Source organism: Larimichthys crocea, unplaced genomic scaffold (genome assembly GCF_000972845.2).
Source record: "Larimichthys crocea isolate SSNF unplaced genomic scaffold, L_crocea_2.0 scaffold270, whole genome shotgun sequence".
Classification (NCBI taxonomy): Eukaryota; Metazoa; Chordata; class Actinopteri; family Sciaenidae; genus Larimichthys; species Larimichthys crocea.
Window position 1 is genome coordinate 67733 of NW_020853564.1, and position 144179 is coordinate 211911.

Sequence of the window (144179 nt, forward strand, 5' to 3'; positions counted from 1 at the left end):
ATCCACTGTGGTAGATGTACACAGAACAGTTAGCTCACGTGAATGTCCGAGAGTTTAGCCGCAGCAGTGTCCAGTCAGGATTTAAAACGGCCCGTGATGCCGTTCGGGCTTTGCAATGCACCGGCCACATTCCAACGACTTATGGATCGTGTCCTGGCTGGGCTGAAGTGGGAGACGTGCTTGGTGTATCTTGATGATATTATAGTTCTGGTGCGGGATGCTACGGAAATGCTGGAGCCAAATGTTCACCAGGCTACGTGAAGCCAACCTTAAGCTGAAGCCTTCCAAGTGCTGCCTGTTTCGGGAGCAAGTGGCCTATCTAGGGCACATCGTCTCACTGACCCCCGAAAGATCCAAAAAGTGGATGAGTGGCCAACGCCCCGAAACATCTCAGAGGTGCGTCAGTTCATTGCCTTGGCTTCCTATTACAGACGTTTCGTACAGGATTTCGCCACATTTGCTAAGCTGCTCCATGAACTCACCAAAAAGTATGCGAGCTTCAACTGGACAGCTGCCAGAGGGCATTTGAGGCACTGAAAAGCCACCTGACATCTGCACCTGTGCTAGGCTACCCCCTCGACAGCGCCAAGTTTCTCGACACAGATGCCAGTGACTGGGGAATCAGCGCCTCCTCTCCCAAACACAAGGGGGTGAGGAGAGGGTTCTGGCCTATGGAAGTTTACCTCCCACTTTAGGCAATATCTGCTAGGAAGGCCGTTTACCCTCCGGACAAACCACAGCAGCCTGCGCTGGTTGACTAGACTGAGAGAGCCAGAGGGCCAGCTTGGCCGCTGGTTAAAGAAACTGGAAGAGTACGATTTCCAGGTGATCCATCGCCTTGGGAGACACCACCAAAATGCTGACGCACTTTCCAGGAGGCCGTGCTGTGAGTTATGTCCATGTACGGTGCCAGTGTTAGCATAAAGCGGTGCAGCGCAGCCCAGAAGATGGTCCAGCTGCAGAAGCTGCCATGGAAACATTTACAGAGCAACCTCCAGTGGGGGTAGTGGAGCTTGATGACTGCTGTGGGGGCCGTTTAACACCTAAGCCAGAGTTTCCTCCAGTGGGGGTAGAGGACACCTCCAGTGACGACAGCTGTGGCTATGCGCCCGCCCGTCTACCGGACACTAGCTGGGTCCTCCAAGATGCTGACACCTGGGCACCAGTAGAGGTGTTGCCACCTTCACCGGACTCCAGCTCCCTCACTCCAGACGTCGACAGCCGTAACCTGGTCAACGCTTCGTCAGACACAGAGGATGTAGCTCTGGAGGCCCTGCTGAGTCTCTACTCCTCATCTCCAGACCAACCTAACAGCAGTCAGCTTCCTGTTCTTCCTGCTCAGCCCCGACTGGATGGGGCTGGGACACAGTCTCCTGCCGGGAGGCAGGGTCACCATCCTCTGTTGAACTCCATGCCTTTTCAGAGACCTCCAAGGGGTCGCCGACCACCAGACTTGTTTGGTGACTAGGTTAGTCCCTGAAGTCCCCTAGGGTGTAGGCGGATCGCTGCCCTTCTCAGAGAAAAAAAAAAGAGTTCCAGAAGTGTTTAAAGCTGTGAATGTTCTGTAAGGTTTGTACAATTTTAGCACATTTTTATGGGCCTATTTAGTTAGTTAGCTGTTGAGTTGCTTAAGTTGAGTGGGTTGGCCCATAGACATATATACGCCGCATTGAGCGCTGAATCGTACGTCAACGGGTCCGCCATATTGGATCGGGCAGATCTGCCCGTAAACTAATACAAGGAAATGGACTGAACTTCATAAAGCGCCTTTCTACAAAGTTCTTTAAGTTAATGTCTCTTATACACCCATTCACACACACACTAATATATCTGGGAAACAAACAGGCACCAAAAACAACGTATGTAACTTTTAAAGTGATGATTATAAATGTTTACTCCTTACGTAAGCACCAAACAAACTGTATGTATTTTCTAATGCTGAGTGTTTTAAGCTACTAATGTGTGTAACACTGTTACGTGATGATAAAGATTGAAATATTTATTTTAACATTTAATCTTGTGTCTATAATAACGCCCAATCCTGAAATGTTGTGTGTGGTGTGCGTGGTGTGTATGTATATATATATATAGTTCAGATCCTGAAATGTGTGTGTGTGTGTGTGTGTGTTGGTGTGTGTGTGTGTGTGTGGTGTATATATATATATAATATATAGATTATATATATATATATTACACACACACACACAATATACATACACACATATACATACAACAACATACACACACATATATATATTAATGTGTGTGTGTGTGTGTGATATATAATATATGGTATATAAATATATATGCTAAATATATATATATATATATATATAAATATATATAATAATATATATATATAAATAGATCATATTATGCTGTCAAAATTAACGCGTAATTTTGTCGATGTAATTTTAAAGATTAAGCGTTAAAAAAAATGAACGCGTTAACGCGCGTTTGTTTACGTCCGGTGGGCGGCGCCAATTTTGGGATGTGCAAAGTGAGCTTTGTTTCCCAGTATATTAGTGTGTGGTTTGAATGGGTGTATAAGAGAGGCATTAACTTAAAGCCCTCAACGGAGACTGCGCCCCTGCACGGTGCCCACATTGCCCACAGCTAAAACCGGGCCCTGCTTGTATTAGTTTTACGGGCATATCTGCCACATCCAAATGGGCGACACTACGTATCGCGCAGCGGACCAACTGCTCAATGAGGCTATATGTCTATGATCTATCCCTAACTAAAGGAGAGTCTATGCGGGGAAAGATGGATAAGGACGGACTTTTAGGGGGAACATTTAAATTTTAAAAAGTTGCCCGACAGCCTCGTTGGACAAAAACAAGGCAATTGCACAGTTCAAAGCCGAATTTAAATGACTTTAACATATCACCTCAAAGCCAAAACACCCAGTCTACACTACAGGAGTGTGGCACTCCTCAGTATTCCCTCTTCTGCTTTTTCTGTTTGCACTGTGCTAGGTGCACATAAGCCAAAAAATGAATGAATTTAAATATACTTTCTCTGTGTTATTCTACATTAATTTGATCATTTTACATAAATAATATTCATTAAAGCTTCAGTCTAGAAAAATGCATTTAATTTATGATACAATTTATTGATAGATTAATCGCGATTAATTACAGAAATTTTTGCCAATTAATTAGTTAATTTGTTTTAACGATTGACAGCCCTATATATGAATATATATGTGTGTGTGTGTGTGTGTGTGTTGTGTGTGTACCTACCTACATATGTAATGTAATATGTCACTGTAATGTACACGTTAGTGCTCTTTATTCAGAAAACCCTCATGTCACATCCACTTTCAGGACGGGTTATTATAGACACAGATTAAAGTTAAATATAAATATTTCAATATTTACATCACAGTAACAGTGTTACACACATAGTGCTGTAAACACCTCAGCATTAGAAAAATCATACCTTGGTTTGGTGCTTACATAAGGGGTAAACATTTATAATCATCACTTTAAAAGTTACATACGTTTGTTTTTGGTGCCTGTTTGTTTCCCAGATATATTAGTGTGGTTGTGAATGGGTGTATAAGAGACATTAACTTAAAGAACTTTGTAGAAAGGCGCTTTATGAAGTTCAGTCCATTTCCTTGTATTAGTTTACGGGCAGATCTGCCTTATCCAATATGGCAGACCCAGCGCCGGTCCTGGCCACCCCCCCCACCAATCCCCGTGCGCCCCTGGATGCGCCGTGCGCCCCCATCAGTCTGTCCGCCGCCCCCCTCTGCCTGGGCAGACCCGTTGACGTATCGCGACCAACGACCAACCCGCTCAATGCGGCGTCTATGTATATATGTCTATGGGTTGGACACTGTTTAGCTGTGTATCTTGGTTTTACACCCTGCACCTTTAGATTAACCTGAGAATGCAGTAGAAATGTGCATAATTCTGATTTGTTTACCTATGCAATTAAGGTGTTACCCTAATTTACTTCTATTGTGCCTGAAGAGTTATGTCACAGAAGATTTGATTCAAATAATTGAATATACAGCATTACTTCCTTTGAGTGTGTGTGGCCTGTGAATGTTATTTTGCTGTTGGTTACATCGCTATGAGAATGATATGCGGCATGCTTCCATGGACGTTATAATAACATGGTCCTTCACCTGAAGTTGTTTTGCCACAAGGCTCATTCAAAGACTGTGGGAAACACGTGTTGCTATGGGAAATGTTTGAATTTATAATGTTCCATGTTTGCTTTTTTTGATGTAACATGCTGGAGTTATGTTAAAGTTTTAATCATCATCCAGAGTGGGGGTAGTGTTACCGGCCAGCCCTGTTCTTTTAAGACAGTGGCCCGGCGTGCGTGTCTGACGTACAGGTGCAAAAAGGTAAACATAGCAGTGAGGGGTACACATCCACTGTGGTAGATGTACACAGAAGAGTTAGCTCACGTGAATGCCCGAGAGTTTAGCCGCAGCAGTGTCCAGTCAGGATTTGAATTGGCGTCAGTGTTGTGTTCTGCTTTTGATAAAGAGAAGAATTAAATGTGCGGTTTTGCACGAAAGCCACTACTTCGTCCTCCTTTCTTCCTACACTTTTGCCTGGACTCTAAGATGCCAGTTACCAGCAACGAGCCAAAACATCAAACCAGCTCCCGGTTCGTAGTGAGAGAAGGTTTAAAAAGGTAACAAGCTGTTGGGGCCGTGGGGGACGCATCGCTTTACCAGAAGCCCTTCCTAGGTGCGCTTGCTTGCCCCTGTTGGTAAGTACGAAATTGTCTGCTGTCCAGCGGCTCTGTCACTCAGCCCCCAGCTGATTATTTCTTTGTGTTTTGGTGTAGCTGGGTGATTGACCCGCAGCATTGAGCCCTAGCTTTGTGAGGGGTATGTATGAGTATTTTTCTATGAATATTAGTGTTAATTATACTAATTGATGTATTAAATCATAGTTTGTGCCCTTCTTTTAGAGGCTGCGGTAATTTGCTGGCCTGCATTCTGTCACTTTTCCTGGGACCCATGCTGTTTTGGCTTAGTTAAACCTTTGGCTATTTTAACTCCACCTGACCCATCAGTGTATGACTACGCCCTCAATAGGCTGTTTGACTTAAGACAAGTCATTGTTTTTAAATCATTGTGTGAGCTATGTGTAATGCTGAATTGTGTTGTCATTAATTTGTGTTTCAGTGTTTTCAGTGTTCACACCAGTCCTGTGCAGCAGCTTTGGCATGTTTTAACTTGTTTTCTGTGTCTGGTTAGGTGCTGTGGCCCAGAGGCAGTAGTCCAGTTCCTGGTGGTGGTCCTCTTCACAATTTTCTTTTTGTTTGGAGTGTGAGTGCGGTGTCACAGGTGTTTTATTTAGCGGATTTCTACTTTTGGTTTGTCCCTGCCACCTGGTAAGCCCAGCCCTTTCCTTTAGCTCTCGCTTCTGCCTGGTGCTAATTTTTATGTGATTATTTTTGCAGGTACTTGGTGTGTGAACTTCTGATTTTGTTTGCTAATTACTTATTTCTTTGCTGTTTAATAAAGTACTTTTGTTAATTTGCAAACCGTCTTTTGCCCCGTGGTATTATCGAACCTGTGGCCTTGTACATTAAAAGTCAGGGACCAAACACTTCATGTAGGTAAAAATACCCCAGGTGGCATTGTTGCAACATTCTCCTTGCTCATGCCACATATGCTTTGTAATTTCAGAAAGAGGTGAGCTAGATTTGCTTCAATTAAGTTAGGCAATTCTTTCATTTCTTTATCATAAACCTGTCCTCTCTCAAAATCTTCCTCATCAGAAGGATCATCCCCTGCATTCACAGGATTAACATGCCTGTTTTTAAATGATGGCCAATATGCTCAAAGTACTCCCTTTCTGTGGAGATGGTGCTTGAAGTGCAACATGGACATTTGGAAGACAAGACATCATTTGCTTTCACTGTTTCAGATGAATGACTTCTCTGACGTGTGATTTAAGGCTGGCCCATGTTTTGAATGAGCAATAACATTCCCAATAAAGACATAGCAAAAATTGTCCACTAGCCTATAATGTTTCAATAGCTCAGTCTTTCTGGGGGTTTCAAATTTATAAATTATTTTGAAGTATTTCCAATATCTTGTGTTGAAATAAATTCCTATTTTCAGTTTTTCTACTGTATTTGTATATATAAGTATGTCATCTAGAAATCTAAAATCTTGTGGCCAGCCTAAGGCACACCTGTGCTATATTCATGCTGTCTAATTAGCATCTTGATATGCCACACCTGTGAGATAGGCTGGATTATCTCAGCAAAGGAGAAGTGCTCACTATCACAGATTTAGACAGAATTGTGAACAATATTTGAGAGAAATGGTTATTTTGTCTATATAGAAAATGTTTTAGATTTTTGAGTTCATCTCATAAAAAATGAGAGCAAAAACAAAAGTGTTGCATTTATATTTTTGTTCAGTGTAGTTTGTGTTGAACGATGCATGCAAATCAACAACCTATCACTAGAATATTTACCAATACGGCAACATATTATTTCTCAGTAACAAAACAGAAATTGTAGGTATAAATAGCCAAAATAAAGGCTTATGCATCTAAAATACAAATGTGTAATGTAGGGCTACAAAGTGAATATGCAAGACTGGTCAAGAATAGGATGCAGATAGATATTTTAGTTGAGCCAGCTCAATATTGTGACTTGTTGAGCTGTTGTGTCAGCCGCAATTGGCCCACGGGCCGCGAGTTTGAGACCCCTACACTAAAACATACAGGCTTTCACATTTGGCTTAAGTGGACTAAATCTGACTTCAGTTCTTTTATGATTATTACCTCACTCTGAATAAGCATATCATATTTATGCAAATTAGCTGTTTAATCCTGCAGAATCTTAAAAGTCAACACATACAGGCACAAAATGAGCAGGTCAACTGCACAGAAGCTATACTTTTTGTAGCTGCTTCATAATGAAATTCTTCCCCAACAGAAACACCAGTATACTGTACACCCGAATGACTGGAGAGGTATAATATAAAAGATGACTGTACAGATTGCTAATGGTTTTCTCATTGTAAATCATAAAGTGAATGCAAATTTATTTTCTAGATGTAGACAGAACATTAAATGATGCAGAGAAACAGCAAAACATTTGTAAAAAAGTAACCAACTTAGTACTGGTTTTATAATAATAATAATAATAATAATAATAATAATAATAATAATGATCAGAAGAAGAAACTTTATATAGCACCTATGAAAACAGTTACAAAGTGTTTTACAATAAAACAGAACACAGCACAACAAACCCAATAACAATAAAAATAAGTTAAATCATGAATTAATTCAGGAACACAAAATTCAGTTCAGTTATATCATTTGGATTTTTTTAGCCAAGACATAAAAACAAAAACAAAATTAACTTCCACATACAGAGCCAATTGGATAATCCAGAAGGGTTACATGCATATAGACAATTGTTTTGATCACAATAACTTGCTCGCTCAATTATTAATTTAAAGAAGACAAACCTGCATGCATAACCTTGTAAGATCTTTGCTTTTGATGCAGGCATATGAAGTCTCTATCTGCTCCACAATTCTGTTACTCTAAGAACCGTTTCAGTGTTAGCCGCATTTCAATTCTATAGCCTCTTCCAGAAATAAATTGAACAATAAATTGAAGAAATGACACAAAGAGGTAATCAGTTTGCTTTTAAATAACAATATAAATATGAAGACAAAAATTAATAAAAATAAGATTCACTGTGATCGTTTTTTTTATTTTTCTTTCTTCTATTACTTTTGAAAACTTTGTAGAGCACATAAATAGTTTTGTGGATTAAATCAACGATTAGTATTTCTCTTAATAGGTTTGTTGAATTCTTTAAATATTCTTTTTAAACTATTAATTGTTTTCTTTGAAATAATTTCTTGCTGGTTGCAGCTTTTTCTCTCAGGCAGAATCTTACATCAGTAGGCTCAAACACTACATACAAAAAGGGGTTGTTCAATTTCAAGAATTGTACTCAAATATCTACTTGATTAATAGACTTGATTTGAAAAGAGTGTAGAGCATATACAAATGGTCACATTGTGATTAATTTTTTGACTGCAATTCTGGATTTCCCTCTGATTCTTAATAACTTTTTCACAGATTCTTTGATTTCTTGTGTCTGCAGAACATAAATGATTGGGTTCAACATGGGAGGAAAGACAGAGGTCAGAGACAGGTTAATGATCCTGGCATTTGGATGTATGTTTGCCATTAAGGTAAATGTGATTAACAATGGAATGAAATAGATTGCCACCAATGAAAGATGACCTATGCACGTTTTAAAGGCTTTGAGTCCTTCTTGAACTGTGGCTACTTTAGCCAAAGTATAGCCAATATATAGGTAACTTACCAAGATAAAAGCAAGCGGAAGCCAAAAAATGAGAACTGGGTAAAAACAACTGAGGGCATAATTGGGAAAATGGTCATTACAGGACAGCCGGTATATCTGGCCATGGTCACAAAAATAGCTGTTAATAACCACAGACTTACAGATGGAAAGTCTTGTAATGAGGCCAACTGCAATAAGTACAGCAATTATAACAAAGATCCAGAAAGAGGCAATCAAAGACAGCATGAACCTGTGGGTCACTTTCACTTGATAATGCAGTGGGAAGATGATAGCTATCAGTCTGTCATAGGAGAGGGCAACCAGATTAAATGACTGCATTGAAAGGCAGGTGTAGCAGAAAAAAAGGAATGTCAAGCAGTCGTTGTACGGGATGTAGCGATGGTTAAACAGAAAGATGTCAAGAACCTTCGGTACCAGAGCAGAGTTACCAAACAGGTCCACAAACGCTAAATTAAATACTGCAATATATTTTGGAGCTCTCAGATTATGATCCAAGTATATCACTGCCATCACAATAGTGTTTCCCAGCACTGAAATTATATAAACAAAAAAGAGAAAGACATAGTAATATTTTATATTTGGGAGGCCAGATAAACCACTTATTATGAAATATGCAGGATGCACAAAAGTGATATTTTTCCCAAGAGCTGAGTTGAAAAGATCCATTGTAAAAGAAATCAACAGCGCACTGAATTATGAAGAGAAGTGTCCTCTTTTGTCCATCAGCATTAGGTCTGCGTTGTCTTCTGTAGATGGAGATGAGCTCTTCTCTCTTTCTGGTGACAGAGCTCTGCCCAGGTATAACTATCCTCACAGGAGTGGCTACTGACTGAAGCACCTCCTCTGCAATGTATAAGATGTCAATTTCCCTGTATCTATTCTATGTAAGCCCTCCTCTTCTGACCAATCCATTTCAATCCAACTTTCCAATTGCAATCACGTTATAGTAGAGTATATAGAGTATAACTTAGTTATATCATATTTTTATCCACTAAAAGCAGATTTCCAAATCTTTGGGATTTCAATTTTAAAATGTGTGTAAGGGGTTCTGCAATATAATTAGCTGCTAGGTTAAAAAAAAAAGATCAATCTGGTCTCTGTGCCATTCTTGTGTTCAGAGCACTCAGTGCTTTATGTACGTCCTGCACAGTAAAAGGAGAAAAACTAAATTGGTGCCCACTATTAATAAAAAACATCAGGCAAAACTGAACACTGAAACAATGTAAATAAAAAAGAAAGAGATAGTAATACTTGACATGAGGTATACCAATAAATCCACTTATTATGAAATATGTAGGACACACAAAAGTGATATTTTTCCCAAGAGCTGAGTTGAAAAGATCCATTGCAAGATCTTTTTTTTTTGCTTTCACTAGCCGAAGCCATTGTTTACTGTAGTGAACAGTACTGTATGTAAGCACTGTGTCTTCTAATGTAGACAGAGATAAGTACTTCTCTCTCACTAATGCATTCATCTGGGTTTATGTCATAATGCCCATTTCTGATCCCTTGAGTGTATTGCATCAGAGAAAAACAGTTTCAATCAAATTTATTTCTTGCATTTATACAGTGAGTGTACTCATAGGATTCTCCGATACACATATTGGATCTGTTTTATATAGTTTGAGCCTGGGCACCAAATGATCAGATGGCCCCATTGTAATGCAATGAATCATAAAATTAATCACAATTTTGAGGGACTAAATGTACTCAAAAACCTCACAAAACTCTGCACGTGTCAAAATGTACATATTTTATGTCTCATGGGTTTGGCATAATGGCTCTATAAAGTCCCCAGCAAAGCAGTCCCTACTGTATGTTTCACCTAGATACAAAGCTGTTTCCAAAAACGTTGGCACACTGAGTAACATGTTAATAGAAACAAAATGTGATGTGCAAAACATTGCAACCCCATATTTAAGTGAAAATAGTACAAAGATAACTTATTAAAAGTTTATTGTTTTTTGGAAAATGATATGTACATTTTGATTTTGATGTCAGCAATATTTTTATAAAAAGTGTTACGTTGTGTTCATCACATTTTTACAATTAGAATAGAATTTTGTTTTAGAAAGATTTAAAGGAAAAACCTTGCCTTAGGGTGGGTGTTGGGAGGTGGGTGTTAAGGGTGGAGGTTTAAGGGGTGTCAGGGTTTTATTGAGTGAAGCATGTTGTGTTACATATTTTGTATGAAAGAGCTATACAAATAAAGTTTGATTGATTGATTGAGATTCCGTCTGTGAATATCACATCAACAGAGTCTAACACCCACTGAGGACTTATTAGACTTTGTGCCAAGAATACAAACACAACTCTCTCTTGTTGTACAGGGACCGGAGCATAGCATGGGCACTGATATCCCATATGCCCTCAGTGCCCCCTACAGGAGCCCCCAGGGACACAGTTGTAGGCCTTTTCCAAATCCACAAAACACATGTAGACTAGATGGTCAAACTCCAATGACCCCCTGCACCCTAGCACATCTTCAAGGGTGAAATTATAAACTGTTCAAACTTGATTCAGTTCTCTGGTTTATGTTTGTTCACTAAGTCTCCTATCATTCTAACATATCAATAGCTGATGGGTTCCAAGATTGATCACCGTCTATCATGGGTGAACTGAAAACAATCAGATCATCAAATCACATAATGTAGTGAAACTATTACAGAAAATTAGTCAGAAGTAGTGTTGCACAGTATACTGCAATTTAGGTACTCTTTCTATACTTGTAAAAACAGTTCCCAACATTTGGTATTTGTCATAAATCAATAATGGTGTGTTCATACAAAAAGGAAGCAAACTGCTGCCTTGCTGTGTCTGTTTGCACCTTCTCAGCCCACTCCTGTAAGCAGATTTAAAAACAAGAGTTAAGATTAATTTTCATTCTAAAAGTTTAAAAAGTAAACGCTGAGCTTTCAAAATCAGAGCAGAATCCATCGGGACTTCAGGCTTTCATTCATCGAAAAGCTCTGCCTCTGTCAGTTATCTGTGGGCAAACAACGTCTCTGTAACCCTGCTCCCACTCACTCACCAAAGTCCTGTGATAGACATGAATTATCCACTCAAGCTGAACATTTTAAACTTGCTCATTCAAGTTGCACATACCACAGGGAGGATTTATTGAGCTACAATATAATTTAGCCGCTTTTAAATAGCTAAATGGCTTAGGGCTACTATGTCATCTCTAAAAAAGGCACGCTCTCTCACTGAATATTTGAAAACAGATTGCCTGTAGTGAACAGAATAATTTTGACTAAAACATTTTGACTGGGTTGCTGGACTAACACTTACTGTGCTGTGCTTGTGCTTCCTTGTGATTCACAAGTCATTCTCAGCCCAGCCAACACAACACACCAGGCTCACGAAACTCAGCTCAAACTGTCAAACTATCCAATGCTCATCAAACAAGAATCAAGATTCTGTTAATGCATTGCCTATTTACCACTTGGTATAGTTCAAAAACAGATTAATTCAGAAAAAAGAAGAGGACAAGAAAACAACACACATCTCACTTTTTAAATTAAACATAACTACACTGGAAGGTATCCATTACATTACATTACATTACATTACATTGCATTTAGCAGACGCTTTTATCCAAAGCGACTTACAGAGGAGGACATAAGCTGAGAAAGGTACATAAGCTGAGAAAGGTCCATGACCATAAAGATTAAAGTAAAAACACTACAGCATTTTTCTTGTCTGTAAATGGAAACACACAAGTCAGTCATTGTATGTTTTAAAGTTTTCACCAAAACATGAAAAAAGAGAGCAATATACATTTTTAGATATACGGTAGACACCGTTGAGGCAAACAAGATCACATGAACTTCTTTGCAATATATCCTTGCAGTTATCACACTTAAGCACAAATTAAAACCAATGGACTTCTTGAACAGCAAACATTTTGACTTATCAAAGCCAAAAAACACAAGTGGACAGAATAGTGACAACACCTTACTTTAAGTTTCCTAGTAACTGCAACAGTGAACAAGCACACAATAGCAGTATGATGCACCAGTGAATTTACTGCTGTGACATGTCCAAATGTCTGTTATGCAACCAGTCTGTCAGCAGAATAGAAGTCTGAATGTTGGTGGGTCCTGCATGTGTCACACTGTAATTTCTACCATGTTGAGCTATCTTAAAATAGTTATTTGATAGCAGAAATTTTCTTTCAAATTTTGCATTTAATTTCAAGGTTAATTATAATAAAATACCCCAAAACCTTTTTAGGGATACATTCATGTTGTAACATTTGTTCTATACATGTATAAAGTATTTACAGAAGCTGTTGCTTTACTGTAACATACATAATGTCCCAATATAGACACAAATGGTCAATTTATGATTACTTACTTCACTGTGATTTTGGATTGCTTTCTGATTCTTAATAACTTTTTCACAGATTCTTTGATTTCTTGTGTCTGCAGAACATAAATGATTGGGTTCAACATGGGAGGAAAAACAGAGGTCAGAGACAGGTTAATGATCCTGGCATTTGGATGTATGTTTGCACCAATTGTAAATGTGATTAATACTGGGAGGAAATATATTGCCACTAATGACAGGTGAGCTGTGCACGTTTTAAAGGCCTTCACTCGTTCCTGAACTGTGGCCACTTTAGACAATGCATAGCCAATTTTTAAATAACTTAACAAGATGAATATCAGTGGAAGCCAAACTATAAGGGCTGTTAACAGCTTACCAATGACAGAGTTGGGAGTTCTGTCATTGCAGGCCAGACGATATATCTGGCCATGGTCACAGAAATAGCTGTTAATAACCACAGACTTACAGAAGGAAAGTCTTGTAAGAAGGCCAATTGCAAGAAGTACAACAGTAATGATAAAGACCCAGAAAAAGGCAATCAAAGACAGCATGAATCTGTGGGTCACTTTCACTTGATAATGCAGTGGGAAGGTGATAGCTATCAGTCTGTCATAGGAGAGGGCAACCAGATTAAGAGCCTGCATTGAAAGGCAGGTGTAGCAGAAAAAAAGGAACGCCAAGCAGTCGTTGTACGGGATGTAGCGATGGTTAAACAGAAAGATGTCAAGAACCTTCGGCACCAGAGCAGAATTACCAAACAGGTCCACAAACGCTAAATTAAATACTGCAATATATTTCGGAGTTCTCAGATTATGATCCAAGTATATTACTGCCATTACAGCTGTGTTTCCCAGCATGGAAATTGTATAAACAAAAAAAAGAAAGACATAGTAAAACTTGATATTAGGTATGCCAACAAATCCACTTATTATGAAATATGCAGGACGCACAAAAGTGATATTTTTCCCAAGAGCTGAGTTGAAAAACTCCATTGATTATTCACACTGTGTGTTGTCATGTAAATGAAGGCGAGCTCCCGCTGTCTGATGATGAATCCTAACAAGCTTTAACTGTTTTTCACTCCCTGTCTGTCCATGTCTGATCCCTGGAGTCTACTAAATAAAAATGTACGTGAATGTATTGCATTTATACAATGTAAAGATCCAGCTCTCTATAGAAAGTCTTGTTCCTTTCTTTTCTTTTTAATCACAAAAATTATTAAGCACATGTGCAGAAACATTAAATTATTTGATCAGAATTACAAATTACTTCTCTGTGAACTGAAGCAATATATTTGGCATGTTCCTGTAAGTTTCAAGTTTCAAGTTTCAAGTTTTTTATTGTCAAAACTGCAAATGTACAAGACATACACAGAATTGAAATTCCGTTTCTCTCTGTCCAAACGTAAAGATGTAAACATATATATAAAATAAATAAAAATAAAATAGAATAAATAAAATATGAAATAAAAATATAAAAATATAAAATAAAGATAAAGATAAAGATAAAGATAAAGATAAAAATATATACAATATATACAAGCAGAGTATTTTTTGAGTCTGTAAAGTGGCTGGTGCCTTTTTTGAGGGGGGGGGGGGTCAGCAGTGTCCAGAGTTTGTGGGGGCAGCGGGCGGAGAAGGAAGGAGGGGCAGTACTGGGAGGGAGTTCAGCATCCTGATGGCCTGGTGCATGAAGCTGTCTCTCAGTCTGCTAGTTCTCGCCCGGAGGCTCCTCATTCTCCTCCCGGAAGGCAGGAGGCTGAAGAAGTGGTGATTGGGGTGGGTGGGGTCGCCCGCAATGCTGAGAGGGCCAGGCGTGTGCTGTAAATGTCCTGGAGGGAGGGGAGGGGGGCACCGATGATCCTCTCAGCTGCTCTCACTATGCGCTGCAGGGTCTTCTTGCAGGATGCAGTGCAGCTGCCATACCACACAGTGATGCAGCTGGTCAGGATGCTCTCGGTGGTTCCACGGTAGAAAGTCTGTAGGATGGGGACTGGAGCTCTGGCTCTTCTCAGTCTGCGGAGGAAGTAGAGGCGCTGCTGGGCTTTCCTGGTCAGTGATGCGGTGTTGCTGCTCCAGGAGAGGTCCTCAGTGATGAGCACACCCAGGAACCTGGTGCTGCTCACTCTCTCCACTGCAGCACCATTGATGGTTAGTGGGTGGTGCTGGGTGGGGGCTCTCCGGAAGTCGACAACAATCTCCTTCGTCTTCTCCACATTCAGAGAGAGATTGTTGTCTCTGCACCACTTGGCCAGTCGGCTCACCTCATCCCTGTAATTTGACTCATCGTTTTTGTTGATGAGCCCCACCACAGTCGTGTCGTCCGCAAACTTGACGAAGAGGTTGGTGTTGTGTGTTGGTGAGCAGTCGTGGGTCAGCAGGGTGAACAGTAAGGGGCTGAGCACGCATCATGGGGCGCCCCTGTGTTCAGCGTGATGGTGTTGGATGCGTTGCTGCCGACCCGTACTGCCTGTGGTCTTCCGGTCAGGAAGTCCAGCAACCAGTTGCAGAGTGAGATGTTTAGTCCTAAAGAGTCCAGTTTTTGTATCAGCTGCTGGGGGATGATGGTGTTGAAGGCTGAACTGAAATCTAAGAACAACATCCTCACATATGAGTCCTTAGAGTCCAGGTGGGTGAGAACTGAGTGGATAGCGGTGGAGATTGCATCATCAGTGGACCGGTTGGCCCGATATGCAAACTGATAGGGGTCCAGGGACGGAGGGAGGATGGATTTGATGTGCTGCATGACTAACCGCTCGAAGCACTTCATGATGATGGGGGTCAGTGCCACGGGGCGGTAGTCGTTGAAGCAGGATGTAGAGGCCTTCTTTGGAACCGGGATGATGGTGGTGTACTTGAAGCAGGTGGGGACAACAGCTTGGCTCAGGGAGGTGTTGAAGATGTCTGTGAGGACATCTGTGAGCTCCTCTGCACAGTCCTTCAGCACACGACCAGGAATGTTGTCAGGTCCTGCAGCTTTGCGAGTGTTGATTCTGGAGAGGGATCTCCTCACGCTTGCCGGAGACAGGGACAGCACCTGGTCATCTGGAGGGGGTGTTGTCTTCAGTGCAGGGGTGCTGTTGTCAGCTTCAAACCGTCCAAAGAAGTGGTTCAGATCGTTGAGCAGAGTGATGTCACTGTCACAGGTCTGTGGTCGAGGTTTATAGTCTGTGATGGTCTGTAACCCCTGCCACAGGCTCCTTGTGTCTCTGCTGTCGGTGAAGTTGCGGGTTATCCTGTTGCTGTACTGCCTCTTTGCAAGTCTGATGCCACGGGACAGGTTGGCTCTAGCTGATCTCAGACCAGCCTCATCACCTGCTCTGAAAGCAGCGTTCCGGGCTCTCAGTAACCGATGGACTTCCCCTGTCAGCCATGGTTTCTGGTTGGACCGTACCGTGATGGTCTTGGTGTCTGTGACATCATCAGTGCATTTGCTGATGTAGGCAGTAACAGTGTCTGAATATTCCTGGATGTTGATCTGGTGGTTGTAGGTGGCTGCCTGCTTAAACATGTCCCAGTCTGTAGTGTTAAAGCAGTCCTGGAGTGCTGAGGAGGCACCCTCTGGCCACACCTGTACCTGCCTCTGAACCGGTCTGGTGACTTTGACCTTAGGCCTGTATGCTGGCATTAGCATAACAGTGATGTGGTCCGAAGCGCCGAGATGGGGGAGGGGTGAGGCCTTGTATGCTCCTCTCACTGGTGTGTAGACCTGGTCCAATGTGTTGTTTCCCCGAGTAGCAAAATCAATGTGTTGGTACACATTAGGAAACACTGTTTTGAGATTTGCATGGTTGAAATCTCCAGCCACGATGAAAGTCCCTCTGGATGGGCAGTCTGCTGTTCACTGATGGAGCTGTACAGTTCACTCAGTGCCTTGTCTCTATCGTTGTTGTTACAGCTGGGAGGGATGTAGACTGCAACAAGCAGGATGGCAGAAAACTCCCTCGGTAGATAGAAAGGCCGGCACTTGATGATCATAAACTCCACAAAAGATGAACAGTGTCTGCAAACCACCACAGTGTCCTGACACCAAGCGTCCCTGATGTACACACAGTAAGCACTTCAAAAGCAGCCATACTTTTGTCGCTCATGAAAACAAATAACAGACCAATATATTTATAACTTTGTTGTATGGCTACTAACATCCCCATTATTGAAAATCTCAGATTCTTTTAATATTAAATAATTTTCAGCAATTTGTGTGTAGTAGGGGTTGTACAGACTGGTCGACTAGTCGACTTCACTACGCCACAATGACGTTTAGAGCTTGACGTCGACTAGTCGCTAATCGAGAGAGGGCTGGCTCAATTCGTGGCAGCGGCAGCTAGTAGTGGCATTTCCGGTGCCAGCTGCCACCGGAGCTGGTGGAACAGCTGATCCCGGTACTGCAGCCCTTAGGTAAACGTTACCTGGCTGTCCCAGCGACAAGCACGCCAAGCGAGAGGATTTTTTCACTCGCTCTCCACGACTAGTCGACGTTGACTCGACTTTCATCATATTAGTGTCGACTTAAAAAAATCTGAAGTCGTGCAACCCCTAGTGTGTAGTACAAATAAATCTACAACCATGGCTTCCTTGAATCTGTATGGCAAACAACACAATCACAAAAAGTCCCACTGAATTAACATTTCCTGTAGCTACTTCAACATAAAGTTCTTCATTAAAAGTGAGTATGTGTCTGAAGGAATAGAGGGGTTTAGTGTGAAGTAGTACCAATTCAAAAAATACAGTAGATTAATTTAACGAAAAGGTAGACGAAAATAAGATGGATCTCAAGACAAATGAAACTTTTCAACTGAAATTCTGAGGTATCCATGACCAGAAAAACAGCATGATTACAATGTTTATTGATTATTGTGTTTTTCTTACATCATCACTGATTTTGGAAATAAAAAAAAAAATCGAATTTTTCCTGTATTTTTAATTTTGCACCTGAACATAAAAAACGTAACTTTCAAAAATACATTGTTGTGTACAAGTTTGCAGTATATCCTTGTAGTTATCACAAAACCAAAAAATTAAACCAATTAGTAGAATCAAGGGCTTTACATATGTGAGCCCAACAGGTGTGACACTATAGACTGTAGTTTTTTTTCCATTGTATGTTTCAAATTTTTCACCAAAACATGAAAAAAGAGAGCAGTATACATTTTTAGACACCGTTGAGGCAAACAAGATCACATGAACTTGTTTGCAATATATCCTTGCAGTTATCACACTTAAGCACAAATTAAAATGGACTTGTTTAACAGCAAACATTTTGACTTATCAAAGCCAAAAAACACAAGTGGACAGAATAGTGACAACATCTTACTTCCAGTAAGTTTCCTAGTAACTGCAACAGTGAACAAGCACACAATAGCAGTATGATGCACCAGTGAATTTACTGCTGTGACATGTCCAAATGTCTGTTATGCAACCAGTCTGTCAGCAGAATGGAAGTCTGAATGTTGGTGGGTCCTGCATGTGTCACACTGTAATTTCTACCATGTTGAGCTATCTTAAAATAGTTATTTGATAGCAGAAATTTTCTTTCAAATTTTGCATTTAATTTCAAGGTTAATTATAATAAAGTACCCCAAAACCTTTTTAGGGATACATTCATGTTGTAACATTTGTTCTATACATGTATAAAGTATTTACAGAAGCTGTTGCTTTACTGTAACATACATAATGTCCCAATATAGACACAAATGGTCAATTTATGATTACTTACTTCACTGTGATTTTGGATTGCTTTCTGATTCTTAATAACTTTTTCACAGATTCTTTGATTTCTTGTGTCTGCAGAACATAAATGATTGGGTTCAACATGGGAGGAAAAACAGAGGTCAGAGACAGGTTAATGATCCTGGCATTTGGATGTATGTTTCCCGTCAAGCTAAATGTGATTAATACTGGGAGGAAATATATTGCCACTAATGACAGGTGAGCTGTGCACGTTTTAAAGGCCTTCACTCGTTCCTGAACTGTGGCCACTTTAGACAATGCATAGCCAATATATGAATAACTGAACAAGATGAATATGAGAGGTAGCCAGAGAATAACAAGTGGTAACAACTTAGCAATGACAGAGTTGGGAGTTCTGTCATTGCAGGCCAGACGATATATCTGGCCATGGTCACAGAAATAGCTGTTAATAACCACAGACTTACAGAAGGAAAGTCTTGTAAGAAGGCCAATTGCAAGAAGTACAACAGTAATGACAAAGACCCAGAAAAAGGCAATCAAAGACAGCATGAATCTGTGGGTCACTTTCACTTGATAATGCAGTGGGAAGGTGATAGCTATCAGTCTGTCATAGGAGAGGGCAACCAGATTAAGAGCCTGCATTGAAATGCAGGTGTAGCAGAAAAAAAGGAACGTCAAGCAGTCGTTGTACGGGATGTAGCGATGGTTAAACAGAAAGATGTCAAGAACCTTCGGCACCAGAGCAGAGTTACCAAACAGGTCCACAAATGCTAAATTAAATACTGCAATATATTTTGGAGCTCTCAGATTATGATCTAAGCATATCACTGCCATCACAATAGTGTTTCCCAGCACTGAAACAATGTAAACAAAAAAGAGAAAGACATAGTAATACTTTACATGAGGTATACCAATAAATCCACTTATTATGAAATATGCAGGACGCACAAAAGTGATATTTTTCCCAAGAGCTGAGTTGAAAAGGTCCATTGCAATATCTTTTTTTGCTTTTACTATCCGAAGCACAGTGTTTACTGAACAGAGAACTGTAAACACAGAGAACAGTACTGTATGTGAGCACTAATGTAGTCAGAGATAAGTACTTCTATCCCATTGATGCATTCCACATCTGGGTTTATGTCATAATGCCTATTTCTGATCCCTTGAGTGTATTGCATCAGAGAAAAACTGTTTTAATCCAATTAATGTCGACCTGTGTTGGGAAGCAGAAGCGCAAGGCTCTGTCCTTCTCTGTGGACATAGAATCTTGGGGGGAAGCCTGCCTGGCTAGTCAAGAGTTTTCTAACAGGCTTAGATATGAGTTCCTTCGACAGAGGTAGACAGGTTGAGATTGACCGGTTGACTGGTTGGTATTCCTGTGTTTTAGGAGATAGATCAATGTATTGGAAGAGAGAATGGAGATGTCCGACACTGATGCGTGTCTGATCATAGTGTAGGATTGAGGCGGTGAACTCCTAAGCCTAAGAATGCCAGGAACATGAATTCAAGGACTTTGTCCGTGCTTGGAGACAGGTATCCTTCGCGGATGTTTTTGATTCATCGGGCTATGAGATGGGAAGTGATGTGGAGATGCTTAGGCGTGGGACGCAGCGTCCCAGAAGCGGCTCTCCGCGCCATGGCGCGAGCATTCCGTAGCATTTCTATTTTTGCCGCGAGCCGCGGCTAAACCTCGTAAATTTCAACAGAGCACTGCGCACCAGACAGGAAATCCGACAGAGAATCAACATAATAAACTTCCGCCCCCTTTCAAAATAAAACACAATACGCAATTCATGTAGCTTTTTACAACTTCACATCAACGTTACGTGATGACCGGTGGCACCAGGTGATCAAAGATCGATCAAAGGGTCTCAACATGGACGATGAGAGACTAATTGTTGAAGTGGAACAACACACAATAATTTATGACACAACAGATCCTTTTTATAATCTCTTCCATGTCTGAGAAGCAAAGTCAGCTGTTTGATCTTGCGTGAATACGGCCGGCTCGCTCTGCTGCCGTTCCGCGGCTGACACACGTCCGGTGTGAGTTGACGCAGGGCAAAGGACGCAGCTAAACTGCGGCGCTGCCGTTCCGCTGCTGTAACGCCTCCTGTGTGAGTCCCATGTAATATATTACTAAAGATAATTTGATGAAAAAGTTGATTCCGCTGATGTAAGATTGGAGTTTGAGGATCGAATGGGCAAATGTCTTCTTCTTTTGCATGACCTTCAGCTCCATTTCAGCAAACCAGTCCAGTGTGTCACTGTCTAGGTCAATTAAGCCATGATCTCCAGTTGGTGGCCGGTATATGGGGCAGCTGGTTGTCATATGCTCCACAGTCTGTAGTGGGTCCCCACATTGGCAATGGGCACTGTCTGTAAGACCCCAGTTCTGCATTGCTGCACTGAAACTTCCCACACCTGTCCTCAGGCCATTGAGTGTTGTCCACTTCTTACGAGGGGAGGTCCTGGCCAGGAACATCTGTCGGGTCCTCGATGAATTGATGAAGCCTGGATGATACTGCTGCCTTCCACTGGTCCCTCCATCTTGCCTTCATCCAGGCAGCCTTGGAGGTGTCTACAGGTGTTGTGTGAAACAGTTCCTGGGTGAGTATGGCAAAGGGGTGCCGGGACTTGAGGCGTGCTTGCTGTGGTGTCTCTGTGACAACCTTGTGGAGGAGGTGGGAGAACCCGGAAACTGTCGTACGCACAAAAATATTCAGATGTATCAAAGTGTGCGTTCGCATGGATCCAAGCACGTTTCTTTTGTACATCCCAATCAACGTGGAATTGAGCGCACGTGCAACTCCTCCCTGTCCACGCCTCTATTTACATATGCAAATCTATTTAAATAGGCCCTGGACCTGAGATTCACCTCTTTGTCCGATCAGATAACGCGATGAACAAAGGAAAGAAAAGGAATTTTACAGAGTCTGAGCTGAATATTCTAGTGAATGAAGTGGAGATTCTGTTTGGTACCCTGTCAACAGGGATAAATAGGACCAAAAAAAGACGTGAGTGGGAGCGTGTGTGTGAGGCTGGAAATGCCGTGGGATCCGAGCAGCGCACACACAGGTGTGGACAGGTGTGGCGCTGTGGCTGACATTTTACGCCCGCTTTTACTGACAAGAATACTGAACTCAGGGAGACAATCAGGGGCTTGTTAGAAAGCTCTGCAGCTCTAATTTCACCAGCAGAAAATAAAGAAAACCAAAAACATGATTTTTGAATGCCACATGCCCAAATGTGCATTGGCACACTGGCACGGCTTCTGGGTAAGTAAAGAGTTTATTCGTTTAATTGTTTCGTATGTAATCCAGCGTTACATACGGGACAATTAAACGAATAGAAGCCACCCATCGCGCACCGTGCCAGCCTCCAGCCTGTTCCCAACCATGCTGTCAGTCATAATGAATGAGTCCTGTGTTGAACCAGGCCACCTTGCCACGATGTTAGTTAGCTGCATTCGCGCATCACATATGATTTGAACATTGATAGAATGAAAATGTTTCTTACTTAGATAAACAGCTCCCGCTGGAATGCCCCTGTTACCAGGAACCCCAGCGTAGTCAGCACAACCCCGAACTACTCGCCGGCCCCCGTTGCGCTCCCGGGCCGGCCGCAGCTCTGCGCACAGCTCCAGTAACACTGGCCTTGGTAACCGAAATCGGCTTATGACCCAATTATCATGGTTTGCAAGTAAATCCATGCGTTCCTTAAATCGCTCACGTTTGCAAGGTCCTCTAACAACGCTTACGCTGCCATTGTTAATATCATTTTCTTCATCACATTACGCATGCTTTTATATTCACCCATATAATTGCAAACACGTGGGTGTGTTAATTGTTCATAAGTGTGTCTCTGATGTGCACATCACTCTGATGACTACTTGTTTTCACATTATTAACAGTCTCCCAGCGTCACCTCTAAGTGTCGCCAAAGGAACAATAGCTGTAGAAACGTGCGTACGACAGCTATGAAGTTGGCGTGGGACACGCACATTTCTACGATTGTTTCACGTTTGATACATTTGAACGTGAGCGTGGGAAAGGACGTACGCCACTTTTTTGTGCGTACGCAAGCTTTGTACATGAGGCCCCTGGTCTGTTGTCGACCTGCCGCTTCGAAAGCCAGCTTGTTCTTTGGGCAGCTGGGGGTTGATAACTGGGGTGAGGTGTGCCAAGATAAGGCCTTCCAGGAACACACATAGCAAGGAGATGGGCCAGTATCGCGTAGGGTCATCACTCGGCTTGTTTGGCTTTGGCAGGGCAATCACCTTTGCGCGGCGCCAGATCTTTGGCAGTTTTGAGTGCTGGAGGCATGCAGAAAAGAAGGAACAGAGCCAGTCAGTTGCCTTCTTTCCTTGGTGTTTTAGGTGCTCAGGGTGGATACCGTCTGAGCCTAGTGCCTTACCAGTCTTTAGGTGTTGTATGACCAGGTCCATCTCTTGCGTTGTGAAGTTGATCAACATGTTGTAATTGCATCCTGAGGCCCTAAGCACTTCCTGGACTCTTGCTGATGTTTTTCTATTAAAGTCCTTATCGGCGTTGGGGAAGCGGCCATTACTCAGCAGAAGCGATGCGATGGAGTTTGCAGTGTTGGGGCATTGTGCCGCGGTAGTTGACCTTCCTGTCAGTTTGTTCAGAGTCTGCCATCCCCGTCAGCTTGAGTGTGTGAAGTTGTTTGACTCCACAGTTTCAGTCCAACGTTGCCTGCGCTTATCGTTTAACCCGCAGAATAGGTCGTCTGCTGCTTTGTGCTTCTGAATGGGCATGAAGAAGGTGTTCGCATTCGTTGTCCCAGCAGGGAATGTAGGCTTTGCATACACCACGGGGAATGTTGTTCTTAGCGGCAGCCAGCAGCATTTTGCAGTACGAGTCATAGGCATCATTCAGGTTGTTAGGGCACAGGTGTGGTAGGCCAGCAGCTGCCTTGCTCAATTGTTTAGTGAAACCTGCCCAGTTAGCTTTTCTGAAGTTTCACCTCTTGACATCCCTCTGTCTGTTCTTTCACATCTGAAGTCAAATAACAGCGCAAATTGTATGAAATACGTTAAACTTGCATGAAGTTGATACAAAGCTTTACCTCAGTAATATTTTGTGTCACATCTACAGGTACATAACACTAGCAGTCATGTCCTTAGAAGTTAACTTTAAGCACATTCAAATACTTTGTTATGTCGACCAAAAAAGCAAAATCCTGGAAGACCATAAATAATGTTATAAAAATTGTTGCAAGACATCCTCCCTCTACAGCAGTAGGCCAAGACATTTTCTTTTTACCCTGCTTTCTTCAAGTTTACATTATTAAAACCTAACTTGACATACTTCTATTTTTTAAAAACCTTTTATTACTGTTTTCTTAAACCATATCATAGATGTCTGTTTTACAACAATTACATATTCAATATTTTCCACACATTAAATCAAACTTTCACTAAAAACCATGGTGCTCACTACTTCAGTACTTAACAGTATTGTGTGCTCACATAAAACCAACTTTACTCAAACCATAGTGCTCAAATTAACTTTATCTAAAACATAGTGCTCTTTACTTGATTTCCAGCATTTTGTGTGATTACTTGATTTCTGTGATGTAATATAGGACCAAAAAATGCAGAGGAGCTGAGTCATCAAATAAACAGCCATTTATTACAAAGGGAAAATGATGGGGAGGCGCCACGGACGCCAGGAAGGCAGCGGAGGCAGACAAGCTCACGGGGGGAGATAGAGCCGGGAACGAGGGAGGTGGAAGGCATCGAGGGGTTTAGACTGGGGCAGACAGGTGCAGTAGCTGGAAGGCGAGGAGGGCAAAGAGCTGGAGTCTGCAGACAGAGAATATAGGTAAATACTCAGAAAAATCTCAAATGGCAATTTCTTCTAGGAGCCTGGGTGATCTACCGCGATGCGGTGACAATCTGGCAGTAGCATGCAGGAGGCCAGCCTCTAAATACTGCTCGAGAAGACGATGATGATCTGATTCAGGTGTGTGCAGTCAGTTCCACAGCAAGCCACACCCATCTCTGCAAAGAGAGCACATAGAACCCAACCCCCAGCCTAAACACACCACAGGCCACATAGGGCGCTGGAGGACACAGGCTTTAACAGAGACACATGGCAAGTTGGATGGATGTGCATAGAGTCAGGCAATTTCAGTCTCACAGCAGATGGATTAATTACCCTCTCAACCTCAAACGGGCCAACATAGCGAGGGGCGAGCTTCCGTGACTCCAACTGCAGGGGGAGATCCCGTGTGGACAACCACACCTTTTGACCAGGCTGGTACTGGAGGACTGGAGAGCGATGTTTGTCCGCTAGTAGCTGGTTGCGCGGGCAGCACGAGCGAGTGCTGTTTGGGTGGCTTTCCACACTTCTTGAACTCTAAAGGTGTGCATGGACTGAAGGCACTGCGGCCTCACACTCCTGGCTGGGTCTGTTGAGCTGCTCTGACCACAGACTTGATCTCCCACTGAGCTGCTCCCACAAAACAAGAAGAGGGCAGGACGGGCACTGTCCCTGATGAGGATGAATCTGGGGAGTACTGGCAAGAGAGAGAATCAGGCTTGACATTGCGAGTTCCAGGACGATATGAGTGTGAAATTAAAGCAGCTAAGGAACAGAGACCAGCGAGCTTGACGAGAGTTAAGGCGTTTAGCAGAGTGAAGATACGCAAGATTTTTGTGATAAGTCCAGATGAGAAATGGGTGTGTGGATCCTTCCAGCCAATGTCTCCACTCCTGTAATGCTAACACAATAGCCAGCAGTTCACGATTACCAACATCATAATTTTGCTCCGCTGCTGAGAGTCGCTTGGAGAAGAAAGCACAGGGGTAAAGCTTGTGAGTCTCTGGATGACGCTGAGATAGGACAGCACCCACTCCTGACTCAGACGCATCCACTTCCAGCACAAACTGTTCAGATGAGTCAGGGTGGAGGAGCACTGGGGGTCCAGGAGGGGGTCCGTGATGTCTTTGAGGTGTGACAGCATCAGACGCTCAAAGGACTTCATTACCAAAGATGTCAGGGCGACGGGTCTGTAGTCGTTCAGCCCTAATGGTCTGGGCTTCTTGGGCACTGGGATTATGGTGGAGGATTTGAGGCAGGCTGGCACGTGGCATGTCATCAGGGAGGTGTTGAAGATGTTGGTGAACACCGGAGACAGCTGGTCAGCGCAGTGCTTCAGCGTGGCAGGGGAGACGTCCGGCCCAGCTGCTTTGCGGGGGTTCTGTCTCTTGAACACTTTGTTGACCTCCCTCTTCTGAATAGAGAGAGTCAGCATTACATTGGTGTTGATGGTTGATGTGGTGGGGCGTGGGGAGGGGAACTGCGGTGGCATGAGGGGTGTTACAGAACTGTCCAATTGCTTTTCAAATCTGCAATAGAACTTGTTCAGGTCGTCAGCCAGACGGGGGTCGTTGGTGGTGGTGGTGGTGGTGGTGGTGTGGGGGGCTCTGGGCTTGTAGCTGGTGATCTGCCTGAGCCCCCTACAGACAGACGCAGAGTCGTTAGCGGAGAATTGGGGCCAATCCCATTTCTATTTTCTACCCCTACGCCTACCCCTCAGCCCTACCCCCCTTGCCCCGTCAATGGGAGGGGCGAGGGGTAGGGCTGAAAAGCAATCCCTACGAAATGGGACACCCCTCCAACACTCGCATACGTCAGCAGTTCGCGCCGCTACTTATGACGTAACCAAAAGGCGACAATTACCAGAAGCAAACATTGAAGCACAATAACAAACCAGAAGCAAATATGCCTGCTGTTGTGACTCTGGCGTTAATAATGACATACCAGCTGTTTCAAAATATGTCTGAGAATCGGGGGAATGCCATGAGACGAAGACGTCTTCTCCGGTTGGCAGCACGGCTGGGTAACACTACGGTATGTAAAATGACTACAATTAACAAGTGACTGAGCTATGTTATGCTAAGACCAGGCGCCGTTTTGGTAGCCTTCAGAGCTGTATGTTTTGAAAGTGCTTTCAATTGTATTGATGTGATACGGTGTTTGAGTCGTTTCAATTACTAAACTATTGATTGGAGTTGGCATAGCTTGGCAAACACAGTTGTAAACAATAGGCTAACGTGTAACGCTAGCCTCCTCCTGTAAACATGTAGCTTACATCCTTCCATTTGTTTCTTTCCAGGCGGCTAATCCGGTGAGGTATTGCCGTCTTGACCGCAATATGCCCATTTTAAGGGTCTGGTTCAATGTTGAGGCGGACCTAAGACAAGACTTTCGCCTGAGCAGAAGGGCTATGCATGCTGTGCAAAGGCTGCTTCAAACGGAGCAGGACCATGGCTGGGGACGGGAGCTAGAAGTTCTCATCTACGTGTATTGGTTGGCGCATGGGCTGTCTTACATCGTGGTGGCTCGTGTATTCAACGTCCCGAAATCCACGGTGCACCGGGTCGTTCACAAAGTGGCGAATTACATCTGCAGAAACCTGCGGCGTGCTGTTGCCCTCCCCCAGGCTGCAGAGCTGGCTGCAGTTGGGCAAGGGTTTGCTCAACTGTCCGGTAGCCCTGCTTTCACAAATGTTGTGGGTGCAATAGATGGAAGCCATATTAGGATAAAACCACCAGCACGTCACCGAATTGACTATCTAAATTACAAGGGTTTTTATTCCATCAACATGCAGGCAGTATGTGATTCTACAGGAAGATTCCTGGATATCTTTGTCGGGTACCCCGGGTCAGTGCATGACACAAGGGTCATGAAAAACAGCAGTTTGTATAAAGTGAGACGCTACCCTCCGCCAGGGTACATTCTCCTTGGAGATGGTGGCTACCCGTGTTTAGACACACCTATCTGCCTCATGACGCCATACAAGGAGCCAGTCACCGGTCCAGTACAGGGATGATACAATTACCGTCATGCAAAGGGTCGTAGTATTATTGAGAGAGCTTTTGGGGTAATGAAGACAAGGTGGAGGTGCACCCTTTTCAAAGCACTGGAGGTCAAGCCAACATTTGCTCCTCAGGTAATAGCATCCTGTGCCTTTCTCCACAACGTGTGCCTGGACAATGGGGACCTGCTGGAGCCAGACGAAGACGTTGCCCAGGACCTCCTGGATCCCCAACCTCCCCGGGAGCCCCTAGCAGTCAACGAGAGCTCTGGAAATGCAACACGGGACAGATTGGCAGCCCAGGTGTAATTGTAAAGACACTGTTTGAACCTTGAAACATTTTATACTGTATTTCTGTTCAATGGCAGTTGGAAATGTTGTCATCCAAGTGCATTAAATTTCAATTGATCAATCTGTTTCAAATGTTGTTCATATGAATCAAAGTTACACGTTCCTACTATGAATCAAAGTCACACTTTTTCCTTTTCTTTTTTTTTTTTATTAGTGCAAATGGGATCAAACAGTAAAGTGTCAAAGTACATAAACAAAGCTAAAAAAAACAACAATATTAATATAAAAACTGAATTTAAAACATTTGAACAATAATAATTTGAACAGTAATATATATAAAACAAAAACAGTGGTACAAAATTACATTTTTTCTAACAAGCGCTCAAACAAGGATAAAAACCGTTCTGTGTTGTGCTGTGTCTCCCTGTGGCGCTCCTCCTCTTTCATACTCTCCTTCTCCAGGAAGTCCATGAAGGGGTCGGACTTCCTCCTCTTCGGCGGTGGGGGTGAGGATGAGGATGACGGGGATGGGGTGGGCTCCACGGTGTCCTGAGAACAACATTACATACATCACAACACAATTTCATCCACTGCACAAAAGGTGTTACAGAATTAGGTACTAATGGCTGTGTACAGGACATGGTAGTAACAATACATTAAAATTAACATTTTGCACATCATGCTACACATTATCAATCTTAAAAGACCAATAATCTGTCCAAGATGAACAAATCACATATGGCTGTATGCTTACCATAGTAGTTGGGATGTCTTCCTCCTCTGCTCCAGCATCCACCAACAGAGGAGGGTCCATGCATGGCCTCGCACCCAACACCTCGTGCATGTCCTCATAGTACTGCCAATTTGTGGCAGTGACCTCGCCCGCGTCAGTCCCTGCCCCGGACTTGCCAGTTTTCAGCTCCTGTAGTAAGCAAAACATCAAAATTTCATTGTTGATACAATGCACACTGAATGATCTCAGACCACATGATTTTCATCTACTTATAGCAGGGTTTCACCAAGCTCTTCCTAGTTAAGGCAGCCTTTCACTTGAAAGACAGCCTTTTCAAGTCAGTAGGGCTGCATGTGTCTGACACTGGCCACCTTGACATTTTCTGTGGGAAACACTGTGTAGGACAGGGTATCAAACTCAAAATGACAGAGGGCCGAAATCAAACGCTGGAATGAAGTCGAGGGCAAAATTCATTATGTATTCAAAGAAGCATGTGTTGTGCATACACAAATGTATTGTCAAAACTAAGCCAATAACACAAATACTCATTCCCAACATATATTTATTATTGTATGTGCTGGTACACAACTCTGGGCCTATTGTACTTACAATTCTTGTGCACAAAATGTTGTTTCAAGTCATATTTTTATATCAATGCTATATCATATTTTCTATATGAGTACATATGTGAAATGTTCTCTGGTGTGGGACATTACTGCTTACCTTGTACCTTTTCTTTAAATTCTCCCATTTCTTGGAGACCTGCTGGGAGGACACCTTCCCCTCTAGCTCCAACTCGCTGATCAGTGCCCTGTGTTGTAAATGGAGAAATAACGTATGAGGAGGGCATAAACACTACAATGCAGCTCCACCTCATTGATCAGCGTCCTGTGTGTGAGGAGGGCAGTAAACACTTTAAAAAGATAAATAATGAAACAAACAAACCATTACGAGCAACCTAGAACTCAAAAATTACTCACTGCCACTGTTGTTTCGCTGATGCTTTGGATTTAAGGAACCGTGGCTCATTGTCGGCGCGGAACCTTATCAGCCTCCTTGTTTGGGCTTGAGACCCTGTGAAATACACGGTCATACTTGTGATAATAGTAAGCGAAATGTATTGTATTGCTGCATTAGCGTGTAGCAGCAAGCTACACGCTAATCTAGCGATTCCCCCACCTACGTTTTATGGAGAATCTCACCACTACACATTGTGACAATGTCAAACTTTATACAACACTTCAATGTAAAACTTATCAACAGTTATAAATAGTTATTTACGAAAAACAATACTCACATTTATGTCCGTCGGGAGATGTCGCCGCCATTAAATTCGGTTGTGTTGACAATGCCGCGTTGTGTTATGGGAAATGTTTCGTAGCCCTCCATTTGGAGTCAGCCTGCCTCAACCGCTCACTTTGGAGGGGTTCTAAGCCAATCCCCTACCCCTACGCCTTCGTGTTAAGGAGAATTGGGATAGCACTACCCCTTCACGGGAACGCGCAAAAGGGAGGGGTAGGGGTAAGGGGTAAGGCGAAGGGGTGAAATGGGATTGGCCCTTGGTCTTTCAGTTTCTCTGAGTACAGTTGTTTAGCATCCCTCACCGCCCTGCTAAACAACTTTTTCGACTTCTTGAATTTGAATTTGTCCCCACTCCTATACGCCTCCTCCTTCTTAGACCTCAGACTTCGGAGTTTAGTTGTAAACCAGGGTTTGTCGTTGTTATAGCTCACCCTGGTACGTGTTGGTATGCAGGAGTCCTCACAGAAGCTGATGTATGACGTCACAGCCTCTGTGAGCTCATCCAGGCTGTTTGTAGCAGTAGCAAACACTTCCCAGTCAGTGCAGTCCAAATTTGCCCTGAGATCCTCCACAGCCTCACTGGTCCACTGTTTGGATGTCCTCACTGCAGGTTTACAGAGGTTTAGCTTCTGCCTGTATGCAGGAATCAGGTGGATCATGGCATGGTCAGAGTGTCCCAGTGCTGCACGAGGGACAGCATGGTAGGCTTTGCTGGCTGTGGTGTAGCAGTGGTCCAGGGTATTACCCTCTCTGGTGGGGCAGTTAATGAATTGTCTGTATTTGGGGAGTTCCTGGCTGAGATTTCCTTTGTTGAAGTCCCCGAGGACGATAACTAGGGAATCGGGGTGGGTTCGCTCCACTTTCAGGATCTGGTCTGCGAGCGTGCGCTGGGCTTCTTTAACCAGGGGGCCGGGCGGCAGGTATGATCAGTATGTTCAGGAGTTCTTCTCTTGTTAGAGAAATCCTTAAATCTTGGCAGAACACAGAGTTTACGAACAAAACAAAACAAACGAGGGCACTCGATCCCACCGAGGCGGCCATGTACGGCGCCATCTTGATTAAATTCAATAACTCTATGGTCTTATTCAACTGCTCGAGAAGATGATGATGATCTGATTCAGGTGTGTGCAGTCAGCTCCACAGCAAACCACACCCATCTCTGCAAAAAGAGCACCTAGAGCCCAACCCCCAGCTTAAACACACCCCAATTTCCAGCATTTAGTGTTCACATAATGTTATATTAACCTGAACATACTTCTCCCTTTGATTACACTTGTTTCTTAAGAAAAACCTTTGAAGCACCCATCACTGAATTCTCTAGGTAAAGTTAAAGCACGCATTAAATTTTATTCTACATTACATTGCCATTTATATTGCCATTGCCATTTTTATAAGATAATTGTGACTATGAAAATAAAATTGTTAGAGAACAGTGCATTTGTATGTAACTTTTTTTTTTTCTTTTGTAAAATGTTAATATTGGCCCCAGGCATCTGGAAACCCCTGCCTTAGACCATTCATGGTCACAAAGAATGGTGGAGGAAGAAGGATATGGGGTGTTCTTTTGGACACTCCAGGTAGCTTGCATTTATGGAATATGGCAGCACTGAAGGTTAATGTATACATGGTAGCTTTACGTTAAATTCTTAAGTTCTTAGCAGTTAATTTGCATCTTTATTTCTCATGTTGCCAGATGAACAAGTGGTTCATTCCCCCAGGAGCATTTGGGGGGGGGGCAGAACCAGGCGCGCAGATAGGTTTGAGAAACTGGGGGGGACGAAGCTGCCCCCAATGCCCCCCCCCCCCCGAGGCGAACATTTTCTCGTGCGCCCTAACGGCCGCCCGTGCGCCCCCGTCGGTCTGTCCGACGCCCCCCTCTGCCTTGTCAACACCCCGCTCCCGGGGCGCCCGCGCGTTCGGGCGTTCGTGCGCCCCCCACGGAGAATGCGCCCTGGGCGGCCGCCCACATTGCCCATAGCTAGGACCGGCCCTGCCTATGCTCGTGCGTGGCGAGGAAAGTCAGATTAACATTAAAACGGCATTACGTTATTAATGTCCAACGAGGTATTTACATGTAGGCTACAGGCTACGCGGAGACAGAAGGCGAAAGTTTGTCTCTTGCCTCGTACGATTTTACTTTCACGAGAGGACATTGCTTCGAGACTCTCAGAAATGCAATGTGGTGTGATGAAGTATATATTTAAAAAGTACAATTTACTTACAGAAGTGACTTTTTGAAAAAATGACGCAATAGTCTTTTGCTTTTTTGTTGTCCTTCTCATCATGCCATGCCGTGCTGAACGTGCAGCTAGCTGTCCAAGTGATCAGTTGGTAACCGTGGCAACCAAAGTCGACGACGACTCCACACTCTTTGCTGCACAGTCCAAACGAGTCACTTGCTTGATGCGTACGCGTTGTTACACACAACGCATGCACATCAGCACACACCTCAGTAAACCAAATATTATGTTAATTCATATTTTGGTTTCCTCGTGATGCTTGAATCAGAAGATTTGAAGAAGACAAAGTTTAAAAAAAACAACAAAAAAAAACAAAAACGTTAAGCTACATAAAAGTGGGTGGGACGGATCTACGGTCATTCAAAAGTGGGGGTGTCATGACACACCTGACACACCCACTATCTGCGCCCCTGGGCAGAACATAGAATGGTGTAATGAACTGTTCCCTGCAGTGGATGCATCCCCTCATTTTATTCTCTTTATTATTTATTTTCAGAGGCGATCTCTCTCCGTGGGATAATAACACTGACACTAGGGAGATCATTTTATTAGTTTGGCAACAATACTGTAATGGTAAATCCCTACGGTCAATACTGATACATGTAATAGTTTCAGTTTAAAGATCTTGAGGCCCTGGAGCTTTATTAGTCCCATGAGTCAGTTCTAAAATTGTTTTTGACACAGCACACAGAGCCAGATGGAATTGATAAGAATTATATGAAATGTGTCCCCATGAATTTCAGAGTTGCTTTCTCTAAGACTGGGAGTTGGAGTTTGTCCATCTCCCTCTTGCAGTTTTTTAGTTTCCAGTTTTTTATTTTAAAGGTTCAGTGTGTCAGATTTAGATGGCTCTATTTACAGAATATGGCAGGAATTGAATATTATATTCAGAACTATTTTCATTAGTGTGTAACCACTTGAAAATGAGAATCATTGGTTTTCATTACATTAGAACTAACCTTTTTATACAGGCCTCTCTCCCATGTTGCTGGGCCACTGTAGCTCAGAACGATAAAATAAACCCTGGGTTTAGATGGGCCCATTTGTGTTTTTCACACCTTTCATGGCACTGTATTTCTCCTTTGTGACAGAACAAGAGGGTGAGGTGAGGAGTTGCAATCAACAACTGCACCTGGAGATTTTTATATGGTTTAAGGTGCTTAACTGGTTCAGTTAAACATGAATCTTAATATTTTTTTACCTCACAAATGTTTTTGTATCGTGTAAAGTAAGTGTAACCTTCTACTTCATTTGAAATGCGGCTCAGTAATTAGGCCTCTAATGAGACCTGCTGATGTTGTTCATCTGAAATGAAGTAATGATAATCCGAGTGGTATGACACAAAGCAATGTTACACAGTCTTCATGCAAGTTCATTCAATTTAACAGAGTATTCTAGTTTTTGATATTTTAGAAATATAAAAGATTAATAGCACTCAGGTCTGTACTTAGCTAGTACTGTAAACAGAAGGACCAAACTGCTATCGGCTGTTCAAGTCAAAGTCAAGTCAAAAAAAAGAAAAAAGAATTCCTATTAGCACCTTATAAATAAATGTATATCACACTTTAATTAGTTTAATTAATACAAAAGCCAAAATGTAAAAAACATCTATTTGTAGTTTTACAGGGTTATGGCTGCATATATTTCCCAAATCTTAAATCACTGTTTCTCAAACTGTGGTACAAGGACCACTGGTGTTATGCAGCTCCCCTGAGTGCTATGCAGAGGGATCTCTGAAATATATATCATTTAATAAATTAGTTTAGAAACTTTAATACCATCAAGACAACAAGAATTTGAATGAAAACACAAAGCTATGCGATCCTTTAATATTTGTTTCAGTATCATCTGCTCCATAGCATGTTGCATTCATGCAGGTAGCCAATGAACAGCAATAAAATAAAAAATAAACCTCCAGAATAAATCTTCTTCCTGTGTGAACCTTCCCTAGCTCAACAGGTTGGCCTACTGTTTTGATTTAATGTCAAATGTATTCTGGGTGAACACAGGGGCAGTGAAGGTTCCCTGGTCTTTAATCTTTAGCAAACTCCAAATAATTTTGATTCCAATATTGTGACAACTGGGTGCATTGACAGAATTTAGTTGCAGATTTAATTCAGAGCTGTCCCTTATAATTATTTTCACAAACAGTAATACAATAAGTCAGCTGACACAACACATGACTTATGTAACAATCAGGAAAAGTTTCTAACTGCATGAAGCAATGTAACTTCTTTCTAACTTCGTCTGTCTCCCAAACTGGCCTAACATGACCCATCCCTCTCTTGACTGTCCCCTGCATTTCGGACAAAAGTGTTTACCTTGTTTCTGGATGTCATCATCCTGTAAGAGCAATGTCGACAAACAACTCATTAACAGCCTCATTAGGTAGAGTTGTTCCAGCCATTAGGCAAGGGAATAACGGATAATTCAGTTGTGAATTTCTTACTGCAGAAGCAAACAATCAGAACTTAAGTAAAGAACAGCAAAGGTTTTTCTGACATATATTAATTTATTGATGAAAATCAGCATGATTAGATGCATGTTGTGGGTCAGGTGAGGAAGGGGGCCTGAAGAAGGGGCATTTTAATAATAGCAGATCTCCATCTTGCTGGCATCTGAATCCAAGTGAAGTTCTCACTGTGCTGGATCACCCTCGCTCTGTGGCCCATCCATCGGTTCCATCAAAAGTCACTCTCATTCCGTTCATAAAATCTTTGAAAAATCTGTCTTCAGATATCTCTGATTTGCCGCAGTCTTGCTGCTTAACTTAGGGACTTACTTGTTCAGTGGGTCGTGTTTCAGCCTTCCTTACCTGGGCCACTTCTCTAACCCACTTTACTAAACTAAACTTCTACTAAACAAGAGTAAAGTGTGAGTAAAGTTAAGCATGCATTTTATACTACATTACATTGCCATTGATCATTACCAAAGATAAGTGACTGAAATAAAATAAAATTGTTACAGAACAGTGCATTTGTATGTAACTTTTTTTTCCCATTATTCATTCATTAATTTTCTTCATAATGTTAGTATTGGTCCCCAGCATTTTCACATTGGCAACACCATTCGAGGTCTTAAGAATAGCTGCAACGATGACAGGGTACATTTCATGAATGGTGGAGGAAGAAGGATATGGGGTGTTCTTTTGGACACTCCAGGTAGCTTGCATTTATGGAATATGGCAGCACTGGAGGTTAATGTATACATGGTAGCTTTACGTTAAATTCTTAAGTTCTTAGCAGTTAATTTGCATCTTTATTTTTCATGTTGCCAGATTAACAAGTGGTTCATACCCCCAGGAGGCTAATTTGTGAGCATTTTGGGGGGCAGAACAGTAGAATGTGTAATGAACTGTTCCCCTGCAGTGGATGCATGCACCCCCTCATTGGTATTTCTCTTCGTGGTAGCTTCTTAGCTTTGGTAGTTCTTAGTGGTTAACGTTGGATCTAAGCTAAACTTGTATCTTTTTTTCTCCACACATTTCTTGCAACCTTGTTTACCTTTTTGACCTCATTTACAACAAAAGGTTTGATTGTTCTGTGATCACACCTTAATACCTTAGCTACTTCAAGAGTGCTGCATTGCTCTAAAAGGCATTTTACATTTTTTAACAATTAAGTTCATATAACTTGGAGATGAAAAATATGCATGAAAATAAGGTCAAGACCCCTATGAGACGGACTATGAGGAGCTGCCTCACTCGGACTAGAAAAAGGAGAGAAGAGAGGAGCTCTGACTGTAGTGTGTGTTATGGAATTTTCTATCCTTAGGTTACACAAGGTCACGTGTGGGCTTTGAGGTCCTCGGCAGTATTAATTGTTTGACTTTGACTAGATGCCAGTCTATCTCAACACTGTGGGGGCCAGGGTCGAAGAGACCTATTGCTGCCTTCCTAGACATAATGATACCTTGCTGTTGATGTTCCAATTATCATTAACAGACAACAGTGTCTCCAGACTAGAATGTGTTGACAATAATACCTCCATGGGTAAAAACATTCTCTTTGGCTAATTCTAGGGCATATAGTATTTGTGGTATTATCTTGGGGTTTAAAGTCTATCCACCAGCATGAGTGTTACATACAAAGCTCTTCATGGTCAGGCACCATCAACTCTAAAAGAGCTCATAATCCCTTATTTCCCCTCTAGAACACTGTGCTTTCAGAATGCTGGGTTCCTTATGGTTCCTATAGTTTCCAAAAGTAGATTGGGAGCCAGAGATTTCAGCTATCAAGCTCCTCTTCTGTGAAACAAACTACCGTTTTGAGTTTGGGTTTTTAGATTTTTTTTTTATTTTTTGGCCTTTTCAAGTTTTATTTGATAGAGACAGCTAGAGTGACAGGAATGCGGGGAGAGAGAGACGGGGAATGACATGCGGCAAAGAGCCATAGGTCGGATTTGAACCCAGGGCTTCCGCAGCAAGGACTGAGCCTTCGCAGATGGGGCAGCTGCTCTACCAACTGAACACCGCCCCATGGTCAACACTTAAGAGTAGACTGACACGGGACTCACACCGAACGCGGAACGGTACTTTGCCCGGCGTCAACTCACACCGGACGCGGATCAGCCACGGAACGGCAGCGGAGCGAGCCGGCCGTATTCACGCGAGATCACGAGATCACGCGAGAATCCTGGACATACCCGAGACCCCGCGATAAACAGTGTATAAAAAAACAACAACAACAAACAGCTGACTTTGCTTCTCCGACGTGGAGGAGATTATAAAAAGCATCTGTTGTGTCATAAATGATTGTGTGTTGTTCCACTTCAACAATTAGTCTCTCATTGAGACCCTTTGATCGTTCTTTGATCACCTGGTGCCACCGGTCGTGACGTAACGTTGATGTGAAGTTGTAAAAAGCTACATGAACTGAGTATTGTGTTTTATTTTGAAAGGGGGCGGAAGATTATTACGTTGATTCAAGGCCCGGTTTCCTGTCTGGTGCGCAGTGCTCTGTTGAAATTTACGAGGTTCAGCCGCGGCTCGCGGAAAAAATAGAAATCCTGCAGAAAGCTCGCGCCGTGGCGCGGAGAGCCGCTTCTGGGACGCTTCTGATCCGCACCCGGTGTGAGTGCTCTCATTGACTAGACTGGATTCTATTTGCTACGGTGACCGCGGCGGTGCCGTTCCGCTTCCGTTCCGCGTCCGGTGTGAGTTGGCCTTTAAGACTTTTTGATAGAGCTTATAGTTAGGGCTGGCTCAGGTCATCTCGTAGTTATGCTGCTATAGGACTACTCTCAGGGTTGTGCCTAGTCAAGCAAGATATTGGTTGAAGATTTAGTTACTCTCTCGTCCAGCAGGTTCTCATGGATTGTGGCTGCTTATGGGGTGCCGTTTGTAAAGCGGCTCACATTGAAAATAACAGCAACATTTTGTCACATTTAGCTTCATTTAACAATGTTTAAAAAACTGGTGTGAATTTTTGAGAGTCACTTTTTTTGCACATTTACAACAATATTTGTCAACTTAGAGATATTTTAAATATTTAAATCTAAATGTTAAATGTTCCACGTGAATGTTAAATCTAAATGCTAAATCTAAATGTTAAATCTAAATCTAAATGTTAGATTTATATCTAAATCTAATTGTTAAATCTAAATCTAAATGTTAAATCGAAACGTTTCAGTGAAACTAAATATGCAAATTCAAATGCCAGTAACCAGAAGTACCCAAATAAAAGGTCAGAGGAGGTCAGAGTGTTTTTATAGTGACAAATAACGAAAAAAAACAATCTTATCCGGGGAAATGGACTCTTGGACATGGATTATCGTGATAATAACTACCTAAAATAACAAACACGATTGGAAAAACTTTATTTGAAGAGTACGTTTTTAGTGTCACTTTTATGAAGAGTGCAGAACTTATAACCTGTAGCCACTATAGCCAGCCACAAAGGGACTCACTTTGACTGATCTGTCATGTTCGCGAGTGTACGATCTTCTACACCCGCCCGCCTCCACCCGGTACACTCTACTGTCGGCCATGGTCGCTCTGCAAACATGTCAATGAATGAATCGGCGTTAGCGGAGAATATCGGCAGAGCTGTTCTGGCGGCAATACAAAATCTTTCCACAGCGACGGCAACAGTGACAGCAACCGCCACACGGCTACCACAGGCCACCTCGGTGTGTATGTTTTCCAAATCACGTAGCATTGGATTCTTATCAAGGCAAACTAGCTAACAGTAGCCAGGAGAGATTTGCTACTAGCACCAATGCACTTTATGTGTAGCACATATGTTTCTATAAACACTAAAACTCACACTGGTAAGTGACGCAGTGGGACGAACTCATGAGCTGAAAAACAAGGTGTGTAAATGTGAGGTCAAGATTACATGAAGATGTTCTGAGCAGCAAAACCTAAATTCTATAATTTACCGTTACAGCTAACAGAGGGTCAAATGTAAATTCTGCCTCTGTCCTCAGTCAGACATCTCACCTAGGCTTACCTGCTGACCTTTACTCACAAGATAAAACCGTTCTCTGCTTGGCTAGAGAGAGAGATTAATGCTGATGGAGGACAGAGGCAGTCACATGATAAAGACATTTAATTTAATGTGAATAAGGCACCAGTGAATACTGTAGAAAAGCATAAAGTTTATCTTTCTTTGTTTCTACATTTTCCTGCTTTTTTGTCCTTTGCCAATCAAGTCTGTGGTTTTTGACGGCTGGGCGTAATTGAAACACATGAAAGATAATGTTGCTAATATTTTGCTAATGTCTCTTCAGGCTCTCACCAGCTACAATAACACACCTGGGGCAGCCACACCCACCACCTCCACTGGGACATCATACCGTTCGGTATACTTTCATACTCATGTAACCTAGCTGGCTGTTTGTTTGTGGTGTAATGTTGCTGCATTGGTTCCAATCATGGTGGCATATTTTACACAACACCAGTATTTTGATTTAATAAATTGTTTATATTTATAAAAAGGTTGAGGTAATAGGTAATCGATCAGTAGTATAGAGACCCCATGATGGGCTGATGATGCTATTAGTTAGTTGGTCTCGAGCAGTTTTCTGTGGGGTTGCCTCAAATAGTTCAGCCACTTGTCTCTATATAATGGCGTTTATACACAAACCTGTACAGGTAAACAGTTTATATGACAGTACAGAGTTTCAGTTATGGGCAACATTCAATGTATTAAAAGCAAAAATATGTATGTTGCTTTTTCTGCTTCTTTACATAAATAACAGCCTTTTTTCAGGTTAACTTAAGCCTTGTTCACACTGGGGAAGTAAGCGCTGCGGAACGGCTGCACCGTGGTCACCAGAGCTCATCGCTGTCAGTCTAATCAATTAAACCATTCCTACAAGGCGCACCGCGGAACATCTCAGCAGCATCCCAGCAGTGACTCTCCACGCTGCAGCTCTATCATTACGTAGCACTTCTATGTTTGACGCAAGCCGTTGCTAAACCGCGTGAATTTCAACAGAGCAGATTGCACCAGCCAGGAAATCCGACAGAATCAGCGTAACACAGTCCCGCCCCCTTTCAAAATAAAACACAATACGCAGTTCATGTGGCATATCACAGCTTCACATCAACGTTACGATCAAAGGGGCCTCAACATGAACGACGAGGGACTAATTGTTGTGGAACAACACACAATATTATATGACACAACAGATGCTTTTTATAATCTCTTCCACGTCGGAGAAGCAAAGTCAGCTGTTTGTTGTTGTTTGTCTTTATACACAGTTTATCGCGGGGTCTCGCGTATGTACAGGATTCTCGCGTGAGCTCGCGTGAATACGGCCGGCTCGCTACGCTGCCCGGTGTGAATTGATGCCGGGCAGAGGATGGAGCAAAACTGTGGCGCAGCTATTCCGCGGCGCTCACGTCCCCTGGGTGAATCCCCAGTAAGTGTTAAATACTTCTGCATTGCCAATGACTTGATACATTATATATCACACATAACATACTTTTTCCTCTGATAGTGACTTTGAAAGAGCTGTGTGCCAGAGAAGAAGTGGGTCTGAGAATTTGAAATGTTTTTTTTTAAATGTCCTTTGTTTCCAATTGCTGATATTTTTTTTCCCTTATTTTGTCCATAACATCATGTCGTTTAGTTCATACAGTGTCACCTTCCACAAGTGAAAGTGAGCTCATTAGTCAAGAGACTGAAAATGACAGAAAGTCCACCGTGTCACAGAAGAAGTAGGTTAAAACACTTATATCACGTTTATATGATGTTTTCTATGGGCTGTATGGTAACTCGGTTTCAAACCCTGGTCCAGCCCTGGTCCTTTCTGTGTGGAGTTTGCATGTTCTCCAGTGTTTGTGTGGGTTTCCTGCACCATCAGAAACGGGCACATTTAGGCTAATTATTCAGTCAGTGCCCTTGACCAAGGCACTGGCTTAGAATCTGGAGTTGGTTCCTGGGCACTGGTTGCCTGCTGCTCCTCAGGGATGGGTTAAATGCAGAGGACAAGTTTCACTGTACTGAATTGTATGTGTGATTAGTACCCTTGTCCTTGACAACTCAGTAATTACTGATTTATTTACTCCAAAAGTTAAGTTCACACTAGGATTGTAGCCCTGATTTTTCACTTGCCGACAGCAATCAAAGAAACTTTAACCAATGAAAGCAGACACTCCTCTGCTGTCATCCACAGTTGCTCACTGAACACAGCCTCATCATGCATCTATGTATATGGAGGGGGCACAGTAATATAGTTTCTACATCAGCCTACACACAAACTTTTCAGTATTTGTAAATTTGTCATCCTTGCAGGCAGCTATACATTTTCATGAATGTTTTCAGCCAATAAGAGCAATATTAATTGTTATTAAATGTTACTTCAAGACAAAATGGTGTTTGGAGACCAGACTCATTTTTGATCCTTTGTGGTGAAAATGATCATGTAAAACAATGATGGTTGATGAATTTAACTGCCAGAGTTTTTTAAACTCAGCAAATAGTAGTGAAGGAATGGAACTATGTCCATTTATTCAAGAAAGGTGTTAGAGCCATTTTTATGTTTTGTAGGTTTTGTGCATATTTGTACATTTAGATTTAATACTATATTAAGATATTAATATTTGTTGAAGAATTTTGAGTTGATTTTTAGATAATAAGAATATTCATGTGCACATGCTATAATGTGATGGAATATGATTGGCTGTTGAGGTTAATATAAAAGCGTGAGTACGCATGAAGGACAGCTAAAAGCCTCGAGCCATGGAAGCATCACAGTCTTTTGACCGTCACGGCACATTAGGATAATTTAGCTGTTAGGAATTCATCTTTTGTTTTGTATTGTTTTAAATTTCAGTAAAAGTACAAACCACAAAGAAGGATTCAAGACCTTTATTTTGTGTACGTGTCGCGTGTGAAACAACTTCGAGGTTCAAGGCTAGTGAGTCAGCACGCTGCACTCACAAAAGGTACTTAAGTAGAAATTTGGAGTACTTTTCAGATTCCCCCCCCCCCCCCCCCCCATCCCCTCCTCGCCATTGAAAGCCATGTATATTCAGATTTATTGATGTTGAATGTTTTGTTATAAATTAAAGAATGTGTTTGTTCATGTGTTGAACAAACCTTATGAACCTTATGAACTGCCATCTTCTCAGAGATACATGATAAAGACACAATAGTTATGTATGTAATGTATAAGATATAGTAAAACACTGACAGGTATGCTTTTACTTCACTGAGTACTTTTACTTTGCATATTTCTCCCTATCTCTATCACAGGTTCCACTACTGTAATCATTTTATCATTCCATTGTCATTCTATCATTCTTAATTGTACAATATGTCTCTGTTGCACGTCTGTCCGTCCTGGGAGAGGGATCCCTCCTCTCTTAAAACAGTTTTTTGTGGGCAAGTTTTTCCTCACTCGAACCAAGGGTCTAAGAACAGAGGGTGTCACTCTCTGTACAGATTGTAAAACCCTGCGAGGCAAATGTACTTTGCGACTTTTGTGGCTATACAAATAAAATTTGATTTGATTGCATTTTGATTACATGCCATATGAAATTTGGATGTGGGACAGAGTATGCTCGCCGAGCTTGCTGTTCTTCTCCTGGCTAGGACACCGATTGGGTCCATCTTTCGCAGTGAATCTCTTATTGGGACAATCCACCGGGCCAGTCTGCGGCGCCTTGGGTGTATTTGGTCCGTCCTTTTGTCTATTTTTACGACCGGCAGTATGCACGAAGTATTTTATTTTGAAAATCCACTGGATTCTCTTTGCTTTTTCTGTGTCTGGCTTCCGGCCGCTTGAGGTGGTCTGTGTAAATTGACGTGTGCTGCTAACCGTCAAAAATAGAACTGACGCAAAATTCACACATAACTGATTGTCGAGGCGCTTCTGGGACTGCTGAAACGGACCACGACAGAGCCAGTGGGGTTTGATACATTGACTAGAGCCAGTGGGGTTTGATACATTGACTAGAATGGCCGCGTATTACTCACGCCGCGGACAGGCCTGGTGGATTTTGGGGCTTACACGTTGTCTTTGAACCAAAATGTTTTTGGAGCGGCGATGCCCCATAGGCATCACTTCTCCAACATTTAGGTGTTCAGTTTTTATTTGTGAAACTTCAAGATCCAAATGTTGATCACTGATGCTAAATTTAAAAAAATTTAAGGTGGGGGTGGGGGCATTAATGTTGGTGTGCTGAGATACTTACATAAACCATGCTTGGTCAGATAATGGGGACAGGCGGCTCTAGCGTGGGCTCTGCCATAGAAGGAGGAGGTGTGGAGGAAATGGCAGCTGGTCATTGAAATTGTTGCATACCATCCTCCCCCCCGGTAGAGGATGGGTCTTCCTCTCTTATCTACTCTTTTGGGGAGAGGACTGAGGGTGGTTGGCTGTATGGCGACTGGTTTGGGGTGATAGCCAGTGGGGGGGCTGGAGGGAGTAGACTGCAGAAAACTTTCGGGTTACGCTTGTATGGGGCAGAGGTGTTGGGCAGAGGTGTGGTGAGGATGCATGTAGTGGCTGGGTGGGGTGGTGCGCTGCGCAGTTCATAGTTCAGGGATGAGCGTTCTGCAAAGATGTGACAGTACAGCTCTGGATCTAGAGCGCCCCACTATGTACCCTGGTACACTGCCACTGAACTGCAAGGCCAGGTCGATGATAAGGGACAGGTAATTGTCAGATGATATCGCGGTACAGGTAAAATGATAAGATGAGTACTGCAGCTGTGAGCTCTTTGGGGTGGGTGGTGAATGGTTGTTCGAGTTCGATTGGGCCCAAAAATGCTTGCAGTTTCCTAGGGATGTGGAGGTTGCATGTGGATGAATGAATGAGTTAAGTAAGGTCAATGTAGTTACCGCTTAGAATACACGACTGTGCGTATTGGAGGTAATGCGGTGGTGTTTGTGGCTGAAGGATGGTCGGAGTGTTAGTGGGGGAAAATTTGGGTTGCTGAAATTTCACCAATTGCTGCAGTGTCTGCACCTAAGCACACACTACAGTCAGAGCTCCTCTCTTCTCCTCTCCTTTCTCTATTCCGAGTGAGGTCCTGCAGCTCCTCATAGTCCGTCTCATAGTGGTCTTTGTAAATCACATAGAATATTTTGACCTTATAATAATTTTCATGCATATTTTTCATCTCCAAGTTATATGAACTTAGTTGTTAACAATTGTAAAATGCCTTTTAGAGCAATGCAGCACTCTTGAAGTAGCTAAGGTATTAAGGTGTGATCACAGAACAATCAAACCTTTTGTTGTAAATGAGGTCAAAAAGGTAAACAAGGTTGCAAGAAATGTGTGGAGAAAAAAAGATACAAATTAACCGCTAAGAACTACCAAGAAGCTACCAGGAATACATTAACCTCCAGTTCTGCCATATTCCATAAATGCAAGCTACCTGGAGTGTCCAAAAGAACACCCCATATCCTTCTTCCTCCACCATTCACGAAATGTACCCTGTCATCGTCGCAGCTATTCTTTAAGACCTCGAATGGTGTTGCCAATGTGAAGATGCTGGGGGCCACTACTAACATTTTATAAAAACAATTAATGAATAAATAATGGAGAAAAAAAAGTTACATACAAATGCACTGTTCTGTAACAATTTTATTTTCAGTCACAATTATCTTTTTAAATGGCAATGTAATGTAGTATAAATTGCATGCTTTAACTTTACTCACACTTTACTCTTGTTTAGTAGAAGTTTAGTTTAGTAAAGTGGGTTAGAGAAGTGGCCCAGGTAAGGAAGGCTGAAACACGACCACCACTGAACAAGTAAGTCCATAAGTTAAAGCAGCAAGACTGGGCCAAGAGATATCTGAAGACAGTTTTTTTTTTATGGACGGATACAATGAGAGTGACTTTTGATGGACCAGATGGACCTCACAGAGCGAGGTGATCCAGCACAGTGAGAACTTCACTTGGATTCAGATGCCAGCAAGATGGAGATCTGCTATTATTAACAATGCCCCCTTCCTTCAGGCCCCCTTCCTCACCTGACCCAAACATGCATCTAATCATGCTGATTTTCATCAAATAAATTAATATATGTCAGAAAAACCTTTGCTGTTCTTTACTTAAGTTCTGATTGTTTGCTTCTTGCAGTAAGAAATTCACAACTGAATTATCCGTTATTCCCTTGCTAAATGCTGGAACAACTCTACCTAATGAGGCTGTTAATGAGTTGTTTGTCGACATTGCTCTTACAGGATGATGACATCCAGAACACCAAGGTAAACATTTTGTCCGAAACTGCAGGGGACAGTCAAGAGAGAGGGATGGGTCATGTTAGGCCAGTTGGGAGACAGACGAAGTTAGAAGAAGTTACATTGCTTCATGCAGTTAGAAACTTTTCATGACTTGGATTACATAAGTCATGTGTTGTGTCAGTTGACTTATTGTATTACTAGTTTGTGAAAATAATTATAAGAGGACAGCTCTGAATTAAATCTGCAACTAAATTCTGTCAATGCACCCAGGTTGTACACAATTATTGGAATCAAAATTATTTGTGAGTCCGCTAAAGATTAAAGACCAGGAACCTTCACTGCCCACTGTGTTCCACCCCAGAATACATTTGACATTAAAATCAAAACAGTAGGCCAACCCTGTTGAGCTAGGGAAGGTTCACACAGGAAGAAGATTTATTCTGGAGGTTTATTTTTTATTTTATTGACTGTTCATTGGCTACCTGCATGAATGCAACATGACTATGGAGCAGATGATACTGAAACAAAATATTAAAGGATCGCATAGCTTTAGTGTTTTCATTCAAATTCTTGTTGTCTTGATGGTATTAAATGTTTCTAAACTAATTTATTAAATGATATATATTTCAGAGATCCCTCTGCATAGCACTCAGGGGAGCTGGCATAACACCAGTGGTCCTTGTACCACAGTTTGAGAAACAGTGATTTAAGATTTGGGGAAATATACTGCAGCACATAACCCTGTAAAACTACAAATAGATGTTTTTTACATTTTGGCTTTTGTATTAATTAAACTAATTAAAGTGTGATATAACATTTATTTATAAGGTGCTAATAGGAATTCTTTTTTTCTTTTTTTTTGACTTGACTTTGACTTGAACAGCCAGAATAGCAGTTTGGGTCCTTCTGTTTACAGTACTTAGCTAAGTACAGACATGAGTGCTATTAATCTTTTATATTTCTAAAATATCAAAAACTAGAACTACTCTGTTAAATTGAATGAACTTGCATGAAGACTGTGTAACATTGCTTTGTTGTCATACACTTCAGGATTACATCATTACTTCATTTCAAGATGAACAACATCAGCAGGTCTCATTAGAGGCCTAATTACTGAGCAGCATTTCAAATGAAGTAGAAGGTACACTTACTTTACACGATACAAAAACATTTGTGAGGTAAAAAATATTAAGATTCATGTTTTAACTGAACCAGTTAAGCACCTTAAACCATATAAAAATCTCCAGGTGCAGTTGTTGATTGCAATCCTTCACCTCACCCTCTTGTTCCGTCACAAAGGAGAAACTACAGTGGCCATGAAAGGTGTGAAAAACACAAATGGGCCCATCTAAACCCAGGGTTTAGTTTATCTGTTCTGAGCTACAGTGGCCCAGCAACATGGGAGAAGAGGCCTGTATAAAAAAGGTTAGTTCTAATGTAATTAAAACATAATGATTCTCATTTTCAAGTGGTTACACACTAATGAAAATAGTTCTGAATATAATATTCAATTCCTGCCATATTCTGTAAATAGAGCCATCTAAATCTGACACACTGAACCTTTAAAATAAAAAACTGGAAACTAAAAAACTGCAAGAGGGAGATGGACAAAGTCCAACTCCAGTCTTAGAGAAAGCACACTCTGAATTCATGGGAGACACATGTTAATAATTCTTATCAATTCCATCTGGCTCTGTGTGCTGTGTCAAAAACAATTTTAGAACTGACTCATGGGACTAATAAAGCTCCAGGGCCTCAAGATCTTTAAACTCAAACTATTACATGTATCAGTATTGACCGTAGGGATTTACCATTACGGTATTGTTGCCAAACTAATGAAATGATCTCCCTAGTGTCAGTGTTTGAATTATCCCACGGAGAGAGATCGCCTCTGAAAATAAATAATAAAGAGAATAAAATGAGGGGATGCATCCACTGCCTCGGGTCTGCAGGGAACAGTTCATTACACCATTCTACGTTCTGCCCCCCAAAAATGGTCACAAATTGGCCTCCTGGGGGAATGAACCACTTGTTAATCTGGCAACATTATGAGTTTTTTTATTATTTCCAAGAGAATCATAACATATTCTAACACACAGTAGGGTGATAACTGTTAACTGTAACTGTTTTTGTATTCATCATCAACTGATTGCTTCTTCTACAGGGATGTCAGAAAACCAGTGATAAAGTGGTATTAAATCTTGTTAGCACATGACATTTCCTTCATATGCAACCCACACATTTTTAAAGTTTCATGACTACTTCCACTGCATCTTGATCATCTTTACACTTTCTTTATCTGTTTTTCACAAGTAAGACGGCCACAAACAATCATCATGGATTTCACAGTTAACTTACTTACTTACTTTCCTCTATTGCAAACAACAAGTGTATCAAGCCTCCTCCAGGCTGACCCAGGGGAATCCCTCCACAAGCCCCATGTATGTTCACATATGCCCTCAGGAGACCTGATCTGTTTTTTACTCGTACCAGACTGCTTCCTGGAAGACAACACTCTTGTTTACACCTGTTATGACCAAACCGACTAATTGATCCTGAGAGGGTTCAGTCCCTCCTGCACATGAACACACAGATGCAAATATTTGTCACAGAAGTGGTGCAGGTTGTTGTTGTTCCAAAGCTTATAATAATAATATGTAAATTAAAATAATATGGCAACTTGTGTCCTTGATTGCAAGGAATTACTTATTGTAACTTTTAGAGGTTAATTAAATGGGTGACATTGTGACTTAGTGCCCACAAAGGCCTTGTTGGCAATGGGCCCTCAAGAATGTGTGTTAAAAGACATCAGTTCATTTCTAAAAGTAAAAATTTATGATAAAAAAGAAAAATTTTATTTATCAAATGTTGGCATGCTTGTGCCATTTTCATATCTTTTTCACACCCAGCCACTAATACTTCTTAATAAATAATTGAGTGTGCCTGAAACCACACACTATATGTTATCCACCACGCTTATTCTTCTTATTATTATTATTCTTACGCCAGTTTTCTGGTTCGCATCTCCTCCCAGAGTTTTTTTTGTCGCACACACACACAAAACGGGTATCAAAACGTGTGGCTCGGCTGGGATCGGTGTGCTATGACTTTTCTAAGAGTTTCGGCAAACGGTTTTGCCAAAAATCGCCAAAAAACATGCCAAAAAATGAATGGGTGTGTATTACAAGAACTTTTAAGAGCTAGAGTGAATGATGTCATCGCTACAGTGGAGAGGGAGAGAAAAAGTCGTCGAAAAATAAATTTGTAAACTGTGACTGTGCCCACAAATGTGAAGCTACAGAAATCATTTATAGCTAGAAACGTAGGAAAATTCGAGGCGGTCACAGTGGTAACACCGTTGAGGCTGTCAGCTTTATAGTTTTGGCTCGAGACACGAAGATTCAGCAGCAGCACCCATCGACAACCTCATAGACTCCCATGTTAAAAAGGCGGGAAATTTTCTGGAGGAAAGCAGAAGTAACGTTTCTCTGAATTGCTCCTAAGGGCACATTTCTTCATTTATCGACACAAAACGACTATGTAGACATTCAGGAAGGGCACACGATGCTCCCAGTTATGTCGGTTCAATGATTGGAAATACGGTTTGGTCAGAGATCCTTCCTCTTCGAGGGAAGGTCTCAGCATTTTCTCTCAGTCTGTGTCAGGATTTGTAACTGACATTCTAACAGGTGCAGGTTAGCTGCTACTGATTAGGTCCTGGTCGCTTGGCAACCTCAAGCCTGCTTGAAGGAGGAGAGGGGGGAGGGGCAGAGCGGCGGCCATCTTAGCAGTTTTGGCACTTAATTGGAACTTGTCTGTCTAAAATGACACACAGAGATAGCAGAGCTAACGCGCTAGCTGTAAAGACATGCTATTTGCTAACATTAGCGACTAATGCTAAAATTAATGCTAATTAACATTAGCCACTAGGAATTAAATACAAATGGTAATTGTTAAAATGCTGATGTTAACATGCTAATGTTAATTAGCATTAGCCACTAAGAATTAAAGACATGCTAATATTAACATGCTAATGGTAATTGCTAGCACGTCAGCGCATCAGCGCTAATATGCTAATGTTAACATGCTAATGTTAATTGCTAGCGCATCAGGGCTAACACATTAATGCTTAAATGCTAATATTAACATGCTAATGATAATTGCTAGTGCATCAGCGTTAACATGCTAATGTTAACATGATAATGTTAACATGCTAATGTTAACATGTTAATGTTAATGTTAACTGATAGTGCATCAGCGTTAACATGCTAATGTTAACATGCTAATGTTAATTGCTAGCGCATCAACGTTAACACGTTAATGCTGACATGTTAATGCTAACATGCTGATGGTAATTGCTAGCGCGTCAGCGCATCAGCGTTCACATGCTAATGCTAAAATGCTAGTGTTAACATGCTTACGTAAAAATGCTAATGTTTACATGCTAATGCTAACATGCTAAAGTTAACATGCTAACGTAAAAATGCTAATGTTTACATGCTTTAGATGTCTAAACTATCTCTGAACTTACAATTCAAACACAATCCCTCTCAATCACATGCTGCACTGGTTGTATTATTTATTTTAACGCTGCCTTCAGTATGTTTTCGGTGGATGTTAACTACACACACTAACGCCCATTTGGGCTAATGCTAACATGCTAATGTTAATTGCTAGCGCATCAGCGCTAACATTCTAATGATAACATGGTAATGTTAACCTGCTAATGTTAAAATGCTAATGTTAACATGCTAATGTTAATTGCTAGCGCATCAGTGTTAACATGCTAATGATAATTGTTAATCTTAACATGCTAAAGCTAATTGCTAGTGCATCAGCGCTAACATGCTAAATGCTAACATTAATGCTAACATGCTAATGTTAATTGCTAGTGCATCAGCGCATAAGTGTTAACATGCTAATGTTAACATGTTAAAGGTAATTGCTAGCGCATCAGCGCTAACATGCTAATGATAACATGCTAATGTTAACATGCTAATGTTAATTAGCATTAGCAACTAAGAATTAAATACATGTTAATGTTAACATGCTAATGTTACCATGCTAATCTTAACATGCTAATGTTAATTGCTAGCACATCAGTGCTGAAATGCTAATGCTAACATGCTAATGCTAACATGCTAATGTTTATTAGTAAATTGTTAATTGTAAAATGTTAATAAAAATGACTATTTGAGGTGTGCTTTTTGAATACAGACCCCTAGCAACAGCCCATTCGTCAGTCTCTGCGGGAATTTTCTAGTACTGAATTTGCTGAGCAGTGTCAGTAATAATGTATGGGGGCGACAGGGCCAGAGTCAGACACACTTGAAGCTTGGTTATAAACAGTCTTCAAAGTCACTATTCTAATTAAACATGGTGCAATGCAAAATATGTTGCTTTATTATGTCTTACTGATGAATTGTTATGGTAAGATAACTCGGACAACCTGCGTGTGCTCCTTTTTGTCTCTTGCGGGTTAAGGTTTAAACATGATTTTCACTTCCTGCCTGTCACAAAATCTTTATAAAACTCACAGCTGCTGCCCACGTTTCTCACATCGTCAAAGCTGTGTGGTGAGGTAAGCACTGTTAGACGTCTAAAACTAATTCTGAACTTACAATTCAAACACAATCCCTCTCAATCACATGCTGCACCGGTTGTATTATTTATTTTAACGCTGCCTTCAGTATGTTTTCGGTGGATGTTAACTACACACGTGTGTCAGAGTTTGTTATTGTGGGCTTCCCGAGTCTCCAGCCAGAGCATTTTGACCTGGTGGCGTGGTTCTTCTTCTTCCTCTATGTGACCACGTTGGTGGGCAACCTCTTGCTGGTGGTGCTGTTTGCTTTGGAGCAGAATCTCCAGAAGCCCATGTACATTGTCATGGTCAGCTTGGCCCTCTCAGATATTGGTCAGTATGTTAATGATTGTGTCGAACTGCCATACATCTTGTGAGTGTTGTTGTAAGTTGTTATGTTGTGTTATGTTATGTTATGTTGTAAGTGTTATGCAGCTTTCATGAAATAAATGTACTCCCAACAGTCATCACTGGCTCTTTGAAATAGCTGTAGAAACACTGATGGACTGTACTGGATTGAGAAATGTCAAGATTTGATCAAGAAATATGAGTGTAAGTAACTGACAGTGCAGGTTTCTGCTGAAAGAAATCAACAAAACAAATCAACTGACATTCCAATTTTTTTCAGCATCTGGTTATGAAGGATATAAGGATATAAAGCTGTGAACAGTTTACTCAACAGTGTGAATATGTCTGTCCTTTAGTTTAAATTCATCTTTTTAAATGTGACAACACATAAATGTGATCTTGACATTTTTGAAAAATCATCTCTAACCATGAAATAGTTTAAAGAAAATTAAGAAAAACACAACAATTGTCACATGATCTGCTTTGCTTTGCCTTCTCATCTCACAGGGCATGTGCTATATGTGATACTCTTTGTTTATGTATTTATTATTGTGACTTTGGTGTGTGATTTCATTGTCTGTTTGATTGCAGCTGTGTCTCCATTGGCCATTGATTTTCTTTCAATGAAGTTTCTTATCCCATAGGCTTTACCACAGTGGCTTTACCCAAATTAATTGCTCGCTACTGGTGGAATGATGGGAGTCTTGGCTTTCAAACTTGCCTCTTCCAAATGCACATGATCCACTATTTTGGCTCCTTGAATTCCCTGATTTTACTGACAATGGCCCTGGACCGATATCTGGCCATCTGTTTTCCTTTCAGGTGAAGAAAAGTTTGATTGTTCTTACCTCTAAGCCCTCAAGTAAGACTGAAAATACATCTCCTATCCTTCATTCTTTCTCTCTCTCTTTTTCTCCTCAGATACTCAATGGTGATGACAAACCAAACCATGTTAGGCCTCACACTCTTCTGCTGGGTGGTGGCACACATCTTCTCTGGAATTAGCACCTTCCACTTCACCATGATGCCATTTTGTGGGCCCAACCAAATCGTACACGCTTTCTGTGACACCATGTCTGTTATGGCTCTAGTGTGTGGGGACACCAGCAAACAATTCCGCGATGCCTTTGCTGGAGCAATGTTTATTCTGTACGTTCCTTTAGCCTTGATTGTCATCTCTTACATTTGCATCATTATCTCAGCATTGAACATGGCCACTGGACAGGTGAGGTTCAATCATTAGATTATACTAATATCCTAAAATACTTTCAGAATCAAGATTGCATGCTGAGGTTTTTTGATGTGGGGTTGTATGGAGTACTTACAGACAGTCACTGTGCTACCTGCAGTAGACAGTGGTCAGCTCCCAGTATGAAGAAGCATATACAAGACCCAGTGCAGGTACCAGATGTGCTCAACTTGCTAGATCTGCCCTAACAGATGCTGTAGCGCATTATAATTATGATTGGCTGTACGTTGGAATAAAGATGAGAAAGATTACTTCCATCATCAGCCCAGAAAAAAAAAGTTTAATTCAGAATGTTATTAAAGCCTTCTCAACACAGCCTGATGAGGTAAGATTAAATATGGTGAGTTATATACATCACATTTGTGTGAAACACATATGGATATATGTAAATGGATGTACTTATATACAGTGCCTTTCTAGTCTTCCAACCACTCAAAGCGCTTTACAGTACATATCTCACTGATGGCATTGGCTACCATGCAAGGTGCCAAGCACTCGTCTTTTTAGGAGCTAACGCATACGCATTCACACAGCCTTCGGGAGCAATTTGGGGTTCAGTATCTTGCAGACCAGACATGCAGACCGGAGGAGCCGGTCATCTGATTAGTGAATGACCCACTCTGCCTCTGAGCCACAGCCACACATATGTAGCAACAATAATATTTATCATACAGAAAAAAAAGTAAGTAAGGTATTGTATATCATTTTTTACAAAGGTGATAAAGTTGGTGAGCTGTCTTGTTATTTTAGACCTCATCAAATTGCACCTAGATGACTTTAAATCATGTCTTAATAATTAACATTCTGAATTAAACAGTTTTCCAGCAGAGCTGTCAAAGGCTAATAAGGTTAATGTGTTTAGGTATCTGTAATGTGGAACCCTGAGGATCAGACAAAAGCCACACACACACAAAAAAAAGTGTTTTGATAAGTGAGTGTATTCTCACTGCTTTACCTTTACATTAGATCTGCAGTGTAATACATGCAGATATGACAAGCAAGTTCTATGGTTGAGACAATGTAGCACGAAGGGAAAGGACTGTCTGTTACTGTAGATACACACTGACTATGCATAAGCACATGATACCACTATTGTAGTCAAGACCAACTAAACCTTTTCATTTTATTTTTCATGCCTTCTTTTAACCCTGAGCTGCTGTTCTCCTCAGGGCAGAATGAAGACCTTCTCTACCTGTGCCACCCAGGGCTGCATCATTTCCATCTACTACTTACCACGTTTCTTTGTCTACTCCACACCTTACTTTCCCAACTTGATAATGACCCCAGACAAGCGTATAGCCACTGCCCTCTTCTACAGTCTTTTCCCTCCACTGATCAACCCGTTTATCTACTGTCTCAGAACCAAGGAGCTCAAGCTAATTTTAAAACGCTGGGTCCAGAGACGAAAGAGCATTATGCCTATGAAGCATGGCCAAATTGTGGCTGTCACCAAGTCATACTGACAAGAGCCTTAAAGGTGCAGTTTGTAGGATTTAGTGGCATCTAGTGGTAAGGTTGCAGATTGCAACCAACTGAATGACGCTTGTCTCACCCTCCCATTCCAAGCATGTATACTACAGTGTAGCAGGTAAACTACAGTGGCCGTGAAACTCATGAAAAGCAGAAAAGGTCCTATCTAGAGTCTATTTGTCCACTCTAGGTTTGTAGAAACATGGCAGTTTAACATGGTAGACTCCTCTGTAGATATAAAAGGCTCATTCTATAGTAATAAAAACATAATGATTCTTATTTTCAGGTTGGCATACACAAATGAAAACATAGTTATGGTTATTATATTCTATTTCTGCCAGTAGGTCCCCTTAAAGGTGCAGTGTGTAGGATTTAGTGGCACCTAGCAGTGAAGTTGCAGATTGCAACCAAATCAATACTCTCCCATGCCTCACCCTCTCCTTTCAAGCATTTGAGAAAAACTCTGCAAATAAAAGCAAAAGTCAATATCTGTCTGTTATAATAATAATAATAATAATAATGTCTGTTCTAGGCTACTGTACAAATATGGTGGTTCAACATGGAAGAAGACCCACTCTCACTGTAGATATAAAGAGCTCATTGTGAGACAACTACTTATTTTCAGGTGATTATACGTACTAATAAATATTGTATTCTATTCCTGCTAATAAATACTCCTAAATCTTACACACTGGACCTTTAATAAATGCTTTCATGTCAATTTATGAATGTATATAGTAATATACATTGAAATAAGTTATATAGACTGACAAAAATATGTTGTAGTAGTGGAGAAATCAAGGCATATGTCTGTGCCCTCTTAAATAATATTTCCTTTCTTTTGTCCTGCTTTAACTGTCTGTATGTGTACTAATGGTTTTCATTTCATAGAAAGCCTTTCTGCATTTACTCATGTCAGTTTCTTGTGTTTAAAATGTAATCAAATGTCATTACAAAAACAACATAAGTCATATAGTTCATGCCAGTCCACCCTCCAGTTCATAAATCACAGACAATTAAAACTGGTGGGAAATGTAACTATGGCAGCAAGTAAAGTTACAGACATGAGGAGAGGGGAATTGTGAAATAAAACAAGAAACACTAAACATGAAACCAAAAAACGACAATGCTCCAGATCCACTCTGTGAAAAAAAACAACAGAAGGTAGATTTATAATGAGGAAGAATGTGGAAAAAAAGCATGAGAAAGAAAAACAAAACTTTTAGGGAAAAAGGTAGAACAGGTGGACCATATAGTATTGGTTTAATGGTTTATTGAGATTAAAATGAACAAAGATATCACAACTGTTGCCACTTTTGGCAGTGCCCGTCCGTCCGTCTTCCCTCTCCCCGGCCACTTCTTCTAGCTCTCCTAGGGACATCTCACCAGGGAGACGTCCAGGAGGCATCCTCACGAGATGCCCGAGCCACCTCAACTGGTTCCTCTCGATGCGGAGGAGCAGCGGTTCTACTCTGAGCTCCTCGCGGATGGCCGAGCTTCTCACCCTATCTCTAAGGGAGAGCCCAGCAACCCTGTGAAGGAAGCTCATTTTGGCTGCTTGTATTCGCGATCTCATTCTTTCGGTCACTACCCAAAGCTCGTGACCATAGGTGAGGGTAGGAACGTAGATCGACTGGTAAATCAAGAGCTTCGCCTTTCGGCTCAGCTCCTTCTTCACCACGACGGACCGGTGCAGAGTCCACATCACTGCAGAAGCCGCACTGATCCGCTGGTCGATCTCTCGTTCCATCCTTCCCTCACTCGTGAACAAGACCCCGAGATACTTAAACTCCTCCACTTGAGACAGGATCTCATCCCTGACCCGAAGGCTGCACTCCACCCTTTTCCGGCTGAGAACCATGGCCTCAGATTTGGAGGTGCTGATTCTCATCCCAGCCGCTTCGCACTCGGCTGCAAACCGCTCCAGAGAGAGCTGAAGGTCACGTTCCGATGAAGCCAACAGGACTAGATCGTCCACAAAAAGCAGCGACCCAATCCTGAGGCCACTGAATCGCAGCCCCTCAACGCCCTGGCTGCGCCTAGAGATTCTGTCCAAAAAGGTTATTACATTACATTACATTGCATTTAGCAGACACTTTTATCCAAAGCGACTTACAGAGGAGGACATAAGCTGAGAAAGGTGTAAAGGAGCACAGAGTAGTTGTTAGTTTTGTTAGGCAGGGAAGCATTCTCGAAACAGAAAGGTTTTTACAAGTTTTTTAAAGGTAGAAAGGGATGTTGCTGTTCTAGTAGCCGTTGGTAGGTCATTCCACCATTTGGGGACAACCACAGAGAAGAGTCTAGAGTGACCTCACTTTGCGAGAGGCGAGGGTACAACTAGACGTTTGTATGAGCGGAGCGGAGCGCCCTGGTCGGGACGTGAGCCTTTAGTAAGACGCTGAGATAGGCAGGGGCAGATCCTGAGATGGTTTTGTAGGCTAGCATCAGAGCTTTGTGTTTAATTCTGGCAGCTACAGGCAGCCAGTGCAGGTCGCTGAAGAGTGGATATGAACGGAACCGGTGACAAAGGGCAGCCCTAGCGGAGTCCAACTCCCACGGGAAACAGGTCCGACTTATTGCCGGCAATGCGGACCAAGCTCTGGCACCGAGAGTACAGGGACCGGATAGCCCGTATTAATGGGTCCGGAGAGGGAGCGCTCTCCAGCACCCCCACAGGAGTCCCCGAGGGAAACGTCCGAACGCCTTCTCCAGGTCCACAAAGCACATATAGACTGGTTGGGCGAACTCCCATGCACCCTCCAGGGCCACGCTAGGGGGGGAGAGAGCTCGTCCACAGTTCCACGACCAGGACGAAAACCACACTGCTCCTCCTGGATCCGAGGTTCGACAATCTTGTGGACCCTCCTTTCCAGGACCCCCGAAAAGACCTTCCCGGGGAGGCTGAGGAGTGTGATCCCCCTATAGTTGGAGCACATCCTCCAGTCCCCCTTTTTGAAGAGGAGAACCACCACCCCGGTCTGCCAGTCCAGAGGCACTGCCCCCGATGTCCACGTGATGTTGCAGAGACGTGTCAACCAAGACAGCCCCACAATATCCAGAGCCTTGAGGAACTCCGGGCAGACCTCATGCACCCCCGGGGCCCTGCCACCGAGGGCTTTTTTGACTACCTCAGCGACCTCAGCCCCAGAGATGGGCGAGACCACCACGGGGTCCCCAAACTCTGCCTCCTCAAAGAAAGATGTGCTGGTAGGATTGAGGAGGTCTTCGAAGTATTCCCTCCACCGACCCAAGACGTCCCCAGTCGAGGTCAGCAGCACCCCGTCCCCACTAAACACAGTGTTGACAGTGCACTGCTTCACCCGCCTGAGCCTCCGGATGGTGGTCCAGAACCTCCTCGAAGCCGTTCGAAAGTCGCTCTCCATGGCCTCACCGAACTCCTCCCACGCCCGAGTTTTTGCCTCCGCAACTGCAGAGGCCGCACTCTGCTTGGCACATCGATACCAGTCAGCTGCTTCCCACAGGCCAAAAAGGTTCTGTAGGACTCTTTCTTCAGCTTGACGGCATCCGCCGCCGTGACAGGCACCGACCACCTTACGGCCACAGCTTCAGCCGCCTCGACAATGGAGGAACGGAACAAGGTCCACTCGTACTCAATGTCCCCCGCCCCGACATGAGTGAAGCTCTCCTGGAGGTGGGAGTTGAAACTCTTTCTGACAGGAGATTCAGCCAGACGTTCCTAGCAAAGCCGCACAGAACGTTTGGGCCTGCCAGGTCTGACCGCCATCCTCCCCCACCATCGGAGCCAACTCACCGCCATTTGACAGCTCCGCCCCTCTATTCACGCGAGTGTCCAAGACATGTGGCCGCAAATCCGATGACACGACCACAAAGTCGATCATCGAACTGCGGCCGAGGGCGTGGTGCCAAGTGCACATATGGACACCCTTATGCTTGAACATGGTGTTCGTTATGGACAATCCATGACGAACACAGAAGTCCAATAACAGAACACCGCTCGGGTTCAGATCCGGGGGGCCGTTCCTCCCAATCACGCCCCCCCAGGTCTCACTGTCGCTGCCCACGTGAGCATTGAAGTCCCCCAGGAGGACGAGGGAGTCCCCAGAGGGAGCGCTCTCCAGCACCCCCTCTTAAGACTCCAAAAAGGGTGGGTACTCTGAACTGCCATTCAGTGCATAGACACAGACGACATTCAGGACCCGTCCCCCCACCCGAAGGCGAAGGGAGGCTACCCTCTCGTCCATCTGGGGGTACCCCAACGTACAGGCGCCGAGCCGGGGGAAATTCCCACCCCCGCCCTGCGCCTCTCGCCGGGGGCAACTCCAGAGTGGTAGAGCGTCCAACCCCTCTCAAGGAAACTGGTTCCAGAGCCCACGCTGTGCGTCGAGGTGAGCCCCACTATATCTAGCTGGTACATCTCAACCTTGCGCACCAGCTCGGGCTCCTTCCCCACCAGAGAGGACGTCCATGTCCCAATGCCAGCTTCTGCAACAGGGCCTCTGACTGCCGCCCATCTCTCTCCGCACCTGCCGCCTGAGCCTTCCCATGGGCCCACCACCCATGGGAAGGCTTTTGGCAGTGGAAAGGGGGTTATCATGCCCTGCACACTTTGTGCACAACAACTGTGATGCACTGTGTTCTGAAACCTTTCTATCAGAATCAGCAGCTAAACTTTTTCTGTAATTTGAGCTACTAATATTACATATATAATAACATATATTAAATAGGGGGCATCACTGTGGCACAGTGGTTGCCCACAGCAAGAAGGTTTCAGGTTTGAACTTAAGCTGGGCCTTTCTGTGTGGAGTTTTGCATGTTCTCCCGTGTTTCCTCAGAGTACTCCGGCTTCCTCCCACAGTCAAAGACATGACCTTAACAGGTTAACTGATGACTCTACATTGTCTGTATGTGTGAATGGTTGTTTGTCTCCATGTGCCCTATGATGAGCTGGCAACTTGTCCACAGTGATAGCGGCTCTGCTTATCCAAAGCACCTTCCACTGTTTGTGCCAGTGTGAAGTGTTGATATGCAGGTCTTTTGCCACAAGATGGCAGCATTCTCAAACCTCACTGCACTCTGTACTCACACACACACACACACACACACACACACACACACACACACACACACAGCAAAGAAAACCCACATCCTGCAATGACATTTGACTGATGTTCAGTGGATGTTACACCATAATTATATTTTTGCCTATATAATCCATCCAAACATGAGTAATGAATGTGTGAGTGCAGCTTTATGAAAGGGGTTCCCCGTTACGTACCCACCCTGTCAATCCTTTTAATTTTACACCCTGCTGTTGGAGTCAGACACTTGAAATCATATCAGTTTTATTTATGTTTACAGTCGTGCCTTAAGTGTCACTGTTGTAAATGTGACATATATTTAAATATTGCAGCAAAATGTTTACTCATGCAGAATAATTTGTGTGTATAAAGAGAGTGCTGTTTTGTTCAGAGGCCAGACAGCAGCAATACTGACCGGTTTAATGTCACACAAACAGAATGAACCGTCTTATACTGTAACCACAATCTTTTCTGTCTGCACACAGACTCTTTCTATGTGTATGTGTGTGTATAAATAAGGGAAGAATAGTTGTATTCATGTTGAATATCTGACCCACATTACAGTCACTGTGCGGACACAGCATGACTGCAAGGAGGAGGGATGAAAACAGGGAGGAGGAGAGGAAAAAACTACACTGAAGGCAACAGAGGTGCAGTCATCATTCTTTAATAAAATTAATTCTTAGCCAATCAGAACTTGTCATCATACTGTGCTGCCATGTCACAAACTTGATGTGATATTCAAAGCTGAAGCTGGACAGAGCTGGACTTTATGTTCTACACTGTTTTTCCTGCTGCACTTTGGTCTGCTGACTGTTGTGCAAACCGGACAAGTGACTTCACAGCATCACATGGTTATCACAGAGAAAAGAGTTGTTCCCACACAAAGACTTCATTAGCTTGAATGTTAAGATTTGGGGCCTTAAAGTAGGATTTTTGTTTTTGTTTTTGTTAGGGTTGTTAGACAGGGCCTTTTAAGTGTTGTTTCTCCTTTACAGTAGGGAGGTGGGGGTGATGTGAGGTGATTGCACTGCAGCAATGCACCTTTAAAGGTCCAGTGTGTAGAATTTTCTTGCATCTAGTGGTGTAATTTACTTTGTCTGTTCTGGGCTGCTGTAGAAACACGGTGTTTCAACATGGTGGCCTCCATGAAAGAGGACCCACTCTCACTGTGGATATAAAAGGAGAATTTGAAAGTAACAAAAGTTTAAAAATATTTTTATTTTCAGGTGATTATACATGCATGAACATAATTATGAATAGTATATCCCCACTGCCTTATTCTGAAAGTAAAGGCCTCAAATCTTACACACTGCACCTTTAAACCCCTTCATTCTGGGACTTTTGATGATCCCAAGCAGATTCTCTTTCTCAATCTGTTGACTCTCAACTCAAAAGAAACTACACACATTGCTGAAATGTAGAGTGCATTTATTCAAGTGCTTCTTAAGTACAGTTTTGAAGAAGGGGATTTACTCCTAATGGAGAAATTCTTTTTTTATTCAAGTCTTACATATAAAGGCCCAAAATACAACCGCACACACACAAAGTGCTACATGAAAATGTGGAGAGATGGTGGAGTGATGGGCAGCCCTGGGAGCAGTTAGGGGTTCTATGCCTTGCTCTAGAGAACCTCAGCAGTGCCTGGAAGGTAACCATACACCTCTCAGGCTGCCAGTCCACCCTCCATATGCTGGACTGGAACCAGTTTCCAAGTCAAGTCCCTACAGACTGAGCTACTGCTGCCCTGAGTTGAGTTGAATTCCTTATATTTTTATTTCATGCAACTTTATACTCCACTACATTTCTCTGACAGCTAGAGGTGCATCGCAGATGAATATTGTACACACAACATGTATGGTAATCTCATACAGTAGTAGGAAAACTCTGAGATCTTTTACTCAAGTCAAAGTGCTAATAAAACAATTTGAAGATATGCTGTCCATCAATCCATCATTTGTAACCTCTGATCCTCTGTGTGGGATAGAGCCTATCCCACTGAAAGCACTAGAAGTAAAATGTGCAGAAAAGCGACCTCTGTCAGTGTTATAGTATTATCACATTTTTAATACTGATGCATTCATTCATAATCATTTCATTAAGCTAGTTTACACTACTTCTATGTACAGTCAGGTAGATTAAATGATAGTTCCTAAACTATAAACAGGCCCCACCTAGGGGTCAGAAAACAAACTGACAGGGTTGTAACAGAATTAATGTGGCAGAGAGGAAGAAAAAAATAATCTGCAACACAGATGTATTCCTCTTCTTCTTTTGTGTGTGTGTGTGTGTGTAAAATATTTACTTTCATCTTTGATATTTAAATGATGTTTGATGTTTAAAAAACAGACATTTCGATGGTAACAGTGTAGTATAGTTGTTCCAACCATAACTGCTTTTTAATAGGGGCCTATAGTATACAGTATATTTGTATTACAAGAGCCTCTAAAACATACAGAAGTACAGTACTGCCACTTACCACTAATCTTGTAAAATATGCTGCAGTGTTTAAGTTTCTCAACAGCTTTTTGCTCGAAATACCATTAAGTAGTAGAAGTCACCACATACTGTGTTCTAGAACTACCTTAAAGTACACAAAGTAGTAAAAGTGATGATGGAATGATGGTACAGGTACATAAGGATGCTGTTCATATGTTAACACATTTTACTGAACACACTTGTGAATCCAACATCAAATATAATGTGTCATGTGCATTATTGTTACATAACCTGCAGACAGTTTCATTTCAGCAGAAGTACTTAACATTTGACTTCCACAGAGCTGTCAGATATGTGTCAGATCAGCTGCCAGATAACTGTTGTGCAATAAGACATGACAAAAGGCGGTGCACTTCAATAACCTTTATTTAGATTACAGATGTATTCCATTTTGAAGTTTGGAGGGGGGAGGGGAGCATTAGTGCTATTTACAATTGGTTTGAAAACGTTTATCTCTGTACAGATTTGAACCCTGATCAATATAAACAATATTTTTTTTAAGACCTAGTGCTGTTATAAAGCGATTCTTTAAAGCAAAAAACCCACAAAGAAAAAAAAGGATTACATTAAATTATAAACAAATGAAAAATAAAATAATAAAAGAGCACAGAAGAAGAAAGAAAATAAAAATACAGTCTGTCGATGATTAGGGAGGTTCTGCTGCTGTTAAGCACAAGACATTGTCAGCGAGTGACTGTGACTGGCTAGAAGCTAACCGTATACACAATCATAGACTAAACACCAATATACTGTATATCAACAAGATCTAGTCATCATGTTCTATATAAGATTCATATTAAATATATTCTACACGTTACCTTAGTTTGGAACATTACTTCCATTGGAAAAATATAAAATAAAACAATCAAACTTTTTATACATTTTTATTTATCTGATGAAGGAGCACATGCTTCAGTTGTGCAAAATGGACTTTGTTAATGCAGAGAGAGAATTCAGGAGAGAAGCGAATTAAGACAAATAAGGAACATTATTCATTCTGAGTTAATTTCCCTGCTTGGACAGCAATTGTCAAGAGAGATCCTTCACAACACTGTTAAAAAAAAGGAGCACAATGAGCCTTATCCTCGGAGGAGAGGGGGGGTGGTGCGTCGGGGAGGGAAGAAAAACTGACATGACGTTTTATTAATCACAACACTGGTCGGTCAGTAATATGCATGGACTGTCAAAACACAGTCACAAATGTCATGGAGAAACAAATAAGTGAAGCAAGACCACCAACACTGGCTGTTTGTCTATTCGTTTGTTTGTTAGGCTTCGACTGGCTGAAAGATGACGACTGAACGAGCAGGATGTGTTTGGTCTGTACGGCGCTCTGCAGACAAAAATGGAATCATTTCTCTCTTGTGACCTTTAAGGGCACGCGCAGAGGAGGGCAGTAAAAAGGACACAGGTGTGTGTGTGTGTGTGTGTGTGTGTGTGCTGTATGTGTACGTGTGTGTGTGTCCTGGTTTGAGTTCTCTGATCAGGCACGTCTAAGCTTCGTCTGCTGCACCGAGGGAGATCACACAAGCACATATGGTTGGATGTGTATGGGGGGTGTCATAGTGTGCGTGTGTGTGTGTGTTGGTATGTTGGTGTGTTGTTAGTGGTTAAAATTCTCAGAGGTCTCAATGACGAAACAAGGCCACACACAAACTCGGGCACTGCATTAATATGACAACCAGCTAGAATGAGGAACCAGAAAGATTTAGACTTTTAACTGACCGGCTGAGGGTGTGTCCGTGTATGTTTGTGTGTGTGTGTGTGTGTGTGGCAGGTTAAAAAAAAAGTGTGCATTAAGAAAAAAAGAAAAAAAAAACATTCAACATCCAATTCCTTCCTCTAATTTTCAGTTATGACAAATCAAGTACAACAAAGGACTCAACTCTGTTGTAAATCAATTTCCAGCTCCCAACTCTGGTCCTGGATCAGCCTGAGCCTGCTGCTTTATTACATATGTGTGAGTGTGTGAGAGAGGGGTAAAAAAAAAAAAAAAAGAAAAGAGAGATAAGTGTGTGTGTGTGTGTGTGTGTGTTTAAATGCATATCCGCATTGTGGGCAGGCTTCAGGACAGGGAACAAGCTCATTAGGGCCAGGATGTTGAGGGCGAGAACGGATGAGAAGGATGGTGCGCCAGCAGCGGTGGTGTGTATTTACAGAATGACACAGCAGTTACTCTCCCCGGTCTTCTCTCTGTTCCTCTGACCTGTGAACACACACAAACGTCATCATCAAGACAAACACTGATCCTACACAGTACCCAGCTAAACAGACTGTATGTGGTGCTGAAATGTGATTAAATTAACTCCATCTGAGGCACTGCATGAAATTTTTTTTTTAGATTCACCAGAAACAGTGTTGTAGTTCTTGTACTTGTAGAGATCAGTCTTGGTCTTAAGTCCTGTCTTGACTCGATCTCTCAATAACTAGGCCTTGGTCTTAAACTTGGTCTTGGTTCAGTTGGCCTCGACTACAACACTGGCTGGAAGGCAGCTGAGGCAGGACTGCCAAGATGACGGTCAGAGCCACCACACTGAGTGTGACAACAACTCTTCAGACACCCTCCAGACAGTCAATGTCGCAGATACAAGGTCCATGTTTTATACTGTCTGTTTCTAAGAGCCTGTTTTAACCATTTACTGTAACAGTTAGGTATACAAGCGAACATTTGACAGCTGACAAAACATGGCTCTATTAGTGGTGTGTGCACAATGTTGTGGGTATGTGCATACACACTGAATTTTGTCGTAATGTTTTTGCAAAAGGCACAGTTTAAACTGAGTTGCTTATTTATTCCACTTTATGTTACATTGGGCTTATTATAGCCTGAATGCCAGCAAATTGAAGATCATATAACTAGACAAACTAGAGCGCTTGGTGCGACCAGTGAAATTACTGTCCATCTGAACTCTGACTAGCCTGTCTCTGCATACAATCACCCTCTACAACACAGTCACAAAAAGGAGACCTGTCACCTAATATGATTCATGCTAGCTGTATATTCTACACAGTATGCTGCATATTGGGAATAGACTTAAGGGAGCCAATTATTTGCACCAGTGGCTGTTCCTAAAACAGAAGCCATGTGTAGAGATAAATAATGGCTGGGAGCAGAATGTTTAAAATTGTTCAGTGTGTGAAAGGCCTGCTGAAAGGAAAGAAGGGAGCCGGAGAGCTGGTTACCTTGGGAATTTGGCTCAGGCAAAGTCTCTCTGGCAACTAAATGCATCACTGTGGTCTTCCCCAACGGCAGTTTGAGAGCTGGTGAAAGGCAGACAGAGGAGAGGTAAAGGTTATTCAATGAGCTACAGTATGCCTGTGTTTACAAAGTCATTGACCATCAGTATCACCTTCACAGTACAAATTATGCTACAGTGGAAAGAGTTGAGCAACACTGAAACTACAAAAGAGAGATAAGCTACATGCTACATTTCAGCTGGTTCATTAATAATACACTTTGGTTGAAGGTGTCAAAAACACATGACTGTCACAGACTAATGATCTCTCACAGGTAAACCAACACCAAAACCACACCGGGCACGCCTCCACCAGGAGCGTCTCAGAAGCATTTTGCCAGCCAGACTTTGTTAACTAGCTCTGCTATGTAGTTAAATTGTTTCCCTTTTAGTTATTTTAATGATGGAATGTTTGTACAGGGTGTTTTATTTTGAAAATTGACCAGATTCTACACAGAGAATACGGCGAGGCCTGCTTCTGAAACACAACGCAGTGAACCAGTGGGGTTTGAAACACTGGCTAGAACGGCTGTGATTAGCTCCGGTTGTCATGGCGCACACTGAATGCATACTATCCGTGCCCAGTGGAATTTGGCCACAGGTCTAATGTTTCTAGTTGCTTTTGAAATCATTGATCTTTACGTCCTAATCGCCATATTGATACTGGAAAACTATCCTTGTCAATATTCTAATACTGTTTTCAAACTACTAACTTTCACTATGTCTAAATTTCATCTTAACTCATTATCATGCCACAATGTCAGCTGAGCATGATGTTCACTGTGAGGGATTAAAGCTATATATCAGGTGATATTTACACCAACATGACTGGAAATCAATGGCTGCCCATTCCTGTTTTGGGGGTCATCTCATTGTTGTTACTGCTACTGCTACTTCACTGACCGGATCAGTATCCCAGAAGTTGAATTGACTTGATGTTATACTCTGAGTGTATAATAAGCAGCACTCATCCTTTGGTCATATTTGATGAAAAAAAACCTGTGTAGATTTTAAAGGCACATTAAGAACACACAATAAATTGTAGTTTATATCTGAGCTGTGATACTTGTCACACTGTTAGTGTTTATCAGTCACTTTATGTTGCTCTCACACATGCGTGCAGTGTCCATGTTTGCGTTTCCAATCTACTGGAAGTTTTGGCTCAACCTCAAGAAGATTCTGCGTCAGCATACAAACACGTTAAAACAACGATAAGGAATTATCAGATAGATGGCAGTAATGGGGTGAGTGTAAAAGGGTTAGGCACAGCCATAAGCACATTAACCACACAAACACCAATCAAATCAAAATCGGGTTACAAAAAAAGCCTAAAAGCCAAGCAGAGGTAAAGTGGGCTGCCTGAAAATAAGACATGGTCTTCTACTCTTCACTTATGGCGTTCATTTTCACACCTCCCCTCCCTTTCTGCCTCTTCACTATGCTGCTTGTGGTTCACTCTAACGCCAGTCTTGCCCCCTTCCTGACCAGTCTCTTTCCCCTCTTTTTTCTGGATTTCCTCTCTCCTCCCTCTCTCCGTCAAAGCAGGCTTGTCCGGAGCACTGAGGTACCTCTGTTCTGCGGCTCAGGAAAGGGATGACAACAGCAAAGAACTTTCCAGCAACACACTGCTGTGATTTTGTGTGCATGTCTATGAGCACATAAGGTTGTTTTTTTTTGTAGTGGTGTACTTTCTGTGTTTTTCTCACCTCCTAGTGTTACGTTGCCGTGTAGAAAACGGCCCTGGTAGATCAGCCTCAGGATGTTAGGACTGCTGACCTGCTCTTCCTCCCAGTCTGAAAGGAGGAAAAAAAAGCAGAGACGGACGGAAAGTTCAACACAAAGATCAACATGGAGACAGAAAGATGACAAGCTTATCTCTTCTCTTTATCCTCTTACAGTTTGTTCTCAGAATTATTCTCTTTGTCTGAGTTTCCACATCATTTGACATCTTTCCAATAAAACGTAACCATCGTCATGATTGCATAATCTATGAACATTTCCAAATAAGGATCCAGTTTAGACAGCAGAGCAGATACGATAGATATAGCTTTGAATTTCAGTTAGTTCCCCATTCTGCATCTATCTAATTTACTGTAAACAGTGCTGCGGGAAAAAAATAAAAAAAGAAATCAGTCATGGCATGGTGGGAAAAAAAAGACCACGACAACCGCACTGAAGATATTTTAAGACATTTAGGGCCTTTATTTCGGATCATTATATGCAGAATGTATAACGTGGGCTTTGCGGGATGCACTACAGAATGTGAGAAAGACTCGGAGCAAAAAGAACACGAGGTGTGGCTTGGGAAGAGCTGAAGACAAAAAGTGAAGGCATTAAATAAAGAGAGAAAACAGCGAGGGGAGGTGCACGGCAGCAGAGTCTGGCCACCAGATGTTTGTCTCCGGCTGAGCGGAGGGTGTTGGTGCTGACTGAGTGCCTGCTCAGGGTCTCACATGGTTCAGATCTGTTGTTTGGAAGGAACATGGGGTGCTTCCAAAACTGACAGAACAGAAAGAAAAAAAACTCCTCTTGTCACGAAGAATCTATCGGTATAATTTATACATGGCCACAGTGCATGCAATGTGGACTATATTCACAGCACCGTGGGAAAAGGCTACACTCTGTGCAGATTTGAAGGTGCCGTGAGGTCGGCAGTATCAGATGAATTCTAACACTGGTGTAGCAGCAGTTGGGGAGTGGGTGTGTTTCAGAGAAGTGGCTATACTGCGATCCCGAATTCCTGTCTGCAATGATAATCAGGAGGAGCACATCCTCATTACCTTCCACCAAAGAGCAGCACATTCCCACAGAGCTTTGCAGACTTCATGTGAGTAATCAGCAGAGGGTGTGAATGATCTCAGCTCTCAGCAGAAGTCAGATCATCATTAGCAATAAGCATTAGCAGCTTAATTGTTAGCAATTATTGCTAATGCAAACACACTGCAGCTGTGCTCATGCAATGATGTGGCTGATTTGCAAAATAACACAACATGATTTTATATTTCCTATATGCACATTGTGGGATTATTAAGAATACCCAAACGCTGCATAGCAACATCTGTGAAATGTTTACATTTAGCAGTTAATGTGAAGCAGACCGTGCACAGATCTCTCACCTAAAATCACTCCACTCCTCGTCCATGATGGAAGGATGAGTCACATTAAAGCTGCAATCATCAATGATGGACTGTAACTATGTAATTACATGTAGTCCTGTACTTGCAATGCAACTTTGAGTTACTTGAGTATTGAAAAAATGAAAACGTCAGATGTTAGAAAAACTGTACAAAGCCATTCTGCATCATGACTTCTTTACTTTGGATTCTTAAAGTACATGTTACTGTTAAGATTTTTACTTAAGTGGGATTTTGAATGCCGGACTTCTACTTGTAACGCAGTAGTTTTAATAATAATGCTACTTCGGTAAAACGTCCCAATCTGCCAGTGGCCTGAAGGTAGAGTGGGTTGTCCACTAATCAGAAGATCGGCGGTTCGATCCCCTCCAGTTGGCATGTCGGACTGTCAGTATATGAATGTGTGTGAATGGTTAGCTCCTCAAACTGATGAGCAGTTGGCACCTTGCATGGCAGCCAATGCCATCAGTGTATGAATGTGTGAATGAGATACGTATTGTAAAGTGCTTTGAGTGGTCGGAAGACTAGAATGATGTTATATAAGTACAGTCCATTTACCATTCCTTCTTCTACCATTGGCTACTTTGAGGCCAATGGGGGTGGTCTGTTTTGGCAGTGCAAGCCGGGGGGTATCTGCCAATAAAACGCAGCAACTTGCAGTAGAGAAGTTTAGTCAGATCCAACTTTTGGAAAAACGCAGCCCGACATCACACTGCGGCCGCCACAGTCAGCCTGAAATGTCTCTGATACTCTACCTGTTGTGTTCTGGCTTTGTTTATTTCAACTGCCATCGCCAGTAACGCTCACTGGGATATCTAAATACTCACCCATCGGCCAGTTGTCATAGACGTGTTTAGCGATATCTGCTGCCGAGTCGTTGGGAGAAAAGAGGAATTCTTTTGTCTTCCCGCTGACTAAAATAAGCCGCAGGTTTATCTGCAACAGAAAAAAAACACAGCTATGTTAGAACTGTGTTTGAGAAACATTATTGCATACATTAAATGGAACGTAACACAAACGGCTGTCCCATATGTCACATAAAGCACAGTCAAATCAGGAAACACACAGGTTCAAGTAATTTAATAGGAAACAGGAGAAGGATATGAGGGCCCTGAGAAACATCCTTCCGCAGGATCAACTCCCATCTGTCTCTCCAACTTCCTCCTCTCTTTTTTCTCATTCCACTCGTTCTCTTTGTCTCTGGTTCTCAGTTCTGTCATTTTCCAGCAGTTTGTCACTTTCTCATCTCTCCACTCACAAGCCAGATGTTTTGCTCTGCTTTGTTCCTTTGTCTGGGCACGAAACCCAACATATACTTTATTACATGATATTCTTCATGGGACTAAAATACAAGTTCACTCTGCAAACTGCAAATTAGAGGCACTATGCAACATATATGGCATTTTTATGGTTTTTTTTTTCCTGAATGGGAGCGTGGTATTAAAACCCTCTGGCTTGTCAAATGTAAATTTAGATGAATGAATAAGACTGTGAGTATCAATGAGACTGCGTGTTTCAACACAACCAAACCTGCTTCTCACAGTGTTTAACAGCCCACAACACAGGAACAATTAGCGGGTTCTGGAACTAAAGGCTGTTAAAATGTTCTCCGAATAGCTCGTCTCAGTAGTCAGTGGTGACAGCCAAGTATAATAATAAATGAATAATAGTGTGAGACTGTCCCCCTTTTCAGAGAGTCAGCTACTGAATTGTCTTTATGGGGTTTTTCTCACTGACAGTATAAAGAATGGACAGTGTAAGCATGACGTCACCTGTTTTGAAGCTAAAAATATGTAAGGCTGGCCTGCCTCTACTGCCTCCTGCCTAATCTAAAAATCATCTTCTGCTGGGAAGTTGAATTTTAATACAGGAGCTTATGGAGGTTGAAATGTTCTGTATACAGCCTCTAGTGGCTGCTTGAGGAACTGTAGTTTTGGCACATTGGCTTCATTTCCCAGCCACGGAGGATGCCACTAGGGTTTTGTACAGGATATTTAGGTGGGCACAGTCCACATTAAGATCAACAAATATGAGTTATCAGTCACATGATAGGTCATGATCAGATTTCTTTTCCTCTGACAGTCAGAAATATGTTGAATGATGAGGAAAAATCACAGATCTGAACACACTGGTTGGCGATGGTAAAAGTCAAATCCTGATAAAACAAATTCTTGCACATTCCTTTCCAAAAATAGACATGGACATCCATCAGAGGCTGCTTTGCTCCTTTGCGCTGTGTTTTTTGTAGAGAAGAATAGATAGAAGAAGGTGAAACGAGGACTGTAAACTTTTCAGAGAGGAGGTGACTGACCTTCAGTGTGGCTGAACCTCATTGAACTGGATTATTGCCACTCAGAACACTGCACTATTTCACAGATTTCTCATTTGTTTTTTTAATAATTTCTCCCAGTATACTACAGTGGTCCTGACTCCATCCAGCCATTATCTGTAACCACTTATCCTCATCAGGGTCACAGTGGGGCTGGAGCCAATCCCAGCTGACTTAGGGCAAGAGGTGGGGTACACCCTGGACAGGTCAGCAGTTCATTGCAGGGACAGACAACCATTCATGCCTATGGGCAATTTAGTCACTAGTTAACCTGTTAAGGTTCACGTCTTTGGACTGTGGGAGGAAGTCAGAGTACCCGGAGAGAACCCACACAGACACAGAACATGCAAACTCCACACAGAAAGGCCCCAACCACTGCAGCATCATGCCGCCCCGTCAATGATCCTGACTCCTGCTGTACAAATCAAACACTGTGAATGAACACCACACACTGTGCGAGTATCAACCCAATCTGACTCAAATGATTCTAATTTGTGATGTCCAGACTATAACAATAAACACCCACCACCTTTCACGGAGAAACAAATTCACTGTTTACATTTGATTGGTGTGACTATGCTGGAAATAATCACACAAAGAGGACCAGACAGAACATGTGCTGCTCATCACCATTTTTTGAGAATCTTTCACCTTAAAACACTCCAACATTCACAGTCACGTGGCATCAGGATACACAGTTTCTCTTAAGCGTCATGATGTGTGTGTTTAGCGTCTGTGCTTGTTTACTGTGTTTGTGTGTCTTGCCTGCAGTGCATGCATGGCACAAGCACGTGTGTGTCATGTTTCCTAGTGTGTTTCCATGTGCCGAGCGTCTGTTAGCCCTCTACACCACCCCCCTCCACCCCCGTGCTCCACAGAACCCACTCTGCCGAGCAACACACACAAACACACACACACACAAACACACACACACACACACGGTATACTGTATTTATACTAGTGCTGTCAAAATTAACGCGTTAATTTTGTCGATTAATTTTAAAGAATTAACGCGTTAAAAAAAATTAACGCAATTAACGCGGTTTTGTTTACTTCCGGTGGCGGCCGCCATTTTGGATGTGGCAAAGTAGAGCTTTGTTTCCCAGATATATTAGTGTGTGTGTGATAATGGGTGTATAAGAGGCATTAACTTAAAGCCCTCATGGAGACTGCGCCCTGCGCGGTCGCCTACATTGCCCACAGCTAAAACCGGCCCTGCTTGTATTAGTTTACGGGCAGATCTGCCACATCCAATATGGCGGACTCGTTGGACAAAAACAAGGTAATTTGTACAGTTTGCAAATCCGAATTTAAATTCCACAGAAGTAACACGACTTTAACATATCACCTCAAAGCAAAACACCCAGTCTACACTACAGGAGTGTGGCACTTGTCAGTATATTTCCTCATTCTGGCTTTTTTCTATTTGCACTGTGCATATGTGCACCTTAAGCCAATAAAATGAATGAATTTAAATATACTTTCTCTGTGCTTATTCTACATTAATTTGATCATTTTACATAAATTAATATTCATTATAAGCTTCAGTCTCAGAAAAATGCATTTAATTTATTGATACATTTATTGATAGATTAATCGCGATTAATCGCGATTAATTACAGAAATTTTTGCGATGAATTAGTTAATTTTTTTTAATCGATTGACAGCCCTAATTTATACACATTTTCGCACAGAGAATGGGCTGCAATGATGTAACAGAGCTAACACCAACGGATTGAAACAGAGATCTGTGTAAGCACGTTACCAAATCAGCTTTTAGGTTTAAGAATGAAAGAGCCATACAGAGACATACACACACATACATGTATATATGAAACACACAGCCACTGTCCTCAACGCTGACCCCATAAACACGCAGCTCATATACACGGGCAAAGAACCAGCAACAGTAAACCAATACAATCTCACCTAAAACAACCTCACGAGGAACATTTGGAGCTTACAGATGAGACAGATCATAAAGCAGGAATCTGCAGAATGTTGCTGAGCGACTGTCTGAATCTTTTTATCTGGCTCTCTCTCTCTCTCTCTCTCACACACACACACACACACACGCACACACACACACACACACACACAGGAAGTCCCTTTACATAAGCAAGGTTGTGCTCCTTCCTGGTCGAACACCTGGTCGTTGCTATGGTGTCACCATGGCGACAGCCAGTAGTGGGTGGCTTAACCTGATAACACCTACAAGATATCTTCACCCCACCCCCCTCTGTGTCTCCCTCCTGCCAATTTCCCACCGTGTCACGTCATATTGTCTTCCTCTCCTTGCAGCAATCTCTGCATCCCATCCCTCCATCCCTCCCTCTGTCTGTCTGTCTGTCTGTCTGTCTCTCTCCCACCGCTCTGTCGATCTCTCGCTCTGCACAGCGTACAGTGGAGGAATGTACAAGGCCAGAATAACAAGAGGCTCCGAGCTAGCTTCAATTAGACACGCTCAATTCAGCTGATCAACTCGAACAGCTTTAAATCTTATAACTTACTTCTCTCCCCCTCTCCATCCTTCTTTTCTCTCTCTCCATTTTCTTCTAACAGACAAATAAAATTTTTAAAAAATAAATAGAGTGATACATAACAGGTCTGTGTGGTCTGCAAATGATCTGATGACAATCAGAATTTGTTAAAATGATAGATCTCTCCATCAGCAAACATAAAACATAAAATTGGGTGTAGAGTTCAGGTATGTGCAGAAACAATGAAAAGTAACACTGATGCTGGTGTCTCGTTGAGCAGCAATGTCTTCCTAGTGTTTTTTCTTTGTCACCCAGCTGTATCTCTACAGGCAAACTTTGGCTGTCCACTTTTTCCTCTTTTTTTCCTCGTCACCCTTTATTCTCATTTGAACTGAATCAAGTCTTAACTCTTAGCTCTTTCTTCCTCTCTTCCCTGCCACCCCCTTCCCCCCCGAGGGTTTCTGCGCCTTTTCCCTGGATTCTCATCCGTGGAGGGGGTGGTAATGAGGTTTCACAGCCAGTTGGGGGAAGTATATTCAATTGCCATCTATTCTCTGTAACGAATGCAAGAGCTCCAGGTATGGGGAGAGCTGTGCTTCGTGCATTCATGCATAAACATTATACAGCGCAAATATCTGGAGGCAAACAGCCAGTTACTCATGCATACGAAAGGCAAGTCCTTGCCTACAACCAGAGTCCACAATGTTAGAAATCGGCTGTGTGAAGTGCGCACCAGTTTGCAGAGCTTGTGGAGGAATAGAAGAAGAAACGTAGTGAGTGTTACACTTCCCCTGATGCGAGCATGTCAAAGCATTTGTAAGCTCAAACATCCTGGTGCAGCAGCTTCTATTTTTGGCGACTTCTAAAAAAAATAAAATAAATGACTTGTGCATGAAGCTGGTGAAACATCTCCCTGCTTGTGGAGCCTCTGCTACAGACGAGACATTCAGACACACTACCATAATGTGACCCTGCTGCCAAGCAGTGCCATGGTGTAAACATGTGAAGCAAGCAAACCCTCTTGGCTAAACACTGTTTGCACACGGCGGAGAGCAGGAAACTCAATGCCATCTATAATTATGCCTCCCTGAGTACCGCTCTCAATTCTTTCTCAAGGCAAGAGCGTGTGTGTGTGTTTATATGTGTGCTTGTGTTTATAAGAGTATTAAAGAGTATTGCTGCTCTTTAGACCCTCTGCAGCAGTCAAAGATTATAGAGTGGGAAGCCTTCTTCCGGGAATATATTAGAGCAGCTTTATAGGTAGTAAATGCAGTAAGGTTAGCCTCCACTGTCAGTGGATTCCACAGCAGTATGAACAGTATGAATGAATTAAGGAGAGGAGGTGGGCGATTAGGCTGACTGGGGTCTGTTTAAAACAAGCCAGCTGGATCCAGCAGCCAGCCCGCTTTGTCTTGCCCATTAAATCTTCAGAAAGCTCGTCTGTAAACTCAAGAATGTAGCAGCGCAGCACTTTGAAGACACAAATACTACATGAATTATCAGTCGCTGATCTTATTGATAGTATGTTGTGGGCACTTGCCTGTCTGGCGCTAATTTCTGGCTGTCAACAGCTTTAAATGAATATTAATGGCTGCAAAAAAAGAGAGACTTAATCGGCCATGTTGTGGCTTATTGAACAAACTGTGAACAGACGAAAAAGAAAAAGAGCAGCCTGAAAGAGTCTTGCCCCATTTTTTAATTAGTCAAAACTGAGTCAATAAAACAGCTTTGTAAGCTCTTAGTAATTCTGTAAATGAAGAAAAGCAGCTGCTGCAATTATTAGCCTCCATTAACATGCAAATCCTCTCATGGAGCCATTGTTTTCTTTAATTAACAACCCTGAAACGTGTTTTTACCTTATGCAACGGCAGGCTGAATGCACGTATCATAAGCTGCAGCTTCACTTCCTCAGATGTTACAGCAGCTGACAGGGTTCGTCAAATAGCCTCATTTTGAGTCTGACATATTTAATACAACATTATATAGAGAGCGTATTTTTGTCTGTGTAAGTTCCATACTTCATACTACACACAGGCAGAGCGGTTATGCAACAGCAGCTGACTGATGATAGTGTGATATGAGAAACAAAGCCTAAGGCGAGGATTTGTGATCTCACTGTCTCTCTGAGTGTGTGTGTGTGTGTGTGTGTGTGTGTGTGTGTGTGAGTGAGTGAGTGAGTGAGTGAGTGAGTGAGTGAGTGAGTGAGTGAGTGAGTGAGAGAGAGAGAGAGAGAGTGTATACTTTGTAAAACTTACTTTGCTAGTTTTGCCCTATTTAATATTTATTTCAAGACTTGTCCTGGGACGGAGCAGAGCAGCAATGTTTAATTTAGTCACATTTAATGCAGCTCTCCTCTGCATTAAATGTGACTCTTTCAAAATAAAAGCAGTAAAGGTTTGGAAAAGGTTTGAAATTGCGAAACAACTTTAAGGAAACTTCAGAAAGATAAAGAAACATGGTGAAGAATTATGTTACCAAGAAATTCATGACACTTAGCTATGATTCTGTTTCTTTCTAAATTTCTGGATTTCTTTCCAGAAATAAAAATTTACCAATTTTACTTTACTTTCTTTGTGTGCTGTCACATGATGCACTTTTTTCATTTTATTCATTTATTTGAATTTTCGATATTTGTAGTAGAGTTAGGATTCGTTTGTACGCTTCAATGTCAAGACACGCCTGCTGAAGGGTGCAGCAGAGCGCTCACTGCAGTGAAGACATAAAAAACAAACACAAAGACCTTGACCCACCGGAAATGTGTTCATAATTAACTTTTTTATTATCTTCATAGGGTACTTATCTATAATGGTGAGCGTCTCATGCTTTGCTTTGACCTACTTTGCCAACATCATGGACTACAAAACACGCAGCTTCTGCAAAACATTTGGTCATTTCCATTAAAAAGAGGTGAGCAAAGGTTTAACAGATATATACTGTGAGAGTCAACAAGCGCGCTATTCCTTATGGTTATATTCATACTGAATATTAACTACAGGCTGAGTCGGGGAAGAGTGAGAATGTGATTGAAAATAAACACAGTTCCTTTTCACCTCGAGACAAATTGTCTTTTCTGCTGTTACATAAGCAAACAGGAGGCTTCAGCCAAGCGATCTGACTGGTCAAGATTTATTCCAACACTGCTGATTATGCCTACAGTCATGCTCTGCCGGTTGCTATAACAACACTTGTGGTAACCAGGGAGCTAGTTAGTCATCTGTGCTGTTTTGTCCTGTTTCTTTTTTTCTCTCCTGTTTTTATGCCTGTGCACTGTGTGGAAGCCTTCCAGACATCATGCTCATGTCAGCAGTGCACTAAATAATAGAGCACCACAATATTATAACGACAGCTAACACTGAAGTCTTTTAGGTTGTCATTACAATATTCATTTCTACAAAGAGTTATGTAGTTTATTTAGTGTGTATCTTTAATATCACATGCACGTTTGTGGTTGAACAGATGTCTCGCTCATGCTTCAGACTACTGGCACAGAAACTCAGTGCAGCAGTCAAAATTGATGCAAGAGAATATTGGACCTACATTCACAGAGTTGGCCAGAAACTCAACTCCAAATGAATGTCAGTGTTACTGCATGTGTAAATAATCGACTGTTTGCTTACAAGTTGGCTATATCAGCATAATAAGGCTTAACTCTGCAATTTTTGAAGCCACACATGTGACCCTACCGGACATAAAATGCAGACCTTCTTCCTGTTGAGCTCTAAAAAAAAAAAAAAAAAAAAAAATCGCCATTAATCATTAAAGAGGGGATCTACTGTAAGAGAGGTTGTAAGTGCCGACACCACAGACCTTTCTGATGCACTTTCCTTATATGCTAACTTCCTGTGGCAGAGGTGGCTAATGGCTATGATGCAGTTTCTTGCACAAAGCAAAGAAACCCTTCACTTGACGCTCCTCTGCAAATACATCATCTTTCCTAGAATCATTACTGAAAACACCTTTGATGGTGATCTTCTCTTTCAGAAGTCTGACCCTTTAGTTTGAGAACGTGTTGGGCTTGCAGCCACGGCTCGTTATTCCACTGCTGCAGTTAGAGCTCTGGGCTGTGGATCCAGGAGAAAATGAGCAACTCCCCGTCTCCTTTTAGTTGCTCTCACTACTATCAGTCACATGTCTCATTACTCAGTTGCCTCCCCGTACCTCACATCTCTCTCCAAGCCTCATCTTTTTGTACTGTCAATCAAGAAGACCTATACTTTGATATGCTGACGTCCTCATCACAGGCAGAATCCACTCCGCTCTCGTCTTTTCACTTCCTCTCCTTCCTGTCATGAGCATGATCAGCTGTTCCCCGCGCTCCAGCTGGCACTGTACCTGACAGCTCTCCGCTTCTCGTCCTCGCTCTTCATCACTCCCTTCTCACCATTTACAAACAGATAACCCTTTAATCCATCAGCTGCTTCTCCCCTCTCCAGAAACAGGCAGTTCCCTTCATGCTGTCATCTCCCCTCCTAATGTCTTCACTGACACACACACACACACACACACACACACACACACACACACACACACACACACACACACACACACACACACACACTCTCCTGACAGACGTCAGAAAGGTGCCTTTGATCACACGTTCCTCCTGTCTGTGATCGGACCCATCACAAGCGCTTGACATTGGTTTACGTTGCACGCCTGCCTCCTGCCACTTCCTCCACTCTCCACTCGCTTCTTCACACTTCAAAATGGCTGTTCGGAACCCGAAGGCCAAATGAATTAACATGCCAAATGTGAGCCGTGCCAAAAAAAACTCAAGCAAATTACCCACCCCATTACCCACTGGCAACCCACACACTGATGGAACACAGTGTGGAGACAACTGTGTTTGGATGTCAGGGAAATCTGATTTACGGCTGTGACACCAGCATCGAACAGGCAGGAGGAGAGTTAGTTTAGCATATATAGATGAACATCTGATTACCCACACACTCAGGTTCTTGATCAGTGCTCTGGAGAACCTTTTTATCCTTAAGAACCCTTTTGAGCTGTGGGGCAGTGTTTAGCTCAGTTGGCAGAGCTGCCGCCCCATGTGTGAAGGCTCAGTCCTCACTGCGGAAGCCCAGGGTTCGAATCCGACCTGTGGCTCTTTCCACATGTCATTCCCAAAAACCAGCAGACAAAGAATCACCTAATGTTGCTCCAGTGTATCAAATGACAAAGTGAAAACAGTGACGGGAGCTGCCCGTAGTGATGATCCTGCAGAGCACTATCATTCTACAGCTTAATAGCAGGTTTCAGCTCATTGTTTAGTTGTCTGGCCCAAAACTTTATTATTTTGGTTCACTCTCAGCTCTCATCATCAGCTTTGGCCAGAGTGGGCGACTGTTTTCTGCAAAGGCCCACTGTGCACTTCCTGCTCGGCACCAGACACAGCAAGCTGGTGAACATAGTGAAGCATTTAACAGCTCAAGAGATAGAACTTCCACACACATTACTGAGATGGATACAAACACACCGGCTCGAGGCCGGGACATTGAAACTAAAGAAGGGCCTGCCTCCACAACACCTGCCTGCTGCTCTTCTTTACATGTGGTTACATGCGTTAGCTGCAGCGCTCAGTACTGCACAGTGGTTGAAGGCACAGTATGTCTGGATGGGCTAAAAACCTCTCCAGCTTTCCATTAGCTACCATTCATCAAGACACACAGAAATATATACACACATGTTGCCACACATGGAGACACATGGAGGAAGGATACTTCATAAAAGACCAGAGAAAATGAGAGAATGATGGAAACATGAGAAAGAATGTCTCACTGTGACCGAAGAAGATGACGCTTTCACTTGAATATTTCCCACATCAGATGTCAGCGAGGGGAGGCTCCGCTGTCCTCATCTCATCAGGGAAAAACAAAAGTCCAATAAATACTTTCAGAAACAGAAAGCCCAAAAGAATGAAAGAACAAGAGGAAGTGACCAACAGAAAAAGGTGTGACAGACAACAGAGTGCGAATCACACATCAACACCAAAGTGCTGACGCTGTAACACACGCCATGATAGTGATGACGAGGTCCCATACTATAGGCGGACAGGAGAAACGCTGACGCTTTTGGAGGTGAGCACAAAGGACCGAGGGAGGAAACAAGAGAGACTCGAATGGGGATTCAAAGAGGAAACAACAAAAGGTCAGAAAGAGGCGGTGAGAAGAGGAAGCGTGAAGGTGAAGGAAGCGGTGAAATCCACTTTGTCCCTTCAGGTCATCCACTATCTATGAAGGGGTTTTACATATGCATGCACACTGTTTTTTTGTTTTGTTTTGTTTTTGTTTTTTTGGGGGGGGAGGGGGGGGGTCGGACATGAAATTGCTCTTGTATGCTTCGATCAATCAATTCTCCTCTGATCCCTCCGCCAGCCTCTCTCCCAGCGAAACACAAGGTTAGATGTGAGACAGTATGCGATGACAAGGTGCAAGACAGTGGAATAAAAATGTTTCTGCAGTTGTCATCAAATGATTGGGCAAAAAAACAGTAATGTGATACAGGAAGTGAAAGAGAGGATGCTTTCCCCGGTTGACCAGGAAGTCAGAAAAGAAAGCGCATCTGGGGCTGGATGTTTGCCAACAGTTATCATAAATCATGTCAGTGTTTTTACTGAACAGAAAACTCCATACTCTGTATAGTGTTTTCAGCCTTGCAGGCCAGCGTGGCAGAGTAAAATATTAAGAAATAGAGCAGCACTTTTTGTCTTAATTTCTGTGCAGTTCTATTTCCCAAAATAGACATTATTTGCTGAGTTCATATTCTGCCTGTCCAGGCTCAGAGAAAAAACAGCTACATGCACAAACCTAAAGGCCAACATGCCACATGTCGGCGTGCTGCTGGTGTGAAGGGACCACACAGAGGGTTGATGATCCCCCGATGATGGCTTTGATGAAAGGACCTCCTGTCCTTTACCTCCTTCCTCCTACCATTTGCTCTGCAGCAGTCCTGTCTCCTCAGACCTCCTCCTCCTCCTCTAACTCTCCTTCACTTCCATCGCAGGGCGTCTCACCAATGTGACTTACTCCCCCGTGTTTTCCTGACCTCTTGCTATGTGAAAGCCCTGGAGTCAAGTGAAGCATCCCCATGCTGTTTCTCCCCCCACTCTCCACCTCCCAAGAGAACCACATAGTCTGTGGTGACCTCTGCCTTCCCCCCTCCTTCCGTTCTGTCTCTACACATCCACCCCCACCCTCTTCCCTAGGTGGTCTTCCCCAGCGGTGTGTAGTGGATGCCCTGCAGTCAGGATTAGCCTGATTTGTAACCTTTCAGGCTGTCCTTTTTAAGCACGAGCATTTCCCCCTTTTCATGTCTGTGTCTAAAATGAGGGTTTAGTATGTTTGAATGTGTTTTGATAGTCCATAAATAGTTTAACTATTTACGAGGGCTGCAACAATTCCTCGAGTACCTCGATTACAAAAAATGGTCAAGGAATTTCCTCTGCCTTGAAGCCTCATTTAATTCAATTTAAACAAGCGAAAACAGCGAAAACGAGCAAACGCAGCAAAGTGAAAGTAATAAGAATACCGCAATTTTCAGACTATAAGCCGCTACTTTTTTCACACGCTTTGAACCCTACAACGGTGCGGCTAATTTATAGATTTATAGATTCCCTATATATGTACAAAATGTATTTTCTTTTCAAATTTAGCTGGTGCTGGTGCTTATATTCCGGTGCACTCAATAATCCGTAAATTACGGTAATAATTTTATCCGATTAATCGATGGAATATTTGATAGAATACTGCTGCTTCTAGCTTGTAAAATATTTTAGAGGATTTGTTGCTTCACTCTGCTTTTATATAATTTTATATTGAATATTTTTGGAATTAGACTGTCCAAAACTTGTTCCCTTCCCATCATCGTCTTTGTCCCTTTCCTCAGTTGCTCTTATGGCCAAGCAGGCGTTTAAAAAGACGTGACGTAACGTGTGAGAGAGAATCGACATCAGACGAGAGAGGAGACAGTGGTTACATCCACGCCGCTGCATTTTCCTTCAGAGAAGAGCCCAGCCCTGCCTTCAGTCCTCACGTGATGTCGTGTGTGTGTGTGTGTGTGTGTGTAGAAGAGAAAATGTCTCCACGTGAGTGTGTGTGGGAGAGAGGCGCACGCACACACACACACACACACACACACACACACACACACACACACACACACACACTATAGACTGCTGGCAAGCTGAAATGCCCTCTGTGCTGGAATTTACCAGATGGCACAGGACAAAAACAACCAGGGGTATTACTACCCCCCCCACCACACACACACAAATTCTAAGCCTATTCAGCAGCATGCAGTAGCAGGAATAGATGCAGGTTGAAAACAATTTTTAAATCTTTGAGTGAGTGTGTGAGTGAGTGAGTGAGTGAGTGAGTGAGTGAGTGAGTGAGTGGGTGAGTGTGTGTGTGTGTGTGTGTGTGTGTGCGTGTGTTACCACAGAAAATGAATTAGATGTGTCGTACTTGTGTTTTCTTAGAGCACATTTACATCTACAGCCCCCTGAGAGTTACAAACACTGATAGAACACACATGATGATGATAACAATAATAATATTACAAGTAGCACTGAACCTTATAAAGTTAGACAATGAACACTGAAGTTTGCACTTTTTAAGCCTCCTATAGAGGTCACAGGAGGACTGACACAACATCACACATTCCTGCATAATATAGTCTAACCAATGAAACCTCCCTACAATGTTTATAATTAATATTTAATACATATGAGGCTTGTGGTGTTGTTGTATTATATTTGTAGATATATTTACAACAGTGTTTCCACTACACCGCTAGGCCTGTGTTGAAAAAAATCGATTTTCCGATTCTGAATCGATTTGCACATTAATTCCTTAAGATCAATTCGTACATCCAAAGTTATTAAAATTTGAATACATTTACCCCCGGTGAACTTTAACCCCACTAGTCGCGTCACTGAATTGAAACAGGCGCGCACCGTGTTTAAAAGGGAGACACGGGCTTGCTCCAGGTGGGACTGATGAATTAGAGCGGCAAGGTGTATGGGGGTGTCCCCGTTAAAGGACGGAGGCAGATGTCCAGTGTTTATGAAGATTTATTGCGGTTCTATAATAAAATACAAACAGCAATCAGAATAGCATGAGCTATACATAATGCACAAATAGTAATACTGGCTAAAGGACTGTACTGAAAGATATGCATGTCTTATGTAAACAAATACCTCACACGAGGCTTATAGCTTTGACGGCGTGATTAGCTAATTAGCCGAGCATTAACACAATATAAAGTAGCGTCAACATATTACAAATAATAATTAACACAACACGACATCCAACTTGGACGGTAAGTTGGTGGAGAAGCTCACCTTTTCTCATTCACACACAATAAACCCACGATGCAGGATATAGGAAAAACACAGGCAAGAAATACATCATACACTGCTCTTTAGTGGAGCTATATACTCTCTACATTACGGCGTCTCACACATGCGAGGTACGTACAATGACCGTCGGAATGACTATGATGCGTTAATGAACGTGGGAAAAATGGAAATTCACCGGAAATATAATGAAACTACAGACAACAGAACACTCAAGGAAAACTCTACAATTACCAGCCACTTCTGTATGTTCTCTTCAAATAACTGAGGCGATTGCGGGTTACATTTGCAAAGATATGCGCCCGTATTCCATTGTTGAAAATGAGGGCTTCAGGCGACCAAAAAAAAGGTTTTAATAACACTAACCCGAATCGAGATCGGATCGGATCGGATTATGATAATCAGTCTTGAGAATCGGAATCGAATCGTTTCTTGGAATTTGAATCGATACCCAGCCCTATACACCGCCAAAATAAAATGCATCTACTGCAGAACTCTGGCCTCAAAAATAAGCAGACGCCTGCAGGACGTTCCAGTTCTACAGGTGTGTGCTGACAGGTAAAATGATTTGACTAAGCTGTCACAGACACACACTCTGTGTTTGTCTGTGTTTGCAGTGTGTGATACATGCATCTATAGGGATTTTTTCTTGTCTGATTGGAGATCTGACTCATCGGTTATGTTTGTGTTGTGCACGACAGGAAAAAAAAGCCACCTCAGTGGTGAGACAGTGAAGCAACCACTAACAACAGGAAGGAACATAGCAGCAACAAAAAGGAGGAGGAGGAGGAGGGTTGGTGGCTGGGGACCCAATCAAGATGTTTGACGAACATTGTTCCAAGCTGAAAAAAATATGGATAGAGATGACATAATCCGCCAAGGGGGCTGTTCAGGGGATGTTACGTTGCCTGCTATGTCATTACAATTAAGATGTTTACATCCAGCTGAACAATATCATAATTATTAGAATTATTATTCACAGCAAGGTGCACACAGAGGCAGTTTGAATGTTTGTGAGGATGAAGCGCACTTTGCCTGAATGCTTCTAGCGAGCGCGTTGAACTATGAACTGTAAGTGTAACGAGATGACCGCTGCAGCTGACTGAGCTAAGCTAAAGCTAAAATGTGAAGAGTCAGCAATCACTGCTCGTAATTTAGCCAAAATGATCTCAGAGAAGCCACTTCACATAGAATTGTGTAATTAAACTCAACTTTAAGTCCATGTGTGATATCCTCAGTGTGAGTCAAAGTTCTGCTGCTTCCCCCGAGATAAACCCACACTTCCTCATTACAAGAAACTAGATGAAAAGCCTTGAATCACTCTAGTCCAAGGTCTAATGCTTCATTACTGCCAGTTCATTCAGATAACAACACACACACACACAGCTGGGATCATTAAAGATATACAGACTCTGAGCTCCATAGCATCCAACATGCAATGACAAGTTTGTGCAAGACAGCATGAAGGCCAAATATACCCTCTCTATCACACACACACACACACACACACACACACACACACACACACACACACACACACACACACACACACACACTTTGAGCTCTATATTTCACTCTGCTCGTTTCCCACTGCTTCTGTGTGAACATGATTAAACCTGGAGGTTTCCGGTTTTCATCTCTGACACCACCACAACCTTTCAGCAACCGGCCGAAAACGTATCCTAATTGTCTTTCACTCTTGCCATCACAGCTCACAAATTCAAATACTAAGTACATGATCGATGTACTGCTACATCCTGTTCAATCTTTCAGTGCTACAATCATATCCAGTGTACAATAAACACACAGGTTTAAAAGAAGAAAATTCAGATGCAAGCAGGATTATTGTGTCTGCACTGTTCATATAGTGGCAAACCCCTGAAAGCCTTCATATTGAAGCTGGCTTACGTTATCAGCTGAGGATTAAGGCTCTAGTTTAGTTAGCGCTCGGTATATATGACACACAAGGTCCTGGAGGATGAACTTACTCCAGCTTTTTTTATTTGATCAAAAAGTGAAAAAAAAAATAGGTGAAATTATATGATGATATGAAATTCAGCCCGCCAGCTCTGATAACATTAAAACAGTCAAACATGCCACATTGCTATCGGTCTATGCAGTGTTGGGTCTGAATTAGAGTCATCAAAAGTACTGACACTTTACGATACTTTTTGATACTGTGTGTTTAAAATGATATGATATCCATCAGGTTATTAAAAAACAGATCTAAAACGAGAACTACGCCATCTGTGATCAATTAATCTGAGCAATCTCTCCCTGAAGTTAATGGGTGTGAGTTAGTGAGTTAAGAGAAGACGACTGGAGTGCTCAGAGAGCACTCACACTAAACTACTTCATTATGTGCCGGAGGATGTTACCAACGTGGTCTGTGGTAAAACTACAAGATTCAGAGGATGGACTACAAAACATGTATCTGAGATACTTCTCCCTGTGCGTTCTTACCGTGTTTTGAATGCAGGAAATATAAATGTGGACTACCCAGGGGAGAATATGACTACAATGGAATTGTGGGACGGCATTATCTCCATTCCTTTCCTAAAGAATGGTCCGGTGTATCCTATGCTAAAGGACATAAGAAAGGAAGCACTGAAGCTCCTTTCCTTAACATTTAGAAAATTCAACCAGCTCTTATCATGGCAAATACTTCCAGGTCATTTCACTCAGTGCGAAACCATCCTGAGCAAAAAAGACTATTTGACCATACCCCCAGAGTCTGTACCCACGTACAGACCTAAAGCACCATGAAGCCGTGAGCACACCTGGTTGGTGCCGATGTCATTCGGTACCACATTAGTTGAGGCTACGTTTTCTCTGCCTGTGAGGAAGAACAACAATCTGATCCTGCAGAAAGATCCACTTGATGAGGCTTGACCTTTGGATGACTGCTCTGTGGCTCACGTCTGCCCCATCTGAGACCCGAAGAGTCTCGACGCTGACCCTCTGATTCCCTTGGCACGTACTGTCTGTCTGACTTGCGCTGGCACAGGAGAATATCGGGACAGATTTAAGTGCTGATCTAGAAAGGGCAGCGTGTCCCGAAAATTTAGCAGGAAGAGGGACAGTTCATTCTTGCTAGCTGCTCTGACACACACACTGTATGCTGGCAAGGCAAAGCTTTAATATAAATGTCCCCTCAGCTGGAAATTGTTTCCAGTGCAGCTGAAAGGCTCCTTTTATTGAGCTAGTCAATACACACACACACACGCCGCCGCCCTCCCATCATCCTCCATTTCTCCTACACACAAGCATGTGCACACGCACTCTGTTTCTACTCAGCGTTTAGGCTCACAGAGAAATACAGTTTTGTTTTATGTCCATTCAAATTGTGTAGAAAAATTACAGCTTCATGTAACGTGAATATAATAAAAAGGGAGACTATGTGAGTTTGTCGGTGCAATTAATGCCCGGTGTAAAACTCAAATCAATACAGTGGACGCACATATACGCACCGAGCACATTGATTGCACACATTGTTTGTTCAGAATTTCCATTAGAAACTTATTATCTAACAGATGAACGCGCGAGCTACTAACCGAACAACTCCCACTTTCCATTAATGATTCACATTTAATATTTGACGAGGCTAACGTGACGCTTTACACAACCGTGATCTGAGATGACAAATTAGACACTGAGCTTGTTTTTTTTTTCACTGTTGTTTTCAGTCACTAAGATCTCTTGTAAAGTGAAGCGCAGTAAAATGAGCTCGTGTTTGGCTCCTCGTCTTCCTCTCTCGGTGTCACTCTGTGAGTCTTTCCCAACTCAAGTTTCTCTTCCTCCTTTCAGCCAGCCCACAGCATCCTTAACGGCCAAACCCCGCCGCAGCACTGTTTCGGTCTGTTTTCCATGTTTCTTCAAACCCCATGAGGAGCACCTCGGCTGTTTTTAGCCCACCCGACTAATTTCTGGTTTATATGCTTCTAAATATGTAAATATGCTATGTAGTTTATTTGTTTCCCTTTTGGCAGTTTTAACGATCTGTAGTTTGCACGGGGGGTTTTATTTTGGAAATCGACCAGATTCTTCTGTGTGCGCTTCTGTGTCTGACTTCCTGCTCTGTGCAGGTGATGCGGCTGCTTGCATCGTCCGCGTCACAAGAATTTGGTTGTGAGATCTCCTCAAAGTAAAGCGCAGTAAAACGAGCTTGTGTTTGGCTCCTCGTCTTCCTCTCTCAGTGTCCCTCTGTGACCCTTTCCCAACTCAAGTTTCTCTTCCTCCTTTCAGCCGGCACACAGCATCCTCAGAATTTAATTTCTTTGGTATCAGGATGCAGTAACTCATCCTTTTTTTTTTTACCCATTTAGTTAAATTTAGTCAGAACCATAGCTACCATGGGGAATGTTGGGTCATGTCTTTGGTATTGTTGACTACTTGGGGAGATTTCATGACTTTTTTTAAAACAAAAAGAAATGTGTATTGGATGGATGTCAGAATAATATTCCTGCCATTGTGGAGTAGGCTTCTTTCAACAGCCTCGTGGCCTGGTGCCATTCGGTAGTGGCACACCATTACATCCAAACAATGGCCTTTTACGTGCGGCCCTAGATTGTTCTGTTCTCTGGGGCAAAAGTGAAGCAGGCTGACTGACTGGGTGTTCTTCCGCTGGCAGACTCAACAGAAAACCACGTCACACTTAACAGGAAGAACAGGTTGTGCTTTAGCTGTGCATCTCCCTACAAATGTGCACATTCATGAATACATGGATAAAACACACGCATCTCAAAAGAAGCTGCAGGCGTAAAGTCGAGTCAGGACCACTCACAATTACTCACACTCACACCCACTCATCTATGTCATGCTCTGACTCTGGAACATTTGGCATAAAAGCTGCAGAGTGTCTTCACTTTCCTTCTGTCCTGAGGTGTTCCATGTCCAGCACGTACTGTAGAGACTACTGCTGTTTTGCAAGAGCGTACTGCTCCGGAATCAGCAACCAGCTCTGTGAATTTGTTGTACATTATGTTACTGAGACTGCTCCCAGCCTCCGACAATACTAATATTCAAGACATGAAGACATGAAGCACACAACAAGTGCCTATTCCCTGTCAAGGGAGATCAGGACCAGAATCAATAGTGTAGACCAGAGCAGAAGTTTCCTCTTGAACCGGGACCCTGGGAGCCCCCAGAAACGGCAGAGTAGTTCAACACATTCCTCAGCCTGAGCAAAGCCATACCTGCCAACAGTGAGTGCTGAAAAGAGGGGGATTTTCCAACAGAATAAGCCCTTATCCCAACATGTACACACTGAGTTTTTTTCTCTGGGTTACTCACTGAACTTCTAGTACTTCTAATAGCCAGATTTAATCTTGGTGGCTATTAAAGTTTGCTTTGTGAAATGTGTCTCTTGCTTAAATTATCATGAGCTCTACAGTTAACAAAAACCTCTTAATTCCAGTTTAACTTGGCTATCCACCGCAAACATCCACATTAAGGCCATAGTTTGATTAAGACACATTCATGCATCCAGTGGTCCAAGTTTAAATCAGCTGCTCGATAGAGGACTGCTGGTGTGGTAGCCTTCCGTTTTCCACTCCACATGTTTTCAGCTTTAAAACTGCACCTTGGAAACCTACGGCAACATCACAAATGCACTGTCCATTCTTTACAGTCAGCGGTTTCTGCAAATGTTTCATAATAAAAACTTTTCAGTCCACTGAAAAGCTAGTGGGCTTTTAATTTGAAACAGATGCAGGAAGCGTTGAGTTTGTATGCACAGCCTGATGAGGCTTTGTACATCTGCTACGTTCCTGACTGTACTGCTGTCTAGCTACCTCACTAAAACTACATGAGCGGCGTGATGGTTGTCTAGGACAGGTTTATGTTATATTAAAAAGAGAATATGATGTAAACTAATTAGCAACTCGCTAACTCTGTGCCACTGTCTGCTGAGTTATGACGATACTATGCTGACGCTATATGGGGCACAGACAGAGCTGAGAGTATTGTTGCACTGAGTGGTCATGACATTCCTCAAAGGTGTTTCTTCTTAATTTGCCAGAATGACTCATAAAGACAAAGTCAGTTTGTAATAAATCAAACTGGTTTAAGCTCACACACCAAACCGGACCAGCAAAACCAGAAACCAACCCATCCCTACCCCGGACTAATGATATGTCAAGTCAACTTTAAACCACCCAGCAAATTTAGCTATTTCTAGCGTTAGGTGTAAGATGACAGCTGTAGGATGAAGGATGGCACCACCGACCAATGCTGCTCATTCCTCACCGGCTTTCCTTTGTGGCACATGCACAGAACACAACAAAAAGTGCACACATAGCAGATAGGCTCGCTTTACGATTACAACCTCAATCCAAGTATGACATATAATACATTTTTATGCAGTGCAGGTTCAGAAAATAAAAAATTCCTAACTGTAAAAATATCAAGTTTTCTACAGCCAGGAAATATAACCTTGGCTGTGCCTTGACAATCAACAGCGACATGATTCCCACAGAGCATACAACATGTTATGAATAAGTGATCAATAGGATCAGTGCTGACAGGTGCTGCAGAACTCGATGTGTGCAGTGCGGTGTCATCATGGGACACACATGCACAGACATATGCAACATACAGACAAACATAAGCAAACCAACCAGTTACATAAGCAATCGATGGACGTGAGGCTCTCAATAGGACTTCCTGGACATGCATCAATAAAACTGAATTAACCCTTTACAGCCACATGACCTTTTCCAACTGCCAATGAGATCCCTTCTACAAAGGCGAAGCACATCCTCGCAGATACAAGAGTCTTCACACTATTCTCTTCTCCATTACTACTGAGTAGTCACGTCATCCATCTTAAGTAGAACACATGCTCGAGCTGCTGTATTGCATAATCTGTCAGTGTTTCAACGTCAAGTCATCAAGTTCCTGAAATACTCAAAACTAATATAAAGAGAACGTAACTCACAACTTTCCGTAGCACTCTGGGGCTTACATGTGACAATGTCAGAGTCAATATATCAACTCCTGCACCCAGGCGGGATGATGTAATCCCGATCTATGACTCAGACACATGGCATCGGCAACGCTGACGCGCTTCATCCAACTGTCAGGATTCAATAGTGTTCTTTTTCCCCTCTGAACATGTCAATCAAAACCCTGTTAGCAGCTCCAGCCCGAGGCCAAACAACGCCTGCAGACCTCTCTGTCATCTCGAGCTACTCTGGCTGTCATAAGCACTGAGCTAAGCTCGAGTGGGAAGAGGGGAACAGGGAGTTCTGTTTTCAGCAGCAAGGATTCCCCACACATTGTTCCTTCACCCCCGACCAACAAGCTGCTGACCTCTGACCCTAACCTTTGACTGCTTTGTGTGTGTGTGTGTGTGTTTGTGTGTGTGTGTGTGTGTGTGTATTTCTGTGTCTGTGTGGGAATGAGCTGCTTTCAAAGCACCAAAATTAGAATCAGCCACACACACAGTGACAAAGCTAGCCATCTTTAAGCCTCATCCTGATACAGTAACATAAAAACCTTCTCAGTCAAGTGTCGATGCTCAGACACACTTGTCAATAAGACCTTATGTTAAGTTTGTCAAAACTGTTACAGATAAACAATTTCACCCCACCATTAACAGGTTAATAATCATACTTACTTACATAGTATTATGGCTGTGATTGCCACCTCCAACACAAATTAACACTTAGCACTCACCCACTGGACAAATGACAGGGTGTTTGAACACTAACCACTGAGTGTGTATGAGTGTATATGTGTGGCAACACTGTTTATTTCTTCATATTATAATCAGATATGTCTCTATGCACCTTTAATACAGCCACACAGTCATGTTGATACTATGTTCTAATAAGGCAATTTGTAACTCTTTATAAATTATGCTTAATAGATCATTTACTGATGCTAATCAGCTGTAAAGGTTGCCAGATTATGGATGTTTATCCTTTTCCAGGTTTATCTAAAACTTATTTTAAGCTTTAGGATTAATAAATCAGTTATGAAAACATTCATAAAGGGTTTATGGCAGTGTAAACAATGGACAGTGTATGGATGACGTCACCCACAGGTTTCTGAAGCTCAAACTCTACGCCACTGGCTGCCACCATGGCTGTCCTGCCTCTTCCGCCTCTCGGCTAATCCAAATCTCGCCAAAGACGTGGATGATTGGTGGACCTGAGGCGGGCTGAATGACACCAGGGTGCTCAAACAAACCCCAAACTTTTGCATTGGCTTAATTTCCCAGACATAGAGTTTGCCGCTTGGTTACATCTGAAACTCATGTACTTCCCTCTATATGTGTGTGTACCTGGATTTCCCTATCTTGTCTGCAGTGCTGGGACATATTCAAAGCAGTGATGTTTCAAATTCACTCTCCGCTCTGTGGGACTCTCCGTCTTTTCTGGAGTGTATTTATTCAGGGAGGCTTATCTGAACTCAGGTGCTTTATTCTTCTCCTGGTTCTGTACGTTCCCTCTTGTCTGCTCAGTGTGACAAACACACACACACATACGTGCAGCACACCCTGACCCAGTCCCTCCACATACTCACACACATTCACTAGGGCATCCAGACCTCAGATCAGAGCGTCCCACTGTTGCTATGGGGACTATATCAACCCCGTCAGCACTCCTGAGATTCGCTTGGAGCAAGGCAATTTGTCCCCTCCCCATCCTTCACTCTTCCTCCGTCCCTCACCCCCTCCCTCTTTTTCTTCTTTCAAAGACGGAGGGGAAAAAATCCCATCCTCCATTCTCAAGAGGCATGACTATTCCTTCTCCTATTCTTTCTCTCAAATTCATTCACCCACAATGTTTGGCACCAGCAATCTCCTCTCCTCCTTCTCTCACTCCCACTCTATACAACCTTTATAAGTGTGTGTATACACAGTCACTTGCTCCTTCCACAGACTGAGAGAGAGATGGAGTGGGGGTGTATGAAGAGAGAATCTGCTGTTTCACAGGATGAGTTCAGTGCAGAGACCTGATATCCCCCCACATTTCTTTGGGGGGGATCACAAGGAGCCAGTCTGATGTATAGATTGAGCAAAGCCAAAAAAGGAAGTGATTGTTGTGAAGAAATCTCCAAACGGCTCACTTCTGTGCACAACTTGACCTTTAGGCATGTTAATAACATGAGCCTGAAGCCAGCGGCACTGTCAGAATAAAACCCATTTAAAACACTAGCTCCAGAGCTGGAAGCTGAAAAAATGGTTATTACTGTACCATTCAGAAATGAACTTTATGTCTGACACTGGCAGTAAATGATGCGATAATAATGTGATACTTCCCCCACAGGGAAATTCTCAAAGCACAAATCAGGCTGAGCTTTAAACCGGCTGGCAGGGATTCAGTGTGTTGCTTGAAGACACTTGAGAAGGGAGGCTCAATGCTCGAGGCAAAATTCTCTGGATGAATCATAATCTTATGCTATCACTCTAATACACAAGAAAAACACTATTATAGTCACCGGTACTGCAAACTGACCCAAAACAATACGACTAAAGTCGTCACGCAGACCTTCAATGAACGTTCTTTAGAATTCATGACAATTTATCTCGCGGTCATATCAGGTCTGGATTCGCCTCATGATTATGTCCACAATACATGGAAATGAGCTATATTTAGATGCTTTAGCTTTAACTGGACGGCCGGCTCACCTCTAACTTCCTCAGAGTATTACACCAACATCCTGACAACATAATGGACCTGCTGTTCAGGGGATCAGCTGAACTTGAGGATGCAGGAGTACAGGCACAGCTGGGATAGCTGGTCTCTTGCTGGAGGGCCACATTACATGGTTTATCCTTTCTATACATAGACCTGAAAGAATTCTTAGAGCCACCGCGTACTGGCGGCAAAGATGACAGACGTAAAACAGACAGACAGACAGACAGACAGAGGGGAAATATTATATCCAAGGCTTGGTAAACCCGACTAAATGCATTTTATACGCCTTTTAATTTGTGGACAGGCTTACCCACGAGAGGCTGACATAAATCTTCATAATGAGAGATCATAACACACACCACAGGCAGTAAGCTAGTGTAAAACAAGTAAATAAGTCGTAGGAGGAGAGCGTCTTGAGAGGGTGGAGGTAGGCTGGTAGTCACCTGATGTTGACCACAGACTTTGGGTCATTGTTTAGCCTCCTTTTAAAGCACCACCATTTCAGCAGGTATGACATAATGGGGTTGGAGCAACAGAGCTGTTACCGGTCAGAGCGCACTAAACTCCATGCTCATTCCAGCCGCGCTCTCTGCGATGCTGGAGGAACATAAAACAGTGGACACAGTAGACACTGGTGAAGGGACAAAGTCTCAGTCTGATGAGAGCTCAGAGGACAGGCCTGACAGCGATGCGAGCTTTGGATAAAGGGCTAGTATGAAAATCCCAACATAAACAAATCTGCTGTTGTCTGATCAAGAGCATGAAGCTCCAATGTATTCACAGTATTCTCACAGTCCAGTAGCTAGAATCACCTAATGTTTGGTTGAAAACTGGCAATTCATTTCATCAGTGGAATCACTGACATATCCCCCAATCTCTCTATTGAACTCAGGTCTGCATCATTGACAGGATAAAGAATGGACAGTGTATGAGTGACGTCACCCACACGTTTCTCAAGTGCATTTATTTTTGTCAAACTTTTGTCAAATGTATCTGGGCGTCAAAATGCAAAGCATGTGCTGATAAAATTTCATACTATAGAGAAATCATTGGGAGTCAATGGCTGCCTTGTGAGAAATACATATTCTCTATATTTATATATGTATATATAAATACAAAAAAAACATGTATTTCATTTAATGTACAAGAGTTAAAGTACACAAGAGTTCGAGTTAAGGAGGTAAAAGTAGTCAACACTGATAAGGACCATATCAGCTCAGTTAAGGTGCCATAGTTTCACTCTCAACTGCACTGAGATCTACAAAGCCCAGAGTCTGTATGACTGTTCTCACAGCGCATGGATGAAGTTAAATGGATGAAAACAGTAGCAGCAGCTTTTAAAGATTCCCTCACAGGCTGCCGCTGATGTTTTTTTAGAGTGAAACCTCTATGGGAATAAATGGACGTCAATGGTCAAAGTGTAAAATACCAATAGTCAATTCTCTCACCATGTCCGCTGGGGTGCTGCCCGTCATCGTAAAGGTTTTCCCGGTCCTTGGAAAGGAGTTCACACACACACACACACTTACTCACTCACACACACACACACACACACACTCACACTATACAAGAACACAAATATTTCCTCTCTTTCGTTTCCCTTGTTAAAAGCTGTCACACACTCTTCGAAGCAAGTCGTCGTCGTCGGGTTCCGAGCAGGAAACACAAACGTATTCCCGGTGACTCGCTGCCTCTCTCCACAGTCACAACACTGAGGTATCCGAGGCGGGTTACAACACTTCTTCCTCTCTATTGCACAACCATGTCGTTGATCATTTCCCGCACAAATGGGCAAATTTGGAAGTAGAGTTAATGTTAGTGGGATATGCTGTCGACCCGAGGGCCTCCTGCGACCCTCCGAACATCAAGAATATCCCGCTTCAGAAAAGGTGCCTACGCCATGCGAAAAACCAAACACTGTTGGCACATCCGGACACGGAGCTTTTTCCTCTCTTGCTGAAAAAGAACAAATAATAATCCGCAAGGTTACCGGTTACCGTCCCGAGGCGAACTCAAACGCGTCCGCCGCTTTGTACAAAAAACGCGTCACACGGTGAAATGTGTCGGTGCTTCTCTTTAAAACGGGACACTGAGGCGGTCGTTGTTAACGTTGCAGACTGCGCTGCCGCTGCTGCTGCCGCTGCTGTACCTTTACGACCCGTTCAGCTGTCACCCTGCCTCACCAAACCAGCGTCAAGCTACCGACGGGAAACACACGGGACTTCCGGTTACACTTTGAAAACAAAATAAAAGCACTTTAAATTTTTCGTTCGCAGTATGCGCATTTCATTTTTTTCTTTGGACAGCTATTACAAAGGCAACGTTTGGTGTCAGAAGGTTGTGAAATTAGTAAAATGAGCAAAATGGAAGAAAAATAGACAAAAGAAAAAGAATTAGCAGGAAATAGGGTTGCGTTCATCTACTTCCTCATCCTCAAAATCCATAAAACTATTATTGAGAAGATCTATGGAAGCCCTAAGTGGTCATACACTTATACATATTATATTATATATATGTATAACATATTATATATATATTCTTGTGATAATGAGTTAATTTCATTTGTTTTATTGAGATGTCGAGTTATTTTTTCTCATTATCTTGACATAACAAATGTTGTTATCCCAAGATAGCGGGATCATTTTCTTGAGATTTCAAAATAGCGAATTATCTCAAGAAAACAAAAGGATAGTTTAGTATTTAAATCATTGCGGGAAACATCATTTAGTGTAGCAATATCAAAAGGAGCAGGAGAATGTTGCAACTGCAAAATGTATGGATGCTGAGGGCTTCTGTAAGATTCAGCTGTTAGATTCATCATCACATTATTTTAAATCATGTTTTTGTTTATACCTTTTTGTATGGCTGTATCCTGACAAAGCAACAGCATAAAACAAAGTGATAAATAGCAGTGTGTTCAAGCTTCACACCATTTGCTTAATGGAACGTAATACCATGTAAGTAATACCAATATATTTCTAATGTACTGTTACTTCTAATGAAGTATTAAGTATTAGTAATGAAATACAAACCCTCATTATGCAGACAGGGCCTGTCAGTGTTACATTATCATGTTATTGAATCATTATTACTGCTACACGTTGGCTGTACTTCAATGTTGTTGTTGGTCTGATATTAATTGTTTCATATAATGCTGGCTCATTTAATTTAGAACATTCATGACAGTGTGACAGGGAGCCAGCATGCACAATACCACAGCCCTGAAACTGAAGCAATCATTCATGTTATTATTTTACACCTGAGCTTTTCCCACTGTCAAAATATCTTCAACTATATACCTTCTCCTTACTTACAAAGCTCTTCATGGTCAGGCACCATCATAGGTGGCTCAGGTGAGTCCTGAACCATCTCTTAGTGATGCTGCTATAGGACTAGACTGCCGGAGGACTTCCCATGATGCACTGAGCTCTTCTCTTCCTCTCTCCATCAGTGCATTCTTCCCCATAAGCTTCTTTATTGGAGTTTTTCTACTTTCTCATCCTGCAGGTTCTCATGGATCGTGGATCTTTAGTCATATCTCCATTCAAGTTTATAGTTACAGTTATTATTTTACTGCTGTTGTGCATCTGTGTGTCTCTGTCTACCTCTCTATTCATCTATCTACCCCATCTGAGTGATATCTAGTCTAGACATAAACATAATAGATAAATAGTAATTATAATAATAATCAATGAGAATACAATTCAGTCAAAAAAAGCTTTCACTATGAAAACTCAGTTTTTCATTTTAGGTGTTTTATTTTGAAGTCAAAGTGACTTTACATCCGGGTTTAATGTTTCTCCATATTCTGCTTGATGCAGCCCCTTAAGAAACATGGCGGCAGCCCCCTGATTAAGGGGGTGGAACAGTGAAGAGACTGCAAGCTTAGTGGGAGCAAGAGTGGGAGAGAGTCCAGATTGGTGGAGGAATGACTGCACACACCTCCTGAGAAAGCAGCATGGAGGGTTTCCTCCTCACAGGAAGAACACACACAGGTGGTAAACCTCATCCAAACACAACAACCAGTTCAGCTGTTTAAAAGTATTGGTTTGTTGAGATGCTCAATCTTCTCTAATAAATAAACATATGATACTTTATTGATCTCAGAGGGAAAACTCTTTTTCTGCCTGTCACATCTGGAAAGGTCAAAGGTCAGCCGCAGAACAGAGCTGGATTCACAGCAATGCTCATAAGTGAACCATTCACAGTGATATTTGTAGTGCATGGTGACAGTTGGTCCATTTAAAGTGATCAGTGACTTAAAGGATGAGACAAGGCGACAAGGCTGCTCATCCTTCTGTAATGACTTAATCAATAAATTAGCCAATCAGTATCCAGGATTGCATGTGCTGACATGAAGAGTGAAAGATGTCTTACAGAGCTGAATCCATCCAATAATGACCATCGATGAGCAGTACAAGTGACTTTTTTTACTGCTATTGCTGTGTATATACAGTAACAGTAAGTGGAGTATGTTTAATAATTATTATCATAAGGAGTTTGAAAAAGACGTGACAGCTTCATAATATTAGTTCAGTACAGTTGTGGGGTTATTTATAGCACACATGTAATACATGTAATATAATATCCTGTCTTTGGCGAAGTGCTCTGCCTTATGTGTGTGTGTGTGTGTGTGTGTGTGTGTGTGTGTGTGTGTGTGTGTGTGTGTGTGTGTGTGTGTGTTTCCGTCAGAGGTCGAGATGCGTATCGGCAGCAGGTCTGTCCTCTCTCTGGTGGCCTGAGTGAAATCCATTGTGGCATCAGGAGTGGCTTTTTCTCTGAGATCTACAGGATTAACTACCTAATCTCCCCACCATAAAGGGAGAGTGGAGAGGGGGTAGTGAGTCTGACACTCACACACACACACACAGACACACACACACACACACAAAAGCGTAAGCTTGGCTGTACAAACAGTGAGGTGTGAATGTGTTTTTGTTGGCTGGTTTTCAAAATGAAGGTCAGTGTATGATTTCCAGCTAGTGAAACGAGTGGGGCAGCACCTAACGATTACTGTCGTTATCAGTCTATCACTTGATAATTTCCTAATTGATTGATAATTGTTTGATGTCTAAAATAATAAATAAAAATGGTTACAGTTTGAAAAACCAACAGTTTGAAACCAAATGCAGTGGATGTGGTGATGTGAAACAGAAATTAAAAGCAAATTGTTACATCTGAGAAGCTTGAGGAAGGACTATTAATTAGTGTTGACTCCATGTTGATCACACACGTCATTTTTGTTCTTGTACGAGATATACCACATATACACGTGGGCAGAGAGGGGAGATCATGACTTCAGTATGACAGGGATGTTCTGATGGTGATGACATGTATGCAAATCTGTGCTTACAACAAGCGAATCAACCTTTTACCACACACTGTTCCAGCACCAGTTTGACCACTGTGTGCAACTTCCACTGACCGTTAACAATTTACTACATGAATATGAACATTAAACATGGAATGACAGATTAAACTCATGTCTTTTTAGTCACTGTTGTCAAACCAGGTCCAGTGTTCATAAGGGTATACAAGTAAAGGCTTCAACATATGGTGTTCCTGGAAGTCCTCCTTGAAGACTTAATGTCCGATGTTATGTTCAAATTTGACATAATCCGTAGACTTAAAGGATTCTGTACACAGCCATGTGAGACCGGATGTTAGATGAAGAGTATTTTCTGCTGTAGATGTCGAGCCTGACTTCACATTTAATCATAATTATTCATCTCCAAATCAAAAAATGCACCTATGTGAGCATGCATGTGTGTTTCTGTGCGTGCAGTCTGTGTTTCTCTTGCCTGTACTTGTTCACAACAGTGCAGGTCTGTGTAATATGAACCAGCAGGTCACCTTTACAGTCCCTCAGTTCCTCTCTTTAAGGTCTGCTGATCAAATATAAATGTTACATTTTGTGTAAAGACAATACAACTCTGTAATCCTCTAAGCCTCTTGACTCTGCACTCATTTAGATTTTCATCTGAGCACCTGCTGTCTCATGCAGACCACACACAGACATATTGTGCTCATGAAACACATGCACATATATAGAATACCGGTCATGAAAAGGACACAGCATTACGGTTTTTCTGTGTTTGAAAGGTCAATGGGCGGGATTAGAGTTGAACTGGTGTATTGTATCCACTTGCACACCGTCAGAGAAGGAGATAAAGTCTGATCTATTTCTGTTCCCAGTGTCACTACAAAACAGTTGCTGCTTTTTTGGCTTTGAAGGGCGGCATGTGCAACACACTTGGTGGTTACCACTGCTCCATATATAAACACTGACACTCAGCTTAGCAGTGCTCGAACATCCCATTGCTTTGCCTTTCCATGTTTCCCACAGATTATTAACATGCATCGTGTGACATCAGCTATTCTGAGATCCTGGAACAGACTTTGAGCTTAGTCTGTGGCACAAAGGTTAGTGCTGGGAGCCACCGACGCAACACAACACCCAGTGTGACACTTCACACACCCCCTGACTGAGAGGACAATTCAGTTAAGTTCTCCCAAAAGAGGTGTGAGCAATTATTTCCCCAACATAACCTCATGCTGTTTTATGTCCCGTCATGCCTGTCAGGCCCCGACTGAGATGGATCAATGACAGGAACACTGGCGGTCTTGTTTTTAAAGGGTAAGTTCACCCAAACAATAAACAAAATTTCACCCTCCTAATAACTTGCAGTTTTCATATAGGGACTATTTGAGGGACTACATTTACGACAGCATTTCACATCTGTTGTATATGTCCCTTTTCTCTTCTCTGGATTGGATATCACAATAGCAGTAAAAAGAATGGACGTCACACACCGGTTTCTGAAGCTGAAAATATGCAGCGCTGCCTCTTCCGCCTCCCGATTAATGTAAAAATCGGCAAAGACGTGGATCATCAGTGTACCTGCCATCTGTAACGACACCTACCTGTCAATCAAAGCTGCCACACTGTTAATTCTGCATAACTTACAGTACAGTTGTCATGAACAGGGAAATTAGAGACCAAAACCTGCTTTTTGTACCAGGCTGTAAACATGTTTATTTCTGCTGTGAAGTTGAAGTTTTGCTGGTTTTTAATCTGGTGTCATCATTACATATACATTTTTATATACATTTGTCCAGTGCAATATTTACATTCCATTTATTTAGCATCCATTTTCTGTTACCACTTATCCTCATCAGGGTCTCGGGGGGTGAAGCCTATCCCAGCACAAACTTGACCTACGGACAATTTAGAGTCACCAGTTAACCTGTTAAGTGCATGGGAGGACGTTGGAGTACTTGGAGATACATGCAAACTCCACACAGAAAGGCCCTAGTCAAGGTTAGGACCAGGAACCTTCTTGCTGTGAGGCGACTGTGCCTCCGCACTTCAAACACTTTTATCTAAAGTGGGTTACCCTCAAATTCCACCAGGCACGGATGTGCTGCATTGCGTGTGCACTCCATTTTAATCAATATTTCAAACCTGACTGGTCCCGACGCGGTCCATTTCAGAAGCATCCCAGAGGCAGGCCTCCTATCTTTGACAGACGCTGCGAGCAGCCCACATCAGTTTACACAGAGCAGCTTGAGCTGTGTTTTGGGGTTAGAATAAGTGTGCATAACCTCAAAATGGGAACAAAATCAAGAAAATTCATCAAACGTGCTAAACTGCTTAAAGCACTACATATTTAAATGAAAAGAGCATAAAACAAGTTTTTAAAATGTTTTATTCATGGGCCGAGATGCGGCCTCCACAGGTGAGTTTTCAGTCTGTGACAAAAGAGCTGCTGTCCTGATGTTAATGGGGAGCTAGTTCCACCATTGTGAAGCCAGACAGTGATTCTGTTGAGTGGTAGCTGGGCCCCCTCATAGTAAGGGCAGCAGCAAAGTGTAGTGGACGGGTTGGGGTGTATGCTTTGACCATAGCCTTTAGTCTATCTACTATGGGCATTCTCGTCAGCTGCTTTGATTTCTTTTTCGTTGTACTGCAGACATTCAGGACTCAATATTAACCCCAGATAACCTGAGAGGAAGATGTTATTTTGTCATTGTCATTGTCATTATCTGGAACCTGTCTCTCTCTCTATCTCTGTGTGCATTGACAGAGCAGTGCTTTCAGCTAAACGCTAATGTCAGAACACCCCCATCCTTCACTCACTGCACTGGCTTCCCATCTCCGCTAGAGTTAAGTACAAAATCTCTCTTCTCACCCATCAGTGCATCTATGGCAACGCACCCACCTACCTCAAAGAACTGCTCATCCCCCAAACCCCCACACGATCCCTCAGCTCCAAAAATTCTACTAACAATCTTTTTTGCCTGAGGACCAAGCTCAGCACCATGGGCGACAGAGCCTTCTGTGCCGCTGCACCCCGCCTTTGGAACGCCCTCCCTCACCATCTCAGATCATCACAGACCCTTGAAAGTTTTAAAAAAGGACTTAAAACTTTCCTTTTTTCCTCATCTTATTGTTTTTAACGTGATTTATTTTGTTGTGATTTATTGTACTTGTTGCTTTGTGTGCATATACTTTGTGTGTGTATTGTAGCACTTTGAGATTTGATTCAAATGTAAAGTGCATTATAAATTAAATGTATTGATGTCAGCATGCTGACATGTTGATGCTGAGCAGATGTCATGACCATCATCATAATCTTAGTTTAGTGTGCTTGCATGCTAACATTTGCTAAGTAGTGCTAACAGAAAAACAGGAAGAAAGTGAGAGCAACATGTTCCCTCCCACTGACAGAAGTGAACACATCGCACACTGTCTGTCTGTCTGTAAGGCAGAGGGTATTGTGTTGTGTTTACCTAGAGACAAATACAGGTTGTAACAGGAAGTGTAAACTGCAGTGCTACCTCATCTGCATACAGATCTAGAGATGTTCTTCTTCTTGGCTGTGTAGGCTACATAGTTTAGCAGTGGGCAAACATTAGCAATTATTGTCTTGTCTTTTACCCTTTGTCTTATCGACATTGCTAACCTATCTTTCATCCATTAGTCCCCTCTAACATTCACAGATATCATCAGTCCAACCTTCCATATGTTCACTGAACAGTGGCGGTACACACATATGTTCGGATTGGTCTAACAACTGGTCATTGTCATGAACTCTTCTCATGAACCCATTCTGTGACTGACAGCTCTGGTACAAAGTCACCAATCCTTAGACATCTGCCTTTATTACTCAGGATCAGGTCCTTTCAAAAGCACTAGTCAAAAGCGAGTTGGATTTGGCTCAGACTTACCAGGAGACGGCCTAAGCCCGAGCTTATCTACAACAAACTGTTGTTGTGGGGATCAGGAGGAGGTGGGTGCTCCTCTAATCTGCCCACCTGTCGAACACACTCAGTGGTAAATATAGGGAATACAGGGATTTGCCCTGAGATCCCTCTGATAGACCTTTAGCGTAAATCTGACATTCAAGTTGTATCTGTCATTTTAAATGTAAATGTAAATGTACTTTATTTATACAGCCTTTTACAACAGTCCTTTCGGTGTACCAAAGTGCTTTACAGTAGATAATAAATAACAAGAACAATAGGTGAAAAACAAACAAAATAAAAACAATAAAAACAATAAAATGCAACAAAATCGAATACGAAATAATAAAAGTGTCATCATACTACTGGGTGTTAAAAGCCATCCTAAATAAGTGGGTTTTTAGCTTGGATTTAAAAAGGCCCAGGTCAGAAACGAGACGCATCTCGACGGGGAGCTTATTCCAGAGCCTGGAGGCGGCAACGGAAAACGCTCGGTCACCCCAGTGTTTATATTTTGACCTGGGCACTTCCAGCAAAAGTTGATCTTTGGACCTCAGCGCTCTAGCAGGATTGTGGACAGTTAAAAGCTCAGATAAGTATGAAGGGGCGAGGCCGTTAAGAGCTTTAAAAACAAATGTTAAAAGTTTAAAATCAATTCTATAAAGGACAGGAAGCCAATGAAGGGATTTAAGAACAGGAGTGATGTGCGCACGTTTGCTGGTGTCAGTTAAAAGACGGGCAGCAGCGTTTTGCATGACTTGAAGTCGACTGAGGGATGACTGGGAGACGCCAACATGAAGTGCATTGCAATAATCTAACCTAGAGCTTATTAAAGCATGTATGGCTTTAAGTCACTGAATTTGAGTGTCAAGCGCAGTTTATAGTTTGTTGGGCGATACACGAGGAGAGACAGGCAGCAGTCACACACTCGTCATAGTTAAAGGCTTTCTCCCGTCTGCTGTGAAAACAATTTGTCATCATGTCACGTTTTTGCCATCTGTCTACCACAGAAGGAGAATAAAGTACACACTCAGTGCTTGTACTTTGTATTTACTGGGAATGTGTCTGTTCTGTTCATCATGTTTACCTGTGAGTGGGAGTTACTTAACGTTTTATGTGTCTTTCTGTTTGTATGAGCACATCATGTCCCAACAGCTCTGCTCGGTCTACATTAACTGGCTTTTTACAACCTTTTGCCTGTTCAACCTGTTCACACTCACACATGGGCCTTAACAGTGCTTACGTAGAACACAATGCTGCTGGTAAGGCTGTGTCTGTACATGTACAGGCATGTCAGGTATTCTCTGATTCAGTGATATTATGTAATGCAGCAGTCTGACAGGTTTAGTTTCAAGCCTAGTAGTTATAATGTTTACCATGTTCACCATCCTGGTTTAGGACAAGGTCCTAGGTGCATTGGAAGAGTGAAAGCGTAAGCAGTTTTAGATTTTAAGATTAGCTCAGGAGGTGGAAGAGTCAGGACAGCCAACATTGTGGCAGCCAGAGCCACATATTTGGAGTTTCAAAACGCCATGGGTTATGTCACGCATACACCGGTCATTCTTTTTACTGCCACTGATCCTCACACAAAAAATTATTCGATACTGTCACACACATCACACATCAAGGACCTTTACTCTGACACCACCCTCTGGCCAATTTCACTGCTAACTGCTGAGCATAAGATTTATTTGGATATCTTTTATCTATCTTAATTGTTTTTCCCTCTTTGAGCCAATGAGCCAGATTAATTCTTAGACTTATTTTTAGAGACAACAGTGGTTGTCTTACATGTCATGTTACGCACATACTTTAGTTTTGTTTTTGGGAAGATCATTCTACAAGAGTCTTATGTAGTGAATAAGTTCAGAAAGTCTGTCTTTCTTCCTGCAGAGTCAAACAGAATGATTTTGAGAGGAGACGTAAGTCCTAAGAAATGATATCATAAAAAAAATACCAACAGTACAAAAGAAAAGTCACTGTGACGCTGACAGGCCGTATGTATAAGTGACTATCATCCTTCACAGCGTCTATTGTCGAGGTTTTGTCTCAACCCTTTTCAGTCTAGTAGTCAGAAATTAATGACACACACACACAAACACACACACACACACACGCACACACACACACATTGTCAGAGCAAACCACAGGCAGTGCCAACCTCTGCCTACCTGAGTACCTCTACTTCCTCCTTCACCCCCCCCTTCTGCTATTCCTCTTTCCATTCCTCCCTCTCTCACAGTGACTAGGCAGGTATAAAGTAGAGGGTCAGGCTGGGTTATCAGCAGTGCATGCCTGCCATTATGTCTACCATGTGGATGTCAGGCAGTTATTATGGCACAAAATAGCTGTGATTAGATGAGCTCAGAACAAAAAAAAAAAGTGAGACAGCATCGTCTGTGTGGCTGTTTCCCTGCCATTGTTATCATTTGGTCACATAACTTTGTGATAACACAGAAAAGTCACAAAAATAAAGGAGCATGTCATCTGCTTCGTTCAGTGAGTGTGTAAGTCTGGGATCATGGGATTACATGTTATTTTCTGGGCCCAGTCCTCATGTAGACAGTGTTTTTCAGGTGGTCACTTGATTGATGTTTATTCCAGGGTGCCTCTTTGAGTCATCCTGAGTGAGCTCTTTGTTGTTTCATGCTTTTTGCTGTCAGAACACTGACAGATTCATCAGCACTGAGCTAAAAAGAAGAAATGCAGACGGAGAAAGAGAGAGGCCTGAATAAATCCATGCATGACTCACCAACCCTGATAAAATATGACCTGCAAGGCAACGCAAGGTAAGTTTAGTATGTCAACAAACTTGAACTTGTGGTTTAGGTTGTAGCTTTTCATGCATGTCTTCTTTTGTTTAGTCTTCCTTCTGCCCATATGCTGTATACTAACAGCAGTATCATGAGCACTGTGTGTGTGTGTGTGTGTGTGTGTGTGTGCGTGCGTGCGTGCGTGTGTGTGTGTGTGTGTGTGTGTGTGTGTATGTGTGTGTTCTCTCTGCTGTCAGTGTTTCATTTCCTGCTTTGGTTTCTCTTGAAATCCACTGGCTTAAAGTCAAGCGAGGGTGTGTCTGACTGTGCACTAACACACTCACACACAGAGTTGATTAAGCACCGATGGCCTAAAATTATGTGAGTGATTTAGGGATTTAACAGAGGAACTGCTTTTTTTTTTTTAAGTTGACTAAATGAAATTACCGCCAGCAAAGGAGATCTCAAATTAAATGATCACTTCCTCATGATGCAAGAAAAAGCAGGAAATGGTCTGAACAGTCAAGCAGCTGTGAAGATGTTAAAGGAACAACATGGGATATTACTCAGCAATGTGCACACGCTGTTTGATATAAGGCAGGGGTGCTCAAACTTCTTTCAAAGAGTGCCAGATTTGACAATGTGAAGATATCCGGGGGCCAATACTAACATTTTAAAAATGAAAAACAATAAAAGTTCCATACAAATGCACTGTTCTGTAACAATTTTGTTTTCACTGTCACCATTATCATTCTTTTTAAATGACAATGTCACTAAATCTAAGCCAATCAGGTGTGAACAAATCAGATAACAAAGTATAAATTCTATGGAGTACGTTAAACTTGCATGAAGTTGATATACACGCTTAACCTCATGTTCATTTTAAACATGACTTATTATGAGTAATACAAAGTCTGTTAACATTTAAGTTTAAAACATATCACTCTTGCTATTGTCTTTAACAAAACCATTCAGAAAGTATATTTATTATATATGTTTACATTTTGTGTCACATCTACAGGTACATAACAGCAGCAGTTATGACCATAGAGGTTCAAATGCTTCATTAAGTCAACCAAAAAAGCCAAATCTGACAATCCTGGCAGGCCATAAATAATATATTATAAAAATTAATTGGCCGGACTTTGAACATGCCAGATATAATTCATTCATGTCAACACCTCTCTGACAAATGAACAAAATCAACAGATTTTGAAATTTTACATCAAAGTTGATGATGTCATTCACAAAGTTAATGTTATTGCATTACTATCTGATGTGTCCTTAATATGAATGCACTGTAATAGTAATGGCTTTTTACTAATATCCAATCAAGCTCTAAATTTTAATCAGTATGACCATTTTAGCTGATAACCATTCCATTAATGGATGTGCCAAAAAAAAAAAAAAATCGTTGTCCTAATCCCACATAGAAGACATCAGTGTATGAGAGTCTGACAATAGAACCCACTGTAAGTAACAGCCCTCCCGGCACATTTTGGAGGTTTAAAGAATAAACTGTGAACTCTGTTAAATTTCAAAACGTGATCAGTGAGCTGGGAGGGAATTTCCCCTGAGGCACTACTACAAAATTAGTTAGTGCATCTTTAAAGAGCAGCTTAACAGATGCAGGCTGTGCTCATAAATACAACAGACTTTAGACTAGAGATGGTAATGAAACAGTCCTTTTAGCCTGCTATTAAGACTGAAAACAGCCTCCGGGGATAACAATAATTCATATCCAGGCCAAGACTTCCTCTGCAGTTCGATAAACAACTCCACATGAGAGAATAATGACAAAGACACATTTCAACTCATATCTATAAACAGATATCTACACATGAACGCAGATACATTTTTATAAAAGGCTAATAAAAAACTAAACCGGACTTCCGGTGGAGAGGGGAATAGAGTAGACGCACGCATCGTGCTCTCCCGCACTGACTTGTAAAAACTCAACTTTTCATAACCCAAACCTGAACCGAATAGCTAGTAAGAGGAAATAATATCCTCCACGCTTCATGGCCTCTGGAACCAGGCTGGCTAAAGAGAGAGAAACCGCAAAAGACGATTCATTCACCATGGCTAATCAGATTAGCATGCCTGCTCTGACTAGCTTGCTGGAGGAACACCGTAAGTCCATATCAGCGGCGCTGTCCGCTGAGCTCAGGTCAGCGTTTGCCTCCCTCGAGGCTAAACTTGACACGGTGCAGGCCACAGTGACTGACTTTGGTGAAAGAATTTAGAGTCTGGAGTCCCACGCCAATTTAACTGAGGAATGCATCCAAGCTCTCGAAGCATCATGCTCCACCTTATCAGAGGCGTGTGTTAAGCTCAAAAACAAAAACATCGATCTGGAGGGACGAAGCCGACGCAACAACATCAGGATTGTCGGCCTGCCACAGAAGGTCCCCAACCCACGTCCTTCTTTTCGGATGTCCTGATGGAGATACTCGGAGACTAGGTGCTACAAACCCCACCCGAGCAGGACCGGGCCCACCGCCCCCTAGCTGCTAAACCGCAACAAGGAGACCAGCCCAGACCTGTGATTGTGTGCCTTCACCGGCACCAGATCAAGGAGCCAATAGTCTGGGAGGAACGGAGGAACAACCTGAAGTACCACGACGCGCCATCTACGCATTACTGCCCCGACGTTGTAGAGCAGCGGGCGGTCTACCACGACGTCATGGCTAAGCTGCACAACCTGGGTCTCCGGCCGGCCCTTTACCCTGCAAAGCTTCAAATCACCCAGAAAGACGGCACTAAGAAACGTTTCTCCTCGGCCGAGGAGGCTGCTGCCTTCGCGGGGGCTCAGCCCACCTCCTGAGGCTGCTTCACCGGCTCGGCTCCGCAATCGCTAAACGGGCTAATCCACTAGCGGCTAACGCTAACAACATTATCGGCACGGGCTTCGGGATGACTCGCCCAGCCGGTAAGAGTGTCTCGACACGATAACATTTAACACACAGTGACCGTGAACTCTCTCTGGTGTCTTAGGACGCTTTCTGAACACTGAGACTTTTCAACATTTGGAAATCTCCACCTGTTGCTGAGTATGGAGTCTCAGTTTGTTTTGATTAGCCGTGTCACAGCCGTTAGTCACGGACTACACTTTTCATTTTCCAGTAGGGGTAATTTCAGTTAAACATTTAATACGAAGTTGTCTTTTATGTCACAGTGTGAGCCCGGATAAATGTGTGGTTCTGTTTTCTTTTTGGTTATATGAAGATGCAACCTGTCTAGTCTTGTTTTTTCCACATATCGTCCCTAACTGTTCTGTTTTCTCTTTAGTTAATTGGTCCTATGCCTTATAACATGGGAGGCACTGAAACTCCTTTTTGGTTAATGTTTCATCCTCTGTACTATCTGGGTTACATTTAATTCAGCGGGAGTGGAGAAGTCATGGGGATCAGTGAGTATAAAGGAACTGGAAGCTATACAGGGGTTTTTTTTTTGTTTGTTTGTTTGTTTTGTTTTCCTGCCCCCCCCCCCCACGAATCCTTTAATAGAGGGAGATTGCCTCCAACCCTATCAGAAGCCAACATCTCTCTTTTATTAAAAAAAGACAAGGACCCCCTTGAATGTAGTAACTATAGGGCCAATCTCATTTTTAAATGTGGACCAAAAGATTCTTGCTTCTTGTTTGCAGCAAGCCCTACCTACCCTAATTTCTACAGACCAGACTGGGTACATGGCTGGAAGGAACTCTTCGTCCAACACCAGGAGACTTCTAAACATTATCGGCTCCTCCAATCCTGTCACTCCTGAGGTGGTAATTTCCTTAGACGCTAAGAAAGCATTTGACAGGGTTGAGTGGAAGTATCTGTACTGCGTCCTGTCTAAATTTGGTTTTGGCTCTGACTTTATTGCGTGGATTAGACTGCTTTATGACTCTCCAACTGCCCATATCCTTACAAACGACTTGAGGTCATCCCCTTCCGCCCTCTGTCGGGGCACCAGACAGGGGTGTCCCCTCTCCCCCCTCCTATTTGCTCTAGCTGTCGTGCCATTGGCCATCTGGCTTCGGATGGAGGGGGGAGTTGAGGGCATCACCAGAAATGATGTCACCCACAAGTTGTCCCTGTATGCCGATGATTTGTTATTATATGTATCTAACCCAGCCTCGTCTATCCCGGTTATCTCAGACATTTTAATCCAATTCGGCAGATACTCTGGTTACAAATTAAATTTTAATAAAAGTGAACTTCTTCCTATAAATGAACTGTCTAAGAAGATGCCGCTATCCTCTTTCCCATTTAGAGTTGTTTCAGAGGGGTTTCGATATCTTGGCATATTCGTGACTGCATCTTTCAAGGACCTTTTTAATAAAAATTTTCGCCCTCTCATTGACAAGTGCAAGCTAGATCTGACAGCTAGGTCCTCCCTCCCTCTCTCCCTAACTGGCAGAGTTAACCTGGTTAAGATGGTGATTCTCCCCAAATTTCTCTATTTGTTCCAACACATTCCGATTTTTATTTGACAGTCCTTCTTTCGCATCTAGACCAGACAATTTCATTGTTTCTGTGGTTGAATAAATCGCCCCGTATTAGAAAAGCTGTTCTACAACTGCCCAAAAAGCAGGGCGGTTTTGCACTACCCAATCTTATCCAATACTATCGGGCATGCAATATCAACAAAATTGGTCACTGGCTTGAGAGAGGAGCCGACGTAGGCCCATCATGGGCTCTGACAGAACTACGGTCCTCAAAGTTTCCTTACCGTCCCTCCTTACCGTGCGGCTTCCCCTCAAGATCCATAATGCGTCACAGAACCCTGTTGTTACTAACTCGCTGAAAATCTGGAATCAATTTCGTAAACATTATGGCTTGAATGAACCGTTGACTTTGGCCCCGGTGGTTAAAAACCGTATATTTCCACCCTCCTCATTGGACCCTATCTTTAATATCTGGCGAAACAAAGGTTTATTATATGTCAAAGACCTTTACAAAGAAAACACATTTACCGATTTTACAGAGCTCGCAGCCAGGTTTGAATTATCTCGCTCTCACCTTTTCCGTTTCCTTCAAGTCAGGCACTTTGTCCAAACTGCTTACTCACACTTCCCCAACCACTCGCCCGGGTCTCTGATTGACTCCTTGCTCTCCCTTGATCCTGCTCAAAAGCGCTCCATCTCTGTGATTTACAATTCCATTGATTCCCTTAACCCTGAACAAACAACTCGTCTGAAGCAGACCTGGGAGCAGGAGATAGGAGTTCCAGTTTCAGACGACCAATGGGACCAAATCCTTAAGCTAGTTCATAGTCCTCTATATGTGCCAGGCACAGCTTACTACAATGTAAGGTTCTTTTCAGAGTGTACTACACAAATGTCAGATTGGCAAAGATCTACCCAGGCACCAGTGACAGCTGTAATAGATGTAAGCAGTCACCTGCTAATCACACACATATATTTTGGTCCTGTTTGAACCTCACTAGCTTTTGGCGCCAAATTTTTTGTTACACTTGCAACAGTGCTTGGAGTCGATCTTGTCTCCACTCATGGTACCTTGTCTAGGGAGGTCCTCATCCATATCAAACTTGAGAAGGTCAGATACTCTTTGGCGGGTTCTGATAATGCTTTTAACAAAACCTGGCAGCCTTTCTTAGGGTACTTAAATAGAACTACTATTCACCCAGAAAGTGACTGGATACTAGAGTCCAGCATGTTGAAGTGTCCTTGAGCAAGATACTGAACCCCAAATTGCTCCTGAAGGCTGTGCCATTAGTGTATGAATGTGGATGAATGGTTAGCTCCTAAAACTGATGAACAGCACCTTGCATGGCAGCCAATGCCATCAGTGTATGACTGTGTGTGAATGGTGAATGAGATACGTACTGTAAAGCACTTTGAGTGGTTGGAAGACTAGAAAGGCCCAATATACAGTAAGTACACTCCATTTACATTTCGACCAATGCGTTGCGCTTCTTCTGCGCTCCACACCAAATGTTTACCTGCATGCAACCAAAGCTCGCTCAAATGACTGATTGACTGGTTGACTGGTGACTGGTTAATACAAACATTCAACAACAGATTCTGGTCATAGAGATTTGTCTGAATGTGCTCATGCTCTCTAAAGCTGCATGAATTGATTTTTGGTCACCAGGGGGCAGAGCTGACAGATGGTTGAGATAGCACCAGTCGTCAAAGTCTGTGATGACATCAGAGAGATATCATCAGAGAACTTCTGGAGGTGACAGCTGTCAGTGTTGTGCTGTCAGGAGAGAGCACCATACCCTGTGGAACCTGTGTGGTTTGTTGGTGAGGTAGTTGATAGTTCACGCAGTGAGGTGATGGTCAACTCTAGCCCCTTCTAGCTTCCTCCTTAACAGTATTGTGTGTATCTGGTGTTAGGAATGTGACAACACAACTATTAATAAAGTTGTCAAGGCCAATATGTGAGAAAACACATCCATGGAGGAACACATTTCACCATTTCACTGAGCTGTGCTATATTCACTCTCATTATGACTTTCTTCAGTAATTACATCCACCTCCTGTTTGGTCCTGTTTTTATGATTGTTGAGAAAAGTGAGGCCCCATTAACTATGCAGGCTTCAAAACTGAAATACAGCTCATTATTTTGGTCTTGAAGTCAATAAGCTACATGGAGCTGCAGAGCTTGGCGGGAATTCTCTGTGGACTTGTAACAATTAGCTGTACCTTCCATATTATACGTTGTTATTTAGTGTTCATGTTAAAGATTTGAATTCATGCAGGCTCATTATCTGTAATCTTTGCAATGTTAGCATAGCATCATGTTGATATAATACAGTGGTGACGGGCCTAATTGCGCACTTCTTAGAGAGTGACACATCAAAAAGGTCAATCTGTCTATGCAAACAATCTTGGGGTTCTTAGAGAGCAGTGATAAGGTTTCCTTAAGATTAAAACATTAGCTTTGGTCGATGGCGTGTTTGTTCAGTCTGTTTAATGCACAAAGCCACGCTCTGTCAGGCCAGTCCTCTAATTAGTGTAAATGAAGTGCTGAAGTACAGAAATGCCTGATTTGCAATTCCCAAATGGGAAGTATTTTTATAATGGCTCTGTGCTTACGGTATAATCAGTATAAATCAAACCTATAAGAGGTTGATATAAAGCCCTGATTACCTCGCTCAGTTTTTCTAGTTGCAACATGCTCCACACGCTGAGGCAGCAGCATACCAAAGACTTTTTTTTTCTTTTTACACATCGATACCACTCACTCTTTTTATTCACATCCTTCCTCTCCATCCACAACTTCATGTTTCTTCTCTCAATATTAAATTCTTACAATCCTCAGCAACTACTTTAACATCTGAATTTCATCTCACACACATTTGTTTGTCCGAATAATGAAACCCACACACACACACATACACAATGCAAACTGATGGAAGAATGTTACAAGGACAAAAGTATTCATTAAAAGTCAATAAACTGTTGTTCAATAAATGTTCAACGCTGCTATTGAGAGCATGTCTTGTCACTTATGTGATATTTTTAAGTGTTCTCCCTCATTTTTTTCCAATCTGTTATCAAGATTGTCTATGCAGCACACTTATTCCTTTAACCAGAAGTAAGAAAATATCACAGATGAGCTCTGTTGTTAATATTATTCTTGGTACAAAACTGAAAATCTATACAAACAACATCCAGTCATTAAATACATAGATACATTATCTATAACCTCTTAACCTCATCAGGGTCACAGTGGGGCTGGAGTCTATCCCAGCTGACAGTGGGCGAGAGGCGGGTACACCCTGGACAAGTCACCTTCATCGCAGGACACATAGAGACAAACGACCATTCACACACATTCACACCTATGGAAAATCTAGAGTCATCAGTTAACCTGTTAACGTTCATGTCTTTGGACTGTGGGAGGAAGCAGACACAGGAGAACATGCAAACTCCAAACTTTATTTTCTCCTGTTTTTCAATCAACCCAAAGGTTGCTTGTCTACAAAGTAGTCTCCAGTTCTACAATCAACTACTTGAATGGCCTTAAAGAGGCATATGTTATCTCCGAACTGTTGCACTCCGAAAATGAATGACTCCTGGCACTGCCACCTGTACCTGTGCCACTGTTGTTCCCTGTTGGTGGAACATCCTACCAGTTCTTCTTACCAGATCAGGCGTCTCTCTCTACCTTTAAAAACCTCCTGAAGACCTCCAGCTCTTCAGAGAGTACCTCCTCTCCAACACTACCAACAACCACTACCACACCTCTACACCTGTGATTCTATGTGAGTAGTACGTAGTGATGCACTAACATGTTCCTGTGTTCCCCTCTGTATCTTGATTGTTTCCCTTTTTGTAAGTCGCTTTGGATAAAAGTGTCTGTTAAATGACTAAATGTGATGTAGTCTAATGTGATGTCACATGTTAACATGCTGATTAGCACCGAAGTACACCTGAGATTGATGCAAATATATGTTGACATGAGTTTGTATGCAAAAATCTAAAAACACAAGAACATACACGTCTATATTCACTGCCAAAACACGAAGACTGTCTTGTACAAAAGACACACATTCACATTCACAGGCAGGCACATTCGCACACAAGTTTGAGAGATGAAATTTGTAACACCTGTTGTAGGATATAATCACAGTATGGGAGAGACTTATTAAGTCACTTACAACGATCGTCTGTTCTGAACAGATCCTGGATGATGAGGCCTTGCAAACAGCCTTATGTGAAGTAGAAGCAATCATGAATGATAGACCCATCACATCTGTAACAAATGACTTGAATGATGTGGAACCTTAATAACACCTAATCATCTTCTTCTTCTTATAACAAACCTATCGTGTCTCCGGGACTGTTCAGTAAGGACGCCCTGTGCTCTAGACGAAGATGAAGACAGGAGCAATACCTGGCAGATCTCTTTTGGAGGGGATGGGTCAGAGAATAGCTCCCAATCATGCAAGAAAGAAGGAAATGGAACAACCACAAAAGGAACTTTCGATCTGGTGACCTCGTCATGATAGCAGATTCCTCTGTTGTAATTATGAGCAGGCCATATTGCAGATTCCTTCCATGATTCCTCCCTGTTCTTAGGACAGATTTTACAGACTCCAGGAGGCAAATGTCTTGGTTAAAACCAAAACCAGCATTCTGCAGAGACCTGTTAACAAACTTTGGATGGAAAATTTGATATTTTCTGTTAATATGAAATAGGATATATGAATTCAGGAGTTCTTTGTATTTGCTACATTTAATATTTAGGCAACTATGGGCTGTCTAAGATGTCTAAGTTCTGGTTTGTTAAGTATCAACAAAGTAGTTATTTTGGATTTACTCATTCATTTATTGTCTGATTACTTCCGACTACCATAAGCTGTTTGAAAAGGTGGGACTGAAGCTGTCTTTTGTCTGAAAAAATTATGTTATAAGTTTTGCTTAAAAATAAAGTAAAACAGAAACCCTGTAAATTGGCACAGCGGAAGTGGAAAAAGACAGTGTGAAACTACAATGCACTGTGCTTACAATAATAAAGAATGTTTCTGAGAATAAAGAAAAACTAACAAAAGATTTGCATAATATGAGTGAGACTTGACCATGTTAAGGAAGCTGCACAAAAACACAAGGTAGTATTGTCCTCTGCAACAGCGTCACCCAGTGGAGGAAGAGGTTATAAATTCATTCATGTTTAGCATGCATATATCCCATAAAACAATGCCCTCATCCACAGCATACACTCACACACACCAGTCAGCTCAGACAGATTTCACGCTCCATGGTCCAAGGGAACCAGCTCTTGTGTGATTGGTGCAGAGGTGGGCTAGTATTGAGAAGATGCAGCTGATTGGTCCCTCACAGTTCACATTCAGAAATAGAATGTATGACTTAAATATTTATGCACACACACCAGCTACATTAAACATGCTTCCATGTGCATGTCCATAATGTCATGCGGGTGTACATTTGTATCTACTAATTTACATGTTCATCTTGAATGTCCTGTTTACTTATTTGTGCAACATTTTTGAAGTAAGTAAATATTTATACATATATATATACACTTTTGAATGTATGACTGCACACACAACACATTAATAACAATCAAGTTAAATGCCTTAAAAATAATCATTAAAGAATACATCACAGCTATTCATACTGGGGAAGTATAAGTATACATATTTCACATTTTGTCATCTTTTGCATATTGCACAAATTTGTCTATTACACATCTGAATAATGACTTTGAGTTCTTTCAAACACTGAAAATATACTTACTATGGGGAATGTGGACTTTATTCACATTAGTATATACACATGTATTACAAAAGAGAATATTACCATAACAAGAACTTCCATAACAAAATAAAGAACTCATTCAGTCACAATGCAATGGGATGTCTTTACTCTGATCAAGAAATTAGCAATTCATCAGAAAGCATTGGGCCTTGATATGTTCACTTCAGTGAACACAGACTCAGTCAGTACAGGCTCATGACGTGTTTCTGGCTGGCTGTGCAAAATACTTTTTGAGGAAAGTAGTTGCTTTCAACAGATTTATTGTTGAGTAGAAATGACTGTTATCAGGTCTGAGTCATCACTGCAGGAGGGCTGATCATAGTATCCTGCTGTCTGCACAGTCTTTGGGCTTCTTGAAATTCCCAACATGAAATCTAATAACATAATCCATTCATACTCTGTAACCACCAGCCTATCCCAGCTGACTTAGGGCAAGAGGCTGGATAAGCTGCCAGTTCATCACATGGCACAACAGACAGCCATTCACACCTACAGGCAATTTAGAGTCACCAATTAATGTCTTTGGACTGTGGGAGGAAGCCCAGAGAGAACTCCGACATGGAGAGAAAAGGCGGTGACTTCATATTTAATTTGATTTTTAATTCTCGTGGCATTTAATTGCATATTGATATTTAGAAGTGAGACAGAAAGACAAATGAAAATCCTGTGGAAGCCTGATAGAATATAAATAAAGGTCATTGACATTTTGAAGAATTAATAATCCAACCTGGATTAGTTATAAATCTCATGAACTTCTTCTGAATTAAAAATAATCCAGAGTTTCCTGATGGACAGTGAAGTAAACTGCTGCCAACTGTAGCTGCTGTTAGCTCATTTTGTTAGCTGGGGTGGCCGGACTGTGAGCTCAGAGCAGCCTCTATGACATAATGTCAGGCTAAGAAACCGAAGAGGAAGTTGAGGAGTGTATAATAATTACCATTCTGTTCCATCTGGATTCAAGGCAAGAACATGCAGAGCTGTAAGTAAGATTTTTCATCATATTTTTCATAAGGAAATTTAAAATTGTTGGTAAAGACTATAATATCAATTAAGCAGCCAGAGTGGAAGCCAGGGGAGAGAGCGAGAGAGAGAGACTGTCTGACCGCCTTATTTCTCTCACAAACACACCAGGTGAGCTGCATCTCCCTGACGATGAGACTCCACCCACCAGGGTGCTGGAGGAAGAGGCCTGTTCAGAGGGTCATCACAGTCATCAGTCTCAGGTCCTTCATTCATACAATACAGTGTTGACTAGATACAAATGTCTCAGTGTATGTCAATATGAAGAGGGTTGAGGTTTTCTTCCTTTGTGGTTACTTACTGATAACTCAATTGGTGTAGACAACCCAACATTTACCAGCTGGGACCAAAAACACACAAACAAACTATGGCTTCATTTGATGGCATACAGCAGACGAAAACAAACCTCAGGTATGTACAATACTGGACCAAATTTATGATAATTCTACTTTGACCATGGAAACATCGTGAAAAGTGTAGGTTCAAACCCAGACTTATTTTAAATGTAATATACAGTATATAGCATGCTCTTTAGACGCTGCTCGTTCAGCGGCTTCAGCTTTTCCTTTACGTGGATCCTGCAGTCAAACACCAGGGAGTAGATGGAAGTACCAAGAGTACCAGTCAAAGGTTTGGACAAACCTACTCATTCAGTGTTCTTATTTTCTACATCAAAGCTGATTGAGAAACTGCCAAGAGTGTATTTCATAGTTTTGATGGCTACAGTGTTAATCTACAGAGTAGAAAGTAACAAAGACAAAGAAAAAACACTAAATAAAAAGATGTGTCCAAACATTTGACTGGCACTGTGTATTTATATTCAGATTACAGATCTCATCAAGTAGACGTTAGATATCCGGCTGAATGAGGTGCTTCTCAGCTCGAGGACGGTAACATTCTTTTTGAATAGTGACTTTTAAGTACCCACATTAACCTTGAACGGACAGCACTACCTGCATGACATAATCTCCAGTGATAAACTTTTCTATAATAAACCTTATATAAACCTTTTATTTGTTAGTTATTTTGATCAGTGTGGCTGTGAAGTATCTCAATACTGTTCAAAACTGCTTTTTGAGACTAATTTGCATAAATATACTGTTACTTTAAAATAAAAAATGTACTTTACTTTAAAAGCATAGTTCTATGAGGTTGTGTGAAGTACTTAATGTATAGTCATATTATTATATTGTATTGTACAATGTATAACCTTTTCTAGAATTTTTGTAGAATGGGAATGTTGCATTCACTCAAGGATCATCACTAGTGCTGCTTTTTGTTTATTATTTGTTTATTTATATAATTTTATTTCTCATCTTTATTTAATTACTTATTACATACTTGTTGTATGGCAAGGCATATCATACATGTAACAGTATAACGGTCACAGGGGACATCTTTCTGCATTTAATACTTTGACTTAATTCAATATTTCTTTCCTGATTATACTTACATATTTTTAAGTAGCACTTTTAATTCAAGACTTTTACTACAACTTTTAAACAGTGTTTTTATAGTGTAGTACTTTTATTTCAAGAATCTGAATACCACTGGTCTCACAATTAAATTGTTCTTTATACTGCAAGTGTCACTGAATTTTGAGCTCTTCATATTTAGTACACACATGCGTAAACATACTTGGTTATGGAACAGGTTTGCTTCTATATAACCTCCATAAACAAACATGACCAATAGTGAGAGGATAATTAACTACTACTGCTTTCGTCCACAGGGGCCGCCAGAATCAACAGAAAAGTACCTTGAGGAGACTTTAAAGGGATAGTTCAGGTTTTTTTTATGTGGTTGTATGAGGTAGTTATGCACAGTCAGTGTGTTACCCACAGTAGACAGTAGCCAGTGTGTTCAGTTTGGAGAAGCAGACAGAAGTTCCAGCACAGAAGTAAAACAAAGCACTGCTGTGGACGGGAGCAGCCCCTTACTTTAAACAATATCTGTTTAAGTGTAGGCTATAGAGAGCATATTCTCACTGCTTTACCTTGCTGTCAGACAGCCCTTTGCCTCAGCGTTACATTGTCTCAACCATGATTGACCTGACCTGATTAATATCACCACATCTTTCTTCCACGTTTGACTGATTATTTAACCAATCATTCTATTTACATATTGCCTCTGTTTTCACCTCTTCTGATGGATTTCATCATCGGTTTTGATGCAGTTGCGCCACTGTGACCACTAGGTGTCGCCCGGAGACCACTGATTGTACGCAGGGTGTCCATTGGACACCAGGTGGCTGGGATTAACAGGCTTTGGAGCCGGCAGTGGCGCTGTGTAGCTAAGCTTGCTATACTGTATGCGCACTTCTGGCCTGTACAGGCCCATGCAAACGCTGATCAACAGCTGAGTTTGCAACCACGAGGCGCTGCAACTGTTTCAGCATAGTTTACCCCCTTCTCCTGCCTCTCACCAGCATGATCCAGTGCAATATGAACAGTACAATCTGTGGGCCAATTCAGTGGATGTGAATGTAAACGGTCACCATTTTAAGTGCCTCCCTAAATCTGTTGTAATTGTGAGCAGGCCATATTGCATATTGCACACACAAACAGCAGGGAAATAATAAGCAGTGACAGCAGACTGCAGCTTGGCACATGTTTGATGATTTGCATTTTGGTTAGTTAGCTTTGCTGCTTTTCAGCAACAACAGCAGATGTAGACAAGACATGATATGAGCCAAGGTTGAGCGGGTTTAGATCATTGGATTTGAATTGAACAAGAAAAAGCAGGCATCATCAGTAAACGTGAGGAATGATCAGGGAGAACAGGAGGCTGTGTCACCTTCAGGGCCCGGCTGGGCTTTATCAGAGGAGTGCAGAGGTCAGCTGTTGCCCTGTGTCTGCCTGTCCTCTACAGCCTGCTCCATACTAAGACACATTCAGTTAGGCCAAGGCTGTCATTAGTGCAGAGACTGTGGAGATATGCAGTGCGTAATAAGACACATCCTTGTAATTTACACCACAGATCAGAGACATGTCTGTGCCATTCAGCTCATGAATACTAGTGTGCTCAGGCTGAGAGATGGTAACCCCCCTGTTTGAATAAGCTCTCTCCCATGGGGCGAAACAGCATTGACACCACAATGTACAGTGTGTGTGTGTGTTCCTTTTAGACTTACATTGGTTTGAACACACCAGCCATATTCTTATGTCACAGGGTTTTTCAAAGCACATAATCCTTCTTATATAAATGGTCTTTTTTTATTTATTTATTTTTACCCTGGATAGACCTCCAGAGTACGTGAGATGAAGCAGATCTAAATTAAATCTAAATAAAACAGGAACAGTCAGTGATGCATGTTGGCATGCTTTGCAAACAAGAATTCTACTTTCATTGTACCTCTACCGGGGCAAGTAGCTTCAACACACAGCTTGTTTGCATACAACCACAGTAGGCTAAAATACACACAACAGATAAACAGTTGTGGCGGTGAGTCATCCTTCATAGGAACAGTTCATCGAGGCCTTCTTGTGCTGTTTAATTGTCTCCCAACATCACAATGTCAACTCCATTTTACTTCACTGAGTAGATGATTCGAGTTAACGCACAAGGCTCAGCTCCAGAAAGATAAAAATGAATGATTCCTGAGTCTTAAACGTTTACTGAACAGAATGGTCTCAGTCCATCCTTTATTTACAAGCAGAAATGCACTGTATGATATTTAATGTTTTCACTGTCAGTTACTTTGATGTGGGTAAGTCTTATATTACAATGCAAACTAACAAGTTTGTCTTAATAGAACTGCTGTTTATACTTCTTAATAAAAGACAAAACACATTATTAAAAAAAAATGTTTATTGACATCAGAAGCAATTTAAATTTCAACAATAAACAAGGCGTTTTTTTCTTATTTTTGCTATTACAGTGGTACGTAAAGATCAGTAAAACAACCGTGATACGTCAAAACTCGATAACAGGTCATCTGAAATAAAAACACACAGGAAAAGGAAAAAAAAGGAACACTCAGATCTAACTCAGTTTTGTTTTTATGTGCTGTGCACCTCTAGCTAGGGTAAATACTGTAAGCCCACCCCTTTACACTGTACCAGGCAGGATAGTGGTCTAGGAACTATCACTGAAAAAATAAGACTGGCAGAAAGATACAGACACGACACTTGTGTAGTGTTAACTATACAAAAAGGAGAAAAAAACTGTACAGCATAAAAACAACTGATATACACAGCCTTTTTTGTTGTTTTTTTTTTACCCCTTGGATACTAACGTATTTTCTTTCAGTAAGTGAAGTGTGTACAAGGGGGTTAAATGCTTTATAAACAAGAAAAAAAAATGACCACTATATATGTCACCGCCAACTACTCGTCATCATCATCATAGTCGTCTTCCTCCTCCTCATCATCATCGTCGTCATCATCATCGTCATCCTCTACCTTCTTCTCTACCTTGGCCGGGGCTTTTGCTGCTGGTCCAGCACCTGCTTTAGTCTTTTGGCGATATGCTGCAACTTCCTGTGATTGAGGAATAAAAATATATTACTAAATACTTAGAGAGAGCAGCACAACATGAATTGAATCATCATTTGTAAAACATATAGTCCCTGGCAGCATCAATAAAGCAGATTTCTTTACCTTCTCATATTTCTCCTTCAGTTTAGCGGCCTTCTTCTCAAAAGGCTGCTTGTCCTCAGAGGCGGTACCGTTCCACATCTCACCCAGCCTCTTGGCGACCTCTCCAATGGTCAGTCCAGGAGCCTCGCCTTTCACCTTGGGGCGGAACTCTGAGCAAAAGATGAAGAAGGCAGATCTGGGGGGGAAGGCAGGGAATTAATGAGTTTGTCATTTACACATCATAACATGTTTCATATTGTGTCTTTACTTTTTCTATTGCCAGCTGCTATAACGTAAAGTGTTGACATGGAGTACTTACGGAGGCCTCTTGGGGGCATTGGGGTCCTTGTACTTCTTCTTCTTGCCTCCCCTGGCTGGAACATAGCTCATCATCTCCCTCTCATAGCGCGCCTTGTCCTGCCTAGCCAAGTCCTCAAACTTGCCCTTCTCCTTGTTGGACATTGTCTGAAAACAGAGGTAACTTGCTGAATAGACTGTTGTACTGTAAGTGCTCCCTATGTTTGGAATCATCTTAGTTATTGCACACTGTGGGCATCTAAGAGCCATAACACGACAATAACTATATTCTATACTGATGTGCACCGATAATGAGTGCCCTCTAGTAAATCCTCTGAAACAAAATTGGGAATTCAAATTTCAAGCTTATTCGTTTTTTCCTCACCTTCCATCGCTCGGAGCACTTCTTGGAAAACTCGGCAAAGTTGACTGAAGCATCAGGGTGCTTCTTCTTATGCTCCTCCCGGCAGGTCTGGACAAAATAGGCATAGGAGGACATCTTGCCCCTCGGCTTTCCTGGCTCTTTCCCCATCCTGATGACTGTACCTGAAAACAGAGAGGTTTCGCATACAGGTTAGCTGCATCAAAACTGTTTTTATTTTATTGTTGGGGTGCATAGGCCAAAGTTCTACATCCCATACGCTTTGGAAACATCACACCCAAAAAGTAGTTTCCCGAAAATGTATTGTTTTATTAATTAAAAATAGATTAATAAAAAAATTTTAATCTACAAATCTAATCTAGACTACATTTAGATTAGAAATAATGCATCCGTTTGTGGTTCTTACCCACCTACCGCGCTCCTCTTGCAATACAATGAGTATGTCTTTTTACTGGCCGCTGGTGTTGATACACTCCTGGAGTGACCCGCCCTCGCTGCTGTCAAACGGCACTAAGTTAGGACCCGTTAACTCCGCTCGCTGAGATCAAACCGTGCAGCGCGGACGTAGCTAACGCGATGAAAATGACTTTATTTATTGATGCACTCTACACTGTGGCCTTTACATAAAACTCAGTGGTCCGCGGTCAACTCCCATTTTGGTGCTTAAAAAAAAAAAAAAAAAGGGGCTCAACACATCGTTCCGAAAAAAAAAAAAAAAAAAAAAAAAAAAAAGGAAATCACATAAAAACGTTCAAATTCAGATTTGCTTGCACGAATAAATCTTCTCGTTCTCATCAAAAGTGCAAAAGTTCCAAAAAAATGCAGCTGCATAACATAAACAGCCCTGTGTGGGACTACAAGAGAGGACTTTTTTTAAAAACTCGTGTTTTTGGGGAAAAAACACCCTCAGAGCTCATCTGGAAGAAGAACAGGCCTTCAGGAAAGCCCCCTTTTCATTCGTTTAATGTTTTCACCAAACAACCAACTTTGACACAAAAAAGACACAAATTACACATAAAGACGTATTTATTGAAAATAAAACACTTCAAACTGCGATTCAGGCTGATTTAACAATCTTCATCTATTGCTCTTACTATCCTCTTATTCTGGAAAAAATGCTCCGGATATGTGGAAAACGTTTAAAACTGATATTTTTCCTATACATTTTCCTATTAAATGCTACTGTAACTCCCTGTTAAACTGCGTCGACCGGAGTAGTAATGGCGCATAGGCTTTCGTTGAGGAAAAGGAGGTCAACAACGACGGCAATATTTCTTCTTCCATTTTGTGAGAATGCCTTCTTCATGAAAGAAAGTCCCCCTCAAATGTCTCCTCCCGCCTCCCAGTTCGCTTTGCAACTCGACAAATATGTCTCAAAAGCCGGCGATCTTGACAAAATATTTCCCCGATTGATTCCTATTGCACTAGCCGGTTTGTATAGTAATACATTGGGTCTGCACTGTGTCTATGAGCGGGCTGTGCTACTGACTTGGTTTCTATGAGCTCCTAATGGCCGCTCGTCTTCATCCACTAACATGGAGAATATGGCTCCTTCTCTTTGTGTCAACGCACAGCCATTGCACTGCATGCAATAGAGGGCAGAGCGACCGCGGCGACCACTTCATTTCAAGCCCCGATTTAAAGGCTTTAGAAGTGTCGGAAAAATCTCGCAATGGTGTCGTTCGAATCACGAAAGGTTGAATTTTCTTTTGCCGTCGTTACATGCTATAGTTACGGGTTTGTTTCTCCAGAAAACACGGTTAGAAAAAGTTGAACTCAACTGCGCCTCTGTCACTGGCTTCCCATTTGCCTCGCTGCCTTGCCTCCTATGCGAATACAGTCAGCCATTACAGTAAAGCGCAGATCGTGAGGTAATTTTTTTCACAGTCTTGTCGGGAGAATTGCAGCAAACAAACACATGTCCGTGTGTATTTTGAAACGGTGTCTCTTTTTCTTATGTTTTTGGAAATTTTCGTGTTTGTATCAAAACCCGCACTCTTCACATGACAGGCATTCAGCTTCGCAATGCACTGCAATGCCAATGGCTAGCTAACGGTGAGCCTTCTACCATTGTCGCTAACCGTGTTGTCCGCTAGACATTCCTGAATTTTTACGCGATAACTAGCGTTTGATTAGACTCCATTTTGTGAAAATGACACGACAGTAATATACAAAATTATTCGTATTTGACAAAATCGACGTTTTTCGTCGAATTTCGTCAAGGTTAATATTCATTTCTTCCTTTTAACAGAGCGTCTGGTCCACACTCCCAGGCAGGGTAATGTAATGTTACCTGCTAAGCGCCGTCTATTTTTTGTTGTTTTTGTTTTTTTTTACGGTTCCCCGCAATAAAATTATTTGCAAGCTGTTAAAGGTTTTACATTCGACTATGGCAAACAAGTAAGCAAGATATTTCTGAATGTTATCAGGTCATTTTCATCATTACGAACACTTAAAATTTCCGTGTGTGATACTTACCTAGGGACTATCGCTGGATCTCAATGCTCTGCAATGGCTGTGTGTGAGGGAACATAGGCGATACGCAGTGTCTTCAGTCTTCAGCTCTCTAACATTACTCTCGGCGGGGCTCGCACGCCATTGGCCAGCGCCCAGTCTGGCGCTCCCCCGATTGGATGGAGGCTTTTCATTGTCCTAATAGAAGACGAGGTCTGATTGGCTACCTTTTGTGAAACGTCACTGAAGTTTTCTGAGGCGCGTGGATACAAAAATATTTCTGTCCGAGCATGCCGGAGCTGGTAGTAGTGTAGTGTGTTTGCCATAGTATTGAATTCACTACGTTGAACACAGTGTACAGTAGGCAAGTTAAATGAATGAGACAACGTGGAGCGCTTGTAGTCAGTGAACCAGGCAGCCGTAAAATGCTGTGCGGTTGTGTTGGACGGGCTGTCCCCCTCTTCATCAACCACCTCTATTGTGCATTCTCTTCAATACACGTGAGCTTATTTGCAAATTATGACTTTGAAAATCAAAGAAATCAACATCGCGCGTTCACGTGTAAAAGACAGACGACACGCTTGCTCATCCCATACGGGACAGTTAGGCACTGGATGGGATATTTTAAGGGATTTAGCTCCGAGTTATAGTGAAAACACAATAACTATACAGTTAATGGGCTGCCTGTTAATTAATGTATAAGCCGCGTTTTTCAATTTCAGCACATTATTGAGAAAACATCATTGTACCGACTGTACCAAACAGTGTTTTCGTAGTCTCTCAGACAGTTATACATAATAATCACTGCATCAGGCCCTCCTTCAGTGCTATAGCTATGTTTACTTAGCCTGCAGTCCCTATCAATATATGGTATGGTAGTAGATGGTGGTAGTAGTAGATGGTATCAGGGTACATGCATTAAATAGGTGTGCTAGGCCTCCAGATTGATCATTTTTATTTTTCTCAGCACAGTTTTTCTCTCGTTTTTATATCCTTCATATACAGTAACTAATTGAAAGATGATAGTGTGCTCATCCCAATTAAAACCCAGACTTGAGCAGATCAAACAGCTGCTGTTCAGTTTAAGCCAAAGTCAGTGTATATATCAGTTTATAGCTATAAGAGAGGAATGTGGCACTCATTAAGTTCTACAGGAAATATTTTTCACAAGTGAACTATTTGGCCTGCTGTTCTGCAATACTGTATGAGCTATTGTTTATAGCACTCCTATAGATATAACAGGTCTCTGTGTTAGCCTCATAGCAGTGGGATTATCACTCACAACCATCATTGCTCTGTGCAATGAAGTGGTTCAAGCCCTAAAATGACAATAAATTGGAAAAAGAGAACAATGAGGAATTCACTGTCATGCAACCCACTGTTGCCAGACATATTATATAAACAGATTGGGGCTTTTGAAGCATTTCATAGTTCTTTTTATATAAACAGATTGGGGCTTTTGAAGCATTTCATAGTTCTTTTTTTAAATTTTTTAATGAAATTGCAAGTTCTATTTGTCCAATTTATTAACTAATATTTGACTAATACTAACAATATGCTCCTATTTGATCATTTTGATCATTTGATTATACAGATTACCATACAGAATGTATAATATAGCTAATTGTGACTTAAGTCTGACAGTGTTTCCACCTTTTTTCCTCTCATATGTTTCTAATACAAACTCAAACCACATTTAGCTGTGCTGCTGTCAAGTCAAACAGTTTGCTCATTAGGTGATGAGATGTCAAGAGATGTCAAGAGGTGATGTGATTGTGTATTTGTTTGTTTGTTTGTTTGTTTGATCAACAACAAATTTTGAAATCAAGTTTGCTGTGTACCTTCATGCTATATTAAAGAACCCTAAAGAGTCTAATGACCCTGTGCTCTAGCGCCACCATCAGACAAAGATTAGAATTTGTTTAAAGAGTCCATCTCCTATGCACAGTCTCCCTACAGTTCCTTCTGAGCAGTAATATACAGAAACTAAACCTGTGGTGCACTAATTGAACATAAGTAAGGGTTGAGGACTTAAACTCACATGTACAAGTTTTTTGCTTAGATTTGCTTTTCTACTAGAATACTGATTTTTGTATTTTATTTTATTTTTTTGAGCTAGTGACCTGAGCTCTAGCGCCACCTATAGGCAAATCCTTCACATACAGACAGAGTAGAAATGGGCATCCAGACTAGACCAGACTACTACTAAATTTCAGGACAATGACTCAGACTGTGAAAATGCCTTCCTCAAGCTGACTGGCTTACTTTTCTCAAAATGGAGCTAATGAAACTATCTGACTTTAAATGCTCGTCTGTGTTTTAAATGTGGTGGTGGGGGGTGGGGTGCTATAATAAGGAAACATTATGATTTGCAAAATGTAGTCACATGCAATCTGAAGATAACACTATAATCATATGTGCCTCAGAAATTATTAATGATTTTTATATGCAGTTAATGAGGAGATGGATGTCTAATGAATATGCTCATGCTTTTATAGCAGCTAATATAGAAACAAAGAAAAATGGCTGACAGAGTTTATTCTCATCCTTGAATTAAGAAAGGGAAGGGTGAACTGATTCCAAATGCCAATCACAACCCAGACTCAGGCCACATGTCTGCCTGTGATGCTGCCCGTCTGTGTCTCATTTTGCATCAGGAGATGCCACGGCAGAAAGCTATAGCCCGCTCATGTGGCTAGGAGGCAGCTGGTTTATGCATTCTAATGAGCACTCCCTGGGAAAAATATGCAAATTCATTTTGTCATCAAGAGGAAAATAGAGGACAGGAGAGCAGCAGATACAGGAGGGGCTTAAGGGAGGAGGGCACATGCGAGAGGCGGGATTGGGTGGAGGCAAATCTGTGTGTTCATGTCTGAGTGTGTGTGTGTGTGTGTGTGTGTGTGTGTGGATGGGTGGGTGGGTTGGGGGATACAAGAGCAGGAGGTGTGAGAGCTGGATAGAACCAGAGTGAGGGACATATGTATCCCCCATCCCACCCCCATCCCAACCAACTCCACCCTTCCACTTCTCAAGAAGCCACACACACTAGGTCTACAAAACAAACAAATAGATATAGTCATCTGTATTAAACCAACAAACAAATAATCTACACACCAAACGTGGAAGACATTTATACAGGCCACATCTCCAAATAGGAGGATGTCTAGGGATTTACACTTCAGTATATCTGAAACAGCAGAACAGAAAATTAGGTTAATCAGTTGAAATCATCACTTTGGTCTTAAATAAACGTTTCTTTGTGGCTGGGTCTGGTTGGTTTGTTGTCGGTCTGTTTCATATCAGTTTGAAATGGATCAGTTCTGATGAACTCAAACAAGTTTAAAACCACTGTGCAATTTGCAACCTGCTTTTAAGCTCTTTCTATATTAAGCTCTTACTTTATTTTAATAAAGGTTTATATTTCCTTTCTAAAATGATGATTTTGAATAGCCCTACATGAAATAATAATTACTTAGGACTATTTCAATTCATAGATATAATAAAAAATAATGAATACCTTGCGTGTATTAAAAGAGAACTTCTTTTAACGCGTTCGTGTTCTCGCAGTGACTGGCAGTGGTTTGACGATCTCCTCTATGAACAGAGATAGCCGATGGGTTCAGCTGCTGCAGTTCACTCAAACTACCGAGAGGGGGCCAGCGGGGACGACAAAGGCCGCTGCACACGCGCCCGGCGAGCGGAAAAAGAACGTTTGTGACACGAACTGGCAGAAGGATGCACATGGAGCCTGTCCACAGGCTGAGCTCCACACATTCAGCCCCCCGACGATGGACTTCGCCGGTTATAGTCGTAATATAATCTCTGATTTAAATTTGGTGTCGGTACGTATCGGTTTTTCTTCACCATAACTGAACATTTGAGTCTGCGCCGCCGGGAAGAGTTTCCCGGCTTTAGGCTAATGGCTAGCATGCTAGCCGCCAGGTGCAGCGGTTCATACTGTAGTTAGCACTTAGCTTCATTAACGTCTATCAGAGCAGTAAGTGTGACGGCTTTAAAAAGAAGTCATTGTACCCGTAATGCATTAGTTGGGTAATGGTACACACCCGCTTATAAGGACTATATAACTTCCTCCTGAAGTTTGTGTATTTTTGTTTTAGCTGCACGCGCTCGTGTCTCTGTGTATTATTAATCCTAACGCGTTTGAAACGTTTGTTCTGTGTTGATATAATGTTTCCCAGTGTTGATATAATGTTTCCCAGTGTTGAACGCTCACACTCTGTGTTCGAGGTCAGGTGGCTGAGTGAGTAGTTTCTCGGTGAACCCACGTGTGAGCCTGCAAACATAGTCTCATGTGGAGGCACAGGGGAACTGTTGATGCAAAGGAATATGCATAATGCTTATAACATGAAAAAAAAAAAAACCTTTTGCACAACAACCAAAACTGTGTGTGACAAATGGTGGATAGTATGGATCACATCATTCTGATGCAGTGAATGAAACACCGGACAGATTAAAGTGATAGTTGTGTGTTTTGAAGTGGAGCTGTATGAGGTGCTTGTGCATAGACATTGTGTTACTTCCACTTGACAGCAGTCATTGCAGCTTGATGGAGTAGAGCTATGCACGGCTGTGGACAGGAGCATGAGAAACACTTATTTTAACTGCATAAAAAGGCCTTCAAGGCTCAAGTGGATGCTCTTTAAAAATAATTTGTACTGCTTTACTTTGACAGCCTTTTTCTTTCCACTGGCACTATCCATAGAACTTCCACAGTCCTACTTATAAGTCCAACTGCACTTTGCACTGTATTAAGCTACACTGAGACAGGATCAAGCGCTGTAGTGAATCACCACAAGGTTGTGCGGCGGAGGGTGGGGGTGGGATGAGGTGGGGGTGCTGGTAGAGTATGAGAGTCCTAGTCCATGACTCCAGCTGACTGGCGAGGTTTGACCCAGCGTTTTTCCAAAAGTTGGATCCGACTCAACTTGCTCTGCTCGGGTAGCTGCATTTTTTTTGGCAGACACCCCTGCAGCTCGCACCACCGCAGCCAAGATGGACGACCATCCCCACTCAAATGAATGGAAAAACGTGTGTTCACGCCACAGTGCCTGATCCTGTCTGAATGCGTTTTACCGCAGATCAGCTGTGTGGCTAAAATCCGTTTTTCTGCTGACCGTGTCCACAGGAGAGTATAGATCTGCTGGTATCTGTCTACTTCTCCAAACTCTGACTACGCATAAATTACTCACAACTCCACTTCAGAATACCCAAACAATCTTTATACTTTATTACATGGTTGGAAAAAAATGGATCCAGAGATATTAAAGGGAAACTTGTCACTGCATAAACAATTTAGAAAAAAAACAGCAAACAAATTTCTATGCACTTTTGTAACTTGTAGGCATTTAGTAATGTGGCCTGTGTGGTGATGTATGTTTCTCCTCAGCCCCTTCGGAGGTGAGCCGGCTTGCAGTGACATGGTAATATTTTGTGAATGGCACCGGACAGCTATGGACCAGAAGAGCAGGAGCGGTGAAGACACTGGTTTGGGGGCTTTGGCCTCACCACTGGTGGGGTATTTGGGAAAAGTCAGTAGAGCTCCTGTTTTCCTCTCGCTGTTGTCACTTGCGCAAAGCTGAATTGAATTTGAAAAATACTGTGACTGAGCAGTACCAATCCAAAATCAACAAAAAAAAAGGAAATCTTGTAAAAGGCGAAAGTTTTTTGGTTTGAAGCTCGTTTGAACTCAAATATTGTAAAATATAACATGAGTGTACTACATGGAATGTTTTCTATCTATTTGAAACAAAAGAGTGGTTCACTTTGAAGTTTCAGGTCCTTTTTATACTGAACACCTACTGATTCTGATAAAACTCCTCTTCACCACCTCAAACTCACTCACACTGATGTTGAGCAGCATTAAGCTACCATGAACAGTTTGTTGTTTACTTGTATGCTTCAGATCTGCAAGGTAAATCAAGTAAAACCTTCCTAGTCTTCTTTTTTACTGTAATGCATGTGCACATGTACATGTATGCTAAAATGAGACTGAAGTTGATTTACACGCATGTCAAAAAAATGAGATCAATCTTGTTCCTTAGAACTGTGCAAGTCTTTATTCATTTCATGTTCATCTTAATGTTTTTTTTGTTTTTTTTTAAAGGTTCAGGAAAGAGCGGCTTTACTGGAGTATTGTCCGTGGTGTACTTCAAAGGGCTTGATCTATGCTCTGCGCTCTTACCGCATTAACCTCCAGGAGTCAATCATCCTCTGCACAAACCCACAGGTCAGTCTCAGTACTGTTGTGACAAACATCGATCCAATGGAACATGTTTCACGTCTGCTTGCTTCTGTGTTAACATGTCCATGTTCATTCCCCCACAGTGCCTTTTCCCTCTGGTCAGCCGGCCCCTGGAAGATGTTTTGGCTAGCTTGGTTCCTGTGGAGCTCACTGTCGGGAACAAAAGAAAGAATGCCTTGGCACTGGAAAAGGAAGAGCTCATTAAACCTGCACGCAAACGTCTGCGATCAAGTGAACTCGACACTCTTGGGACACAAAGTATTACTGACACAGTTATCAGCCAAACAGAGCATGATGCTGTAACCTTTGTCAGTAATGGCCAGTGTGCTGCACCCAAGACAGATGGTGAAAAGGTAAATGGATATCACACGGATTCTCTAGTTTCAGGGACAACAGGATGGAAATCGCTACAAGACGAGGATGATGTTCTGGACGAGGAACCAGAGAATCCTGCTCCTGCAGATGGTCTTGCTCTTCCTACATGCTCGGTCTCAGCTGGACACCTGCAGTCCTTATCAGATACCTTGTTGACCAATGGGGACGAGACTGTGCGCTCTCCTGGTGGTGCTCTTGGAATATCAACGGTACAGGATGACTTCAGCCAGGCGAAGAGTCTTCCTGAGGCACTTAACAAACCCTCCATTTGCAGTCAGTCCTTTTTCACAAATGAGGACATTCGTTCAGCTGAAATCAATAGTCCATCACCTCGGCACAATGAGCAGACAGCAAGGTTAGGACAGAAATCACCGGCTGCAGACATCACCACATGTAAAGACACGCGAGTCAGTAAATCAGAAACCGAGGCTTTGTCCTCTACCACGAGAACAAAGCCGGAGGAGCTCGTGCCCATTCCCAGTCAGCTTTTCTGGAGGAACAGCAACCACCTGTGCTGGTTAGACTCACTGCTTGTCGCTTTGGTGAACTGTAAGAGCTTGAGAAAGTGTAAACCTAAAGATGAGCCTCAGCAGTCGTCTGTCTGGCGACTGATAAGAGAATATGAAGACATCTGTGCTGAGCTCCAAGTCCATCAGCAGTCTGGCAGAGGTAGGTTTTTTTATTTTGTAGTATTGCATCTAGAACAGAAAGTTAGTGATATTATGCTTCCTCTTTGAGTCAAGTCAGCCTTTGCTGAGTCAACTATTTTCTAACTTTCTGTTAGGGTGTAACAATTATCCACAGTTCAACTGGTGTCTCTGTGTTTTAAGTTAGGTGTGAGGTTGAATAAGAAAAAACAGAGTAAAACACTTTCTGTTTTCTTTTTTAAACCACTCTACTACAATTCAGCTACAAGTAAACTAAAACAAATACATAACTGCCTAGGTTTGTGCTGGTTTATAGAGCTAATAAACAATGATCATATGCTGGTTCAATGATCAATGTTTGATCATATGCTCTGATCCTGTAACATTGACCACATATCCTCAGAGATAAACACTTCTGTATTGTTACCTTCTGAATCTGCAGTAAGAGGCTTAGGCTCATCTCTTTCATCAGCACATTGGGTTACCCTTTATGACTTAAGATGAACATTCGCCCACAGTTTGCCACTAATCTTTTTTTGTTTTACACTTTTTAATAACCAGGAAACACTTCCATGCAGTGGACCAGTGACACTTCATCAGCTTAGTTGACTAGCATGCTACAAACACGTTTACTACCATGACACATAAGACAAAAATAAGTATCAATTCCGTGGACATTTGCATCGCCGTTTCAGTCATGGTTTCAGAAGTTACGCCCTGACTTTCTTACTTTCTGAACCTCTGGTGACAGTTCCCATGCAGATTGATTTGGTGTCATCTGTGATTGATTCGATTGTTGAAGATTTGACATTGGATTTTTCAGTTCTTGGAACATAGATTCAAATTGATTTGCAGTACTTAAACCTAAATTCGCAAAAGTGCAGGATTATTAACAGCGAGCTATTAATGAATCATGACCAAGAGGTTTTAGGGTGGAACCCCTTACAGTCGTTCTCAGATACAAACAACGGCTAGTCTTATAAAATACACATCTGTAACAAAATATCCTGATCCTGAACAATAATACACCCCAACAATAAAACAATACCCTTTAAAAAAGACACGGCACACATCAGTGACATTATAATAACAGTCTTCATTTTAACAGTAAAATGTTGTATCATACATGCGCGTTCATGTGCATTAACATGTTAAATTGGATATAAGTTCATGAACTACAAGTACATTTGTGTGTAATAAATTTAGCCGTGCTACTAAATGTGCATCATCTTGTTACCATGGCTTACTTAATTACTTCCGAGGCTGTGCAGACACACACAGAAATGACAGCTAATATTTTTAACTAAGAAAACAGAAATGTTAATATGTTCATTCTGTTAAGCATGCGATGAAGGTACCTACTGTTTCTATGTGACTACTGGGAGACTCTGACATGTTTGGAAGAAGAAATCGAAGTTGTTAGACAACTGCGGAGCTTAGGGAGGAGGCTGTACTACTTAGTGTGAAAGTGAAGCTAATAACTTAGCAAAAAGCCAGGCACTGCAGCTCTGGCACAGATACGTGAAACAAGAGACTCGACATTAACAAACTGGATAATCTTGAATCCATCACTCGGTGTAACCACATTCACTCATAATACATGCTGTAACAGCAAACAAAGCATGAAAACATTGTGGAGCGTCTGTAGGAAACATGCAGAGACGTCTACACATGACTCTGTGGCCCCAGTGAATGCTGGTAGGCTTCCCAACACCTCTAACATGTCTGACTGCAATTACTGACCAGCTTTCAGGCAGTCACATGAACTCTGGTAATGGTTTCAACTCTCTGCTCATTTAGCCCTCATTTCAAAATAAGAGTGCAGTGTTACACTATTTCATCCAGGATCAGTACATGAATGCTCAAACTGCTTTCAAAGAACCTAAATCAACTGGATAATCATTAACAGGATAGTTTTGGCCTGATAACAGCAGAGAAGTCTGGATTAGTTTAAGCCACATTTGCAGGACAAGGCTGAGGTTTTAAGTTATCCCCCCCCTGAGATTGAAACTTTGCTCTGTTCAGAACATTGAAATATTGAAAAGCAGCACTAGAACTCTGGCAGATATTTGAGAGAGTCATCAGTCCTCCAGACTAACATTTTACATTGGTCGCAGCCATGCATCTAACTTTTTCATTTAGGTGCAGCAACACATAAATTAGTAGCAGCAAATAATATATTCTTGTCAGCTCCCATACACATTGGTCATTTACTTCCACATTTTTTAAATTATTGTAAACAGAAATAAAGTTGCAGATAAATGTTTTTATTAAAATCACAGCACACCTGCTGGAACCACCATAAATCTATAACCCCCCCAAAAAAAACAGTCACCGCTCCTGGGTGCTCACAGAATATTAAGGCTGCTTGTGCTTGTAAAAGCTCATCCCCACCCTTGACCCTCACGCCTAAACTCCACCGGACACATCTCTGTCATGTCGCAATGTTGCTGTTTTGGTCCGTTCTCCATGCACCTCACCAGGAATTTTTCAGAAGCATTTTGACCACCTTTTATTTCTTGCGCAGATTTAGTCATTTTCTTGGTGTATGTGCTTCTAAATATGTAAATATGCTACACAGCTCATTTGTTTTTCCTTTTGGAGCTGCAGTTTGCACAGTAGGGCTGCAGCTATCGAATATTTTGGTAATCGAGTATTCTATCTCATATTCCATCGATTAATTTAATAAATTAAATTATTACCATAATTTTTGGACTATTGAGCGCACCTGAATATAAGCAACACCGGCTAAATTTGAAAAGAAAATACATTTTGTACATATATAGGCCGCACTTGAATATTAGCCGCAGGTTTGTTGTAACATGAGATATTTACACAGAAAGGCGGTACACAGATTTTTTTTATTTAATTTAAGACACACTTTTTTTCAAACTGCCTGAAAATCGGCAGTACGGCACCAACACGGCATGGACACAGGATGCCAAGATTACGTGCAGTAGCCCTATTTCCTTCTGACGGCCAGATCGATTGCCTTTAACTTAAAAGCTGCATCACATGCATTTCTTCGTGTGTTTTCCATGATAAGGTATGTGCATGATGCACAAAATGACAGTTCAAAATTAAAACTAGTGTCTTCTTCGGTGCATAATCTTTCCCCGCGTCTGTCTCACTTTTGCGTTTACTGCTAGAGAGTGACGTAAGCACGTTATGTCACACTAAAAAGAATCCGTGCGGAACGTGAGCTTTAAATTGAATTAAATGAGGCCCTTGAGGCAGAGAAAATTCCTTGATCATTTTTTGTAATTGAGTTACTCAAGGAATCGTTGCAGCCCTGTTGCACAGGGTGTTTTATTTTGAAAATCAACCAGATTCTCTGTGCTGTGTCTGACTTCCAACCAGTTCAAGCTACTCTGTGTAGATTGACACTACCAACCTCACACCCTGCAGAATGAATACACATGCCAAAAAATAAAAAAGCTGTTTGGTACAGCTGGACCTGGATATCAGGTGCATCGGTACCACCAATGAGAATGTTTGCTTGATAGATCGTTGGTCACACCCTGGAGCCCGACATTAAACTGAAACAGTCAATGATAGATTAGCAGACGAGGGTTCATTTAGAAAACATTGTGTTTGTTTGCATGAAATTAAATACTGAGTTCAAGCCGTCTGGCTGTAAATCTTTTACTGCCATCAGTGAAAATGTGCAGACCTTGATGTCTAAAAAGCATTTTAAATGAATTTACTGTTAAATCATCTTTTCATTCTTCGAATATAATCCAATGCTTTTATGTGCAGTTCACTTATCTCAAGTTGTCTGTGTCTAGATGGAATCATGAGGGTGCCCAGTCGCATGCTGCAAAAGGCCAACGCAGACCTACAGAGGCTCAGGATGTCGATCTTCAAACTACTGCAGCCCAAGCTGCAGTGCAAACTGGGTAAGCACAGACACTGGACATGCCCTGTATCAGCCTCCATAAAATGAATTCAGGATGAGAAACCACAAAATGATTTTGGATATTCTTAGTTTTTGTACCTGAATGCTGTTCAGAGTTTTTAAACCACATACGCAGTCAATGTTGAATCGTACAAATTCAGACTAAATCTGAGTGACGGTATCAGGAGATGATCTTGCCACTCAGGGATGAATTGTGAATAGTTTTTCGGAGAGTTTTTGCATTCTGTGTGTCTCACACCTGAGGTTTGTCCTCAGTGTGTACTTCAAAATAAACGTTCCTTATACGTGACGAGAAAGGTAAGAAGAGTTCTTGCCGAGTGATGCTCAGTAAATCTGGGGTTTTCTCCAAACTTGGAGACTGCGCAAAGTAGCAGAGCCATAATTTCACAGTTGCTAGCTCTCCCCACATTAAATATACAGTGATTAAAGAACACAAAGATTAATATTGAAATCTCACATTGGTCTGATGTGTCACTCATGAACATGTTCTTTTCCTTTGAGAGGGTGAAGCACCAACAGACTGTCCCACACAGCTGGAGAGACATTAATATATAGATTTTCTATATATAGATAGATTTTTCTTTAAAGCGTATTTCTGAAGGCACCAGCGCTGATCGGACACCAGCATTGGATCAGGAACAATATGCAAATTGTGCCAAGCTACTGTGACCGAGGGAGAGATGTCTGAGCGAATGCTTTTCAAACTCAACGAGATGCTCCCAGGGCCCCTCCAGCCGTCTGTTCATGAATATTAGATTTCATATAGCCTAATGCCACTTTCTTGCCAAAGAGATTACACTGACAAAAATAAGTATGTTAAGGAGTAGTCTGTCTTGTTTTGGCAAGTTTATCTAAAATGTAATCACATAGCTTATACACTTTATAAACAAGGCTCTGTGTAAGATTTTCAAGTGGCTTAAATGTTTAATGTTTTTCTACCTTTCCTTGATGATTTGTGCTTTTTAGATATTTGGCATCTGGGCACCGAGTCATGAATCCCTCCTCAGTAACCCAAGCAAGAGTTAATCTTCAAGTTTCAAAGCAACCATTATCATCTGATAATAACAGAAAGTGACGAGCCTGGACCTGCCAAATGTTGGATTTTGCTCTGCTCATTGCTGCCAAATCTTTACATTATACGAAAGAGGGAGAACTTGTTTAGTAGTTGTCACTCTTTACATACTAAAAACAGAGGAGAGCAGGGCTTGACATGATGTGATGCAGCTCTTAAAATTTCTCCCCTATCTCATCCACAGGTTAAATTCTTATAAATTTTGTTGGAATAGGGACTGTAACCGCAGCTTCTGTCAGCACTCATACCCATGACAGCACTCTAACTGCTGCATGTTTGTGCTTTTCAGGTCAGAGGGAAACTCCAGTGTTTGCCTTGCCGCTTCTGCTCACGATGGACTCCTGGGTGGAGCCTCTCTTCCAGTTAACCTTTCACTGGGAGTTTAAGTGCAGTGAATGCAAAACGGCCACAAAAGAAAGGTATGCAATGAAATCCACGATGTTGTGCTCGATCCACTGAAGCATTTTGTCTTTTTGAAACTCACTCTGAAGAGTGAAAACACAGAAAGTAATTGTGTTAAAAACAAATGCGTCGCTCTCTATAGCAGCTGGATGAGGGCCTGCGCTGCCTCAGGTTTATTTGGAGAGGGAAAATGAAATGTATGAAGGAATGAGTCATTGGAGAAATGTTGCTCTGAATTTATTGTAATGAGAGGTGATTTTCCTTTTTAATCTCTCTTCTGACGCTGCCTCATTTATCCACAAGTGGCTGTGAAGGCTGGATTGGTGATTGATATCTAGTAATAGCCTGAATCTCTCAGTTCATTAAGATTTTGTAATTATTGACAAGTTTGGAAACATGTCCAGTAAAGTCATTTAGGACAAGTCAATGATGGTTGTACAACCATTATTGACTTGAATATTTTGGGACCATCAAGTGCAAAAATAACTGCCAGGCTAGAACCAGAACTAGAATAGTAACTAAAATTAGAATAACAATCAGTTTTCTAGAGCCCATGGTGCTGTTTTCAAATTGATTGTTTTGTCTGAGTTAGTCCAAAGCTCAAGATTATTAAAGTTATGATAATAAAAGAACAAATCAGATCCTTCAATTGAAAATTACTTGTCAAACGTTCAATTTTGGATCAAAATTTTTTATTTTTTTTCCTGTTGGACTCAGATTGAGCACTCATTTGATGTGTGGATGAGACGGTTGAGTCTTTGAAAGGCAGAAAACAAAGTAATCTTCTGTGTACTGAGAACAGTTGACCTGTACCTCTGTTGTCACACTGTAAAAACCTGTGTACTGCATGCTGTTCTTTTTAGGGTTCTGAAGACTCTCCCCAGCTTCACTAACGTTGCGCCTAATTGGCATCCACTTCATGCCGTTCACATGGCACCGTGCAACGTGTGCTACAAGAACAATCAGAGGAGGACAATGATGCTGGACAGGTGAGAATCAAACGGTTACTGTGTCTTCCTTCAGTCTTAAACATATGTTAAATATACACCATGATTAACAATGATCAGACTTTCTGGAATTGATCACTTGATTATTGATTTAAGATTAACTTTATTTTAGTGACCAGTTATCAAATCTGACCACCATTCAAAAGTAATTACTATGAATGGAAGTGATTATGTTGGAGTTAAGACTCAAGGGGTAAATGTATTACTGTCAACAACAGATGTCGTTTGAACATTCACTATTAGCTATTGAATAATTAATCATTGCATTGGAGCAAAGTATCTTCCTCATTGTCTCAGGATTGTCCACAACAAAGTCAGCTGTCTGATCCAAAAATAAACATTTCTTTAATTTGAAGTCCACAAAAAACGAAAGCTGTGTCTCCACACACAGCACACTTTAACTCATTAACGGCCTGCAGACCATCAACTGTCTTAAAGTGGCTGTTGGCTCAATTAAATTAACAGTTAATTATTACTCAACACTTAGGTTATCTTCAAAATTACAGATTTATCTTTTACAACTGAAGGTTGAATATTTAGCACCTGCTAATCGTCCTCATACACTGCAAAATAGTGACAAAGTTTCTTTGGTTTGTGTCTGGTTTGAGAGACAGTGAGCGGGCGTCGATCAAGTCGATTAATGAGCAAAATAAAAAGTTGTTTCCTGATTGTTTCACGGTGGTTACGTCCAGCACAAAGACTCAACAGCTCCAGCAGCCTGCACAAATCTGCGGCTATTCGCCACAGTGCCTGATCCTGTGTGAATGCACCCTAATAATGACACGCGCTTCAGAGAAACTGTTTTCTATGACTTTAGAGAAAGTCCTCCCTCGACCTTCACCGTCCCATCCATCAACCAGACGTTTGCTTTGTGTTTTGTTTAGTGTGCCACCGGTGTTCCAGCTGCACTTTGTAGAGGGACTTCCTGACAGTGATGTCAGAATCTACTCCTTCACCTTTAAGGGGAAATGCTACTCCGTCACCACCGTCATACAGTACAACCAGCAACTAAAGCACTTTGTCACCTGGATTGGTAATTCTGATGGTACGTATATTCAGAAGCGTAACGCGTAAACATCTTTACGGTTGGCTTTACTAGTGTAGCATGTAAAGTGATGAACTTTTCTTTTCCTCCATCGTATTCCATAAGCTATATTTGCACTTGGGGTAAAACCGCAAACACTGGAGCTCATTGTTAAGTCACATGAAGGCTGATATTTATATCCCTCTTCACTGTAGCTTGCCAACAGCACATTCTGCTGGACAATCCATGCAGTGTTGAACTACAGATGACTCCAGTCATTTAGGGCTTGTTTCATTGACATTTTTAAAGAATTGAAAATGTGCTGTGTGTTTAACTAAATATTTCTCAATATTTTAGTCATCTTTTAAATTTTTATCTGTTATGATTAGTCTGTTTTATGTGATAATTATGGGTGAATGGATAGTTGATCAACCTTGGCTTTGTAGTTTGTCACAATCTCATGATAACAAATATCAGTGTAAGTATTCATGCTGAGTGTGCTGTCTTCTGTTTGCTGTCATACCTGTTCTTACAGGATCGTGGTTGGAATATGACGACTTGAAACATCCAGACTGTAAGATCTATCCAAAGCTCCCAGTCCCTGCTGAGGAGATCCACGTTGTTTTCTGGGAGACGCAGGACGATAAAGAGCCTCAAGCCTGTTCTCCCTCCAGCACATTTGTCGAACATAGAAACAACCTGAACCTTAGTCCAGGTGACAAAGACTTAATCCCGGATGAGCTGTCGGTTCATACTGTGGATCACTCTCTTATGTCTCACAATGACACTGACGTCATTCGTGCACTCTCAGAATTTGAAGACTGCAGCAGCATCATGGACACAACGGTCACAGCTGGTGTTGACGCATCAATAGGTTCCACAACACTGCTCGACACCTTTGAGGGCCTTAGCCATGATGACATCATCACGCTCACACTGGTGGAATTGAAAGCAGATTCAGAAATGCAGCCTGCAAATGATTGCGGACAAACACAAGATCTGAGTGTTCCCAGCAGGAGTGAAATACTCGACTCTTCTCCGGATAGCTCCTCAACTCAAACAGGAGGCGAAAAGACTAACAGTCCTGTTGTTGAGCTCCCCACAACCTCCAACTCATCTGAAACTGAGGATGACTCGTCAAGTGATCCTACATTTGTGCCTGGTGGCAGGGGAGGGAGAGGGACTGGCAGAGGCAAAGCCGCTAGCAGACAAATGGGTAGAAAGGCAGCCTCGTCCGAAACAGCTCCACATATTTCACACCACCCTGCATCATCAAAGCCATCTGAAGTAATCACTGTCAGACCCACGAGTGCTGCTGCTCAGGATAACACACCACATGATGAGACCACACAGCCAGCGTCTCCTGTGTCTTCTACAGACGCCTCAATCCTGTCCACTACTCAGAACAGTCCCACAGTGCAAACTCTAAATCAGAATAGCCGCTGGTCCTTCCTGCTCAGCAAACACCCGCTCCACCAACTTCAGAAGCCCATTACGAAACACGCCCCCACCCCGGCCACCAAAGCAAAGCCCACTCCTCTCACTCAATCTACCCCCAACCCTGTGAGAAGACCGCAGTTCCCCGGAGGACTCATCCCTAAACCTCAGCTCAGGACAGAGGAGGGTGACAGTCTCCCGCTGAAAGCAGCAGAGATGTACGGTGCCTTTGGTGCTAAGAGCTCAAGCACCCGGACTCCGCCGCTCCCATTTCCTGCACTCCTCAACGTCAAATCAAAGCGGGTCCAACCCGTAACCTCCAACAACCAGAAGTTACTAATGAACACAACAGTGGTGTCTGGTACATCACTTCCTATGCCTGCAGCAAAGGGGCTCCCTGAAATATCCTCCTCAAAGAAACACAGCAGCCAGTCCTCGAAGGTTCCTCCAGGTCTCAGCGACACTGAAGCACTCAGGTACAAGCTGTTAAAGAAGCTGAAGGCAAAGAAGAAGAAGCTCGCTGTGCTAAATGAAAAGTTAGGTCATCAGGGTGGAGACAGCCTCCGACCAGACAGCACTGACTTGGGCTCTCCAAACACCGTCACCTCCAGTACCTACGACAGCTCCATCTGTGACGACTTCCTCTCTGACCTGCTCTCGCCGGCCACCACAGCCAGCAACCTTTCACCGGACAGCTCTGGCTTCCTTGAGCGGCTTGCCAATGGGCAAGAAGGAGTCGACCAGCTGGACTGCGGCGTCAGTGAGGTTGGTACAGCACCACAGGTGAACATGTCTATGAATGAGCCCAACACCGAAAGCTTCCTGGACGACTTCTTCTTGCAGGCTGTGGCTCAGAGGCCGACTGAGGCGGAGACCGAGGCACTGAGCGGACTCGAACTTTTCTTTTAAGACGTCGTCCAAGCCTCGAATTTACACCTCATCTGTCACGCAATCATGTAGCAGCCTGTTTCACGTGCAAGTCTAAAGTCGTTTTCTCGTATTTATTTTGCTGTTAATTTAGATGAGTTAATTAAGTTTGTATGACATTAAGTGATGTCGTTGAACCATGGATGAAATGTGTAACTTTGTTCACATCTTGAACTTTGTTCTGCACTTTATAGTGTATATATTTGATGTAACTGGGTTGTATGAAGGCATCGTGTAGACAGTCGAAGCTGTTTGCCCTGTTTTGTATTTGAAAACTTGAAAATTATGAAATTTGTTTTGCCATTTAATAAATACTATAAATGAATGCAGCTGGTTGTACAAAGTAGTCGTAATTATGAAATTGAATACTCAACTCATCAGGGAAATATAATTATTTTTTAATTTAAATATTAAAGTCTCTATAAATAGTTTTTGTTTATTCAGTTATTCAGACATTTATTGGACCTAAGATGGATAGTCTGAATGAAAGAAAAGGCTCAGTGTATACACTGATGTGGCATTAATACTTATTTCCACAGCCAATAAACAAATGAACTAAAAGTAAGCATAATCACATGCAGCTCTGTTATTGTAGCATTATGAATTTGTTTGCTGTAACATTAATCCAGAAATCCTCTAACCTGTCACAGCCGTCTATAAGCCACCTAGTGGTTGTGCGTGAAAATGGCCCCCATTGTGTTACATCAAGACGGTGCTTTGGTTGTATTAACCTATGATAATTATTGTTAGCTACATATTGAATTTAAATAGTTCCGGCGCGTCGTGTCAGGAAATGTGTCACTTCGTCGGTCAAAATAGTCGTTCCCATACCGGGAGTCGAACCCGGGCCGCCTGGGTGAAAACCAGGAATCCTAACCGCTAGACCATATGGGAAGTTGTCGTGCAAATCGCAGATTTTTGATATTAGATCATCAAATGTTGATCTTTGCCATTTTGCTTTTTAATAATGACGTTAGCTTTGTTGCTAGTTGTAACAATACAGTTTTTCCTTCCTTCCTGCTAGCCTCCCTCAGCCCAACTGTGTAAGTACGTAAATTATTATTACAGATTATTATTAATATATGATTTGCCTTTTGCAGTGTTTCGTTATGATTAATTTAAGACAATCAATCAAATTAAAGAGCCGTTATAAATTAGTGAAATACATTTGCATATTCTGTTGCATTTTAAAACACAGAGTATTAAAAAGATAATTAAAATTGTCATATATATTTAGATTATCTTCATGCTGTGATTGAAGAATTAATAATTGAAAAAAGGAATTTTGAAATGACATTTTCCTGCTGCTTCTCCTTGTGCTTATGCCATCCATGTTTGGCCTATTTAATTAATCAATTAATTATCTCTTGATAAAATGTATTAATGTAATAATTGGTTATAACGAACACAATAGCAGATGGAATGAGTGTGGAACTAATAAAAATCTAAAAAATCTTTTTCTACAGCTTCCTATGTGTTCAACATCTGGTGGATTCAGTTCTGAAGAAGAGAGAGAAAGACGGCAAAACTATAGAATCAGTGAGAGAGAGGAAGCTGCATTACCATTGAAAAGCACATGCAGGTGCTGTTTGACTGAAGGTAAACCAAGTCAGAGTAATCCAGTCATTGAGTCAATGAGCTTTCACCGCTGCAGCAGACATTTTGACTCGTCATGAAGCAAAGAACATTAATGAGCCATTAATTCATAACACCTGGGTTATTCTCTACAATGACTAGCCAGATGTTTGCTGTGAAAAAGGCCCACAAAGGCACGTCCTGTAAATAATATAACAGAACTCTCGTACACTTGCTCATTTGCCAGAAATAATCTATAAAGAAAATCTACCAGCAGAAGGCCATAATGTATAAAATATATGATAACAGCAATCATGTAAGTCTCACACAAACACACACAAACGCCATTGTATTGTATATGTAACCCAGAGCATCATTTACATATAGAGGAAGCCACAAACAAATGTGCATGTGGGATGGGGGAGTACATGATGTCACAGAGGGACAGATCATGTTTATACTCGATGCGCCTGTGCTGTAAAGACACACTCCTGGACCGTGAAAGAGAAGCTCTGTCTCCCTCCGTCAGCCTCTCCATCCACCTGCTCCCACAGCTCGCACATCAAGATCATGGACTCCTTTACAGTGGTGGAAAACATCTACCTCCTGGTCATCATCACCCTCATTAGCGTGCTACAGAACGGTGAGAGAAAGCAAGAAGCATCTTCTGTTACTAGTAACAGTCGATCATATTGTTGTTTTTTAAGCTTTAGATCAGAAGTTGTGGTGACATTAATGATCTCTGTCTGTGTTTTAAGCATTCTTTGCCCAGAAGGTGGAACGGGAATGCAACTGTCAAAACACCAAAACCTCTGCTTTTGAACGGGTTTCTTGTGCCAAGTAAGTACCCTCTTCTCTCATACTCAATTTCTGTGATTAATAATCTATGCCGGTGAAACAAGGGATGAGTTTGTCATTTTTATCTAGAACATTCATAAACTTTTCTCCATTTGGTTTCACATTCCTCACAAATATAATATAACATTGAAAGGCAGCCCTCATTTGCCTGAGCACTCCCAGATAGGTGGGGAAAAAAGCTGGCACATAGCTCATTTGAATGGACGCTGGAAAGTAGCCATAAGGAAACAACATCAACCGCCCTCTCTGTAAGGTGAACCTGTAGGTCCTGTTCATGTCAAAGGAGTGAAAACTGCTCATATATGTACAGATGGTGAGCTGTGGACTTTTTTGGTGTTTTAAATTTCAATTCAGGGATCAGAACACAAGTGTCTTGTGTCTGCTTTCTCAAACTTTTGCTCTTGTTACAAAACTATTGCCACATAAACGTTTGCCAAACGTCAAGAGTAAATTTACCTGAACACTTCCTCATTTTAACAAGCAAAGAGTTACTCACTTCATTGAAAAGTTCACAATGATTTTGTTCCAACATTCTCCTGTTCCAGTTGTGTTGTGCGTTTTGGAGTTTTGGACTGTTGATTGGAACAACTGAATATGGACTTTGGGGCACCGTGATTTTTAAAAATATTTTATAGATCACATGATTATTCAGAAAAATAGTCTGTGAAAACTGACATCACCACAGATATTAACGCTTCATGCCTCAATATTTTTTGACAGCTAGGCTCCAACCCCAAATTCAAATCTGATATTTGTAACTGACATAACGACTCAGTCTTAGTCAGTCTATTGGTCCATGAGCAACAATTTACTTCCTGTTTTTAAAAGGACATATCTGAACCACATCCGGTTTTGTAGCTAATGTGAGGATTTCAAAGAGATTGCAAACATTTGCTCTCTAAAATGTGATGCAAGTGTTTGTTGGCAGTTTAAAAATTACACAATCAGCAAAGGGCACATTTAGGGACTTATATGAAGTTTGGACAGTTTTGGACATTGTACCAGACATCTTCTAAATCTGAGGTTTATTACACACACCATAGAATGAAGCAACGTCTACATGTTTCTACCCTTAATTTAGAGGTTAAGGCCTTAGAGTGGGCAACCAAACACTGACTTTTCTTTCTGACTGTTTAATTTAGATGTAAAAGATAGAAAAATAAAGGCAGAAGAAATACAATATAATATACAAATAATTTTGTGTAACAAATCAGCTTATGATTTATCCCCATATCTTGATAAGAGGTCCTGATCAACAGGTTTCACTCTTCTAATGAACATGGTTCTGTGTAACATACTGCACAGACTTATTTCAACACATTGCAGCAGCCAGTACAGCTGACTCGTGGAGCGGACTCAGTTTTTCCTGGCTGCCCATTTCAACTTTGTTCCACCAACACATCTAGAAAACCACATGCAGGCCTCTGTAGCACATCTACTGTTTAATGCCTCAGAGTTTTTTAAAAGTCACAGACACTTGTGCTCTGCAGTTTCATTTCCTGACAGCCAGAGAAAAAAAGGGCCTGTTATCAGTCACTGCACAGATTACTTCATAAGTTTCTCATTGCAGGAGATTTATGTAAAATGTGCTGATTGCTTCTTGTTTATGATCCTTCCAGTCGTAACTGCATGGATGCTTATCCCACTTTCCTGGCTGTGATGTGGTGTGCCGGCCTGTGTCTCAGTCAAGGTAATCATTAATAAGTGACTGTAAAGGCAGTCACAACACACCCATACAGAGTAAAGACAGGCGGAACTTTCCAGTCATAGTTTCTAGTCCTATAAGATTATCATCTATCTCTTTATATAGATGACTTATTTCCATGTTTGCAAAGCAGCCACACAACAGCGCCTATAGTCAAATGAACACATCGACTTTCCACAACATTTCCCAACCTGGCTCGCTGGGATTTACTCACAAAGAACAAGAGCAAAAGCATTTCGGGCAATGACGTAGGCCGATCAGTCCCGGCTCACAGCTGGAGTCTCAATTCAACACAAAGGTGTTTCGTGGTGTTGAGGTCAGGGATCTGCAGAGGCCACTAAACCTAGAAAACCATTTTTTCCTAGACCTTGTTCTGCGGAAGTTATTGAAACAGGAACTGGTCTCGAGATAGGCGTGCAAGCTATACAGATGTTCTGTTTTGTGGCAGAAATATTGAGACAAGCAAATGTTGTTGCTCTCTGCAGAATTTATTGACATAATAATCCATGATCAAATTCCCCTTTGTCATATTTTACTCTCATAAGCCTGCACGTAATGAATCGAGAATACTCATGATTAACTGTTGTTATAAATACACTGCACATAACAGGGAGTTTACTTTACTAACTCATCGAGGTAAGATGAATACACACACAGACATGTGACTGCATCACCACATACTACAAACACACTATTGTTTGAGGCATCATCATATGGTGTATCATTAGTATTTGTGCTCTTATGGCTTAGAAAACATGTAACACGTCCTCGACGGGGTGTCCAAAGTGTATTATGAGCTCTGATTCAGTGTTTTGCCTTTTCCTGTCATGTCTGCAGCTCCCGCTGCCTTTGCTGGCTTCATCTATCTTGTCGTCAGGCAGAAGTACTTTGTTGGATACATGGGACAAACCAGTCAAAGGTAAAAGAAGTGACCTACAGTGTATTGTGTGTGTTTGCAGCCATTGGTCTGTTTCATTTTTTTTCTCTTTCTGTAGCACGCCTGGCTACCTGTTTGGAAAACGTGTCATCTCCTTCCTGCTCCTGATGTGCGTCGTGGGAATCTCCAACTTCCTGCTGATGCGCCACTACGGCAGCGACTATAAGGAATACGTGGAGACCATCACCAACGCTGCGTCGGCTCTTCTCCTCATCCCTTAGACTAAATGTCAACAATGG

At 42.0% G+C, this 144179-nt stretch overlaps 8 protein-coding genes and 1 non-coding gene across 10 annotated transcripts in view; 3 read left to right on the forward strand and 6 right to left on the reverse strand.

Moving 5' to 3' along the window:
- Positions 1-3577: 3577 nt before the first annotated feature.
- On the reverse strand, positions 3578-9015 carry LOC104939309 (olfactory receptor 1361-like; the record flags this gene model as incomplete). Its single annotated transcript, XM_027275996.1, has 2 exons — positions 8098-9015; positions 3578-3586 (listed from the first exon to the last, which is right to left on the reverse strand). Coding segments are annotated over exons 1-2 (927 nt in total), but the record flags the coding sequence as incomplete, so codon positions are not given.
- Positions 9016-12704: 3689 nt separating this feature from the next.
- On the reverse strand, positions 12705-13865 carry LOC109142322 (olfactory receptor 52K1-like). The gene has a single exon (XM_019275734.2). The coding sequence runs from the start codon at positions 13671-13673 to the stop codon at positions 12705-12707; it is 969 nt and encodes a 322-aa protein (XP_019131279.1). The 5' UTR covers positions 13674-13865.
- Positions 13866-18392: 4527 nt separating this feature from the next.
- On the reverse strand, positions 18393-19361 carry LOC109142321 (olfactory receptor 1-like). The gene has a single exon (XM_019275733.2). The coding sequence runs from the start codon at positions 19359-19361 to the stop codon at positions 18393-18395; it is 969 nt and encodes a 322-aa protein (XP_019131278.2).
- Positions 19362-42838: 23477 nt separating this feature from the next.
- On the forward strand, positions 42839-53071 carry LOC104933671 (olfactory receptor 1E5). Its single transcript, XM_019275732.2, has 5 exons — positions 42839-42894; positions 50121-50344; positions 51004-51181; positions 51281-51584; positions 52778-53071. The coding sequence occupies exons 1-5, from the start codon at positions 42839-42841 to the stop codon at positions 53069-53071; spliced, it is 1056 nt and encodes a 351-aa protein (XP_019131277.2).
- A 7914-nt stretch (positions 53072-60985) lies between these two features.
- ubl3a (ubiquitin-like 3a) lies at positions 60986-93013 on the reverse strand. Its single transcript, XM_010749174.3, has 5 exons — positions 92267-93013; positions 67835-67943; positions 65580-65666; positions 63821-63898; positions 60986-62843 (listed from the first exon to the last, which is right to left on the reverse strand). Exons 1-5 carry the CDS (start codon positions 92291-92293, stop codon positions 62791-62793), a joined length of 354 nt encoding a protein of 117 aa, XP_010747476.1. The 5' UTR covers positions 92294-93013; the 3' UTR covers positions 60986-62790.
- Positions 93014-117882: 24869 nt separating this feature from the next.
- hmgb1a (high mobility group box 1a) lies at positions 117883-121960 on the reverse strand. The gene is made up of 5 exons (XM_010756470.3): positions 121818-121960; positions 119343-119503; positions 118980-119125; positions 118682-118856; positions 117883-118561 (listed from the first exon to the last, which is right to left on the reverse strand). Exons 2-5 carry the CDS (start codon positions 119487-119489, stop codon positions 118409-118411), a joined length of 621 nt encoding a protein of 206 aa, XP_010754772.1. The 5' UTR covers positions 119490-119503; positions 121818-121960; the 3' UTR covers positions 117883-118408.
- A 3512-nt stretch (positions 121961-125472) lies between these two features.
- Positions 125473-139194, forward strand: uspl1 (ubiquitin specific peptidase like 1). Of its 2 annotated transcripts, XM_027275992.1 has the most exons (10): positions 125473-125635; positions 127201-127342; positions 127918-128040; positions 128139-128530; positions 128588-129099; positions 132866-132976; positions 134358-134487; positions 135334-135459; positions 136362-136522; positions 137037-139194. In XM_027275992.1, the coding sequence occupies exons 2-10, from the start codon at positions 127232-127234 to the stop codon at positions 138845-138847; spliced, it is 3477 nt and encodes a 1158-aa protein (XP_027131793.1). In that variant the 5' UTR covers positions 125473-125635; positions 127201-127231; the 3' UTR covers positions 138848-139194. The 2 variants fall into 2 exon arrangements, with proteins under 2 accessions (XP_027131793.1, XP_010754770.2); XM_010756468.3 differs by having other exon boundaries at positions 128139-129099.
- Positions 139195-139687: 493 nt separating this feature from the next.
- On the reverse strand, positions 139688-139759 carry trnae-uuc (transfer RNA glutamic acid (anticodon UUC)). Its single transcript has one exon. It is a non-coding gene; the product is annotated as a tRNA-Glu (tRNA).
- Positions 139760-140877: 1118 nt separating this feature from the next.
- Positions 140878-144179, forward strand: part of alox5ap (arachidonate 5-lipoxygenase-activating protein) — a 3310-nt gene continuing 8 nt past the window's right edge. Inside the window, exons 1-5 of the mRNA XM_010756466.3 lie at positions 140878-141083; positions 141199-141280; positions 142918-142988; positions 143841-143922; positions 143999-144179. The exon at positions 143999-144179 is cut by the window's right edge and continues 8 nt beyond it. Coding sequence (XP_010754768.1) covers positions 141011-141083; positions 141199-141280; positions 142918-142988; positions 143841-143922; positions 143999-144161 — 471 coding nt within the window. The 5' untranslated portion in view covers positions 140878-141010 and the 3' untranslated portion in view covers positions 144162-144179. The remainder of the gene's footprint in view (positions 141084-141198; positions 141281-142917; positions 142989-143840; positions 143923-143998) is intronic.

Coding starts and splice junctions, on each gene's coding strand:
- ubl3a (XM_010749174.3), bottom strand. CDS start 92,293: ATGACGGGCAGCACCCCAGCGGACATG. Junction 63,899..65,579: donor CGGCAACGTAACACTAGGAG/GTGAGAAAAACA, acceptor GCCTTTCACCAG/CTCTCAAACTGCCGTTGGGG. Junction 62,844..63,820: donor GCCTGAGCCAAATTCCCAAG/GTAACCAGCTCT, acceptor GTGTGTTCACAG/GTCAGAGGAACAGAGAGAAG.
- LOC109142322 (XM_019275734.2), bottom strand. CDS start 13,673: ATGGAGTTTTTCAACTCAGCTCTTGGGAAAAATATCACTTTTGTGCGT.
- LOC109142321 (XM_019275733.2), bottom strand. CDS start 19,361: ATGGACCTTTTCAACTCAGCTCTTGGGAAAAATATCACTTTTGTGCGT.
- hmgb1a (XM_010756470.3), bottom strand. CDS start 119,489: ATGGGGAAAGAGCCAGGAAAGCCGAGGGGCAAGATGTCCTCCTATGCC. Junction 119,126..119,342: donor AGTGCTCCGAGCGATGGAAG/GTGAGGAAAAAA, acceptor CTCTGTTTTCAG/ACAATGTCCAACAAGGAGAA. Junction 118,562..118,681: donor TGAAGGAGAAATATGAGAAG/GTAAAGAAATCT, acceptor CCTCAATCACAG/GAAGTTGCAGCATATCGCCA.
- uspl1 (XM_010756468.3), top strand. CDS start 127,232: ATGGTAATATTTTGTGAATGGCACCGGACAGCTATGGACCAGAAGAGC. Junction 128,041..128,138: donor TCCTCTGCACAAACCCACAG/GTCAGTCTCAGT, acceptor ATTCCCCCACAG/TGCCTTTTCCCTCTGGTCAG. Junction 134,488..135,333: donor AAAACGGCCACAAAAGAAAG/GTATGCAATGAA, acceptor TGTTCTTTTTAG/GGTTCTGAAGACTCTCCCCA.
- LOC104933671 (XM_019275732.2), top strand. CDS start 42,839: ATGTACCCTGGTACACTGCCACTGAACTGCAAGGCCAGGTCGATGATA. Junction 50,345..51,003: donor CTTGGCCCTCTCAGATATTG/GTCAGTATGTTA, acceptor CTTATCCCATAG/GCTTTACCACAGTGGCTTTA. Junction 51,182..51,280: donor GCCATCTGTTTTCCTTTCAG/GTGAAGAAAAGT, acceptor TTTTCTCCTCAG/ATACTCAATGGTGATGACAA.